At 42.8% G+C, this 117948-nt stretch overlaps 7 protein-coding genes across 13 annotated transcripts; 4 read left to right on the top strand and 3 right to left on the bottom strand.

The window, feature by feature from the left end:
- Nucleotides 1-22082: 22082 nt before the first annotated feature.
- Nucleotides 22083-25490, top strand: FABP6 (fatty acid binding protein 6). The gene is made up of 4 exons (XM_027643584.1): nucleotides 22083-22189; nucleotides 23469-23644; nucleotides 24242-24331; nucleotides 25416-25490. Exons 1-4 carry the CDS (start codon nucleotides 22123-22125, stop codon nucleotides 25467-25469), a joined length of 387 nt encoding a protein of 128 aa, XP_027499385.1. The 5' UTR covers nucleotides 22083-22122; the 3' UTR covers nucleotides 25470-25490.
- A 1257-nt stretch (nucleotides 25491-26747) lies between these two features.
- On the bottom strand, nucleotides 26748-32445 carry C1QTNF2 (C1q and TNF related 2). The gene is made up of 3 exons (XM_027643177.1): nucleotides 31907-32445; nucleotides 28961-29209; nucleotides 26748-27710 (listed from the first exon to the last, which is right to left on the bottom strand). Exons 2-3 carry the CDS (start codon nucleotides 29199-29201, stop codon nucleotides 27097-27099), a joined length of 855 nt encoding a protein of 284 aa, XP_027498978.1. The 5' UTR covers nucleotides 29202-29209; nucleotides 31907-32445; the 3' UTR covers nucleotides 26748-27096.
- A 4533-nt stretch (nucleotides 32446-36978) lies between these two features.
- Nucleotides 36979-39463, top strand: GDF9 (growth differentiation factor 9). Its single transcript, XM_027643176.1, has 2 exons — nucleotides 36979-37408; nucleotides 38511-39463. The coding sequence occupies exons 1-2, from the start codon at nucleotides 36979-36981 to the stop codon at nucleotides 39461-39463; spliced, it is 1383 nt and encodes a 460-aa protein (XP_027498977.1).
- Nucleotides 39464-42597: 3134 nt separating this feature from the next.
- On the top strand, nucleotides 42598-43602 carry LOC113947021 (cytochrome b-c1 complex subunit 8). The gene is made up of 2 exons (XM_027643178.1): nucleotides 42598-42829; nucleotides 43390-43602. Exons 1-2 carry the CDS (start codon nucleotides 42676-42678, stop codon nucleotides 43482-43484), a joined length of 249 nt encoding a protein of 82 aa, XP_027498979.1. The 5' UTR covers nucleotides 42598-42675; the 3' UTR covers nucleotides 43485-43602.
- A 311-nt stretch (nucleotides 43603-43913) lies between these two features.
- Nucleotides 43914-100900, bottom strand: AFF4 (AF4/FMR2 family member 4). 7 transcript variants are annotated; one of them, XM_027643175.1, is made up of 23 exons: nucleotides 100621-100900; nucleotides 82142-82268; nucleotides 79987-80769; nucleotides 78600-78644; nucleotides 77539-77625; nucleotides 72353-72389; nucleotides 70830-70878; nucleotides 69759-69779; nucleotides 69152-69206; nucleotides 68112-68149; nucleotides 67590-67752; nucleotides 66201-67118; nucleotides 63913-64001; nucleotides 62174-62411; nucleotides 60939-61036; nucleotides 59621-59684; nucleotides 59336-59472; nucleotides 58855-58926; nucleotides 58097-58190; nucleotides 57448-57491; nucleotides 56409-56629; nucleotides 46113-46209; nucleotides 43914-44690 (listed from the first exon to the last, which is right to left on the bottom strand). In XM_027643175.1, exons 2-22 carry the CDS (start codon nucleotides 82262-82264, stop codon nucleotides 46127-46129), a joined length of 3459 nt encoding a protein of 1152 aa, XP_027498976.1. In that variant the 5' UTR covers nucleotides 82265-82268; nucleotides 100621-100900; the 3' UTR covers nucleotides 43914-44690; nucleotides 46113-46126. The 7 variants fall into 7 exon arrangements, 6 of the variants coding, with proteins under 6 accessions (XP_027498976.1, XP_027498974.1, XP_027498973.1 ...); XM_027643173.1 differs by lacking the exon at nucleotides 43914-44690 and adding an exon at nucleotides 45816-46017; XM_027643172.1 differs by lacking the exon at nucleotides 43914-44690 and adding an exon at nucleotides 45816-45997.
- Nucleotides 47834-50027, top strand: LEAP2 (liver enriched antimicrobial peptide 2). The gene is made up of 3 exons (XM_027643179.1): nucleotides 47834-48074; nucleotides 48514-48647; nucleotides 49748-50027. Exons 1-3 carry the CDS (start codon nucleotides 48018-48020, stop codon nucleotides 49782-49784), a joined length of 228 nt encoding a protein of 75 aa, XP_027498980.1. The 5' UTR covers nucleotides 47834-48017; the 3' UTR covers nucleotides 49785-50027.
- Nucleotides 100901-102386: 1486 nt separating the features above from the next.
- Nucleotides 102387-114452, bottom strand: ZCCHC10 (zinc finger CCHC-type containing 10). The gene is made up of 4 exons (XM_027643452.1): nucleotides 114058-114452; nucleotides 111172-111333; nucleotides 107542-107583; nucleotides 102387-104190 (listed from the first exon to the last, which is right to left on the bottom strand). The coding sequence occupies exons 1-4, from the start codon at nucleotides 114336-114338 to the stop codon at nucleotides 103923-103925; spliced, it is 753 nt and encodes a 250-aa protein (XP_027499253.1). The 5' UTR covers nucleotides 114339-114452; the 3' UTR covers nucleotides 102387-103922.
- Between the last annotated feature and the right edge of the window lie 3496 nt (nucleotides 114453-117948).

Raw genomic sequence — 117948 nt, 5'->3', positions numbered from 1 at the left:
CACAAAGGTTTTATCTCTTGTGGATATTCTGTACCTTTGGCGTTTAACTGCAGACAGCTGGGGCTGCTGAGCTCGCCAGAGAACAGGGGCAATAAATCCTGAGCCTACAAGAAATTACCAACTAAGACAAAGAAACTACTCAGCCCTTGAGCTGATTGGACTTTCAGATCCAACAGCTCAGCCCAGCAGGCTCTTTGTTATGTTAAGCTCAGATTTATGTAAAGGATGGGCATAAAATGGAAGATTTGCTCTTGCAAGTCCTACTGGATTCCACCTTTTCAGCAGGTGTTGCTTGTGGCAGACATGGGCCATTAAAATGCAAACTGATGTCTTTTTACACCCACTGGAGTCCCCAGCAACCCCCATGCTCCACATAGGAAACAAATGTGGGTGTATGGCTTGTTCACGCTGCTCCATTGCAGTAACAGAGGAGATTATGTGCTCGACCCTACTGTGGGGTCTTAAAATACAACACGAACAGCTCATTTGAATGTTGGAAGGTACTATATGTGCTTTTCAAAAGAGGTAAATAAGGACATTTATGTACCAGTCTAATGGCCCACAGAAATATGATACCATAGGCAACCCTTAAATCCAAGCATGCTAACAGTAGTCATGTGGATGCAGGATGAAACTTGTAAATTTAACAAAAAAGCCCTCACTATATAATTTTTTTTCCATCCCAAATTCCTTTGACCACCATTTGATTTCTATTTATTTTAAATCTAACCTGTAATCTCCTTAGGATGGGATTTGTCTTACAGTGGCTGGTCTGCATAGTGATTGGCATAGCTGGAGTCTTGTTTCTATCCTGGAACCTTTAGAAACTGCCAAAATACAACGAATTAAGTTAATGAAACAGATTGCACTAACACACTCCCTGTAAATTAAAACAAATCTGTGTTCAGCAAGCGGCAGGAAGGACAGAAGTGGAAAGAAGAAACTATAAATTAGAGAGAGGAACTGAGACAATTGGAGGGAATAAAACAAAATGAATGCAGGAAAAATGTAAAGCTCTACAAAGATGTGTTACAGCAAATTGGCAGGATGGGAAGCTGAGGAAGGTGTAATTTTGGGTGGAGAGAGTGAAGGGATGTGATGTGGTTACAGGCATGAGGCCTGTAAGCGGCAGGTCTGAGTGGATCTCTCTGCACAGGGAAAGAATGGTTTGTGTGGGCAAGATGGGATGTGATGAGGATCTGGGACATAGAAATCTTTAAACTTGACCGTTTAAAGACCTGTGTGCTCAGTATTAGTGATATTGATTTGCTCTGTCTTGAAACTCAGATCTGGAGGTCTGTGAACAGTCACAGCATGTCTGTTAATAACTGCAATGGGTGGGGTGGGTGTAGTTTTAAGATGCTGCATAGATTCAGATGCCCATCATTCTCTGAGCATCACATTCCCTGGACATGCGCTGCCAGGAGAGAGCCAACACAAAATGCAGGGTTTTAAGGAACAATATTCATAAATGAAGAATAATCAGGGTTACAGTGAAGCCAAAATGCAGCTTCCCTCAGCTTCCTTGGAGCTGATTTAGTTGCCACAGCAGTAAAGCTGTGTTAGTCTCCAGAAGGAGCTGCACCCTGGAATTTGTGGTGTTACTGGTATCCAAGGTAGCTGGATATGTATAAATTCCTTATGCCTGCTCTTTCTGCAGCAGATCTCAGTGTGAGCACACAACAGTTCTAAAGGTGTGTGTGGATGTATAGGGAGACTTTATAGCAGGTAGGACAGGAGATACCTCTCCTAATATCTAGGTTGGGGTGTAAGAATTTTAGAGAGGAGGTTTTCAAAGAAGAGCCTTGCTGAGACTTTGGGACTGCACACATTCAAGAGGGTGTGGTTTATGTAAGTGCAGTAGCTGCAGCCTTTGCTGGCTCTTTGCAAACACAGAAACACTGTGCCACAGGAAGCATCGTGCTTTGCTCCCCTGCTCAGACTGAATTACAGTGACAATGGCTTCCTGTGGCTGTGACAGTGACAGCAATTTCCTGTGACCCTGGGGAAGGCCTGAGGCTCTCACAAAAAGCTCCACCGAGTTTAGTGTTCATAGTTTCATGCAGTGTTAATAAATCCATTATTCAGCGTTTGCAAGGCACGATCTGCTGTTGTGAAATTTTCAAGGCTTTCCTACTTAAAAACAAGGAAAGCTGATGTGTGTAAGCAATGCAGAGGAATACAGGCAAATAAATTGAAAGTAAAGACTGGGTCTTGATTGTATGCAGCAAACTTGCTGCTTCTATAACATGCTCTTAAAAGAATTGTTAAGTATAATTAACCAGGTTTGAGACTTTGTTAGTGACTTATTACAGAAAATTGATATGGGGTGAAAAAAAATCAGTCATTCCTGTAATGTTTGATAGCTGATTTCTGTAGACATAAAGCTCATTCTGTTGGGCTTATGAATGACTGTTAAAGGATTTGTGAAATCTCACATGACCCAGAAGTCTACCCTGCAATTTGAAAAGTTAATTATGTGCTAAATTTCTTGTGAACAAGAGATGAAGTTAAAGACTGGGGCTTTACCTGATGTCCATATGGAGAGTTGATTTACATGCATTTCCATAGCTGGGGTGCTCTAAGTGAGCCTTTGGGGTGAAGTGCTGGCATTGGCTCATTGCTGACATGTCTCAGACTCTATAATTTTAAATGTGAGTCTGAAGCTACTTCCTGTCTTACCTTATAGTCTGACTGGTTTCTGCTTTCTTCTGCAGTCTGAGCAGCCTCAGGTACTGGTGGTATCCAATTGTATCTCCATGGATTTTTCCATTAAATAAAACAACTTTGAAGATGCAAAATTCCTAATATTGCTACTGTTTCATATTTTGAAACAGTATCACCTTATATCTAGTTTTGCACACATACAATGTAACTGTCTTTTACTGAAATAATGAAATATCTTTCATTTAAAAAACTTAATTTGGGAAGTTATTTCTTGATTGATTCAAGCCAAGAAATATCCTGGTTACTGCAGCATTTTTATAAGAAGTAACTTACTTCTGTAGTGTTTCAAAAGTTGAAAGGATAAAAAATATGCCTAAGGCAGGACTGGAATTCGGAGTAAAAGAACCTTTTGGGGTTTCTCAGTATTTCCCAACTTTGTTTGGTTTTTCTGACCTGTTTCCTCATCCCATTATTTCTAGGTGCATGCTGGTTAATATCACCAATGACTGAAGGAGAAGAAACTTCTGCACCAGCCTTTGTTTTATCTGTAAACTTGTTCCTAAGTGTTTTCTGCAGTATTTTCTATGTACTTATGTAGGAATTACATGATGGAAATGCTTTTTTGGGCAGTGCATTGTCCAAGATGGAGTTTTTGTGGTTTGAGGGGTCTTTTTTGTTGTTGTCATGTTTTTTATTTTTTTGTTTTTCTTCTGATTAAAGTTCTTTCAAAATGCAGATTTCAAGTTGCATGGAGGTTGTGTTTGTATAGAGCACAAAACAATTGGGTAAAACACCCACCACCACCACCTCAAAACAATTGGGTCCAACCCTGGCTGTAACTTTTACCTGCCATCCCAATACAAATAACTCTGCAACTTTTCCTGCAGTGCCACAGGGACTATTTGTATCCCATTGAAGTATGTTGCATTTATTCCCAGCCCATATTATAACTGCTGTGTTGTTCCTGTCCTGATCCCTGCCTGCCTGCTGTGAAAGTACTCATCTCAAATTCCTACCTGTTTTGTTCAAGAATTACTTGGTTTGGCATTATCACTGAAACTGGAATAAATTGGGGACCTAACTCAGTTGTAGGTAAGGCAGCATGGTGATTAATTTACAATTTCTCACAGAACTCCTCTGAGCAAATTACAGAAGTCTCTCTAGCCATAAATAATATGTCAAAGCGATTTTTTGTTCTTTGTAGTGTTTCTGGGGTTATTCTACATCTGCAGACAAGCTCTGTTCACATCAAGAGAACGTACAACTGTGGAGCTGTGGCTTTTCCTTACCTGTGGTCCCTGCAGATAAATCTTATGTCAAATAGGAAAAACAGGGACTGTAAAATACTGACCTTAGTTACTTACAGAAGTGGGAATCCTACATAGTCTGTTCTCATTTAGGTTTTGTGCTGACAGAGCCCAAGGAGATGGGACAATAGAGGAAACAGAATTGACTGGTAATCATTTGGATCCATTGTACTTCCTGAGCTTAAGCAGCTGCCAGCGTGTCTGTGACACTGTGTCCTTCTCTTTGTCACTTATTTGTAGCCTCAGCTTTGCTGGCTGTGAAAAATGAACAATAACTTCACTCACAGAAGTCTAATGTGGTTTAATTATAGTGAATGTTTAAAAACAACTTGAGGATGAAGTGTTGTGTGAGTGCTAAATGTCATCCTTGACAATGACACAGCAACCAGATCATTAGTATTTCAGATGCATCTAGTTGTTCCATAAATAACAAATTAATTTATCTCCTTCAATGAAGAGTTACTGATACATTCATCTTTCTTGCTAATTGTTTTACTTAAGCAGTTGGATGTATTTCAGTAAAGTGTCTGGTGGAGACAAATGTGTTTCCCATCTAGACATTGTCTTACATGCAACAATTATATATGGATTGGCTGCAAATCAGAGCTAGGCACTGCAGTGTGGTCACCAAAATAGAAAAAATATTGGGATTTTCTGGGTAGATTTCCAAAGGCTGTGCCTTCCTCCTTTACCTGAATAAGACCAAGTAACTCTTGTCTCACATCCTTGCAGGAATTTCCACATGTCATTCATAGCTGGTATGTTTTGTAACTGGATCTTCCTTTGAGTTCACTCTCTCCAGTGTTTTGAAAGTCATAAAATAGAGACACTTTGGAGCCTGGGATTCCACATTAACGTGGTTCCTTCTGCCTCTCTTGTGATAGTTTTGAATTGTTCAAAAGGGAGGGGTGGGGCATAAATGACAATGCATTCAAGTTTTTCAAGCCTTTCCCGTGCTTAAAAAGGCCAAACAAAGGTATTGAAAGCTTACCCTTGCCATGCAGTTGAATTCTCAGTTAAAAAACAAACAAAACAAACCTAACCAAACCCAAAAATAAATCCCAGCTTGCCCTGAGCTCTGCAACTCTCCTGTGAACGGTGGGAGGAAAGCTACACTGAGCTGGGAACTTCCCACACCATATAATCATATCAACATAAAGATTATGGGGTAATAATAATTTCTGATGTAATTCCACTGACTTTTTAATCCAATTACACTGAGGATTAATTTGTCCCTCCTGATGGCTGCAAACACACACACACAAAGGCACTAACAACAGTTGGAGAGGTCATGGCCCATTTGTGTATGTTAATGTCTCTGTGCCTGACGAGCACATTTCATCTCTTTATCAGATGCTCCGTTCTCTGACAAAATTAGAATAAAAACTTGCAGTTAGCAAATTTCAATGCCAGACTTTTTTTTCTTTCCCTGACATTTTTTTGGTAACATTTTGCTGGATGATTTGTTCCCATTCCTGCTTTGTCTATCAGTTTCATTTTTCTTTCTGTCTTTCCACAGGGTTCCCTTTTATCCACCCTCTTACTTCCTCAGGCCGCATCTGACGTGCTCAGTTTACCAACTCAAGAGCTGCTGTCATCACAGACAAGTATTTTCAGCTCTTCTGATTTTGAAAGTAAATCTTGGTCTGTCTCTGTCCCTGTCTGCTTTGTGTATTTTTCCATTCTTGATAAAAATAATGAATGGACCCTCATGTGTAATAAAAATGGAAAGTTATTATTAATTTTAAAATATCGCAGGTGTCGAGGAGGAGTATATAAGGAAATCAACTGCAGAGGTTGCCCTCAGTCAGCCTTTTTTTTTTGTTGGGGCAAAGGGGGGGAGAGGGAAGAGTGGTTGTGTCCTTATGTCCCTATTTTAAAAGACAGTACAAATTTTTAGCTCTTTAAGGTCCTTCCACCACACCTCTTACAGATTTTTGTTCTTCTCAGTGTCTCATGTTGTGCTTTCTTGTGGACTTTCAGTTGTGGAGCCTGTTGTCCCAAGTGTATTTCAAAACAAGGAAAAGTGTATCCTTGTGTTCTATGCATATCTGTCAGGCATGTTTTCTTACCCTTACCTAATCTAATTCCAGGTAGGATCAATTTATGGAGTCATCAGGCTCAGCTTATATTCCTGTCAGAGCTCATCAGCAATACCCAGCATGGTTCTTTGCAATACAATTCATTTCATAGAGTTAGGTCACTTCTTAATTACTCTTACCATGTAATCTTGTAACTTCTGGCTCTGGGGAAACACTGTTTGGAATGGGTTTGCACATTAAGAGAAATCATCCATCACACTAAGAACTTGCTCTCGTACCTTTCAAGTGTGTGCTTGATTGGCAATGGTTGGGAAATTGTGTGGCCTTCATTCAGAGACTCTTTAACTCAAGACTTACAGCCATGTAAAAAACATTCCACCATCTCCAGAACAAAACAGGCTGTGGCCCTGATATTGTAATCAATAAACTCCTCTGTTTGTTTTGCAAGGGTTGGTCATCAGCAGCTGATTCACTAAACCATATTAGAGATGGTTGACATGAGAGATTTGATGAGGACACGCGGGGATCTGAGGAAAAAGTTGGTAAATGTTGCTTGTCCCAGTTTTGGGGAGTGTAGAGTTGGAGTGATGCAGTCAGAATGCTAAGAAATCCTTTTCCTTGGTCCTGTCACAGACAAGTCCATAAAGTGACAAGTGCCAGGGTACAATAACAGCTCTGTCACGATGTCACTCAGCCTGTGACTTCTGCATATCTGTCTGTTAGCAACTCTAAAAGCAGAAGACTAATGTAATTAAAACTAATCTTGATAATTTGAAAAACATTGTGCCTTTTAACTGCATTCCCTGGGATCAGAGTGGCTGGATCTTGCCTTTTTGCTCCTGCATTTTTTGTTTGTCACGATCATTGTCTGTGACCCACCTGCCAGTTGCAGTCCATGTAAGTTTTGCCACAGCACAATGTGGAGCACTGGATGCCTGTTTATATTCAGAGCGTTGTTTTGTTACCAGAAAGCCATGAAGAGCTTTAACAGGCAATTTTGAGACATGGAGCAGGGGTTTAGAGCATTTCAATGCAATTTGAACTGCTGTGTTGCAGGGGTGGACAGTTCAAAGCCCTAAGCAGGAAGGCAGTGCTGTCTCACAGAATGTTTTTACCCACGTCACAACTGCACAGCCCGTGGAGTCTGGCTGAACTCAGGACTTTGTGAATGTGCCTCTGTCAGAAAGCTGGAATGGGGTGGTTCAGATTTTTGCAATTCTTCCATTTGTCAAGTGACTTCTGAAGCTGCAAAAGCCCAGTTTTTATATTACTGAGGTTAACAGGAATGCTTGCAGATTTGTCACATACCAGGGTCCTGACTTTTTCTATCTGGTTCGTACCAACAGTTATATCAGTTTTGGGTGCCACAATATAAGAAGGATCTGAAGCTCTTAGAGAGTGTCCAAAGGAGTGACATGGGGATGGTGAAGGGTCTGGAGGGGAAGCTGTAGGAGGAGCAGCTGAGGGCACTTGGCTTGTTGAGTTGGAGAAGAGGAGACAGGTCAGACCTCAGAGGGATCTGCAGCTTCCTCAGTGGAGGGGCAGCTCCGATCTCTGCTCTGTGTGACCAGTGACAGGACCCCAGGGAATGGCTGGAGCTGTGCCAGGGGAGGGTTAGGTTGGATATCAGGAAAAGGTTCTTCCCCCAGAGAGTGGTTGGGCACTGAACAGGCTCCCCAGGGCAGTGGGCATGGCACCAAGGCTGACAGAGCTCAAGGAGCATTTGGACAATGCTCTCAGGGACATGGTGGGAGTGTTGAGGTGTCTGTGCAGGGCCAGCAGTTGGACTGGATGATCCCTGTTGGTCCCTTCCAACTCAGGATATTCTATGATTCTACGACACTGTTGAACCTACTGAGGCTGTACAGTATTTTCTACAAAGCATCTTGTGTTATTTGTGGGCCAGGAGTTTCAATGCTGTAATTAAAATATAGAATGTATTTTCTAGGCAAATGCCCAATGTCACCACACACTTTATTTGTTTTGCTACCAACTAATTTAAATACTAGAGAACAGGTTGTGAAGTAAAGTAATATGTCTGCCTCAGGGAAGAGAACTTGAATAGTGGTGCTCAGCAGGTACTGCAGATTCTTAAAAGGTAAAATGCATGAAAATAGTTCAGAATGTTTAAACACTGTTATTTCACTGGTGTAACAGCAGTAATGTCTGATCTTGAATTGCATGTGAAGGACGATGCAGTATCAGTGACTTTCATAACACAAATTCTTTCTAGAGCTGTCCAACTGAAACTCTCCCCACTCACCCCTCAGCAAATAATAAAAAGAAAAATGCCAGCCTTCAATGACTGTTTCACCAGCCTTTTGAGGAAATATGTTGGTGTACCTACGTTGCATTTCTCTATAGCTGTACTAATCTAATTCCCCATATGGGGCTTATCACAGAACAAGGGCCAAGCCTGCAGCACCAAGGATATGCTGATGTAGCTGGACAGCACTTTATTTTTTAACAGATGGAGTTCTTTCCCCACTACAGCTGAAACCACCATGCTGAGCAGCACAAACTCTACTGGGAAAAGATAACTTTGCCAGTTTAAATATATTTCTGTTCACTGGAACAATTAGTTAGAAGTGTGTGGTTGTTTCTCTTCAGGCTTGTAGAAGGCATTTTTAGGCTTCTAAAAAAATCGAGAAATGCTTTAAAAATGCATTTTCCAGACATAGTTCATACTAGTTTAAAAATACAGAAATTAAACCACAACAGAGATACTTCATGCTGAAAAGGAAGGACCCAGTAATGACTGCTTTGTTGCTAGATTATAGGGTTCCTCTATTAGGCTCAGCCTAACTTCTGGAATAAAAAGAGATGGAAAACTCTTAGAAAAACAAATGAACTGTACCATGTCATTGTATTTATTATGGGGAAAAGATTGAGAATTATTTAAAACTGCTTCCAAGTAATCTGCCCATCATACAGGAATCTTTCCTTGTGGTTTTGAGGTCTGCACTCTGGATAATTCATGTCAGAGCACCACTGGCACCTGGAAGTGCTTTCACCCCCTTGTCATTGATTACAGTGTCAGTTGGATGTTTAGTGAATGTTCCATCACCAGTTCTGTACTTTGGTCTAGTACATATCTGGGGGTGGTCAGTTTGTTCTGTTTTGGCATCCATTGGAATGACAAAAATGTTCTGAAATCTGGAATTTCATGATGTGCCTGTCAAGTGACACATTTCTGTAGTAAATGAGTAAGGTGAATCGTATAATGTAAGGGTCTGGGTCCCAAAAGAATTGACAGAATTCAATCATGTTACCTCTTAATGAGAATGCAGTTGGGATTCTGCATAAAAGCTGAAGCAGCCAAACATCTCCCCAGTGCAGGGGAAGGAACAGAAGGAGAAAGGAGAAAATGTCTTATCCTCTCTGAGATGAAGAATGAAAGATGTAAAAGTCAGTATGGTTTAAAATTTGATAAATGTAATGTAATCAGTCATCACAAAGCATCCTCTATACCTCATCTGTGCTTGCAGGCACAGAACAGACTTTGCAGCTGCCTCCTGTATGAAATTTGAAAGGCTTAAATGCTTGTGTAAACCACTCAAAACAAAGTGTATTTTAGAGTTCAAAACACTGTTCTCTAATACATTGTAATTGTGGAAATGTGATATTATTTCTCTGGTTTTTCATCATGTTTTCATATATAAGTATGAGTGGATTTTTTGTAATTGTAAGAGGGTTTTCCTCTATGGCACAAATTTAATATAAAAGAGATTCATGGTACTCATGATGTTTTTCCCTCAGAATAAAATCAAATTGGCTGGTTGGTGCAGATTTGGACCAGTGATAGAGAAGATAAATCCTGCCTCTGCCTGCAGACTGGAGGCCAGGAATTCCTTGTCACATCAGCAGAGAGGCTGTAGTTACAATTTGACTATAATTGTGTTTTTTCTACACCAATCTCAATTTGATTCTAATTCCCGAAATTGCCCAGAATGAGTCAGATCTGGTCAGGCCAAAGGAAGTTCCTGAATCATTCCCAAAGGGTGGAAAACATGAGTCAATTCAGAGGGTTAAGCACATAGAGACAGTCTTTATAGGCATAAAGCACCCACAAAGCTTTACATGGTGGGAGAGGGGGTCCCCCACAGTGAGCCAAGGCTGGATATTCTGGATTTCAGGGCCCTTGTATCAGCAGAGCTGGTGAATGGCTGGAGGAGAGGAATGACAGCAGTGGATGGGGAGGGAAAATGGACCAATATTTCAGTTACATGACTGGTTTGGGATTAATGCAAAGCAATATGCCCAGAAAGGAACAGATTTGAGCCATGGCTTGGACTTGTACCTTCTTTTGAGGGGAAACCAGGAAAATTAACAACATGGAAATAGGCAGAGGACTTAGAACTGTGAAGGCAGGAGATGAGGCTGTGACATGTTTTGCACAGTGAGGACACAGTTCCTTGCATTCATTAGCATTTCTGTCACCAGCTGTATCAGCCTGGGTGCACATATTGCAATTAATAACTGTGCTTCCTCAATAGTTCTGGGGAAATCTGTGCTCCTGTCATGGACCACAGGGAATAGCTGCTATTTAGCACCAACGGCTGTTAAGCTGTGGGAAAACCTCTCATGCAGAGACCCAGGAAACAGGAGAACTTGATACAACACAGTGACACATCAAAGGTCGTCTTCAAATATGCTTTAGTTTTGGATGGTGGTGCTTCCTGGCTGTTCATCATCACAGGCAAAACGAAGTGCACGTGCTGAGTCAAGAGTCAAGAGGAAAATTTGGTGAAAATTCCCTATATAAAGGCAGGGCCTCAATGATAATTTACAGTCAGATAGGTATAATAAACAAAATCCTTTTCTTTTAGCTCTTTTCTCCTCATTTGTAGCCCCTTGCATCTACCTCATTACTACACTGCTCTTTGTTAGTGCTGTAAATCTGGAGACCTAATGGTGCACAAGCCCCTTGGAGGACAGCACTGGCTTTTAAAATATTCATTTTTATGCGGATCAGGGATATCCCAGTCTGGCTGTAATCAGAGGAAGCAGGAAGGAGACAAATAATCACTGAACATGACTGTTCAGGGAGCAATTCCTGTCAAAAAAACAATCAGCAGCAAAGGTGATACAAGCTGGCCTTGCACCCCCAAGCACAAGTAAGAGTGATGTGGGCTTGTTTGATACCCATAAGAGCATAATTGCTTCTCTCTCTTCCTTCATCCCCTCACCAGCTGCTTCTCCTTCTCTATGCTGAAATGCCTGTTGTTCTCTCAAACTGCTGAGCAATGTGGGGCTCCTGGAAGGTGCCAGACTGTGGGAGTTGTGCTTCTTTGTGCAGGTATTTCAGAGCCCTGACCTGCAGGGACAAGCCACAAAGCAGAGAATCCTTCAGGACATCCTTCAGTCCTTAGTTATTTTTTTTGTTTGTCCAAATGGTACAACTTCACTTGCAGGTAGACATCGAAACAGAGCCTGGATTATTCCAAACGAAACATTTTGCTATGAAGTCAGTTTGCAGCAAGTTTCCAACCATGGGAGTCAAACTGATACCAAATTTATCTTATCCAGGTTTAACAAGTAGTCACCAGGCAGTCATGGTCCCTCCAATCTTGATTTAAATGTAACTTATAGCAGGGGTTGGATTTCATATCCCCAGAGTAATTTCTTGTGCCATCCAAACCTCATTGAAGTGTCTTGGTGAAAATTATTTAAACTCACCTGTTGTATATTGGCACAGGAAGCTGTGTCTCAGTCACTGGGGCTCATTGGGAACGTGTTAACTCCCAGGACCTTCACTTTGTGCTCAGTCTTGTGTTTTATTAAGAGATATAACTCCAGACTTTTTTTTCTTTATAGTATCAACATAACAGCACTTGCAAGGCTGAGTCCATCACTGCCACCTTCAGCAGGTAAACTCTATGTTTTTCTTGAAGATAGATATTTAAACATTTATATGGTAATGAAGAAAACAAAACAACCAAACAAAATTTGTATAAACTCTTTAATGACCCTGTATGAGAAAAAAATACAGTGGCCACAGCAGCTCCAGGGCTGGCTCAGCCAAGCAATGTCACATAGAGCTCTCTTTCTCTTTAATTTTTTATTTGGATCATGTCTGTATGTAGGTCACAAAGACTAAAACGTGAAGGCACTGACCAGACAAAACCAAACACCTCAAAAAAATACCATTGTTATAGGAGAAGGGTTCTTTCTCAAACAAGACCATGAATTAGTACCAGAGGATTTCAGTGTTCCCTGTGTTTTGGTTCACTGTGATTCCCATCCCCAGCATGGGAGAGGCAGAGCTGCAGCTTGTGTGCTCAGCTGGGCTGTAACTGCACAGCCCAAGAGGCCACGGAGCTGCTTCAGGCCATTTCTCTTCCTGGCCTTTTGTGCTGTGATGACCCCATACAAATCAATCCCAGTTTGATCATCCTTCCTCAGGAATAAAGAAGGGATGTGAAACCTCTCGTTGCAGTTCCCCATCCAGTACCTTTCTGCTTTCCTCCAGTCCTTTAATCACAGGGTCTGGACAAACATCTCTCCTGCTGCCTCCGTGGCCAGTTGCCACCGTAGGGATTCCCTGCTTCCCTGCAGGGATTCCTCCTTCCTGCAGGGACATCCACGCTCCACAGTCTGCCCTGAGCAATCCACTCTCCAGCTTCGAGGAGCCCGGGGAGGGGAGGGAGAGCAGACCTTCGGTTCATCCCTCTGGTCAGCCTTGTGCAAGCACAGGAACAGCAGAATGGAACAACCATCTCACAGGTTTTACTTCTAGGAGAGGAAAGGGGAGGCTGTGGAGCTTTGGGGCTTCTGAACAGAAAGCTCTTGGTGACGCTTGGGTTGCAAATAGTAGTTCTGGGTGGCAACAGTGCCACCTAGATAAAAAGCCCTACAAAAACCAAGGTATAAACTGGGCCCGAGAGTACAAATTGGTAGAAAAGCTCTGTAGAAATGCAGGTTGATGGTTTTAAGATCAAAGAATGGTGATCAGAGAAACCATTAGATCCCCCTTGGCTTTAAAATCCACATTATGCACTCAGACTTTGCATCACAGTCCGTGCATGTGTGATGGACTAGTGGAAGGTGTCCCTGCCCATGGCAGGGTGTTGGAAATAAATCATCTTTTAGGTCCCTCCCAACCTAAACCAGTCTCTGATTCTGTCATTCTGTGATTCTGTGATCTTGAATTTTGTAAGTACAACAAAAATTCCAGTCTGATGCAGGAAGAGCTGAACTATTTTGGTTTCTTTACACCTTGTGTCTTTCAGGACACAAGCTGCAGCTGTGGATTTATAAACAACAGATTTTGGCCCCAGCTCAGAGGCAGCACAAAGCTCTGTCGCTGGATGGTGCTGTGGGCCAGGCACAGGTGAGCTCACCTGGATGGCAGACAGAGCCTGGATGAGGAAACAACAGGAATCCTGGCTGCTTCTGAAATCACCAGGGGAGTCACAGCAACAACCCTGGGCACCGAAATCCTGCATTAATGATGGATGGAACTGCTTTTTAAACTGCAAATTTTGTCAGAGCCTTTTCTACCTGAGGAACCAGAATATCGTGAAGTTGATTCTCCAGTCACTGAACTAAGCACTTTAAGCACCTTGAGAGTGATCTGTATATGTTACCAATCTGAGCCATTCAAAAATGGCTTAGATTAAAAATCAAGTTTTAAAAAATAAACAAATTTGTCACTGTTTAGGTTTTTTTCCCCCATGATGCTTTCCTGCTATTTAGGATGGAAACAGCTGTTGTTTGGTACTACAGAGTAAAGAAACTTCAAGTGGAATTTCAGATTTTGAAGTGTTTTCCAGATTTTTCTTCTGATTCTGGAAGGAATCTTGAAGAAAAGTATGGCTTATTCCAGGGTTTGAGAAAATCACAGCTGTTATCAACATAGTCTCATTTTCCCACTTTTACATCAATGTTGTTTGATTAATAATAGCCAATTTATTGCTGAGCAACTCAAGAATAAATAAAACCACTGAAGACAGACACTAGACGTAATAAAAGCAGTTAGTGACTACAACATGCAGTTGCAAAGATCTACTTGTTTTGGAGATGGGGAAGAAATGGCATGTGAAATGGATGTGTTTCTCTGCCACAAAAGTATATTTATTTTTCCTTTTGCATGTATCTAAGGCAATATAAACAATTTCAAATACTCGTAAAATATGCAGTGAGATGTTACCCTGAATCACACACATCAAAGCATAGCTGAAGCTCAAAAAGTTCTTTTGTGCAAAGAAAACTGGCTTTTCTTGTATTTCAAGAAAAGAAGTGGATCCTTCTCTGCTTCTCACATTTTCAAGCCCTCTCTGTTCCTGCATGGTTGAATTGCATCAGTGTTTTCAATGGGGCACTTTGTAAACACTGCGCTAACATAAGAAAAATTCACCCAAACACTGGTTTCTCCTGTCTGCCTTTGAGATTCTTTTAAGACAAAATCCTTCTTTGGGTGGTTTCCTGTTGTAGAAATAACTTCTCCCCATCACCAGGCAGGTGTCTGTCCCACAGTAGTATCTAAATGTGATATTCCCTTTGATAGAGCTTCAGGAACTGCAGCTGAAGGAATGCCCTGGAATAGCAGGATTTCACTGTGTGGGGTTGATGTGCACAAATAAAACATCAGGTTTTACAAGTGCAATAGATGGAGCAGTATTTTTGTACCAGCCAAAGTGTGGCATCAGGAGCAGGGCAGGGATTGTCCCTCTGTGCTGGGCACTGCTGAGGCCCCTCTAGTGCTGTTCCAATTCTGGACCCCTCAATTCAAGGACATTGAGGGGCTGGAGTGTGTCCAGAGAAGGGAACAGAGCTGGGGAGAGGTCTGGAACACCAGGAGCAGCTGAGGGAGCTGGGGGGACTGAGCCTGGAGAAAAGGAGGCTCAGGGGGAACCTTCTCACTCTCTCCAGCTCTCTGACAGGAGGGTGGAGCCAGGCAGGAGTCAGGCTCTGCTCCCAGGGAACAAAGGACAGGACAAGAGGAAAGGGCCTCAAGGAAGGTTCAGGCTGGACATCAGGAAGAATTTCTTCATGGAAGGGGTTGTCAGGTGTTGGAAGGGGCTGCCCAGAGAGGTCGGGAGCCCCCATCCCTGGAGGTGTTCAGGGAATGACTGGATGTGGCACTCAGTGCTCTGCTCTGGTTGACAAGGTGGGGATCAGTCACAGGTTGGACTCGATGACCTTGGAGGTCTTTTCCAAACTGAATGATTCTGTGATTCTGGGGAGGTCCTGGTTTCACTTCAGGAAACTGATAAAGATACAGGGCCATGTTCTGGAGAAACCATTGTGTCTGAAAGGTGGGGAGGTGTCTATTGATATTTTAATAGGCAGCCTTTAGTCAGGATTTCTGACTGTTCATTCCATCTCTCATGAGCTGGGACAAACTACTTATTATGTATTTAAACTACAGGACTGGTGCTGTATTGAGTGAGGCTGGGGAGCAGCATGATAATGTGTGTGTTTATTCCATCCATTCTGAACTCTGACTAACCCTCACAGTGGAAGATGCTCCTCTGGCAGCCAAGTGGGAGATTTGGCCTTTCTTTAGCTCTGCAGCTTTGTGTATTTGCTTCAATAACCACTGATAGGTCAGACACAGAGATGGTGACATTACATAAGTAAACACGCATGAAAATAAAGAAGTTGAGAAATAGCAATATCTTTAAATTATTTATTTTTTTTTTTATGCCTTCCACTTTGGGAATAAGAAAACCTTGTGTTGACATTTGCAGTAGAAAGAGTCTGGTTCAAAATCAAAAGATGTATTTCCATGTATTGAATGACCTAGAAAGTTTTCTTTGGAGACATACAAAATGCATATCTGTGTTTTTAAATGGGGATTTGTGTTATTGAAGCTGAAGGGTAACCCCTTGCTTGCCTGAATTTCTCATCATAGGTATCATGGAGTAAACTCTGCAATATGTTAAAGAAAATGCTCTTGAGTATCGCAAACTAGAGGGAAAGGGTGAAGGGAACATGACTCTTATTAAGGTATGGTTATAAAGTGGATGCGAAAACAGATATTTCAGATGCTTTAAAAATGTGTTAAAGAAATGAAAAAACTAATTTTGGGGTTTTGTCTAGTATTAACTGTGATTAAAATAAAAATCAGAGACTGACTGGTGTGCAAAAATATTATCCAAATTCAAAAAACCGAAATGGTTTTATATTTAACCTCTGTATTAGCTCGGGTGTTGAACAGAGAAAATGGAATTCAGTATTTACTCTGCAAGGTAGAAATATTTCCTTTATTAACTTCAAGATTTTTAGTTATGCATTTGATGGAACTTGATTGGCCATGGATATGGGAGCATGTCCTAGACATAGCACTGAGGGTACTGGGGACCCTTACATGTGTCTCTGGATTGCTGTCACTCTCTCAGCACATTGACTCCTTAAAAGAAAGACAAGCAAAGAAAGAAGCTCTTCCTGTCTTTGTTCTTCCTTGAAACAGTGCTTAAAACAAACGAGCTTTTCTTTAAACAGTGTAAGGCAGAAACAGAGACAAGTGGAAAAATCGTCACTCCCTGGGCTCGAAAATGTCATTTTTTTGAACAACTCCTGACTAACATGAAGAAAGGGTTTGTGTTAAATAAATAAAAGTGTTCTGCAAAATCCTGAACACCTCCAATTCCTGTTAGATTCTCAATTAATGTAACAAAATGCATTGTCTTGCAAGAACAAATAGTAGTATTTTATTAAGTAGATAATGTTTGTTGTTAAAAGTCCATCATTCCTTCCTTATTACCCATAAGCTACACACCAGTAGCCTATGCTTGATAAGTCAATAAAGTGAGTAAAATTGATAAAGGCCAATAATTTATTACTTTCTGTTCTAAATTATCCGTATGTTATATCTCTGTAGATTTTGAAAACCCCTCTCTTCTGTAAAGCACCTAAAACACACACATGATCACAGGATCACTGAGGTTGGAAAAGGCCTCCAAACCCATTGAGTCCAACCTGTGACCCATCACCAACTTGTCACCCAGAGCAGAGCACTGAGTGCCACGTCCAGTCCAGGGATGGAGATTCCACCACCAACCTGGGCAGCCCCTTCCAATGCCTGACAACAACTTTCCATGAAGAAATTCTTCCTGATATCCAGCACTCCTATGGGGTGCACATTCATTCTGTATTGGAACATAGATTTTCTCCCCTTTTGGTGGTGGCTGAGGATGGTTAGGAGGCCACAGCCATGTGAGGAAAGACTCCAAATGAGATTACCTTGAAGATAAGCTCCCATTTGGAGCTGTGCTGTCCTGGTGTGTCAGCAAGTACAATCATATAGATGTTATCAAGTAATAAAATCTTTACAACACATGGTATGAACTGTGTAGATAAATGGGAGATTGTTATTGGGGTTTGGACAGAAAAGTCCAGAAGAGTAGTTGTAATGATTTGTATCTTTAGGGTTGTCAGTTATTAACTTTATTAGAACTATAGGTACTTTCCAAATAAGACATCTATAGAGGGTGTATCTTTATCTCAGTTTTTTAGTCAGGAGACTCTGCAGATAAGGTTGAATTATGTCTTCCATTTTAACAACCTTTTAAATGTTGTCTGTATTAGACTAAAACCATTGAGCTTCAAAATATTCCATAGTGGTTCTTAATCCAAAGATGACATTTCAAAGAAATCAGGCCAGTTTTGTGGGAACCAAATTGAGAGTAGCCAAAATTAGTTTTACTGTGCATTTTCAGGTTACCTGAGTAGAAACTGGTATAAAAAAATTCAAGTCTTCTGTTGTAGTTGTTGTTAAACTTAAAAATCAATAGAGCCTCCAATTTCTGCTGTCTGTCCCCATTCATTGTCACTGGATACAACTGATAACATTTGGTATGGGATAACTAATTAAAGGGAAGAATCATAAAGAAAGACAAGAAGACTTAAATCCACAAGAAGTTGCTGGTATCAGGTATGTTTTTCCTTAGGTTTAGTTCTCTGTTTTCAGTTGCCCAGCCCAGACCTCAACATTCCCACCAAGGTACCACTCTGAGACCAGGAACACCGGTCAGAACTGAACACTTCCTACAGGAGCTCTGCCAGCTTCTACAGCTTCAATGAATCACTTGGTTGGGTTCCTTTCTGGCAAATCCCTTTCTGGAGATCCAAACAGACAGAAGATTTTCCTGACAGACTGTTTCGGCAGGAAATAATTGAATTTTCTTTTAGGGAGTCCCTCAAAAATCCAGTATTTTCGGCAGATCTGTATCTTCCTCCCCTGTAAATATTTCTACCTCTAGTAGGATCCTTTTTCTCCTGTTTTTGTTAGGCAGATCCATGTCCCACCTGGGACAAGGACAGGGTCTGGGCTGTGTCACCTGTAGAGCTGGCAGGTGGATTTCTGTTAAATATTTGAACTCTGTACAAGCTGTTCAATAATTCAGCCACATGTTGTTGGTAATTACTTCTCTCTGCTTATGGCTTAAGAATAGTAACACCTCGGACTAGACTGAATGGGTACTTAATAAGGCAGCAGTGTAACAGGACTCCCCTGCAATTACACATTACATTAACACCAAAAGAGTTCATTCTGAATTCTTTATGAATGATTGCTCTGAGTACCAGAGGAATTAATAATCATTAGTCATTTACTACAGAGGGTTGCTGAATAATGGCCAGATACAACTGGTTTAAGCCCTTACAAGCTTTCCTGAGCAAGTTTCATTCTGAAAGAATCATTAAATGTAACTTTCTGTTCACTGGAGTGTTCCTACTTATATTTTGAATGTGTACTCCCAGTTCAGTTGCATACCAGCTCTAAAAGCACTTCAAAGACACACAGCCCAGTTCATTCACTGATGGAATTACTTCCCTTATCTCCATGCTGTCTCCCAGTGTATCTCATTGGCTTTATGCAGCACATCTGAGAGGTTAATAAACTTTAAAGGATGCTGGAAGGCATTCAAGGGCAGGGAGATTCTGACAGACAAAAGGAATGTAAAAGCATTATATTTATGACTTTGTGGCAAGTAAATTCTCAAAGTAAAGATATTCGAGGCCTTTGATTTGGTTCCTTAAAGCTCCCTCTGTTCCCAGCAGCATTTGAAGATTCAACTGTTTTGCATATCAGAGGTAGATGACTTGGGAGACACAGGGAATTAACTGTTCACTTTAGACGACCTTTTCCTTCAGGAATGAGCTTCCACACAAGTTTTACTTCTTTGACAACTTGTTCATGTTAACTGTCTACAGCAGCAGCACATTTGGAATTTACATCATCCCAATAAATTCAAATACAATGTCGAGCTTTTCTGCAGAACCTCTCATTATAATCAGTGAATTATATCATAGAATAACACAGAATAACCTGAGCTGGAAGGAACCCACAGGAATCATCCAGTCCAACTGCTGGTCCTGCACAGGACACCCCAACAATCCCACTATGTCCCTGAGAGCGTTGTCCAAACACTCCTTGAGCTCTGTCAGCCTTGGGGCCGTGACCACTGCCCTGGGGAGCCTGTTCAGTGCCCAACCACCCTCTGGGGAAAGAACCTTTTCCTGATATCCAACCTAACCCTCCCCTGACACAGCTCCAGCCATTCCCTGGGGTCCTGTCACTGGTCTCAGAGAGCTGCCCCTCATGAGGAAGCTGCACATCTCCATCAGGTCTGACCTCAGTCTCCTCTCCTCTTCTCCAGGATGAACAAGTGTGGGACACGTTCCCTGCCCCACAGGCACTGGCAGGTGCCCACCAGATGGATCAGGATGCTATGGAATAAGGAGTTTTGGTTTGCCCTACACAAAGAACCTCTGGGAATGAAATGGATGGGTAGTCCCAGTGTTCTGAAGACAATGGCCTGTTTCTGAAAGCTCTTTTCAGCTTTTACATCTGAAGCTTTTTATTCCTTTGCCTTTTCTGTTACCCACCTCGTGCCAGGGAAATATCTTTATTTTTTCACTGGACTCAATTACAGCTGTTAATTCAGTAGGATTTGAACTGAGTTCTGTAAAGCAGAAGTAGAACATAACCAGGGTTGTTTGCAGCATGCATGCAGGCTCTACGCTGTAGTAGCTGGAATGGGTTTAATGCACATACTGTATTTAAAATGCCTGTATACCTAGATAATTCTGTTTTAATTATTTTTAAGTGGCAATTCTGGAGTTCTCTGCACCAGTTAGCTCAATGCCCAGCCCACCTGCTGTACAGGTGTGTAAAAGCCAGCATCACATGCTCACAGCTCTGAAGAGGCAAGAAAATTAGGAATACTGTAAATACAAAGTGGAAGATCATTAAATGGATACTGGTTTTAGCTGCAACTGAAGAGATAGAGGCGTAGGTGAGTAACCTGCTCAATTGTGCAAGTGACTGTAACTTTAGTAAAGTCAGAGGCACTCAATTTCATTTACCCTTGGAGTAAACATTGTCCTGACTCAGTATTTGTAGACTGCTTAATGACACTCTTCATTCTGCAATATTAAAAAGTGAAAATAAGAAAAACAAGCTGCCCAGTTTTTGAAGTAATTCTGGTAGGATATGTGCAATGACAAGATTTCAGGTTTGAGATTTGAATAGGAAAACATTTCCTGCCTCAGGAAAATTTTTGCAGGTTCTAAACTTATTCACTATTGAATTCTATTTCATTTTGTAGCAAAAAAAGCAGGAATGAAAATACGGATTTATTTCAGAATGAGTGAGAAGAAACATGGGTGCAAATTCCCAGTGCACATTAAAAATGCCTCTGCACAGACAGGAAGAGGTGATGGCATCGTTACCAAAACCTGCTCTAGACTCATGCTGACCCCGGGCAGCTTGGCAGAGCAGCACATTTATTAACACTTTACCTTTATGGTTTGGATGCATGTTTGTAACCTGCTCTGGAACTCCCATGCACAGCGCAGTGTACAGCTCCTTGGAGATGAACAAACTCATACTCAGTGTGTGGCAAGAGCAACCCACCCAGTCAAATAGTGATTCATTGATAATTTCCTGTGCTCCAGACGTGTGCAGTGGCTCTGTGCCCACCACGCTCCCACAACTCTCCGTGTCGTAGAGTTGTGTAGATGTCAGCACTTTTATATCACAGCACAAACAGTTTGTCAATAACATCTGATCTTTATAGAGAGAGAATATAAAAGCTCAAGCACTGTTTATATAATCTGATTATCTCTTTCCTTTTACACAGAACTGGCTCGTTTTCCTTATCCAGTCTGATCTATCTCCCAAGGTCCGTGTGGTGTAACCACCTCAGTGGCATTGTCCCCTGGGAAGTTTTATGTGAACAGGAGACTTTATGACTTGAGTTCATGGACCTTCTTCCCAGGGTTGTGCAGGTCCCTTTGGAACACTCAGAGTCCAGAGCAAGAGGGGTTTGGTGCTCTCCTGAGGACAGTCTCCCCAGTCACCCTCTCTCCAGCTGGGGTTGGACACTGGGGAGCTTTGGTGAGCTTTTGGTGTACACAGGGGAAGTTCAGGAATCTTAACTAGAGACTTGCTCAGCCAGTTGTGCTAAGCTACTGGAAAGTCCCATTAGAAGTTCCCTTCTTGCTGGATTCAGGCTCTTCACTCATCAGTCAGTGTGTTAGTCTTGAAATTGTCTTATTTTTCCCCTGTAAGAATAAGTTCAGAAACTGCAAAAATTTTCCTGAGGCGGGAAATATTTTCCTGTTCAAATCTCAAACCCAAAATCTTGTCATTGCCCATATCCTATGAGAATTACTTTGAAAATTGGGCAGCTTGTTTCTTATTTTCATTTTTCAATTATATAGAGTATGCTTCCAAACAGAACAAGGCTATGATCCCAGGACACTGCTTTGAAGCCATTTTCTCCCTGTTTCATTATAACTTATTTTACCTTCGTTCCATCCTGAAACAGTGGAATCTTGAAAGTAAAATCGTATCACTTTGTTTAAATATGCACTAAAATGAAAACTGAGCTTTTGGCCTTGAGTTCTGCTGATATCCAGATTATTCTCAAGGATGTTTCATTGCATGATAAGCTTGATTTTCACACAAGTCAATGGCATTGATGCCAGTGACTCACATGGGTCATAAAAGTATATTTCCAAGGGGTGTGGGCACAGGTGGGCTGAGCAGCTTGAGCTGGTTTATAAAACCCAGGGCCTCAGCTCATCTGCACTGATCCATTCCGGTCATTCCAGCTGCTTTTTCACTCTCCCAGCCACTTCCCAAGGGAAACATGGCATTTACAGGCAAATACGAGTTCGAAGGCGATGAGAACTATGATGAATTTGTGAAGAAGATTGGTAAGTCTGGCTTGGGGTGTCAGGCACAGGTCATATATCAGTTGAAGTATCTTTTTTTTTAAAGAAGGGGGTTTTAAACCGAAATTATTAGAAGGGTGGAGCACATCTACGAGGAAAGGCTGAGAGAATTGGGATTGTTCAGCCCAGGAAAAAGAAGCTTCAGGGTGAACTAATTGTGGCCTTCAGGTACCTGAAGGGAACGGACAAAAAAGGTGGAGAGAGACTATTTCCAAGGGTCTGGAGAGACAGGACAAGGGAGAATGGCTTCAAGCTGACAGAGGGTAGGGTTAGCTTGGATATTGGGAAGAAATTCTTCCCTGTGAGGGTGGTGAGGCCCTGGCACAGGTTGCCCAGAGAAGCTGTGGCTGCCCCATCCCTGGAAGTGTCCAAGGCCAGGTTGGACAGGGCTTGGAGCAACCTGGTCTAGTGGAAGGTGTCCCTGCCCATGGCAGGGGGTGGAACTAGATGCTCTTTAAGGTCTCTTCCATCCCAAACCATTCCATGACTATGATTCATGCCCTGAGATCAGCTGGCTCTAAGCCTGCTCTTCCACAAGGAAGCTCTTCCACAAGGAGATGCAGTTTTTGTTGTTATCACTGTCAGCTGCAGGAAATAGTCCTGTTCCACAGAAGGAATATTCCTTTTCAGTGGCAGCAGAATGTAGGGCCAAGATGTTTGAAATATGATGATTGTGAAGGTCACTTTTCCTGTCTCTAATATTCATTGGTGGGGGTATAAATTTACTATGACTATACTTGTCAGAATCTTACATGGGAACAGGTCTTGGTGCTTTCAGAGCCTGTCCCAGAGGTTACCTTGAAAGAGTTCTTTGGGACACTGTGAGCTGTGCAAACAAGCTCAGTGCTTCTGTTCATTTATTTAAAGAGCAATAGCAAATACAAAAATAGGTATGTGCAGCTAATTAGCAAAGGCACAAAGGTCACACATATTAAATTCCATCTTCATGTGTAGGTTAAGTAGAAGGGATTATTTATATGTATCTTTTATCTATACATTTATCCTGTGTATTTTTTCTCAGGGAAAAGAATGCAAGGTTATTATTTTAAAAAATGCATTGATGTCCCAGTATCTTCCTTTATACCAATTTCAACTCAGAGCTTTGATAGTGTAAAAAAAACAAAAAAGAAAAAGAATTCAACAATTGTTTGAGCAAATCAGACATCACTGTTTGAGAACAAACACACCTCTACCGTGCTTCAGTTCAAGTTCAGCTGGTAGGTTATTAGGTTTGATAAACTGGATGTTTTTATTGATTAAGGTCTTCCCAGTGACAAGATTGAATTGGGAAGGAATTGCAAAATAGTGACTGAGGTGGTGCAGAATGGAAATGACTTCACCTGGACACAGCATTTCCCAGGAGGCCGCACCACAACCAACACGTTCACAGTTGGCAAGGAAGCAGACATGGAGACCTTTGGTGGTAAAAAGTTCAAGGTAAATTCATTTGGCTCTTAAGTCCTACAGCCTCAGTTGTTTTTGAATTTAGGGTGAAAAGCAAATCTCTCTCAGGACTAATGGAAGGTGTCCCTGCCCATGGCAGGGGGTGGAATGAGATGGGCTTTAAGGTCCCTTCCAACCCAAACTATTCTGGGATTCCCTGATTTTGTGATCACCCACTCACACTCATTTCTGGGCTATTTGCTGGGAGGTTATTGCTGTCTGAGATTGCCACTTCAGAATTAACTCCTACAATCCTGCCCTTTACTTCACTGTCAAAGCACCACATAAATCCCTGAGGATGGAATGAGAAGTACAGCCTACAGTTCAGTCGTTTTCAGAGCTATTAATGAATAGTGTGTAGATTTGGAACCTGCAGGTATTGTTAGAGAAACATTTTTCTATTTAAATTGTGAACATTTAAGAATGAAATCACAAGGATTTCAGTCCTGCTCATGAGGCTGAATGTGCAACACACAACTTCTACCATTTTAAAAGTAAAAACTTTCAGCATCAGGGGTACAGATGTTTACAGAGTATCTGATAATAGAAATTCCTGCAATCCCAGGAACATTAACCCTTTCTCTATTACAGGCAACTGTTAAAATAGAAGATGGAAAGCTGGTAGCTGAGTTTCCCAACTACCGTCACACTTCAGAGATCAGTGGAGGAAAACTGGTAGAGGTGAGTGCTCCAATATCCAGGGTAGTTTATAAAAAACAAAAATCTCAACAGCACCAGGCCTAAAATTCTAAGCTTAGAAAAAAATCTTTAGAAAGTAAAGCAAAACTATTAAATAACTTTCTCCTTCTCTCTAGATAGCCTTCTACAATTTTGTCCAGGTTTAATCCAAAAATTAAATCAACAAACTTTTCATCTTATATTTGTGATCAACTTGAAATGTAGATCTTGCATCTAAGGCACAGTTTTACAGCTGGAAGAGTGGAATGTTCAGACTGAAATATTCCCAAACCACCATGACTTTGATTGTATTCATTGTGCCTATAGCAAATAGAACATACAAAACTATGCACCTACATATTTCTATGAAGTTATTGGCTTTGCTTTATTCTTAGAAAACTATTTACCTGGAACTCCTCATAGAATTTCTGTAGAACCCTATTTTCTTAGTCTTATCAAAGGAAAAACAAACCCACAAACAAAACAACAAAGAGGTTGGATTTCAAGTATTATCTTATTTTGGAAACAAAATGGCAATGCAGCTTTGGAAGATTACTGAAACCCCAATACCAATAGTAAAGCTTGTTAGACAGATTGGATGGCCAAACATCACGATTTCTGATTCTCACAAATTATCCTGAATGGACTTGTGTCTGTGCCAGTTACAAATGTCTGAGTGTGCCTTCAACAGGGCTGAGTCATTCTGGGAAACAGGAAAGGACACTCACCCTCCCCGAGAGTGATTGTGTCTGTGTTGGTCATTTACTGCTTTTGGAGAACAATTATCTCACTTGTCTAAAACCCTGACAGCTTGGAGTTGTGAAGCCACATCCAACCCGGGAGACATTGAAGTTACCCCTAAACCCCTGTTTAGAAGTTGTGCCTTTTGTATAAGGATATTTTTGCACTGTGTATCTCAGACCTGACAAGGATGTTCAGCTTATTTTCTAGATATGTCTCCTACCCAAGGGTAAACGATGTGTCAGTAAAGAGCAGGCTCTAAGCCCATCCCCAGGGCTGCTCACCTGTCACACTGAAACTCTAATTACACTGTTCAACTTAACTTTTGATTTGTTCTTTATTCCAGATTTCTACTTCTTCTGGTGTAGTCTACAAAAGAACCAGCAAAAAGATTGCATAAGCCAGCAAGGCCTGTCTCTTCCAGTGCACTGAAAATCAACAATAAAATCAATAAAATAAAGTGGTGATTGTCTTTCTCTCTTTCTGTGCATTACAAGCATGAAGAATTTTCAGAGTGATGTTATCCTCATGTTAACACTCACTCATTCCAAACTATCTGACAATTACTCAGAAAATCAGAACACAAAAATCAGAAGATGCAGCAAAGCACTTAATGATGTTGTCCAGGTATTTCAGGATATGATACAGACTTGGCATATTCCAGTATTTTCCACCTACCACCTACTTAACAGAAGCTCTATTCAGCTTCTGCCTAGAGAATGGGACAATCCTCTGTGTGACCTGTACGTCAAAATGCAAGACTTGATGAAAATATTTTGCCTCACTGCTGTTTGGAGGGCAGAAGTTTAGGGGCTTAAAAGCAAAAGAAAGTCAGTTTATTGCTCATTAGAAGACAAGTTTCATAGTGTCAGCATGGTTTTCTCATTCTGTTGGTATCTGCTCTTGACCCAAACTCTTAGAAGACATTTAAGGTTTCATGGACGGACTCCTGTGGGAAGACTTGGAGCTTTATTTTCTCATTGTAATCCTGGCGTTTACCTGGGGTGCCTGTTTCTGGAGGGAAGGTTCGTGCTTCAGCACTTGAGTCTCATTTGTAAGGCTTATCCCCCCCTGTGGCTCAGAGGCCCAGGATGTTTGTTTAAGCCCAGCCAAGCCCCTCACAGCTGCTTGCTCACTCCACCACCAGCAGGATCAGGGAGGCAATTGGAAGGGTAAAAGAGAGAAAACTTGTGGGTTGAGATAGAAACAGTTTAATAGGTAAAGCAAAAGCCATGCACACAAGCAAAGCAAAACAAAGAATTAATTCAGCCCTTCCCATGCAGGTGTTCAGCCATCACCAGGAAAGCTGGATTCCATCACACATAACACTGATTTGAGAAGACAAACCACCCCAAACATCTCCCTTTTCCTCCTTCTTCCCTCCACTTTATACACTGAGCATGATCTCATATGGTCTGGAATATCTCTTTGGTCAGCTGGGATCACCCGTCCCGGGTGTATCCCCTCCCAACATCCCATTTACACCCAGCCCTCTCCCCAGGATGGCCTTACAAGGGGCAGGAAAGGCCTTGGCTCTGTGTAAGCTCAGCAATAACAAAAACATCTCTGTATGATCATCACTGTATTCATCCCAAACCCAAACCACAGCCCCATTCCAACCACGGGGAAGAAAACTAACTCTACCTCTGCCCAAACCAGCAGACTTGCACAGTCCAGCTTAGGCTTTGGTTTTGTTGGTTTCCATGCTTTATTGTAATAAATGTAATAATCAAAGTATTCTGCACCAGTATTTGAGTTACATGTCAAAGGCATGTCGGAATAATCATGGAAAACATAATGGATGGCTTTGAGATGGAGAGATTCATCATGAGACTGCTTAAAGAAGTCCTGGTGCCCTGTGGACTTCTTGATGACATCAAGTAAATATCTAAATAGCCAATATAGGCTGTCAGAGCCAAAGTTGTGGCATTCTCTGGTAATCCCAGACATGTCCATGTACAGGCCACACTTTGCTGGATTGAGGCCTCACATATTTCCTACTTTTTACCCCAGACCATTTTCTCATCCTATATTTCATTGAGATAATCTTGATCGGGATATATCAGGAATCCAGTAAATAAGCTGTCTGTCCAGTAGGGATCATAAAAGAGCCCGTTCTGTTCTGAGTAAAAGATCTGCAGCCATACCTCATCCTCCTGCTTCAGAGAAAGGATGGTTGATCCAGAGGCAACATCGTGGTTCCCAGTGTTGGCATCAAAAGTCTTGATCCGGTACTGCCCGTTGTGGACCAAGCCAATGGCCAAGTGTTTGTTGGCCAAAGTGATGTCATAGGTGAAGTAGTAAATACCTGGGATGCTGCATACGAATTTCCCGCTGGAAGCATTGTAATGTCCTCCCTCATTCATCAGGATCCTGTCAAATTTGATGGGCAGCCTTTCCCTTGGGTAGCTCTTGGAGACTGCCACAGAGAAGGCAGATTTGGCTTTGTTGGCATTACAGGTACAGGGTCCTGGCATCCCAGCCTCGCCCTTGTTCCCTTTGGGTCCTTTCTTTCCTGGTGCCCCATTTTTCCCAGGATTACCCTTTAAACCCTTGGGCCCTCGTGGGCCTGCCTTGCCAATAGCTCCTGCTTTCCCCTTCGGTCCTGGCTTGCCAGGGTTTCCTGTTCTGCCTTGTGGACCTAAAAGACAAATAACCTCAGTTTTTCAGTGGAAGAGTTGACATGGCAGATGAAAATGCATTGTATCATTGTAGCAGAGTAATTCATTAAGGAGGAAAACCTTGCTGGTGTGAGAGTCCTGATGAAATACTACCTGGAGCTGGACATCTGCCTGGACTGACTGTCCAGGGTTGTTGGTGTGATAACAGTGGAACTCAGGAGCAGAACAGTCTGCCCCTTTAAGGACCAAAAGTCTGGTTCTATTATCTGGCTCTCTTGAGAAAAAGGAAGAACTAAAGAAGAAGCTTTAAATATTTGGGTTTTACAGGAGTGAAGCTGGTTTGTGAAGCTTTTGGAACCTTGCTTTGAGCAGGTAGAGTATTTTTAATCATGTGTCTCTTTTTTTTCTTTTTTTTTTTTTTTTTGCATTCAGCATGAAAGTGTTAAAAAAAATTAAAAATAAATGTAGGTGTAGTGAAAGACCAGCCCAGCCCAGCTGGGGGATGAACCAGCAAACACTCAGGGCCAGGACTGGCTTGAGATGGGAAACGGGAAGTGAGTTGGGCTGTCACAGTGATTCTGATGTAGTAGTATCTGATACAAGCAGATTCATGAGGATTTATGCACTGTCTCTTAACCTGCTGTAGCAAGACTGGATTTAAGCGCAGCTGTGGCTGGAAATCTGTTTTCCAGATTCCCAGTTTTGGGGGTGGGAGAAGGGAGTAAGATGCATGTTGGGCTCGCTGGTGTTGGCTGAGACAGGAGTGCACTCTAGTGTGGCAACGGGAAATCACTGGCTCTCCACCACAGCTGATCCCGGTGCCTCCTGACTCCAAGGCTGGATCCAAAGGGCAGCCCCACCTCAGGATTAAAGAAGGGTTGTTGTTTGCTTTGATTTAGGTCCAGCACGGCCAGAGCAGGGCTTGTCCCCTGGTGCTATGGGCAGTAGTAAGTACTTCATTTTTTCGACTGGCTCTGTTTTGCCTGAGAGCAGGAGTCAGAGACCAGCACTTTGTCTCTATCAGAACAAAGTAAACCTCACTTTGTAACAAAACAAAGCCAATAGGAATTGCACACAGTGGGACACGATGTGCGTCTGGAACCCGTCTGACAAGTGGGACAGGTTGGAGAGGGGAGAGTGGAAATTTCTGGAAGAGTTTCCTCTGAGATGTTGCCTGTCCTTGGGCTCAGTTTTGGGTGACAGGTTGCTGTGAACTGTTGCACCACAGCTTTTACACATTCCCTTGCTGTGCTGAGCACTTTTCCCTTACCTTCATCGCCGTGCTCGCCTTTATCCCCGTCCTTGCCATCCTTGCCATCTTTTCCTGGGAAGCCCATCCTGCCAACTGTCCCTGGAGTGCCGGGCACGCCGGGGGGGCCGGGAGGTCCAGGGGGTCCTGGCAGGCTGCAGGCCAGCTGGGGACCTTCCTGCAGCTCTCTCTTGGCAAAGCCCCCGAGGATGTGGTTTGCCACACAGGGCACAGTCCAGAGGAGGAGCACAGCAGAGATCATGGCACAGCCTGTGAGGAGGAGATGGGATGTGGTGGCAGCATGTGGGGTATGGCACCAGTGGGATGGGTGAGAGACTTGCATGAAATTGGGAGGGAACTGGGCTTTTTTTGGCAGGATGGGGAAGCTGTTTGCTTTGGTGTGACATGAATTCAAGGATTGGCTCATGGAGTTTTCTAGGTCAGACAATATTTTTTTTCAAGCTTACTCTTCTCTAAGTCTGTATCTGTGGCCACTGCTCATTTTGTTCTGCTACCTGGGCCTCTTTTTCCCAAAAACACAAGGAGCAATGGCAGAGGGGTGCAGAAATCAGCTGCCTGGGATGAGGGGAGTGGAGGAAGGGGTTTGGTATGGCTGTGCCCAGTATGACCTGCCCTGCAGTTGTGTCACTGGGGTTTCTTCCCAAGCACAAACCCATTGTGTGATGCAGGGCAGGATTCAGGAGACAGGCTGGGGAGGCTTTGGCCAGTCCTTACTGCCATTTGCCTGTCAGAACAAGCTAAGCCTCATAGCCAACATCCCATTCCCCACTGCAGCTTGGCTGATCAGGAGGCTTTAGCAACTCCCCAGTAGAGTTATGTTTAACTCCTGCACTGGAAAGAAGATGTTTAAAGTACTGGATAAATTCCATGTTGGCATTAGTGTTCTCATCCTGGTATTGGCTCCTGAAGGGGTGGAAATGCATATTTAGATGCTCCAAATCCAACAAGCTGATCCTACATATTTATGCTCAGTGGGAGTCCCCAGTTCTGCAATATTATAGTTAAGAACATGCAGAGGAGTGGGAAATGCAAACCAGATCTCCAGGCTGGTTTTGGCTGCTAAACCATTTTGTTCTTAAGCTCTCTCTTGCTATTCTTATATGTAAATTTATTTGCTGCTGGTGAAAGGTGTCAGTTTAACAGACTTGTGAGATGGAAAACACCAACCAGTATTCATGTGGAGAGTTGAACAAAGGCTTCTCAGCTCATGGAAAGGGAAACAAAATGTTAAAATTCCTGTGAAGTGGGGAGATCACAAGGAAAGCTATATCCCTGCTTCCCAAGAACCACCTCAAACAGGGTAGAAGAGAAGCAGGAGGCATCTGGAGGTGAATGACACTAACAAGTTGTGGCAAGAAAAAATGTCATTGTGGAGCATAACCTGGAAAAAAGCTGAGAATGTTTCATGTAGAGAAGAAACGTGTGAGAGGGAGCACAGGGTGGGAGGGCAGCTCCTTCTTTGAAAGTTTCTTATCATAAGTACTTTTATTACCTTGAGACAACCCAGGTCTTGACCTGATGGGATGAAAAGTGGCAAACAAAATACCCTGAGGCTGCGAGGTCAGTAGTATCAGTACTTGGATAGATGGAGAATATTCAACTACCTGGAGCTGCACAGCTCCTGAGCTGCTGTTAATTAAGGACTCCAGAAGAACGTTTCATCCCATATCACAGCAACGTGTGTGGGATGCAAAGCACAATCACATTCACAAAGAGGATCTATAAATAACCTCTTAAAGAAATCTTTTTGAAAGAGAACAAACCTCATTCTGTTCCACCTTAAAAGGAGAACTGTTCCTCGATGTAAGAACGTACTATGAGCTCCAAAAAGCAAATTGGAAACAGATCAGCATCTTTTCCCTCCACAGTACAGGCAGCTGGCCCAGCAATGGGGGCCGTGCAGCACGAAGACTTATTTTTCTAGTGACATTTTAATTAATGCTTTTGTTAATGGGGTTAGAGACCCTTTGGCCATGACCAATGCCTCTTGTGCATAAAAGAGGCGTTTCTGTAAGAAAAGATTTTGCCTGTAAGAGCGAGGACCAGTTGTACTTTCTGCTGCTTCTGGCTGAAATCCCAGAGGGAAAGTCCTCGAGGGTTGCCAGATGTGGGGTGGTTTGGTGGCATGTGCACTGGCTGGATGGTGATTTTTGGCCAGGGAAGCCACCCTGTGCCATGTGGTCGTAAGAAGAGGAGAGTCTGCAGGAATTGCTGCTCTGAGGGAGGGAGGAAGGAGCAGGATGATCTGAGTGGGGAGCCAGCAGCCAACAAACACCATGATTTTCTACTCTGTTTGCTTTCAATACCTGAGGCTTTCTCAAACAGAACAACCATCTTTCTGGTTCACAATCTCCTAGTGCACTTCAAGGTGTCTTAATTAGTCTTTAAAATAATCAGTCACCACGAGCTCAGTTCTCAGCTCTGGTGGTTGCCCTGCAGCATCCCCAGGGTGGAAGCAAAAGGAGCCCATGGGTGTGCAGGGTTAATTTAGGTAAAATAAGGTGTGTCACCAGTGACAGACAGCAGCTGAAATGTGTGGATTTAACTTCTGATATAAGCCAATGAAGCAGTTATACCAACAGGACCTTGATTTGTTCTCTGCTGCTGCACAAAGCGATGTCAAAGGAGGGTGATGCACCTTCTGTCCTGAACCTGTACTGCCGTCTCGGCTTTAGGCAGCCAGGAATTCCTGTGGCAAACCTTTCCTAGCTTCGAGGTAAAACCCCCTCACAGAAGCTGCCGAGGTGGGTGCTCTCAGCAAAAAGCTGTGGAGTGTTTCCCTCATGGTGTAGTTCTTTAACTGGCAACTGTTGCCTTCAGGGATTTCTGTGCAGGCTTTGGAAACCTGAGTGCTCAGTGACTTAGACCTTTTTTGGGAAGTTTTCAAAGTTAAGGTTAAGAGGAGGGAGAGAAAAAAAAAAAAAAAGGAAAAGTAGATCTACTCACCACGACTAATCTCCTCAGTGAGATCTTGACGGGCGCTGGCAACCAACACCTCAGGCAGATGTTTTGCTGCAAATCCCTTTCACACACAGAGCCCCGGCCCCGTCCTGCTGCAGCAGCGTCCCGAAGGCTGGGAAAGATTGACTTTTGTCCTTCTTTTAATTATTGTTTTACTCCTTTTTGTGCGTATTTTTAGCTTCCTGCAGCAGCTCTACTTTGGCTCCACGTTGCCAAAGGCATATTTTTATTATTGTGTAATGGATCTGCGCCTCTTCCTTGGTCACGTGGCACAGGAAGAAATTTTTACACACATATGGCTGGAAAGCTCTTGAGGCTGGGGGAGCTTTTCCCTCTCTCTCTCTCCCTTGCAGTCTTGTAGGAAAGGCTCAGGACTTGACTGGAGCATTTCTGACTGATGCTGCCCCTCTCTGATGTAGTTGCTGCCCAGGAAAGCAGGGGATGGGTAATGCAGATCCAGCTAGGGAACAACTCTGACACTTTATCCTGGAGCATTAGCAAGGGAAGAAAATCTTGTCCTAAGGGTGGAAAATCATTTCTAGTTGCTCCAGGTCTGAATTAAAGACAGTCATGAAGCAGCAGCTTTGCAAATGCAAATTTTGAGAGGAAGCTGCTTGTACTTCAGCACTGCTTCAGGTGGATGTGTAAGACAAAACATGACTTTGTCATAGAGATGGCATGGCAGGAATGCTTCTGTCTTGGGAAAGGGTTGGGATTTTGTTTTAAGCCTGCAAAATTATTACAACCCCCCAGCAACTGCTTCAGGCAAAGCAGGAACACTAAAAGCAGTGGCTGAAGCCTAAGCAGGATGCTCTGGGATGCTGCCAGGGTTGGTATCGACCAGACTGATCTTTTTATTGTGGATTCCTGTTCTGGCCCAGCCAAAACCCTGTACAGGGCCTGGGACAGGCATGTGCTTGATGGCAGGGCTCCAGATCCTGCCCTGCAGCTCTCCAGCCAGTGAACAATTTCTGCTCAGTGCAGACTATTAGCTGATTAGGAGCACACTGGAATTGTCAGTCCTTACTCTGCCTGAATTCATCCTTCTCAGAGATGTTGTGGTTTATTTTTAAGCTTTCCCCTGTGCTTGCTTTTGGAACATGGTGGGAACGGATATAACGTAAAAATGAAGTATGTACACAGTTTGCTTTGTGAGGTGGGACCAGTTCAGATGCTCATGGGAGGAGTGGGAATGTTTGGCTGAGGAAGCACAGGGCTGTTTTTGTGCTGTGCCAATACTCTTGCAGAGCTCCTGCTGAGCTAGTGCTTCAGCTCCTTGACACTCTGTGATGTTCCCTGCCATTGAACAACCTCCAGGAGAGCAAACCCCCTTCCCAAACCCACAGTCATCACCTGAAATTTCACTGGGAAAAGGGCTGTTTTTAGAAAAGCTGCCATAGGTAGGGACAGATCCAGACACTGCTCCAATGGTTGCTTTTCCCTGGGGCAGCTCCGGTGATGAGTCAAATAAGAATCATCACTATTTGCCTGTTTTGATAAGGTTTGGAGGAACCCAGCTCTTGTGGAGGGCCTTTCCTGCCTGGGTGTGGACCAAAAGGCTCCAGGCACTGCAGGTGCAGAGGTATTGCCTCAGATTTCTTATGAAATCAGATGAAAACTTTCTGTGGGCTTTGCCATGGTGCCAGTCAGATTGGCCTGGGAAGCCATGCTGTTTTACTCAGACACCAATGGCATTGGAAAGAAAAATACCATTGTTGCAAAGTTATTACAGCCTTATATATTCTGCTTATCCTGCCCCATGGCAGCTGTACTGGGGCACTGGGGCTTTGGGATGGGTGTGAAACAGGCCAGGGATGACATGATTCTTGAACACACAGCAGTCCTACCACAAAACTCCAAGTATGACCAGGAAATTCACAGTTATGGGTGATTCTGAGCCCAGATCTGCAGCATGCTGAAGGCAGCAAGAGCCTGACCTAGTTCATCAGCGTGGGGAGAGGCAGTGCTGGGAAGCTCCTGCCAGGCAGATGGAAAATATGTCTGTGCTGCATGGCCAAGCCAAGCTGCTCTGGGGTCCCAGACAGCTCTGCTGGAGAACATGCTTGGCAGCACACTGTGTTAAACAAATAAACTGCCCGTTACAGGGAATCAGATCAGCCCTGAGACTTGTTTCTCAGTGCATTTTGTTTCAGAGGGACATTGCAGGGAAGCACTAGGAGAGATCATGTCCAATCTGTGCTGCTCTTCAGCAGAAGCCTCCCTGCCGTGAGTCTCTCCAGGATCTCAGGGAAGGCTCGTTGTTGCAGTACAGGGAGCTGGCTCAGGCTGAGACAGCCCTACTTACATAGATCTCAGTGGGGAATGGAGAAGGGGTTGAACAATGCTGAAACCAGCCTTACTCATCAATCCCAAAGTCAAACACCCTGAGAGTGAGGTGAATATGTAGCAGATGGTAAAGTACCCGATAAAGGAACAAAAAAGTGAAAGTACTGACAACTTATCCAAAGCTGCAGAGCTGGTACAGCTGGCCTGGACACATCTGATTGACAGTCCAGCACTTTATACCATAAAAGCCCAGTCCCAGTTTTTAACAGAGGATCACATCACACCCGTTCTTGGAGTGTATGTGGAGATTCCTCCCTGGAGTGGGGACACCCCTCAAGGTCACTCCTCAAGGCTGAGCCAAAGAGATTTGCCTATGGTCATTGGTCTGGGTCAGTAACATCAACCTCTACTTAATAATGGTTTTTGCTAGCTTAGTATAATTGATTCAATATAATGGCTTCAACTTCACTTCAAAAATAGTGCACTATACTATATAGTAGTTATAGCTACCTATACTATATAGTAAACAATTCTGATTAAGATCTTTTAGTCTAAACATTATCTTAATAAATCATTTTTATATAAGTATATATATGGTTTACTATCCTTAATCCTATGGGACAAAGTGGTATAGGGGTTCAATTACACCTGTATAATCCTTTAGGCACAAAACTTAGACCAAGTCCAGAGCTAAGACTGGATCCAGCTGCACCCAGGCTCCTCTCTGAGGGGGAGATTAGGAAAACAGGGTGCCTTTTCTGCACATCGTGGCTCATTGAGGTCTTCCCTAATAAACTTTGTGCCCATTGTGGGTGGGCTGCCTAAAAGGTGGGTGACTGCCCCAGGACAGCAGGTCTAAGTCCAGTGAGGGAGGATTTCCCCCTGTTTACTTTCTGAGCACTAACACATTTCATTGTTAGGTACTGACCTTGCAGCAACGACTTTGTAACCAAATAATTCAGCAAACGCCAAAACAGCTGAAGTTCACCCAGAGGCTGCAGGCAGCCGAAAATCCAGCCTTCCCATGGCACTGGGCAATAGCAATGGAAATATGCTCCTCATCAAAGATGAGTGTCAGTGCTTTGGGGATTTTTTGGGAGATACTAATTGGAGGGAAGAAGTGTTTTTTCTACCCAACAGGCCTCCAGTACTAGTGTAGGATGGTGATTTGAGTAGTTTTTATTGCCCTGCCTAAAAGGAGTTTGGAAGTCTGTAATCAGTCTACAGAGAATGATTGTCCCTCTCCAAAAGCCCCCATAAAAATGAGTCAAATCTCTGTTTAAACTTCAAGGATGCCCTTGAGACCATTAGCTCTGCTTAGGATCTGCAGCCCTAACCCATTAAGATAAAAATAAATAGAGCTTATTTTAGGAAGACGGAAGTGGGAACCAACCCAAGCACCAGTGAGCTACCGCCAGCACAGAGCAGATGATGTGTAAAAGCTGGGGTTTTTTCTTCTGTTTCAAGCACCTTCTAATTCAAAGTGAAATTTAGTGACCTTTTTGACTCGCCATAAATGGCACCTGTCCAGGTGTCGAGTAACAGAGTTAAACAAGAAAAGACTTCTGAAAATGCCTTGTATTTCCCAAAAATACAGAAAACTCCAGATCTTCTGCTCTGGAGTCTGTAGCATCAGCAGCAGCAATCCCAGTCCATGGGGACATGAGCAGCACTTGCCCAAGCCAGGAAAGCCAGTGACAAATGTCTGAGAAAATAACTCACATCTGGTGTACAGCAGGTTACCTGCCCTATTTGCTGCTTGAGGTAACAGCAGCAGGCTCTCCATTTTTCTCAGGTCTTACTCTTCAGGGCTTTCCTTGCTCTCCAGCTCATAAATAAGAGCTTGCCACACAGGAAAATACCCCAGGAAAGCTGAAAGAGATAATAACAAGCTTGGCAAACTCATTTTTCCACACCAGCACACTAAGGCAAGAGGAAGAACATCTAATATGGGATTCCAGTTTCCTAGCTTTTAAAATAGTTTGCTCCAAATATTTTCTTCCTCCCTTCTGAAAAAAAGTGAAGAGAGAACTGTAATCCTGCCTCCATGTTTCTGAAGAGGAGGGGGGGGGGGGAAAACCCAACAAAACAAAAAAAAATCCCAACTAAGTTCTACCTACTCATCTACATTTTTTTCACTGAATCTTCCTAGACATCTACAGTATCTGAAATGTATTTGACTATACTATTGTGTAACTCCAAATTATACCTAAATTAAGCTAACTATAAGATGTTCTCAAAGCACCAGGTCACTACCTTCAACCTTCTTTGTAAACAGAAAGCACATTCAAGGCTTTATCACAATTTCATATTGAGTGAGCAGCTGGGGAATGGGTCCTTCAGCTCAGAGCAGGTGAAAGCTATTCCAACAGCACACGAAGAGAGGCCAAAGGTCAAAAGGAGGAATATTTAGCTTTATATATTCCTGCAAATAAACAAGGATTAATTAGACCAGGCAACACTGAGGCCTCTCTGACTCCTTCTGTGGGCTGGCACTCACTCCCGTCCTGTACTTTCCCATGTGAAAAAGGTTAACTCAGAATTAGGGTCTTGTTTATAATAAGCTTTCAGGGGCCAAGGCTCATGCCCAACTGCAAAGGAGCTTGTGGTTTTGGAAGCCAGCTGCAGATCTTTCTCTTTGCTTTCTAATCAGAAAGAAACCTCCCTCCCATTCCACACCTGCAGCATATATAAGGGATCAGGCTCAGGCACTCTTGTTTTTCCTTGGATATTTTAGGGGAGATATATTTTTGGCTGCAGCCCTAAAGAGCATGGAGAGCACTTGGAGAATTTGTGTTTGTTTCTACTGCTGCTTGCCCTGGCTCTCTGCTGGCACCCAGTGCTCCCCCCAGTTCAGGGGCCGTGGGGGTTTGGACAAGGCCCCTGCCTTTTTGGAAGCTCCTGAGGGTGCTGCCAGTGAACTCAATCCAGTGTTGCAGCTGCCCCAAGGTGCAAGGCGAGGCTATGCCCCCCTGCCTCCCCTCCTCAAGGTGCTGTCTGATCAGGGCCCCCAGAGCTGGGATAGTGAGGTCCCCAGGCTGCAGCCAGACTCCAGGGCCCTCCGGTACATGAAGAGGCTCTATAAGATGTCGGCCACCAAGGAGGGGATCCCCAAGGCCCACAAAGGCCACCTCTATAACACTGTCCGACTTTTCACTCCATGTTTGGGATGCAGGCACCGCCACAGGGACCTGGTGAAAGGTAGGTGTGCAGTGACCTGGGTCGTAGAGGTTAAATGGGGTTTTTCTGTGTGTTCAGTTCTTGCAGCATGATATAAAAATAGCTTTCTTCTTTGGAGCTGTTGCTATTTTAATCCTCAGGGCTGTTCTCCTAAAGTGTAGGAGTTTTTCATAACCTACTTCTCCTTGAATGGCATTAGGTACAGACTTCACAGTTTGGGAAACACCACACAAATCGTATGTGCAAGACGATACTGGTGTTTTGGGCTGACTCATCTCATCATGAGTCAGAGAAAGCCACAATCAGGTTTAAGTAAAGTAAGAAAAATGGAAAAAATGCCTAGGCATAGCGGGCAGCACACTTCCTTCTACTGCCTGTCTTGGTATTGCTTCTTTTCAAAAAACCCACAGCACTGGAACGAGACTTGTATGAAACTGCGAGAACCCATTGCCGGAGGATTCCTCTCCATGTCTTGTACATTTGCTAGGGAAGAATCACAACCAAAATCTGTGAATAACCTGAAGGGAAGAGTAGAATTACTTGTAAATCAGACTCAGGACTGAAACTAGGTTGGCTGGGCATCCTGTAACTTATGGTTTTCTTAATGAGGGCTGATGACAAGAACAGCATCTAGAAGTCATTGGCCTTTAATTCTACTTAAGTGACTGCTGATAGGTGATCTGAGTTCTTTTGACTTGAAATTTTCACTAAAAAGACAGATAACCACAGAAAGAGAGATAAACACAAACATCATACTTGTACTTCTGCACAGGAAACAGCAGTTTCAGATGGAGTTTGTGGTTTGTATCATCTGGAGTGCCTTGCTCCTGTTTCCCCATACCAGCACTAAATAGACAACTGCTGAATTATTCCTGTACTGTTTCTTTTAATGAAAGGAATCATAATAGCTCTTAAAACCATGGGTTTCCTTGGGTCTATTGAAATTTATTGACTTTTATGTCCCTGCCCAAGGTAGGTATTCCAAGTAATAAATGTAAGGGAGGGCATCTAAATTGGTTTCTTTTGCTGCTGAATCATTTCTACTTATCCGCTAGTATAGTATTTATGTTTAGTGGAAAATTAGGACACTCTTAACTCTACAGCATTCTGTTTCCCTTCCCAGGAGATGTTCAGTCGGTGGATTTACTCTTCAACCTGGATCGTGTTACTGCTCTGGAGCACTTACTCAAGTCTGTCTTGCTTTATTCCTTTGACACATCTGTTCCCATTTCGTCTTCCATCACTTTCATATGCCATTTATCCATTAAGGAACATGATTCTGCCAGCCAAATTTGTCCCAGCATTTCCCACTCTCTAGCTTTTAGCCTGCACTTTGAAGTTAGAAAACGCAAGTGGGTGGAGATCGATGTGACTTCTTTCCTCCAGCCTCTAATTGCTACGAACAGGAGGAATATCCATATGGCTGTGAACTTCACTTGCCTGATGGGTGACCCACAAAGGAGCACAAAACTGGAAAACCCTGTTAATGTGACACTGGTTCCCCCTTCCCTTCTTCTGTATCTGAATGACACCAGTGAACAAGCTTATCACGGGTGGAACTCACTTAGGCACGGGAGGAAGAGCCCAGTGCGGGCCAGGCAAAGGAACAGCCCGCTTGTGGATCCTATGGGTGACAAAGGAAAAGGGAATTCCTGGGGCAAAAGGGCTTCTCGACAGCGAAGGAATGAGAATCTGAAAGCAGCACCAGCAACTTCACCTAATAACTTGAGTGAATATTTCAAACAGTTTGTGTTCCCTCAAAATGAATGTGAGCTTCATAACTTCCGCCTAAGCTTTAGCCAGCTAAAATGGGACAAATGGATCATCGCCCCGCACAGGTACAGCCCCCAGTACTGCCAGGGGGACTGTCCCCGGGCCGTGGGGCACAAGTACGGGTCTCCCGTTCACACCATGGTGCAGAACCTCATCTATGAGAAGCTGGACCCCTCTGTCCCCAAGCCCTCCTGTGTCCCAGCCGAGTACAGCCCGCTCAGCGTCCTCACCATCGAGCCTGATGGCTCCATTGTCTACAAGGAGTACGAGGACATGATCGCCACCAAGTGCACCTGTCGGTAGTGGTGTGCTCTGCTTTCACTCCAGTTTTGGGTATTTCTGCGTTCTCAAAGTATCTGTAGCTATAATCCACTGAAGAACGTTGGTGTAACCTGATTGGGATTTAGCATGGAGTTAGCAGAAGGTGTTTACACCATAGCACTTATTTTTGTAGTCACTCAGCCTTTCTAGAATGTGCAATTAAATGTAAATAGTATCTTTTTATTGGAATAATTATACATTTAAAATGTGGAAAAGGTTTCAACTATTAAATGTATATTTTAAACTGCTTTCTTGTAGATTTAAAAGAAGAAATAAATGCCTGTCACCCATCCCTTGACATCCAGTGCCTTCTAGTCTGCCTCTCTACAGAAATCTTGTGTGTGTCATCTCCAACATATATCTAGGAAGAGAAGAAACTCTTTAATATTAAAATTACCTCCTAAGTTTTTTATTTTTTTTTCCCTACCACATTCCAGCTCTTCCAAGCAAGAAGACATAAATTTTCCACACAGTTCTGTAGAGTTACCAAGTGGTTTCTTGCTTTTCTTTTGCTGCACTCTTTAAACTTTCTCAACAAAAAGGAGGGTAAGAGTTTAAGGACAGCTGTGGGGTGACTCGTGAACACTTAAATCACTGAACTATATCAGTAAGAACTGGCACCAGCTGACAGGTGAGCTGCTAAAACCAGGAAGGCTTCATCTCGTTCAAGAACAAGAAACAGCTGTTCATGGGGTGAGGGCACAGGATTGTTCAGGAGGAACCACACCACCACTGGCTTCTCAACTATGAAGAAATGTTTAAAAAGCTTAAAAAACACCCTGAAGGCTTCTAAAAGCCCTAAATGAGTTTCTGTAAATGTTGTTCAATTGGTTTAGTGTTCTGAAATGTGGGGCCACAGTCTCATTTCCTCTTGCAATGAAACTGTAGGTAACAGTGCCTCGATTCTAGATGCTTTCACATCAAATTTTTGCTGTGATTGCTTTATTTTCTCCTCCTAGGCTTCTTCTAGTTTTAAGAATTGCATCAAAAAAGCTGGCTTCATGCAAGAACCCAAGCTAGGAGATATTTAGTTGGGGTTCACACACAAGCACTCCCAGATTTAGTTTGGTGGTGGTTTTGTTTGTTTGTTGGGTTTTTTTGGGTTGTGGGGTGTTGTTTTTTGGGTTTTTTTAAAGGCTGTGGAGCAGAACTGGCCTGTAAAATTTTTTCAGAACAGCCTTTAAATTTGACTTGCTAAAACATTGATATCTAAATGCTATAATTTTCTCTGCTAAGCCATCCCAAACAACCCCTAGCCTTAGATCCTGAGCTATACAGTTCCAGAGGGCTGGGAATTCAGCCTGACAGGAAAGGAATGTCTCTGAGGGGACAGTACGTGGTGTTACATTGCTGTGACAGTTCACCCGGTCACTGTGATCTGATCGATGTCGGAGTGCTGGAGTGCTCTGGGGAGGTGCAACAGGCATAAATCTGCTGGAAAAGTGAGGTTCCTGCTGCAGGTTTCAGCCTGCAACTGCTGAAATCAAAGCTGGGTTAAATACGAAAAGCTCAAAGCAAATATCTTGATGTCACACAAAAGACATCCTGGCCCCAAACAACACTGTGGGTGGTTGGGTGAATTCAGGTTGTGTCATTCCCCCTGATCCTTTCAAACTCTGGGAATTCAGCTTTGCCAGCCTGCCAGTGTGGTAAATAAATTGAGTTATTTCCTGACATCAATTGAAAAGGCTATTTCAGATGGACAAACCCTGGGTTTGAGTTAGTGACAGGCAGCTGTAGAAAATTAGGACCTCAGCAACAGGGCGAAGGTCAAGATCTACTCCCTAGAGAGGATTTAGGGAGATGCAGCATTTCTAGTTTTCAGGGATACACATGCTGATAATTCCACTGTCTAATATATTCCAATAATGTGGAAATGTTTAACATATTCTAATAATAAGCATGTATAATATATTTTAATAAATCTAATATCTTCCAATAATGTTGAAGATGTCTAACATATTCTGTGATATATATTCTAACCATTTTAAAATATTCTAATATTAGTTCAAATAATGTTAAATATGTCTAATAGTCTAATACTTCTAATATATTCTAATAATAAATTTAGTGATGTGGAAGATGTTTAATATATTCTAGTAATTCTTCCAATAATGTGGAGGATGACTAATATATTGTAATAATCTTAATATGTTATAATAATCACTCTAATAATGTTGAATATATGTATTATATTATAATAATAGTTTCAATATTATGGAAGATGTCTAGTATATTTTAATAATTCTAATAATATCTATAATTATTATGTCTAATATACTCTATTAAAAATTCAAATATTAAAGCTATCTAATATAGTCTAATAATTCTAATATATTCTAATAATAAGTTCAGTTATGTGGAGGATGCTTAATATATTCTAATAATTCTAATAATTAGTCCATTAATGTGGAAGCTAATATGTTCTTATAATTCTAATATATTCTAGTAATAATTTCAGTAAGGTTGATATCCAATCTATTCTATTAATAATTCTAATAATAATATTAAATAAGTCTAATATAGTCTAATAATTCTAATACATTCGATTAATAATTCCAATAGTGTTGAAGATGCCTCATATAGTTTAATAGCAATTTCAGTGATGTAGAAGATGTCTCACATATTCTAATAATAATTTCAATAGTGTTTGTGATGTTCGCTGCAGGGTGTGTGTGTGGGGGGACTATTTAACCTTTAAAAGCCTTTTCTGCCCCAAACTCTATTCCATGATTTTACGATGTTACGCCTCAAACCCTCTCGCTGTAGCACTAGACCACCACAGCCCCCACACAAAAGTGGCTTTTTCTCCGACATTTACTTATTTTTGGTACTTCGGCGAATTTTCACGCCCTGAGGCGCCGCCGCCCCCCCCACTCCCCTCACAGCGCGGGTGCCGCGTTTGACCCCCTCCCTCAGGGCAGGACCCATTCATTACACACAGAATTTATTGCAAGCATCGCTTATTACACACATAATTCATTGCAAACACCGTTTATCACAAACGTACTTTACTACAAATATAATTTATTACAAATATAGCGCGTAACCCGTGGCTGCACAGCGGCGCCAGGGGGCGGCGCAGCGCTGAGGGAGCGCCATGGCCACTGCCCGCCCCGGAAGGCGAAGCGGCGCCGAGGCCGTTCCGGGTCGGGCAGCGGCCATTGCCCGGTGACCGAGAGGACACTGCGGCCATGGGGAAGCACTTCGGGAACCTGGCCCGGGTGCGACATGTCATCACCTACAGCCTCTCGCCCTTCGAGCAGCGCGCCATCCCCAACATCTTCTCGCACGGCCTCCCCAACGTGATGCGCCGCTTCACCTCCCAGGTGTTGAAGGTGGTGCCCCGTGAGTACAGCGGGGGATTCTCCCCCTTTTTGTGCCCCCTCGGCAGCGTAAATTTGGGGAGGGGGGATGTGGGGCTGGCGGGGAGGATGGCGGGTTTGTGGGACGCTGTGTTTTGTCGCAGGAGGTCAGTGCAGTGCGCAGTGCAGTGTCCCCTCACTGCGGTGGCCCCATATTGTGAATATCCCCTTATTCCAGTGTCCCCTTACTGCAATGTCCCTATATGGCGAATATCCCTTTATTCCAATGCTCCCATATAGCAGTGTCCCGTTACAGAAGTTTCCCCTCATTGCATCGAATGTCCCCTTGTTGTGAATGTCCCCCTATTGCAGTGTCCTCTCATTCCTGTGTCCCCTCATTGCAGTCTCCTCAATATTGCAGTGTCCTGTTATTGCATTGACCCCTCATTTTAGTGTCCCCTTATTTCAGTGTCCTCTCATTGCAGTGTGCCTATATTGAAAGTGTCTTCTTATTCCAGTGTCCCTTTATTGTGATTGCCCCGTTATAGCAGTGTCCCGTCATTCCCATGTCCTCTGATTGTTCCTGCCCTCTCTCCCTCCCAGCCTTTGCCGTCGGATACCTCATTTATTCCTGGGGGATGGAGGAGTTTGAGCGGCTGAAGAGGAAGAACCCGGCTGACTACGAGCACGACCAGTGACCACATGGCCCCGGAGCTATTCCCGCACTGTTACAGACCTGCTGTGCTTGTTCCCATGGCCAAAAGGGATTAACAGGGAGATAAGTCTTGTCTAATAAATTGTAACTTTGCCCCATGACTTTGTGTGAAATCTCTGTCTTAAGCTGTTTAAGGTGAGGAGCATCAAATCCCTTGTCTGGTTCTCTCTGTACAGGCAGATAATCAGGCTTAAGTTCCATGTGCTCGGATGTTTTTATTGTACAGCACTTCCAGCTTTTGTGATTCCCGTTTCTTTGAAATATTCCTCAATATAAAGTGCAGTGAGGGCTGGTTTGAAATGACAGTTCCTTGTTCTGTTTATTTTCCCATCATTGGCTGCTATTTTTCCTCCAGCCTTGAGATCTGTGAAAAACAAACATTGCCTGATTTGGCATTGATTACAGCTGGATGAGCTAGACAGTGGCTCGGGATTGGGGATGGACCCTGACCTCTCTCTTCACTGGAGCCCTGGCCAGAAGATGAGAGGGAACAGGAACAAGCTGCACCAGGAGAGGTTTCATCTCCATGTAACAAAGGGATTTTTTCCAGTGAGAACAATCAGTCCCTGGAACACCCTGCCCAGGATGAGGGGGAGGCCCAGGGAAAGATTTCAGGAGGTGACTGGCTGGGGTGCCAGGTAACCTCATATGGGCTCCCTTCCCACAAAATGCTGGACTAGCTGATCTATCAAGGTCCTTTCCAACCTGGGCTGTTCTCTGATCCTGTGCTTCTAATTACCTAGTTATATTAATGTTAATTGGGTGATTAACTACACTCTGATATCTGATCATTGTTAATGGGCTGCATTAGAACCTTCTTGAGCACTACGGGGAGAAACATAACTGATAAATGCCTGAAGATGATTAAAAACCAGCTGCAAGTAGTGAAGTCACTTAAATAGGTGACAAATTCACCCCGTGGCTCTGAGGATAGAAACAAGCTCCACTGTTTGAAGTCCAGAACACTTGGCTGGTTCCTTTGTCGGAATTTTTTCCTTCCAGTGTTCCGCTGACTGCCTCAAGCACCCGCCCTACACAGAGCAACACGTTGGTCTCCCTGCTGTGCTATTCCTGTACCTGTACTGGGAGTTTATCTTATCTGCAGGGCAGCAGTGACGTTTACCTGTATGAGTTTCTCCACGTGCTCAGGGCTGGGAGACAAAGATGCTCAGGCTCTCACTTCAGGAAGCTGGGGGGCAAGCAGTTTTAAGAGGTCATTGCTTGAGTATTTTGGGGCTCATAACATATACTTAAAAAGCACGAGACTAAGCTCAGTCTCTTGTGTATCCTCCAAGCACAGCCTGAGGTTGGCATAAACTGCAGGAAAACCAGTTGGCCAGTGCTGCAAGTGTTGGCAAAAATGTTCTGTGCTTAAATGTACCTGCATTTTGGTTCACTGGTATTTTCTAGGCTGCTTAAGCAAGCAGGGAGCAACATCTGGCTGTGAGAGCTGGCAGAAGTGTCTAGAGGCAGATTTATAGGATCACAGAATTGCCTGGGTTGGAAAGGACCTTAAAACTCATGTCATTCCAACACCCTGCCATGGGCAGGAACACCCTGCACTAGACCAGGTTGCTCCAAGCCCCATTCAGCCTTGTCTTGAACACTTCCCAGGATGAGGCACCCATAGCTTCTCTGGGAAACCTGTGCCAGGGCCTCACCACCCTCACAGAGAAGAATTTCTTCCTAACATCCAATCTAACCCTTCCCTCTGTCAGTGTGAAGCCATTTCCCCTTGTCCTGTCAGTGTCTGCCTGTGTGAAGTATCTCTCCCCCTTGTTTTTACAAGCCCCCTTAAACCACTGGAAGGAGATACTTAATTCAGAACTTTCTGTCCTGCCCATCGAGCCTCCGAGAGCCCTGGAGCAGCTGCTGGGTGGTCTCAGTGACAGCCCCTGCGAAGTTCTGCTCAGTAAACATTTAGTTTTCACTGTGTTGTCACACAGGTCTGCTGAAGGCCAGCACTCCCTGGGGCTCTCACGAGGTCCCTGCCCCTGCTGAACTGTGTCTGGACCAGGTGCCAGACAAATGTAAATGGGGGCACCTGCACGGCGGCCACGTGCTGGCCCCGGGGTGGCTCAGCCCCGTGCCAGGGTCAGCCCTGAGCTGCGGGGTCAGCCCACAGCTCCAGTCCAGGCCTCTGCCCCTCCTGCTCCTCCACCTGTTGCTACCCTGCCCAGCCACCCTCTGACCCCTCCAAGCCAACCTCCCCCTCAGACACAGGCCCTGTTTCCTGCAGGGATGGTTCCCCCTGGAGCCGTGGCATTGGCAGTTCTGTCCCTGGGCATTTCAGAATCTGAACAAGGCACTCAAAAATTTTTCAGTTGTTGGTTTATTTTCGTCCTCCCTTTGGTAACTATTAGAAGTGGCAACAGAGCAACATCTCTTTTCTCACATCTCTGCTGTGGGTTCTTACCAGCCTCCAGAACTTGTGGGGATGGAAACAACTGACTCAGTTTTGCCCTTTTGTTGCCAGTTTCTTGCACAGTTTGCTGCCTGACAGGCACATGTTGATGCTATTAGTGACCCAGGAGGACACACAACAATTTTGATGTATCATCACAAAGTACCAGCCTTACCCAGCCAAAAAAGCTGAGAGATGATGACTTACAGAGGGCTCTGCTGTCATTCCAAATCCTGTGCTTCCATGGATGAACTCAGGGCTACTGCTGCTGTCTTGTTCTCCTTTCTCTGTTCTACACTAGCGCCTAGTGGAAATAGCAGAAATTAGAACTCAGATGCATGTAAAGGAAGGATTTAATGGGAAAAATAATTGGGAAATTCCCAGCCAAATGTAAAAGGAACTTTTAAATTCAGCTACTTGACATGCTATGATTTACTGTCCCACTTCCTTCTCGTCATAAAATCCAGGAAGGAGAAATAATGAAAAATTTTGCTTCCTCCTCCCAGAGAAGCAAGACAAACAGGGCAGAGGAAGGAGTGTAAGAACCACCTTAGGAAAGGAAGAGATAATCCAATATTGGTTGTAGACAGTATACTGATTTTAAATAAAAAGGGGGGTTATTATTTATTCATAAAAAACGGGGAAGGTTTTTTATTTAATCCCAGTGAAATTTGGGCTAAGGGGTAATCATCTGACAGACAGCATGGCATTATCTTAATCTAAGTCACTCGCCTTCCACGCTGGCACTTGTGCCTTCATATTAAGCAATCACAGAAATAGAGCCTGTGACATCCAGTATTTACAATTTAGCTATAAGATAGTTCACTATTTTATACAATATCTTCCACCTTGAAGTAATTTAAAACGTGTTCCAAAAATCCCACACACTGGCACAATTAAGTTGGAATTCTTTTTATGTCACCCTGCAATCACAAATGTCTTGACCTGACAGATTTGGGGCACATGGGACAGATGTGAGAGCCAGACAGAACCACAAACTGGTTTGGGTTGGAAGGGACCTTAAAGCTCATCCAGTTCCACTCCCTGCCATGAGCAGGGACACCTTCCACTAGACCAGGTTGCTCCGAGCCCAATCCAACAAGATACACCAGATCTCACAGATGAGGAGACACAAACACTGGGACAAGTGGGAGAATTGTGTAAGTGGAGGATGACAGAGGACATGAGAGGTAACAGCTCTGCTCAAACACTCTTTTCTCTGCTGCTGCAATCTCAGTCCACAATGGAAAAAAATGAAATTCCTCTTAATGACAAACAGCCCATCCACATCCATGGGAGCTGCTGGCACCGTTTGGAAGCCCGATGGTGAGTGACAGGCACAGAGACAGAGACAGCTCATCTAAGGAACCACAGTCCTGCCACATGGAGCACCTCAGTTCCAGACAGCCCTCGAGCAGCTTCTTCCAGTATCAGTTTGGAGATGATTATCTTTAACACACCTTAGGACTCCTGAGAGAAGAGCTCTATGAGTTACTGCACATTTTACATTCCCAGACCCATCTGAGAAGTGTTACACCTGCTTTTTGAGCATCATATGCCTGGAAAGGAAGGTTAAGCAATTTTCTTACGGTTCTTTCCTGTACCAAGAGTGAGAAGCAGAATCAAAAGCACAATCCTCTGCTCCAAATAAGCTTGGCAAGACAACACCCTGGCTGGCAAACTCAGAGCAGCACACACTGAGTGGCATAGATGTTAAATAAGGTTATGGCTTTCAATCTTGACCATAATAATTTGGGCCAACCCCCCTTTTGGATGCAAATAGACCATGGAGTTCTGGTAACATATTAGGTAGGATTTAAAAAAAGGAACAGTTGGCACAATGGGTAAGGTGACCAGACAAAGTACAAGTGGAAGGGGAGTAAATTATTAGCTCAAGAGACAGGCCTTGAACCAGATCACTTCAGCAGATGTAGACTTAGCAATTCCCTCTTGCTCCAAACCGAACTTTGTTCCTGTAATAACTGGCAGTTGATGTAACGATAAGAGAATGAAGTCTATAAAAATCTAGCTGAAAGCCTGGGAAGTTCTCACTAGAGTTCTTCCTGCCTCCTCCGCCCACGGCTGGTCGAAGTGACAACTCACGCTGCGAAGATGCACTGGTGGAAAATGATGGCAGTCCTTTTGCTCTGCTCACTGCTGCTCAGCCAGGTGAGACAACTATTGAAATACAGCTACTGAAATAAACAATTAGAAATACACTATTTAAAGAGCCAATTCAAAGGATAGGTAGTTAATGAAAGCTGCTATGATTTGGATGGAGAGCTGGCTGGAGTTAGAGGTGACAGTAGAGCTTTTTTAGAGGATTCAATGTCATAAAAATGAAGAGTAAATGCCTAGTGAATATTGGGCTACTCTGAGCCATAACTTAGCAAGCGATTCTGCCTTTCCTCCCAAGATTAAAAAACATTGTTAATTTTGGTATTTAGTTCTTTGAGGGCGGGCTACAAGCAATTAACAGAGTAAGCTACGATCTGAAAACCAGAAACATTTCAAGCGCTTCACTTAATTTTAAGACAATTGACCTCAGCATCAGAGCAACCACCTGCAGGTGCCTCATGTGCTGACAGTCACCCTGGCTCTGTTTCAGGCACAGGGTGCATCCCTGCCCCAGACACGGGTGCCACGGCAGCGGCGGATGACGCCCTTCTGGAGAGGAGTGTCCCTGAGACCCATCGGAGCCTCCTGCAGGGACAACAGCGAGTGCATCACCATGCTCTGCAGGTAACTCAGCCTGGCCATGGCAACCCTTAATACTGTGTGATGGAAAGGAAGTTCACGCTTCGTCTCACCCAAACGGGATCCAGAGTTCACAAAAAAAGATACCAGGAACAGGGATGGGGCAACAGACTCAGACTCTTTTGTAAGCAGTGCAAACAGAGCAGAGTCCAAGCTCCTTGACTGCCAGTCTTAGTCCTTTCACTGCAACCCCAAATAACCTGGCTTTGCAAAAAGGAACAGAGGACTCCAGACAGCTTTTAGGTAACCACAGTCCTTAAAATTAATCCTTCCTAAAGCCAATGCTGTTCACTTTAAAGCATGTATTAATTAAAAGTAAAAAACCATGTATTACATCTTACCCTAAATTAACCACTTTAAGGTGCTTACTGAGCTCATAGTTTAAAAGACAACAATATCAAACACCACTGAGTTCTCATGAACACTAGATGTGACCAAATTGTCCAACTACTATAGTTGAATACATAAATTGAATAGTTAAAATTTCTACTTAGTGACTGAAAGGTGATTTTGTGTGGTACCTGCTGTACATATATATACCAGAAATCACAAACAATGTAGAACATAACCACTTTCTACTATATGTAAATAGGAGAAATGGATAAATATAACCTATTATTAATAAATATGATTATAAATAAGATTATTTCATATTCTATTATAAATAAATAAGATTAAAAATAAATAGTACAGGGTGGTTGGGCTGTATGCTGTGTTTGAAATGAATCATTAGGTTCTGCTGATTCCCAGAACTGAGCTGGACCAGCAACTACAGGAAGGTACAGACAGAACAGGACCCTGTGGACAGGACTGCAGTTCTGTACCATTTCTACACTGCACCTGATCCTACAGCCCTGGGCAACACACATTTTGGAGTTACGATGTAAAGCTAAAAACAGAAAATGAATCAAGACAAATTGAGTAGAGTTAGAGGTGAACACAGTGTGCAGGGCTACCTGAGCTGGACCACTGCTGGAACACCTGGGCATGGGGAGCACTGCCAAGGATGTACCTGGGATACCTGTCTGAGCCCAGCTCAGTGGCAGCCCCAGCTCTCAGTGCCTCATGATGGTTTTTTTTTCCAGGAAGAACCGCTGCCTCCTCACCACGGCCTCGGCATGAGCTCATGATGACAACACCCCTCACTGTTACTGCTGACGATGCTCCACACACTTGGGACATATTTATTGACTGCTCAGGAGCTGGACAGTGATTCAAGCAATCAAATATAAACCATATTTAATATTTCTGTCACATGTGCTGATAAAAGGACTTCAAGAGCTCAAGACCATCTCCTGCCGTGGTTGCGCTCTGTGCCTCAGGATGCCTCTGGCCAAGCTCAATAAAAGGGCTCTGCCTCTCCTGCTCGTTTGGGTTTTTTTGTAATGGTTCATATTATTTATTTGAAGGTGTGAATTAAATTATATATTCAGCAAACCACCTTGGTTTTCCTTGTATCCTGTGAGCAGAGTGGACGGTGAGTGCAGAGCTGGTGCTCAAATCCAGCTGGACCTTTATCCTTCCACCTGGCAGGAGCATAAAGTAGATCAGGCTCCATCTCCTCAGTCTGACAGATGAACTCTTATCAGTGCTCAGATAAAGGCCTGCTAGAAAGAGGGAGCCAAACTGATAATACTGATACCAATTTCAATATCCCAAATATATCCAGTGATAACTGGAAGGAAAACTATTTACTCTTAATTACTTCTAATCAAATTTACTTAAATACATGTCCTAGACTGACTTTTGCCACTGACCTTACCTCCTATTTTAAAATAAATTGATCAAAATGCTGTTTTGAGCTGCTGGATGTTAATTCAGAGGGCTGAAACACAAAGCAAAGCACTTTGGATTAAATAAGAACACACTGGATGCTGCTCTCCTTTTGTTACACAGAGCACTAGGATCAGAAAAAGAGAGAAGTCTGCCTAAAAATGCACTTCCAGGGAAAACACCCAGAAAACAGATACAAGCACAGGGGATTGGAAGTTTAATACAGAAAATCTATTTGATATTTATTAAACTTAGTTTCTCCAGTTACAGTTTTGCATTGTACAAAGCATTTTAATGACACAGTAGTTAAAAAGATCTTTACAAATTGAAATGTGATACCCTTTTCTCCAAATATTTTAATTGCCATAAATTTGTTTAAAAATACACATTAAACGCATGTTTCAGACACTAAACTTTCTATAATCTCAATACCACAAAATACATAGAATATACTATACAGATGTGGAAAAAATCTAGTTAGTATATAATACTTTGCTCACCATTAACAGCTTTATTACGTGAAATGCACATACTGACTTAGAAATCCTAATTTTGAGCCCCAAAGTACCCTTTGAAATTTCAAATGTATTGCAACAAATAAAATCACAGTTTGTTTATTTTTTTCAGGTTTTGGTTGAAGACAGATGCCCAAATCTTTTGATAGAAAACAAAATGTAACACATGGACTTGTCATGTACAAAGCATAAAACAGAGACATCCCATTAGTTACTAACAGTACCTTTCTGTAGGATTAATCAGGGCTTCATTTATAAGTGACAGGTTAAAAGTTACCTCCCCCCCCCCCATCCCTCCCCCAAAAGAAAAACCCCTTCTTCACCAAATAATAATTTCAAATAAGATAAAGGATTTTTAATAAATATATAAGCACTTTATCCTCCATATACAAAATTTTTTTAAAACAATTTAAAAGGGGGACCAGATACAAATGTCAGGAACTGTGCTTGAAGAGTCATTCCTGGTCCTTAGAGTTGAGTTTGGGATGTGGAATGCCAAGGCAGCCCCAAGGAGCTGCTGCAGCAGCACTGTGCCCCCAGCTCCACCACAGGAGGGTTGCATATAAAACTGAAGACAGGGAACACTGCATTGCCATTTTCCTACATTGGCTGGAGTAACACCAGGAATGGGCACATTTCCATGAAGTTTCCAGGTGAAATAAAACAGGTGAAGCATGGACATACAGACAGCCCAGCTCACTCCATGCTGCAGCACAGCAGCTGGAATTGCTCAGACAGTGGACTGAGGGACACTCGGCTGAGCCGGTGGCTCTGGAGGGTCCAAGGGGAGCCCAGCTCTGCCACACTCCCCCTGAGAGCAATTCCTGATGGCACAGGTGCCCCTTCCTTCCCTGCCTTCCCCTTCCAAATGGCACCACAGACCAGCATCAGAGCTGGACACACCACGATTCCCCACTGACAACTTTCCTACTTGGGAAACCCTCTCCTGGAATAGCTCTGGCTCTGTGTGAGTTGGCGAGCAAAAGCTCTGGCTCCTCTCTGTACTTTAAGATGTCTGGCACTAACTTTGTTGCTTGGAAACACAGGGTTTTCCGTAACACTGACACATCAGATGGAGAAATTTAAACCCTGACTGAAGGATTTGTCGGAAAGGTAAGAATTTGGAAGTTGTTTACTCCCCAATGGGTAATTCAAACTTGACTTGCTCAGGCCCTTGTGGATCTGCCTCAATAGAAACACTGCAGTGACAGCAAAGATCTGTTCAGAAAATTACATTAAATACAACAAAGGTAGTTTCTCTCTCTCTTTCCAGCAGTTTGCCATTTGGGCAAACTCCATAATTCTCTGCCTACGGCTTTATTTTACTTGCCCCAGGCAAGTGCTACATCATTCCCATAAATTCTGACTCTCTGTGTGTAGGGGCCATTCATAAATACATTTCAGGGCATTTTTTGTTACCACAGCAATCAAGCCTCAGCAATCTAAAGGAATATACATTGCACTCCTGGATAATATGCAATATTTATCACCAATAAGATGGTGACTCAGCACTCAATAAATAATATATCAATATAGTCAGTTGCACCATAATCTAAAAACAAGTATAACATATACTTTGGACAGACTGAGTCATATATATATACATATATATTAAAAGACACATACAATACAAATTGCATACTGCCATCGAAAGCCAAGGAGAGCCATCCGCCCGCTCTGCTTTATGGCTACGAGATTCAAATCAAAACAAAACTCTCGGGCTGGTTTACTCTGGTGTCCTGAAGATTTGTTTGGAATTATAAATGGTTGCACCTTATCACCTGGAACCTGCAAGTCTGAGAGCAAAGTCAAACAGCTGAGCAAGCCTAGTCTGATTGAGCCATTCTTAAGATTCACCAACTGGGACCACGATCAGCGAGGGAATTAAGATTACGGTGTTGATATGTATTAATACACACCTGTCCAGGGAATGATTTGGGAAGCCAGAAGCTGGGGAGTCCCTCCTTAGTCACCACTGAGATGGGTGTCGGTGCTGCAGTGACCTGCACTCCCACTGTGGTGCTGGAGGTGTGGAAGGACAGGAACAGACCCTCCCCTCACTTGGGCAGAGGGATTGAAACCTAGGACATACTTGTTTATTTTTTTTGGCTATGAGATCTGACTAAGTTCATAACTTTCCTCTTGGAAACAATGGTGGATCCCAAATTAACATATGCTTTTGGAATTGTGAAGGTTAAACTGATCTGTTTGCAACAGCCCCAGATGCACAAGGCATTTCTGATCCATTACCAAGCCCGCCGCAGATCTCCTGCACCAACAGGACACATGGGACAGCACTCCAGAGGATATTCCACCACGGAGCACCCTGTTCAGCTGGGACACTTCCAACCAGCTCAGGTCCACATTTTGACATGATGCAAAAAGCCTCCTGTTCATTTGAAGACAATTTCTAAGATCCAATGATCTGGGGATAAGCGATGCATTTTTAGGAGACCAATTTAGCATGACACCAAAAGGTATTTGTGGGACTCTAGTTAAGGAAAAAAAATTCCCAGAGATGAGACCATTCCTGCTGAGAGCAATGGTGACTGTGCACAAAGGAGCAAGCCAAGAACAGCCATGCTGGCTAGTGCAGCACTACACACAAAACCAACCATGAACGCAACTTCTACAAAGGTATTTCTACAGCGTCAGAGGTGTGCGAGGCACTTCAGAGTAGGAAAGGAAACACAGCTGACAGTGTCCCATGCCCACGACAGGGAGTTTGAGGGTACAGAGTTCTGTCTCCAACAGCAAAGACTAACAGAAACGTGACCTTGCACAGTGATTCCATAAAAAGGATGCTCCAACAGACCTGAAGAGTCAATTCAGCGACCAGGGAAAACCACAGGTCTGTTACTCAATGTATCAATCCGGACGTAGCAAAGCTTTTCTGGAAGTACAAAACACGCTGGGACGCAAAGGAAGCTCTACGAATATGCAGCTACCTTGTAGTAGGTTACTAATTTGCAAAACTTCTAAACTCTTAAAGCCCATAGGACATACTGCAGTACTAAGGAGCGTAGAATTCTATTCCTTCTCTCGAGGTTGCCGTGATTTTGGCACTTAACTACACCTACACAAAAAATTTAGTGCAATAATTTTCCTGAACATGCACGTTCATATCTGGTACAGAATAAAGGGTTCAATGGGAGAGAAAACAAAGCAGCATTCCACAATCTCACTCCAAAGGATTCAGAGTTGGACTCTTGGAAAGGAGACCACCGCGATGAGTCAGTTTGTGTGACAGACACTGGGACTTGGAAAAAGGAAATGGAATTTTACCCAAGTACTGCAGAAGACCACTGCATACAGTATACCTGGTCCTGCTGTAAAACATCTTGTAAACAGTTCATAAAATCTTCATCTAAAAGTAAGGCATAAGGCACACCAGACATGTTGGGGGCACTAAGCAATACTGAAAGCAGTAGCATTTGAAACCTTTTACTCAGACAAGCACCTCATGTGAAAGGTACTTTGGTTTGCACTCTGAGAGCAGCCAACTGCAACTCCAGAACCATTTGTGTTGCACCGAGTGAATGTTACGCTCCATCAAATGTTAACAGGACCTTCATTACCACGGGGTAAAGCCAAGTTTTAGATCCATTCTGCACCAGAACAGTCGTTTCCCTGCAGGAGCAGGTGAGCTCCCACCCCACGGTGGCTGCAGCACTGCCAGCCTGTAGTGTCCATCACCCAGCACACCCCAAGAAGACAAAATGGACCTCGAGTTCTACTAAAGATTCCTGGTTTCTCAGTCAATGGAAAAGATGCAAATGACAGTTCTGGTAGGAATTTAACTACTGTTGGGTTTTAACCACAAAGTTCACCCATTTTGTAAGTGTCAAAAAGTGACAAGCACGGAAACAAAAGGTATTTTAAATGAAGAGATGCAAAAAAGCACAAGATTGTCCTTTTCCAAAGCCTTTCCTGTTTGCATCGCACCCATCGGACTGAAGGTCATTCCTACACCATTACTTGGATGTTACATTAAATGCAAATTACTGTAATGTTTTGTGATTGTTATAGTGTTAATCGATGGCTTGAAACTGCCTTGAAAACAATCCAAGTCAGATCCAGCTAAATATTTCTCCATATAAATTTCTTTATAATTCATTTAAATGAAGTATCTCAATACGTAGAAGAATATCTGGAACTTTTCTATTTAGTACAAATTCTGCAATAATAAATCTGTAGTTGTCATTTATTAGTCGACTCATAGGCATTAGGCATGAGAAGTATGGTGTCCCTACACGTTAGAACCTATCAACCCTAGTTCCTTTTACAGGCTCTATCACCACAAGACATTACAGAGTAACAAAGCTCACAAAGTACTTAAATAAAGTGTCTAGGTTTAATTTCTAAGTACTCAAAAGGGAAAATTTAGGGAAGAAGAAATAGCTAAAACCAGCCCCCAATGGGGCTTTTCAAAATTAAAATTACAAAAATTAAAATAAATAGGATTTAAACTGACTATTTGTGTATTGTGACTGGAATTCCAATGATCTATCCATGACAGATCAGCAAAACTACAACTTTCATGTAGCAAATTTTAAAATATTTAAATAACTTAAACCGGGAATACTGAAGAAGTCCATGAACCAGCTGATTTGGGGTTAAACACAAAACACAAATGAGGATGGGAGACATGGGAAAGCATTCCTTGCTCTTAGTGTCAACTAAGCAATGTGTTATGGCAGTCTTCCTTATTGACATGACACAGTGTTGTGGAGAGAAATCAGAGGCAGCGAGAAAAATGGGTTTGATTTTGGGTTCCTTCAGTTCCAGCCTCACTTGGCATCGAGGCGCAGCCAGTGCAGGCCCTGCCGGGTGTAACGCACCAGCTCGGTCATGATGCTCGTGTTAAAAACCAGAGGGCCCATAACTTTATCCAGTTCAGCAAAGAACTCTAAAACAACAGAAACACGAGTTAAATAAGCACATTTTGGAATATGGGACATACGACACCCAACCGCCCTGTATTTTTTCAGCGTGAAGCTTTTGGATTAAGAGGAAACAGGAGTGATGAGAGATGGCTGAGTGGTGGAAGAGTAAAGGAAAAAAGGTTTTTCCTAATAAATTTCTTTACTCTTTTGCAGAAGACTGGTTGGAAATGATAAGACTATTAAACTATTGCCAAACTTCCTTGGCTTTCCCCCTCAAACGTGTACTTCACTTTAGAATTTCAGAATGGGAAATACACCAAGTTCCTCTTCCTACACTGAACAATTTACAGGAAATGCAACTAAGATTTTTACATCTCCAACACCACCTTGACAACCACAACACCCAGCTCAGGTAATCCCTTCAATCCAAGGTGTAACTTTCCACCTTATTTTGCAGAGGACCTGGTTCAGCATCCTGGGCACCATTAACTGCCTCTCTGAAATCAAAAGCCCATGAGTGTTTGCACCCTCTGGAATGCCTGAAGTTATAAAGCACCTGTGTCAGCCCTTACCTTTCTGTTCTCTTGCTAGCTGTTCAGCTTGCTCCCAAATTTCAGTGGCATAGAGGAAGTTGGACGTGACCTGGACGTAGCTGGCAGCCATCTGATGGATCCTCTGCGGGATCGTCACCGAGGACCCGCTCCCTGAAGGATTGGCTGCCCCAGAAGAGTAATTTCCTGAATTCCCTGGAGACAGCTTTGGAGAGACTGGAGACGGCATCCCGACAGGTTTGCTGCTCACCCAAAGGGAAAGATTAAATTGGAAATGCATGAATACACGAACTTTCAACACCTCACGCTGTGAGACACCCTCCAAGACCTCTCTGTCCACACTGAGGGTGTGGGATGATCGAGCACTCCCACTTTACACATCAAAAATCAGGATTTGCCCTACAACAAATTAAATACTCAAGGTAGTAACTGCTGAGGATCCTCCAGCTCTTACTTGTGGCTTACAAAACCCAATTACCAAACATCTTCACCTCTTAGTTCAATAAAATCTTCAATTCATTGTTTGAATAAATTGAACCTTAAAGAATGAAAAAAATTACAACTACCTGGTAACCACACTGCCATAATATTACATTATATAATTACATTATATAATATTACTGCACATAACACAATGGAAATCTGAAATGCCCTCCTAAAACTCATTGAAAGATTTATCAAAGGTCCATTTTGGGGTTTAAAACAACAGAAGTAAATTGCTAAACTAGGGGACAGACAATGCTGCAAGTACTTGTAACCATTTGGACTTGTAGCACTAATAAAGCTCTTGTTTCGGGGGGAGAAGTACTAAAGTAAACAACAAAACTCAATGAGATAAGTAACTTGTGGGTTAATGAGCCTTTGTTTGCCTGACAAATCCTGCACAGCAACATCACCAGCAGCAGTCTCTGTTCTCAGAATAATTACACAAAAAATAAATCAAAATCCACACCCTTAGAACTATTACCCCAAAAGCTGCTCTCTGAACACCTCAGGCACACGGGAATACAGAAAATGTGCCAGAAGTTGAGAAATACAGGTAACAGCTTTTACTACTCACCTTCCCATACCAGGTGATGGTGCTTGAGAATTATTGTAGCAATTCTGTTTGGAGAAAAAGACATTTGTCACCTGATTTATGTTTATAATTTATCTAGTTACATTTTATCTGGTTATTTACTTGGTTATTTTTGACAAAATTGATTTTTGTAGTTTTTCTTTTAAGCAACATTTTCAATAATATCACAGTATTTATCAACCGAAATTTGGGAAAAGATCCTTTTTTACTAATGACTTAAGACATGAATTAAGGGGTTATTTCAGCCACACAGAGAAGTACTGGAGTGGTCCTCTGCTCTAACCATTAGATACCACTGTCCCTTACGGGAACATTTTGGTTTTTTCAGCCTTTTAACAGGATGAAATCTGTTACTACTGGCATTGAACAATTAAAAGATCTCCCAAATTTATTAAAGAAGACAAAATTAACAGAGAGTTAACATGCCCAGACCAGCATGGTTATGACATCCAAGCTGTCTCTGCCCAGCTTTAAACTACTCAACTTTAATATACTTTCAAGGTTCAGTTCTAAATGGGTATATTCCAAGTTCACGTGTAGAGGTCTGAAAATTGGATCTGGGAATTTTAAATGATGTAGAGCTTTAATATCATTAGGTTTTAATATTCTAAGAAAATACACCTGCAATTACCTTCAGATGTTCAGTCAGAGTTTTTGAGTATTTCAATGCACTTTCCTTTTTCAGTTTGAAAAGCCTCAGGTACAGCAGAGCTTGGCACCGAAGGCTGACCAAAGACAGGACAAAAAACAGTCAAGGTCAGGTTTAGCATAACTGAGTGAGTTTCAAAAATCTAACAACTGTGCTCCTAAAGTTTTCTCTACCAACTCAACCAAGAAAATCCACAACTACCTTTAAATTCTCAAGGAAACTGAAACAGCTTCATAAGCCTCAAGCTGAAACTTTACCTTTCAGTGATTTTGCTGATATAATGAGCTTGGGAGACAATACAGTGATTTCCTAGACAAGGGTTTCTTTTATTTTTCACCTGTGTCAGGACATTCTCAGCACTCTGCCACAGCCTCCCCTTTCCCTTCCCCCTGAACTAAGGGGTTCTGGTCCTCCATACCTGTTGCAGACATTCCATTAAAACCTACAGGGCTACTGACAGTTCTTACAGCCAGTCCAAATGGTGACTTATCCCTGGAAGTGCACAGGATGGACCCCCATCCTCTCTGCTGTTACTCCTCAGTGTTCCAAAGACTTGATCTTCATGAACATCCCCTCTGCCCCCATTAATCTTTATAAGCATAAATCTTTATGTACACCCAAGTGAAAACCTCATGTATTTGGTTCAGAAACACCCCAGAGCTCAGTGGAACACAGCACTTCATGCAGATAAAACATGTGAAATCCATCAGGGCACTGTATGAAGTGCAGAACACACGTACCAAAGCACCGCCAGCCTTTTGTCCGCAGCCGTCGCATCCGGTGCCAAGTAATTCTTCAGTTTCATAGTGTATCTGCAAACAAAGGCATCAAGTGAACCACAAAATAAAAATTACAGTTTCATTTACTGATCACAAAACACTTGACACGCTTATGAATTTCTGATTTCAACTGTCTTCACCGTTTCAGGAACCTCTCTCAGACGCTAAACAAAACACTAACTGGGCAGTAACCAGAATTATTTTGCTTCTCGTGGGTTACTCGTTGTAGAGAGACTTCAAGAGCCTTAGCAGAAACCATCTCAGCCTTCATGGAAACACTTCAAACCTCAGCCACTGGAACGAACTGGTCAGTGATCCAGTTTTAGTGGGGAATGACAACACATCTCAAAAGCTGGTGGCCAAACCTCAGTCCATCTGACAGCTCTGATTCCCAGGCCCCTTCCCCACCCACTTGCCTTTGTATGTGCTTTGCAATGCTTACTTGATTAATTCCACAGTTTCTGAATACATAGGGAACGGGGACTTGGATTCCTGAGCATTTTTCTCCAATGCATTCCCACACTCAATGAAGGACACGACAGCATCCAGGTAGTACACGGCCTTCTCAAACCTGTCCGACTGCGGAGAGGGGAGAGACACTTTTAGGGATGAAAAGCAGAGAGAAGTACAGGAAAGTTCCAGTACAGAAGGGCAGCAAAATGGCAAAGACAGCAAACCAACCCCAGGATAACGTGCAAACACCGGGTAATGCTGGAGATTAACTTACCAAAGCATCTGCATTGTGTTTCAGTTTCTTTGCTTCTTGCAAATAATGATCAGCTGAGTAAGTCCTGCAAGAGAGGACATGGATTTAGGGACTCAGCCCCACCCATATTTCATGGCCTTTTATTACTGAAGCTTCTTGGTGCTGCCAAATTTCAGATTTTTTTCTGTTCCTAACTCAAGCAACACAATGATAAAACTGTTTAAATAGTTTCAAAATAGTTCTCTAGTTTCAGGTAATTCAAAAAGTATTTCAAGCAAGTTGAATTACCACACATGAATTAGTTCAATTTACTGTATTTGATAGCCAAACAAACCAAACACTTGACCAACAACAAGGGCAGGGGAAGGAAAAAACCCACAAAATTTGAGGACAAATTAAACCAGCACCATCAGGACTTACATTGCTAAGGGTGTGAAATATATAAAATTATGACAGAATAAATCAAGATGCATTCAGGTGTTAATTGCCTTTGCTTTGCCACCTGGGACAATCAGTGCTAAACGATTTCCTCAACTAGATGAGCACAAGGAATCATAAAAGTGTAATGATTCATTTCAACGCATTAACATATTCCGTACAAGTTGATTAAAGTTTGCAATAAATTATCCCATCCATCCTATCTTACTTGTCAAAGAATTAAAGATATTTGAAATGAACATTTTTACCAGACCCCTTACAGGAAATTGATGTCATTACAAAGCAACAGTTAATATTAACAAGATTCTATAACTGTAAAATTGTTTCAATCAGTTCTAATCTGATGAAATCCTAAAATGGCTCCATTATAACCACAAGGTTAGAACATGTCACAATTACTGTTCCTTGCAGTAGCCTCTCCTTATGGCTTCCTATACTTCCATACAATTTCAGGTTTAAATTTTTTAATAAGTTTGATCTTATCTCAATTTCTTGGCTCTGTTTTATCTTGGGATAATCACAAAATCCCCATAAACTATTTTGTCCTAAATGATTGTGTATCCTAACCATCATATGTGCTCAACTTTTTTCTATTTCTAAAGAGCTTTTAACCAGAAAGCTACTATTATATTTGGTCCAAACATAATTTCATCTGTAGAATGAATTTAAAGAAGTGCTTTCAGAGTAAACCTTGTGCTGAGATCTGAGTTGGCACAAATGAAACCTGAAGTCTGCACAAGATGAAGAAGTATTTGTTTTATTTTCCTTTCAAGGTATTTTCTTTGACAAAGAGCTTTCATGTCATCTTTTGTGAAGCAAAATGACAAGTCTTCTCTGTGAGGAGCTGGCTGTGCTTGAGATCTGCAGCCACAGAGAGGGAAAGGCAATTTTCTGTTCTTACCTATCATCAAAAATGAGCTTTGCTCTCCTTGACTTTGTACTTTCCGTAGCCTGAGCAGAGGCAGGAGGGCAGCTGGAGGAATTGTTCACAATCTTTTCCTGAAAGGGAAATCAATGCCAAATAATACATTTAAAGAACAGTTAAATTTCCTCTGCCTTCAAGAGAAGCATTTGTTGTGTAAATTTCTCCCCTGACTTCACACATTCTATGCAACAAGGACAATTTGCAGCTGCCTGAGCTGCCACTGAGCACAGGGAATAAATAATCAACTTCCAGGAGGCTCCCACCTAATGCTGGCACAGAGCAGACACCAGGCTGGAATGGAGCTCCTCACTCCAACCCTCTCCATCAGAGGGAAGGACGCAGCCAAGGCTTTCTAAACACACTTAGATCCAGGGAATTCCTCCCTCAATCTCCCATGTCACTGTTTCTAAATTTTGTTCTTCCACTCTAACAAAGAGATGATGAGGATTTTGATTTCTCATTTCTATAAACAACACACTCTGCTGAATGCATTTGCCTTGAAAAAAACCCCACAGGAGTAGGTACTACTCTGAGAAAGGTATGAGTAAGCACAGCTGAAGTATAACATGATAAACATATCACAAATGTACAATTGGCTTTGGGACATTTATATTTTTAAATTCCATCACATCTAAATATCTTCCCAACCTAAATCTCTTAAAAACCATTTTCTGCACCATCTTCATAACCATGTTTTTTCCCCCCAACCACAGAGAACACTGCAAATTCCTGAGCTGGAGTTAAAATTATCTTTCTGAGCTCTTACAATGTCATAAAATGAGAGCTACAGCTTCCCAGCCCAGTACTGAGCATGGACCAAGCTCCTGCTCTCCTGCAAAATCAGGACAAGTTCTATATCTGCTCTGAGGAGACAAGAGCAACTTCATTGTTCCATTTACCAGTGTGTAGACAGCTTTCTATTTGGTTAATTTCATTAACCCATTAATACACAGGCAGCATCAGTCACCAGGAGATGACTAAGACTAAACTAATTTCATTAATTAACAGAAGAATTTGCAGGATAATCTTTAGTATTCCACCTCTCCTCCAAAGTGTTTTCTAACTTATGGATTTCCAAGGCACCTAAGCACTATGACACGAAACAATGCATACCTAATATTAATTACATTTAAACTCGAACTAAAAACTGTTCAGATCAAACTGCAGAGCAAAGGAGGAGGTTTAAGGCATGTACAGAGTCAGCCCTTTACCTTGGCTTCCTTGGCACTACTGGAACCCTTCCCCTCTGTCTTCTTCTGCTTGGAAGAGGAGCTGCTTTTGCTGCCACTGCTGCTTTCCTTGCCTGGGTTGCTGCTGGATTTTAAGGATGATGACTGACTGACCGTCCTCTTCCGGGACCCGTGTTCCTGCTTGGAATCTTTCTGTAGGACTGGGGCAGCAGGAGATGGCAGTAAATCCTTCTCTTTAACAGCACTTGGCTTTGAAGACCTGCACGAAAGGAACAAATTCAGGATTAGGGTTTCTTTCCTTAAAAAACAAACCCAAAACCAACCCAACAAAAACAACCCAAAAAACCCCAACACACAAAACTTTGATTTTTAACTTTTAAACTGAAAAACCCTTGTTTTTTAAACAAGACTTGGCAAACCAGCTACGGAGAAAAGGAGAATAATTTTGGAGAATAAGTCTCTTCAAAGCCAGATTGAACTCGTTTTCACCATTTTATTTGTTCTGACCTGAAAACACAGGCAAAACTAGACAAGTTCTAACCATAAAACCACACCCCTACACCAGTTCTTAAAAAAAAACACCCTAAACACTCACAATTTCAGCACTGCAAGCCAATGCCAGCGCCAGGCTGTCTGTGCAGACCAGCCAGCCAACAGCTCCAGGGAAAAGATGCTCCAGATAAATCACTGGAACCCAGGGAATGGGAAAACTTCCTCAGTGCAGCCTTTCAGGACAGTCTTACTTTGGCTGCTGAGGGATGCTGTTGGCTATTCCTGGCTTCCCATAACTATTATTTCTACACATTATTCCTGTAAAATCATAGGGTTTCATTTAATTAAGTGTCCTTCAGAGAACTGCACTGGCAATCAAGGAAATATCAGAAATAGTAGGTGAAAAAGCAAAATCAAGCTAGAAATGTATGCCTTCATTCCACATCTGCTTCCTAACAAACACTAAGACACTGTTTAATTCAGGAGGGGCGAAGAAGAGTTGCAACATCTGATGTGCTGCAGCTTCTCACATATTTGTAATTTGCAATTACTCACTAGAAATATCATCCATGGCACAATTACATCAGTTTTCAATTGCTTGAACTGAAACAGCAGTTTTTAAAAGGCAGTGGAAAAAACTTACTCTTTTCTGTGAATTAACACTGATCAAGAAATAAATCAAATAAATCAACTGCAAAAAGCACGGGAAATTCAGAAATAACATATTAAACTGTTTGCTATTTCCATATTACTTTGCTTTTGGGTCACTCTCTCTTTTCTTTAGCTAAAGTTCCAAGCTAAATTGATAGAGGCTAAATCCATGGATCCAAAGCTCAGTGCCATCAGCTTCCAAGACAAAGTCAGTTGTGTAATTTACTCTCAGTTTACAACCTTGCTAAATGAAGAATTACCAGATTGGGTTAATTTAAAAGCACAGATTTTGCAAGATCAAAAAGCCAGCTGCAGAGCTGCTTTCTAAACCAAAACCAACTCCACTGTGTATTAGAGAAAACCAGGAAGCAATCACCTGACTTCTGTTAAGTAACACAATTGTCTTTGGCCAATGTTTTTGGGTATGAAAATTGATTTCCACCAACTAATATTAGAAACTCTGAAATAAATTTTTTTGAAGGTAAGAAATAATGAAATTTTACTAAATGATTAAGGAAACACTTGGGATAGGGGAGTGGAGAAGAGGGTGCAGGCAGGCACCATCCTCTCCATGACAACCCTGAGCCTTCAGTGTTGGGAACAGCCAAGATACTCACTCCCTACTGCTGGAAGTCTTGTGTCCTGATGGAGCTTTTTCTTCCAGTTTCGTTTTCTTGCTTTCGCTGGCTCTGTTTTCATCCTCATTCTGAGTAAAGCAAACAAGAAATACATCCAGGAAATATCCACTTTTACAGCTTCACTGACAGTGGCAATATTTCACATTAAGAGACCTTATTTAGCAGGTGCTTCACAGTGTGCAGAGTAAAATACACACAGAACACAAAAACATGACCTACAGCATCTAATCCTTACCAAATATTTGACCAGACCCTGATATTGGAAGAAAATGAAAAACCAAGTCTGGCTACTAAACTACAACCTGCATAAAAGCAGTAGCAGCCAAGTTGTTCATTTTAGCACAAATATATTATCATAATGAAATCTGCCAAAGGCTTTGGCAAAGATCAGGAGACAGATTTTATGTTGTAGTGTTTAAAGAGTGTCTTATGAATGCCAGGAAAGGGTAAAAATCTAATCAGTCTATTAAATTAAGCTCGGAGATGTTGAAGACTATATATTTATATAAATTTAATCCTGAAGTCAAAGGATCTTGAAGATGAATTTCGCAAGTGTCTTCATGGAGCACTTGAAGGATCAATACAGTGAACAAATGGAAAATGAGGCCTCAGAGGAAATCCCCTGGTAACACATCCCACATTCAGACCCAAAAGGTTTATGTTTTGTGACACTGATGCTGCAACCCTGAGCCTTGTGACCAAAGAAACACAAGAGCAAACAATGAGTAGACCTGTGGTGCCAGTTGTGTTTGGAGCACTCAAACCTAAAACTGGAGGGACAGGGAAAAGGGGAGTTCTTTATTTGCCTCACACATGATTCCATCCTCTCTGGTGGCACCAGGAAGCCTCACAGTAATCAGAGGCCTCCCAAAAATGAACCACCAGACTGTTTTCTGGGATAAAACCTAAATTAATTGGTCTTACCAAAGCTTTCTGGTTTAGATGTCAGAGCACAGATCTTTAATGCTCTAACTCCAAATGTGTACTGAAAGGTGTAACTGCTCAAAGAAAGAAAAGTCAGTGAATTCAGACCCATTGGAGCATGCAGGTGCATTCTCAGGAACATCAGGAATTATACAGCAACACTTGCAAAAAGTAATTATTCACTGTACTGGTCAGTGTGATCCCCTTTTTACAAAAAACCCTCGTTTTCTGACTTCATTTCTTTAACTATAGAAAACAGGAAACTTAGTTAGGAATAATAGAGGACAAACCTCTGTTTGCAGTTACATGTCAAGTCTCCCAGATGACATTAATTTCAGCAAGTGATCAAGTTTACTTTGGTTGCTCAGTGGGAAAACTGGTTTAACTGAAATTATCTATCCCCTCAAATGACTCTCTGCATGATTTCACAGAATCCTTGGATTGCAGATGTCAACAAAGTCTCACAACCACTGCCAAATCCCTGTCAAAATCAGAGCGAAATCCAGAGTAGCACAGAGATTTCTGAATCCCCAGTCCAGGGTTTCACAGCCCTAAATTCACAGACACCAGATGTTTATAAAAACTGAAAGTGGATCACTCAGTCCATCTGACAGTCCCACGTTTGCTCTGTCCATGTGTTGAAGTTTCTAAAAGCAGTTTAAAATTACACAATCAACTACTTCTGACATATTCCTCCCAAGAGTACTATTCCTCCACTGATTCCTCTCAATTTTACTGCCTCCAGCCACCCTTGCTTTTTACTTATAGTTGAAGACATTATATGCTTTTTCTGAAAAAGATTGAATATTATTATGGAGAGATCCCCTGCTCCCAGTGAAGCAGTACCCCAAGATCATGTTTTCTGCTGCTGCCACACCCAAGGTGCAGTCCTGCCTCATCCCTTATCCTGGCAGTAGCCAATTCCATAGTTCAGGGAGCTGATCGAGATGAAAACTGACTTTTTGGGGTTTTTTTTCCCAGGTGGATTTTCCACTGGATCAGCTGCCTGTGCTGGCCTGCAGGGCATGAGGAGCTGGTGCCAGGTCAAGAGGAAGCAGGAGAGGGCTGGATGCAGAGCTCAGAGGCACAGAATGTGTGTCATCTCCATGAGCTCTGGCTACAGGGCTAACAAACACTGCTACAGGGGTGTCCTTCCTCCAAAAGAAAATCCCAGCAGTCTCTCCCATAAGAGCACAGGGATGATCCATGTGTTCTACACAAACAGGCAGCAAAGCCATTCCTAAATCGCTCAGTTGCTACACTGAGGTGTGATCTGGGTTCAGGGATACACACAATCCACTGTGGGCTGAGGTAACAGGCAAATCTCTCTATGAAATTATCACCTGTTTGTGTTTCCTTTTGCCTTTCGTAGAACTTTTGTCCGACGGCTGTTTCTGGGACTCCCTGGGGTGCTTCTCCGGGGCGCTTTTCTTCTCCACTTTGGGTGCATCAGCATCCTTGTAAGGCTTCCCTGGTATTCGGGATAAGAGGCTCAGGTCAATCTTCACAATGAGTGGGTACCTTTCATCAGGATCACTGAGTGGTGAAAGAAGCTCTTTCTCTTCCATAGGAGAGAACATTCTTTGCCGAAAAAAGCTGTCATCCTCCTCCATGGAAGATTTAACAGGAGTCCTATTGCTCTCAGAGTATTTGGGTGTTTGTGATGAAGGAGGCAGACTCTCATTTTCATCTGAATCAGAGGATGAGGTATCTGTTTCGATGAATTCCCTGGATTTCTGGGCAGATTTGCTTGAAGCCTTGTATTTCTTTTTCTCTGTTGTAGGCCGAGGGGAAGACTTGGGCTCTTTCTTTATATTGGGTTTCCTGGAGCCTTTCGTGGCCGCCTTATGCCTGTTTGAAGGGATATTTGTTGCCATGTCTACTGGGGTTTCACTTTCTATTTTAAGACCTCCTCTAGGCTCTTCCACGGATGTCTTTTCTGCTTTCTTGGGCTGTTTTTTCCCCACAGTCCTCCTCTGTGCCGAGCTGTCACTCTGGGCAGGTGATTTCTGCCTGCCCCGACCGCTCTCCGAGCCCTTCTGCGTGGGTTTGGAATCTCGCCCTGGTGTAGAAGAAATGGAATCCTTGGATCCACCTTGATCAGTGTACCCACTCCCTGTGCCCTGATCCCGTCCCTCTTTTTTGTAGCCTTGGGAGGATGGAATATTGCTGTCCACGGAAGAAGCTGGTGACACTTTATGGGAATTGACTTTGTTCAACCAGTTATCCAGTTGCCACTTGTTTGTCGGCGGTGGCTCTGGCTAAAAACAAATTAAAAAACAGAGTTAGAGAAGATATTTCATTTTTCATTGCATTTCTTCCATCTTTTCCACGGGATAGCTGTATGATGCTGCACACCAAAGCACGAGGTGCACCCAAAAACCTGAGATAAATAACAAATGAAATACCGATATAAATAACAGCTCAATTTTCCTTTCATCTGGAGCAGCTGCTATCAACAGGCAGTATTTGATGTCATAGTTTTTTAAGGTACTGTTATTTAACTTCTGCTTTCCAACAGACAACTGGTGGTACAGACCATCTCAAATTTAAACATCACGTGTCTGTTTATATAGAGAATTGTCATACCCAACTACAGGTCCTTCGGCAGAACAGTTCAGCTTGAAAAAGAACCCACGTTGGTCTATTTATTTTTTCCAACAGTTTGAGAATTTATTAGTCTTTCCTGTGTTAAAGCTGAGCATTAATGCCAAGCATGGGTCAAACCCTACCTCGGGGGATGCACTCTGGGATGGTTCATTGGCTTCACTGTCACTGGAACTGCTTTCACTCTCCGAGTCAGATCCTGAGCTGCTTTCAGAGCCACTGTGGCTGCTCGAGTCATCCCTGGAGTTATCTGCTCCTTCACTGTTATGCTGGGAAGGTTCAGAATTACTGAAAGAAAAATGGTGAAAAACAAGCATTACCCAAGCCCCAGATACATCCTAGAACTCCTTTCATTAGAAATTACAAAATATAAAATTTTAATTAACATTTACTAGAAAATGCAACATAACTGAACACAGTTCATTGTGGAAACAACCAAACTTTGGTTTTTCCCTCCTTCCCAAAGCGGTCAGTGTAATTTGCAGGATAGACACTATTTAATCACTGATTAAATTCTAATCATCTTTTGCTTTAATACAAGACAAAGGACAAATATGAATTTTGGAAACGAGCTCAAGCCAAGAGTGCTGACTAGGTTGAATATCTTCCCTCTCTTTCCTATGCTGCAATCCCCCAGGAATTCCTACCTTCCAGGTGTGCTCCTTGGCACTGTCTTATCGCAGTCCTGCAATTAAGAAAAACAGCATGAAGCTTCTAGAAGTTATTTTAGGCTTGTATATACAATTAAGTTGCAAGACATCAATTTAGAGCCTTTAATTTTTTTAATATAGCATCTTCATTCAGTATTTGCAGCAGCTTAAATTTATCTGCATTTTCCTTACACAGAAAGAAAAGCAAGAGTTATTTTCTCCAGGTTGTCACCACAAATCTCTATATTCTGACTACAGTTGTGAGAATTCCCATTTCTACCACTAATTAATAACACATTTCCATCTTTTTGAATCAGATGATTCAGCATTTCACAAAGCTGAAATCCTAAAATGCCCAGGGTACTTGGAGTTCACTGACTAAATGCATTATCTCCAAGTTTTCCACATGAAGAAAATCAAGTACTAGAACTGGGAACATGAAGAAAAGAAACACCAGAGGAGTGAAGTTACTGCTGGGCAGCACAGACATACAGGTATTTTTATTTCACATGCTAAGGGCCATTTCTAGCAGAAGCTGCATAAAGTTAATACCAAAAAGAGTAAAAAAGAGATTTTTTTTTTTTTATAAAAATAAAGGTGCTGCTGTACTCCCAGTGACATATACAGCACCTCTTATCATCCCAGACACGCTCCCAAGGTACCAATGCACAGAGATGTTCACACCATGAACTCTTTAGCTGGAATGGCAGAACATGAGGGTTCCATCTTAAATAATGAGCCATAATTTATGTTTTAAAGTACACTATTGCCATTTGGTGTTCAGAGAAAGCCCACGTGAAATCAGTAAACAAGAATTTCTAGATAAAAGCATGATGGTTTTCACAAAACAATTTTCCCCCAAGATTACATTTAGGAATACCTGAGGTTTGCCTAAAAACATTCCACTAGATTTTAGTTTCTTAATCCCAAATCTCCTGTTAAGCTGCCCAGTTTGCTGCTGGGACACTGATCCTGCTGCAGGACTGAACCATGAATGAATTCAGTGTTTTTCTGGAACTCTGATTTAAGGAACATACCTGCTCTCCATCGCTGTCTTCACTACTGCTGAGTTTTAAGTCATCTTTCAACATACTAAGTAAAAGGGAGAAAGTGAGACAAGTTTTTCCAGGTACTTTAATTACTTTCAAAGCATTCTTCTAGATTTCAACATGCCACTGTTTATCCTACAGAGAGGCTGCGTGGGTGAAAGCCACCAGATACTATTCAAACATTTCACGTTTAAGAATGGTGAGCTGAGTCATTCTTTAGAGAAGAATAAGGATTCAGGTACTTTGACTCCTTAGTCCATTCTGCTAAATTTAGAAAGGAAATTTGACACAATTTACTGATGTGGGAGGAGGTAACTTGTATATGTTCAACTTCTTACACACAATGGCCAAGAACAGTGTTTTAAATGGAATAAAGAAAGCCAACAGCAGTGGTTGCTTCCTGTCTTGTGGCAACAGTGCAACTGTCCTAAGCCATAATTAATTATTATTATTCAAAGCAATAATTACTTATGGTAGTCATACATACACACACTGTTTCACAAGACTGAAAATACATGAGCACACCGAAAACATATTAACAGGGTTTTTATGATTACAGAGAAATATATTTGATTATAAAAATAAAACATCTTACTCTGTCTGGTTCGATTCGCATCTGCAGAAAGAAAATGAGAAAGGATTACAAAGTCTCACACTTCTGAGTTTCACAGTAGAGCTGTTCCTACTGATGATCTGGAAAGGAACACCAGCCTCTAGGATTGTGATCCTGAAATATTTGTCACTGCTGTCCTTTTCCAAAAGATGCAGTTATCTCCTTTTTAGAGGCTTTTTTTACCAGATCGTAATCACTTTTTAAAAAAAAAAAATCATTTAAAGCTGAATTGTCACAGTAAACATCATCTAAACTTTCTTCCCATGCATCTCAGCTCAGCATGTGTCCAATGTTGCCTCTTGTTCTCACATGTCCTCACGTTTCCCATCTTTGGAAACAGTAAAGTTCCTCTCAGCATCTTCTTAAACTGCATGTTTTGGGGAAATTTACTGTAAATCTACATTAATTGAGGGAGGTTTCTTTTTGTTCTATTTCTTTCCCATAGGTCATGTGCTTTTTAATCTTGCCAATTCAGTGGCAGAAGAACTAGACTTAATTCTGTGACTGCATCCCAACAAATGGTAACTGAGAGTAAGTTTTCAGATTCTACTTTCATTAACATACAATCAGCCAGTAAATATTAATTTTATGGGTATATTTGTTTGGAAACAATCTTTTAACTGCATATAATTGATTTTTAGGTATGAGAAAGGTGGACTACAGCCATCTAAAATATTCCAGTTGCTTCTAAATTTTTCTGTGTTGATGTGTCCATGTCCATAACTAATGAAACATTTGTCAGTGATTAAGAGACTGAGCAGAACAAACCTCGCAAGATCCCAGACACAGTTTTCTGTCTCCTCCAATCCAAAACCTTTCCTTATCCTGTATTTGTGACACCTACAAGCTGCTTCCAGCTGACAGCTCTGCAAGGCACATGTTTGGTAAGTCCTGTCCTGCCCACTCTCACATGCTGATCCCCTTCTCCTGCCAGCCAAGGAGAGGATGCTGAAGTGTCTGTGCAAGAACTGACACATTCTACTAACAGCTACTCTCCAAATCTCTTAAAAATATGGCCGTTTTTTGTGAAATGTTTTCTCAACAGCTACTTACGATTTGGATTGATGACCATTGGATGTTTTGGACGAAGGATTATATCGTTCTAGAGGAAGAGAAAAAGAAATGCACAGTTGAAAACTCTGGCAGCAAAAGAAGCCACTCCAAAGCTGTCACAAGGATACAGTCATGGATAAACCATGAACAGCTGAGGGGACAGGAAGGAGTAGTAACCAGGTGACACGAGGTACAACCTCTCACAGACTGAAGGAGGGAGGGAACACCAAGGCAAAGTACTAAATACAGCCAATAATTTAATCAAGAAAATCTAGAAAAATCATTTAAATCATTGTTGTCTAAAAGAACACACAGTTTGTTACTAATGATGTGAAATCTGTTTTGCTTTTACTAAGATTAAACTATTGCTTTCTGCATGGAGGATATGGGATATAGATCTGTCTGTTGAGCTCTGACTGTTTCAGCATCCCCACACAGCTTTTGAGTGGACGAGCGACCTCCACATCCCAAAATCTGTCTGCAACACCAGTACTGACAACAGGAATACACTCTGTTATCATCTGCTTTTCAGTTTGGTTTTTTCCCCTTCCCTTTCCTTTCATCCTGGCAAATAACTGAGTGTAGCTCAACAGAAACAAGAACTGAGACTGTTTAAAGCTTTCCAGAAAATCCAAACTGGAGTTGAAAACTGGTTCTGTGTTTTAATTAACCTTCCTCTTCCTTTACACACCTAAAGATCAGCTGCTCCTATAACGTGAGCCTATGGTTTAGCATTATGGAATTAAGCTTTAATTTGTTTCCTTAAATCCCCACTGTATCAGGTGTTCACATTAAGCTGCTTGTGAATATCTAAGAATAAACCATTCTTCTTTTACTATTTAAGCTGTTTAATCACTTCAAGAAGGAGTGGAAAGACTTTTGGAAGGTAAGAGTACAAATGGATTTCAATTTTAGCTGGTATGTTACCTGCTGTAAGTGTTACTTTCAGCAATATTCAAAATAATTACACAGTTAAAAGAAATAAAAACTGCTTTTGTCTAAAATCCAAAAATGCATTCTGGGACAAGAAGTTCAAGGATATTACTAAGCATATTATATGAGTTCTTGACCAGTTCTCTCTCTTGATTTTAAAATGTCAAAGTGAAAACCAAGAGTGAAACTTCAATGTCCTTTTTCTACTGAATGTAAGCAAAAGCACTATTTCAGTTTCTAATTTGTCCCCAAGCAGGGAGTTGGGTTTTGTAAAAGTGTTTTGGTTTAGTACTCAGCTATTTTCAATTCAATCAACCAAGGCAGCATTTTTTAAAGAATTAGAAAATGTGATCAATTAAAAATAGTTATTTTTTCCTGCAACTCAGTGATAACTTTCTATATCTGAACAGAGAAACGCAAAAGGAAATCAAGCAATTGTTCTATAGCTTAAAACTTGAAAAAGTAGACTCCATCTTATGACCAGTCTGGAAAATCTCATTCCCTAAAAAACATGGCATCTTAGGAGATGCTGAGAATCATGGATGTCAACAAAAGCATTAAACATATTCCAAGAAGTTTAATATACTCACTCTGTTCTCCAGTGCCAAAACTGGACTGCTGAGATTCCTGAGGGAAGAAAAGATCACAAATGTTGGGTTTTTTCCACTGGGAATTTTAACATACTAAAAACCAGGCTGCAAGGAAGATATTCTTTCTACTTCAAGGATGGCATCTAACCTCTGAAAAATGGGAAAAAACTATCAACAACCAGAAAGAGGGATTCATTATCCAGGCCCCAGAGCAGCCCAGGTGAAGAGCTTCCCACTCCTCTTCTTCATCCCAGCTCACCCATGCCCTTGCTGTGCAGTTGCACTGCATCATCGTTGGAACTCCAAAATTCCTCTGTAACTTCCATAAATCCCAGCTCCCTGTATGTTTAGCATGGAGAGGAACCATTCAGAATGTTTGTTTATCCTCCTTATACACAAACTTTGCTGCTTGTTTGAAGTATTTTCCTTCGAACCCTTTTCTCCTCTTTTTCCTTTTCCAGGCACACACAGCACCCTGAGGGACAAGCAATGAGGACACGAAAAACCTCTCAATAAAAAAATTTATCTCAGCCACAAAGGACCCTAAGGGAGAATCTGAGATTTAAATCGTGACCAGCTCTGCACACTCTGCCCAGAATACTCCATGCTGGTCCCTGGTAAATCCAGCCAGGCCTGGGCAGCCAACACACTGTTCCCAGAATAGCCAAATCTCCATGAAATCACACAATTCCCTTGTGCAAAAGCCAATAAACAATGATACTATAGATTTACAGAAAGGTTTGGGTTGGAAGGGACCTTAAAGCTCATCTTGTTCTGTCCCTCTGCCATGGGCAGGGACACCTCCCACTAGCCCAGGTTGCTCCAAGCCCCATCCAACTTGGCCTTGGACACTTCCAGGGATGGGGCAGCCACAGCTTCTCTGGGCAACCTGTGCCAGGGCCTCACCACTCTCACAGCCAAGATTTTCTTCCTAATATCATATATAACTAGCTGTGAGAAATGAAGGCTTGCAAATTTTAGCACTTTTATCATCTTCAGTATTCCCATTCCACAGAAACCTCAACTCTGACTCCCAAGACACAGCAGATTATAAACTTTTTTGAAACCCTAAAATACTGCTTTAACAAACAAATACACAGAGGCTACTGAGCTACTGAAAACCCACTTCCAGGCTTGAGTATCTTTTTAAAATAGGACCTTCCTGACCTCATTTTAAAATGAGGACAACTGCCAGTCCCAGAAATACAAATTGAGTCAAATATTTTCAATTTTTTAGCTACATACACACGTTTTACCTAAATGGTCTGGAAGTAGCCTACCAAAATTACAATAATATTAATTCCACTTTTTCTGGTACACCTGTGAACCAGTTTTGCCACACAGCCAAGTCGGTGCCAGGCAATTTATAAAATGGAGGTTTTTAAACACACAAAAGCTTTACACAGCAAAGCAGACTTAAAATGTTTCAATTTCCCTTAACTTTGTATTTCTCAAGTGAAGTAGTTGCAATAATGCACTGAACAAGTATTTTGTGCAAGGGGAACTTGATGGGGAACCTGATAAGGAACTCTCCTTGGAAGGTGTTTCTGATCTTTACTAACTGAAAGAAATGAAGGGACAATAAAATAAAATTAACCTCTGTTTAAAGTGCAAAGCAAAGATGGAGAGAAATCTTGTGACTTCAACAGAAAGCAACAGTCACACTTCCTTCAAAATAAAACCTGTTTTTTTATCTTTTACACAGGTAGGAAGAGGGCAGATGTGATTCCCTGAATCTCTTTTGCCACTGGCAGCTCAGACGCCAACAGACTAAGTCAAAAAAGAAGTTATCAACCACACACTAATCAAACACCACACCTCCAGAGGCACTGCACTGAAGGGAGCATGGGATGGGGAACTGGCACCCCTTTACCAGCACATGGATGAGGAATTTGCAGAACACACCTGCCTAATTCCTCACTTTAGTCAGCTTCCTACTTGGAAGGCAAAGCACAGGTTCTCAGCTAAGTGCACTTTAATGAGGTGTTATGGTTAAATGTGCAACTTTTTCCAACTCTCTTGCCATCTATTGAATACATATTTCCTTAAGAAACTCAGAGATCAAAAAAAAAAAACAAAACAGCTCTACTTTCAACTCCAAAGATATTTACAGCAGCAGCTTCTAAAGGTCTGCTTCAGAAAGAAATTCAAAACAACTGAAAGGAAGGAAACCCTTTTAACCAAAATATAATAGACTGCTACAGTTACACAGGGAAGGCACTTAAGCAGGAAACAAAAAGTATGACAAAAAAACGTGGAGAGAGGAACTCTCCAGCTGGACGGGACGGCACTGGGGGCCGGATTCCCCCCTCACAGACCTGGCTGTGGTGAACGGGACCCGTTTCCATTTAATAGCTGAAATAATCTCAGGTCAGATCTCATTCTGATTTCTCAAAAGGAAGTTTCCATATTGCTGCAGATCAAGGGATCCAACTGCTCTCCTCGGTTGCTCCGGCACAGGGCAGGAATGGAGGAACCTGGAGGCGGAATCCACCTCTCAGTGGCCTTCAGGCCCCGGCACAGGTACAAACAGTGCCAAGCCTCCCATGGTGCTGGGAAACAAAAACCTTCCCCTCCCCAACAAACAGCTGGAGTTTTTTAATATATTTTATAAACACGCCAGTATTTTGGCGTTTTTGACTGTGAGCCCATGGATAAAATTACAGAGTGTTAGGTCACCGGATAACATTTTTTATCAAGTCTCAGGAATCTACATATTTTTCATAGCATCCATAAAACTTTCCCTGACCTATTTTCATGGAGCTTTATCTTCTGATTCAAAGACTTCCTGGTAACTGTTAGATATATTTATAGTAATCAGAGAGGCCCCAGTCAGGAGTTTGAGTTCCTTCAAGCTACTCACTCTCTACACACAGGGAAAGCGATCCCATCCCAACAGTTCGACAAGTAAAATCAAGTGGTCCACCAAAGGGAGCTTAATTCTGTGTGAACAGGAAAAACATACCAACTTTTGCACACAGGAGAAATGCTGTGAAACACTTCAGCATATGACTTGTAATAAATGGAGCACAGTATTAAAGAGGAGGAGCTTTCCTGCAACAGAACTGCTTGATTAAAGTAAACCAAGTGTTTTGTTTTGTTTGGTGAATTCTGCTCTGGGCCCAGACTGCACAAGCCTATGGCTCACTAACTCACTGGAATTCTGCATAGCTGCTGCTGCCAAGAATGACAGAGGGGAGAAGGCAGAGGAAATTATAGGCTTTGGATGCAGAGAGAGAATTTGACAGAGTTCCACGGCTAAGATGTGCAGCCACAAAATAAAAAAGCTGGCAAAAAGTCAAGAGAGTCAGAGCAGCCATAAATGGAATTTTTTGCAAACTGGGTGAAGAAACACAATCCTGGCTGAGAGGTTCAGAAAGCCCCACAAGCCACCTTTTTTGTTCAAATGTTAACACAACTGTGCAGTCCTAGGTAGCTTCTCTCTGTGTCACAGACGTGGATTTCTGCACACTTCTCCCCAGACTGAGTCAAATGCCAGGGATACACAGAAACAAGCAGTATTCAAGTATTCAAAGCAGTGGAATAAGGACCTTTGTTGACGAGGAAAGGTGTGGGATTTCTTTCTCTATAATAAAAGGTACGAATTATTTCCAGGCTGACAGTTTTATATAACACAGCAAATAAACCCTGACTAAGAGTAGTATATGCAAGATTAATATTGATCTAATGCTAAGAAAATAGACGACAGGATTTACTTTCTAGATATGCCTTCCAAAGTAAAGCTGAGAACTGAATGGCATGTTCTGAATTTTCTGATCACTGGAGAGAAACAAAATGCAGTGAAACAGGAACATGCCACACAGAGGGTGGTGACAGCAGGACTGCCCATGGCTCTGAGATATCCAGCCAGGGTGAGAAGCTCAACTCATACCAGGCTGGAGCAGTTTTGTGGATATGCATTTCCAACATGGACCTCAAACCTTTGGCTGAAGGAAGGCGATGTCAAATCATTCACATAAGACGATAGGTTTAGACACATCACATCAGAGACCTCAGTGAGAAAGTTTTCTTAAAATTATTCACTCAACTGTTCTCGTTTGGGGAGCAATTTGGATCAAACAGGAAATTAAGAGCAGCAAATGATGCTCTAAAACAGTACTAGGTCGAATAAAACATAGTCTTAATTATTACAAAGGTAACTTCTAAAAGACAAACAGTCTGATTTCTATAGTCTGAAGCTATGCCAAGTTAGGAGTGGGGCACCCCAATTCCTCCCAGAGATATGTTGAGTCTGGAGAAAAATCCTATTGTTGAGTTGAATCATTTACTGGGTAATCAGCAGATACAGGAAACAAACCATGAATTCCTGGATGAGCCAGGAATCTCCAAGCTGGGTTTTACCCACAGCTATCTCCCCTGCCTACTCATGGGCTCCCAGGATCCTGCAGACTGCAGAGCCGCTCTTCAAGGCAAACAATTCCCAGTGCCAGTGTACCCCAAAGCCCTGCAGCTGGGGCTGCCAGACCCAGCCCCAGGGAAGGAGAGAGAGATCTCCTTCCTCAGAGGTGTCAGCTCCAGCAGGTCTCCTGGAAATGTGCCCAGAGCTGTCAACAGAAGCAAAGAGGTGGTTTTCTCTTTAGAATTAACAGCTTAAACCCTTCATAGTTATTAAGCACACAAGAGGTTGGGAAAAGGACCTTTTGAAACAAGTGATCTGAACATTTCCGATTTTTAAAAGGTTTTAATTTTTTGTAAATGTAAAAATCTCTTAGAAATGGACTTCAAAATAAGGAGAAAATTTCAGTTTAAGCAGAGAAATACATTTAAATTTCTCAGCATTTACCAGCCAGACTGATCCTTTGCTACATGGAGGGAAACTCACTTCGTTCTACATAATTGGTACAAACCATTTTCCTAATAGGGAAAAGGCTCAAAGGCATTTTCAAGCTTCAAAAGTATCCTGAAGGTTTGAATTTATGAAACAAAAGTTAAAAAAGAAAGTTTGATTATAGACAACCTTGCAGATTTCTATCCGTGCAAACCAGAGGAAAACTTTGGACATTCCTCATAAGGCCCCTGCTGACAAGTGGTTTTGAAGCAAAATAAAGAGACATAAAGCACTGAAATAAACCCAGATTATACAGAATTGAATGTAAGAGTTCCAAAATCCTGATCTTTAACAGGAGTTACTTTTACAACATTCAGTATTTGAATACAGCACTGACCTTTGTCGGAAAGGGGAATTTGGAGGGTTCAGTTTTGCATGGTGTATGGATTGCAGTCAGTGGAGGGGGCCAGGAGTGGGTCATCTCCTACAACAACAAGAAGAAAAATTAACAAAATTAAAGCAAAGATTTCATTACAATCTGAATTTGAATGGTGACTGTCTCTCAATTTTCAGCTCATTGTTCACCCTTCACTAAGATTTATATTCAAAACCTTAATTTCCCCAATGTGCAACAAAGATTTTGCATATAAACAGTTTAAAATTCAGGTTATCCATGAGAACAGATATTGCATGTAAACCTGAATTTTAAATTTTTATCCCTGAGAACAGATAGTTAAGACACATTAACAAGCAGAAAGGCATAAATCAATAAACTTGGTTGGCCTGAACATAAACTGCAGTACAGGTCAGAGTCTGATCATTTCAGACCATGAAGAACACGTGTGGGACACGGGGGCAGAAGGAAGAATCCTAGGAAAGGGAAACCTCTAGAGTTTAAGGAAAAAGGGGAAAATCAAATGCCTGAAGCTTCAAAGAAAGTGTCTTGTATTCTTTCAGAGTACCTCTAAGGACCATGCAGCACTGAAGAGGAGATGGCAAGCCATGGAAATGCTCAAGGGGGGTCTGATGATCCTTTTCTGGGAGCAGACATAGGACGGGGAATCACAGGATTCGGGGAAAATAACCCAGGTAGAAGACTGGGAAAATTCTGCCGCAGGGTAGCAAAACACTCACTATACTCTAGAAAGGTATCAGAATTAAGGACTGTATTCTGGTGGAAGAAATGGGTAGTTTTGATTACCAGGGAGGAGGCATAAAAGAGCAAGAACGCAGTGAGGATATTCAGAAGACTGTGTGCACACCCACAATACCCAGTGCCCAGCTCTGCTCCCAGTTTTCCCAAGTCTCCTTGTGCTAGAGGAGCACCTGAAGAGCCCTCCTGTAAATGACTTGCAGCCAAGGCAGTTTGAAAGACACTAATAACTGCAGAGTCCTTCCACTTCCTCAGGAATGTTTGAATTTTCAACAAATAAATGATGAAGAGCACAGGGAACTTACTTTGAGGATTTCATCCACACAGCTCACCTCGCCAGATGCTGATGCCTACAAATCAAAACTTAAGGTTAACATCTCCCAAAGCAAATTTTCCAGGGACTAGAAACACTTAAAAACAAACTTCAATCCTTATCATGACTCATACGGACTCTACATAGATACAAACAGCCCTTGTTAATTCCTTTCATCAATTTTAATATCAGATAGATCCACGTTTTTATGGCATGAGTCACATCCAGTTATGAAAAGTAAATACATGAGATCTATAAAACTGTGACAATGATCTCTTACTTTTCACTCGACAGTTAAAATGATCACAGGCACTCAGTGACATTAAAAACTTCGAGAGAGGGGAATGAGAATTGCAGCTTTCAATCATTTCCTGGAAGAAGCCACAGGATAATATCTTGAATTCAAGTGCAGGACCGTGAATTCACAGAAATGACAAACTGCATTCCCAAGTAAAACACACATTACAGACTGATTTCAGAAACAGCAATAATTACCAAACTATGAATCTTCTGCATCCCTGACTGCCACAAGCAGAAAGAAGCAATGCTGCTACAGGATTCACTGCCTCAGCACTGACATGGCAAGTCTTGACAAATAAAATCATTCCTAATTTCCTTACCTGTGTCCTGAATCTTATTTTGCTATTTGCTGAAATCCCAGGAACAAAGGCTTTTCTCTGGTTACCATGATTCAAGGAGTTAGAGAGGAGATGCAATGAGATCTTATTACTAGGAAAGGCTAGAGAGATCCTTGTCAGTGAGCTGGAGTCAGAGTCTGTGCCTTAATGAGTCAAGAATTACCGAACTCCTAAAAGTTGTTAACCCAATAGTATTTTATATCCAGCATGACTTACAGAAGTCCCTAACCCTGTTCAATTTGGTGAGTTAGGGTGAGCTTCTTTTCCCTAGGTATATATAATAATCACATTTAGTAATTGCTACACACTTCAAAAGAAAATCTGATATAAGCAGATATTATCAAGTCTAAGTCAACTGGGCTCCCAGTAACAATGTCAGCATCCAGCTTGTCAAAATATTTGTGTGTCCTACTATTTCATTAACTTCTAACTACAGAAATACTCCATGAAAATTAGCCTCTCTGGGTTATCTCACCCTGCCTGAATGTCTCAGCCTTTACCTAATAAAAATTTCGGTACCCACATGGAAGAAGCAGAAGAAAAAAAAACTATTACTTTCACACTTTCCCCATTGAAAATACAGCCTTCACTGCTTATGGTTAAGGTGCTTTGTGTAACAAAAAACACAGTGTTTACTAAAAACTCACTTTTGGTTAGGCAGATTGGGATTTTAAAGAAGCTGGAAAATCCCAGCCCAAATGGATTTACATTTCAGAAGCCAGGAAACAGCCAGTAACTTACATCCAGTGGCTGAGAGGGAATTTTCAGCTTGGTTAGGTGTGCTTTGCTGCTGGGCTTCAGCTCGTTCACGGCGCTGCTGTGGGTCTGACTGCTGTAGTGTTCCGAGGATAACTTTGGTTCCATGGATTCCTGCCCATCCATCGGCCTGACGTATGCAGTGGGTTTTTGTAACATTGAACTGGACTTGGACATTAGTGAAGGTGGAAAAGACTGATTAGAGTGTTGTCCACTTGAAAATGAGGGTACACGGGAGGGAGAGTCCCAGCTGGGATCAGGATCCCGAGGCGACTTTGACCGTTGATGTTCTTTGCTGTGGTGATCATTCCCATGAGATCTCGAATGGCTGGAGCTCAACGAGGAGACAGCAGGTGGTTTTCCAGGGCTGGAAGAACGGGGTTTGGAGTGTTCAGACCCATGCTGGCTTTTTTTCCTGCTGCTGCTGCCGTAGGAATCGCGGTCGTGCCTCTGGCCGGCGCTGCCCGTGCCGGTGCCGCCGGAGCGCTGCCCGTGCCCCGCCAGGCCCGAGGAGCGCTTCTGGGACTGGGAGGAGGTGCTGGGAGCTGGCCCCACTGGAGTCCATTTGCTGCTCTGGTGGGAGCCTGTGCTGTGTCTCTGATCACCAAAGAAGCTTTGGTTTGATTTCTCGTCGGGTGCTGATGGAACGGTCGGTTTGGGAATTGCAACAAGCTTTTGGAGCGGTCTGTCTCCTATGAGATCCGTCATTTCATCATAGTTACCAAGCATGCTCTGGATACGACTGGACAACTTGTCTTCTTTGCTGGTCTAAGAAAACAAGTTTTAAAAAATAATGATTTGAAATCAATCACAATTCCACTTTCACTTAATTGATTTGATAAGTACTGCACTTAATCTAAATTTCAGGTCTAAGTTCATGGCTAGAATTCATGTCTCTTTTGCCATTGTTGCCAATTCCCAATTTTATTTCTTAAAGCAGTAATTTAACAACCTAAAACGTAAGAAAAAGATGTACTTCAGCAGCAGGAACAGCTGAAAGAGCATTAATAAGTGCTTCAAATAATGCAAAGGTGAGCTGGATGCAGGTTTAAAAGCAGTAGATGCCTACTGTCACCTTAAACATTATTTCTCAAACACAGAATGCATCAGTCCTAAAAAGTTTTAATTAGCAGGAAAATAAAATCAGCTTAACCTCACTCCTGCATGTAATTTTTAATTGGTATTTATACTGGCACAATGTTTGTTGCCCAGAGTCAAAAGGGTTCTTTCTTCTATAACCATTTCATTTTCCAAATTAGGTCTATTGGATCATTCCCCACGCATCCCAATCAGCTCCAGTTAACTTCATAAAGGTGGGATTTGGTTATCAAGGACAGGAAAGTAATTAGAGGACATGAATAAAAAAAAAAATTCACCAAATATTCCTCAACTTTCCTCCTGCAGGAAGTCAGTTTTCAGTAACAATGTTTTACTTCTTACAAACCAGTTGAAATCGTAATAAGGGAAGAGGTTTGCTTTCAAAGTGAGTTCTGAGCTACATAATTAAAATCTTAAATGGTGTTTTATTAGTTATCCCAGAATTAGGTTATTTTTTCCAATTCTGCTCAGTAAAGTAAACCTGGTAGGAAACCCAGCACAGGTTTAAAGCTGTGCAAGATCATAAACAAAATCAAGTCCTTCTAAACAAACTAAAAAAATCAGATACAAACTACTGGAGTACTAGTTAGAGCTTATAACTCCATCCTATCAGGGATTTCAGCATTTAAAATTGACTTCCTATTTAAACATTCTCTTTCTGAACTTGCCCAGATCTGGATTACACTGATTAAAGGTTAGAATGTTTAGCAACCAGCATTCATTCACCCCAAAAATGGCAACTTGGCATCACACAATGGACAGTTTAAGTGTTTTGAGACACCGTACAGAAAGTGAAGGAAGGAAAAAAATTTTATGATTTTATTTTTCCTCTTTCTCATTCCCTTCAAAGCTTCCCCTCCTTCCTAAGCACTGTAAATCTGCCAGTGGAGCTGGTTAGTGACTGTCCAGCCTTATTTTCAAGCCCTGCTTAAATACTCAGTTGCCGTAAGAGCTTTGGATCTAAAAAGAATGCAGATAAAAATACATTTAAAACATGATTTCTGTCATAAAACCTGCATTTCTAAGCACTGCAGAAACTCACCACTTTGTAAGGTTCAGCAAAGAGAGGGGAGTTGGGTGGAAAGGCTTCGTCACCCTGCTGAATTTCTTGATTTCGCCTTTCCCTTTCTTTCATACGCAGCACATTCCGGTCTTCACGGTTCATGTTGCTACGGGCAAAACAGATAATTTCTGATCACAGAAGGAAACAAGGAGAGATGTGAGTGCACAGAGGGACGGGAGTGCACAGAGTCAGCCCCTGGTCCTGTTTGGCCAAAGAATGAGGATCATAACTCCTCAAACCCAGAGGTTTGTCCAAATTCAGCCACTTCCCCCTCCAAAGAGCTGTAACCCCCAATCCACAGCTGCTCTAACAGGGAAACTTTATGCAGTATTCAAAAAAAAAAAATATTGAAAAAAATCCACAAAGTCCTCAGGCAAGTAACTATTTCAAACCATTTCACCGCTCGACTCATTTCGCTGTCTCAGCCCACGCTGCACATCTCCCATTCATTTCTAAAATACCTTTTCTCCCCCACAACCCCCAGATGTTCTGTAACCCCCCACCCATTCAGTGCCTGGCTTTTCCTGTAGGTTTGGGTTTATTTTTGGTGCCGACATACCTTTTTTTGGCACCCATCCTCCAACATCTTCTAACCTCAAGCTTTGATGTGGTTTCCAGGTCTCCCTTCCTCCCCTGACTCCCAAAAGGCATTTCTACTCAGAGCAGTAATTTCAGGGAAGTTCTGGCAATATTGCACCTTCTGCCTTGGACCATATTCTCCTACTGCAAAAAATTCAGATTAAAAACTTGCTAATACCCCTTCTTACAAATTTTACTTTGCAGTTTGGTTGTGCTGCTGGTGTTAACAGAAATACATCAAATTGTTGCAACACACACACACACAAAAGCTGGAAAAGATTCCCTCTGAACTTGATAAAGCATTGGGACTTAAAGGAGCAAACAAAGTAAGATGAGAAATAAGGTGGTACTAATTCCTTTAACATTTAATCCCAGAATGGTTTGGGTTGGAAGGGACCTTAAAGCACATCTATTCCATCCCCTGCCATGGGCAGGGACACCTCCCATTAGACCAGGTTGCTCCAAGCCCCATCCAACTTGGCCTTGGACACTTCCAGGGATAGGGCAGTCACAACATGTGCTAAACTTTCTACTAAGTGATTTAGAAATGTGCTTTACGGATCTGCACAAAGTACAGGAGGTGTTCCCAAGAAAAAGTGATGTTCTTCCACATAATTTGCAGTCTAAAACGAAAATGTTGACTGCTTAGAAAACCATTATTTCGTGTTTTTAGACAGCTGCCTATTAAAAAGAAAAAAAACTTGCTACAGTATGACCCTGAAATTTGTGTAAACCCAGCTATCCCATTCTCAACAGGAAAACTTCAACCCATCACTCAGTTTTTAAAATACAAATCTCTTCACCTCAATAATATTATAGTCTCTTACACTTCTTTTATTCATTTGGCTTCATTTTGTCTATTACTCTGAAAACAGTGAAGTCTAAGAGGACACCTAAACCAGAATAAAGCCAAGGTATAAGTTTAGATCTTTAATGCTTTTTAAGGCAACAGGTTTGTTGTATTTCCCTGCACCATAAACAAGGTATGAGCATGCAATGATGATATCAAGCCTATGAACACAATACATTTTAAACTTTATGTGAAAAATCACTTTTTTCTCCAGTTCCCCTGTAATCAGCTGAACTCATGTAACTGCAGGTGACCATCAAGGTTGAGAGAGGGATCTATGCACTGGAATGTGGCCAGCAAATCCCCTGGATTATTTTGGCATTCATGACAAACTTGTTTTAAAAGTTTGAGGCCTAAAAAGCTCATTCTTCAGACTTCAGCCCAATTTCTTACACATGCAGGATTTAAACACAGACAAATAACAAATTTAATTATAGACACTGATCAGTTAAAGCCAATTAGAACAGTCTGAGTCTCCGGCATTTACTCTTGAAGGCAAATTTTGAGGCAGAGAATAGAAGTGCCCTGGTTTTGGGTGGTTCATTCTCATTAAAGGGATGTGATTGGGAATTATATACAGCTGTACATTCAGAATATTATAATTCTAAAGAATTTTATATCTATAATTTTCAAATAGAGGGTTAAATATTAACAAAGACTTTCCCTATTTTTTACAGAGTCAAGGATCATCTTTTAAAATTTTACCAACATTTACAATAACTCTTGGGACTGCAGAAAAACCAGCATTTTTACCAACACAAAGGAACATTACAGCAAAGATTCATTTGAGATATGAGCTGGAGCAAACCCAGAACTGATCTGGCTGTACCTGCCCAGGTCTATGTAAAATTAGTCATCAGAAATACAGCAGTTAATCACACTTTTAACCACTCCTCCCCAGTCTTTTGTAATGTAGTAAATGATAAAACACTCATGGGTAGTCATGTTAGGGAGATTGGGTTTAGTTTTCTTGAATTCTTTTACATTTTTTATTAGAGCAAATAGTTTGAATGGGATTCAAGTTAGACCTGTTTGTATCTAATCATCTAATCTCTACACAGAGCTATTTTAAGTTCCTCTAATGTGTACGAAGCTATTAAAATCACACTACCACTAAATGTGTAAATAAAGGAAGTTAGTGAGGCTTCCTTAGCTCTGAACTTCAGACAACTTCCCAATTAACTTCCTATCTTGCACAGCCACAAGATGTACCAGAAAATAAGCTGCCCATGTTGAGGAAAAGCAAGGAGAGGTAAAGCAGACGACCAAGGCCTGTCTACTGATCCATGTTGCCAGCAGCTACCTTCAGTGCCAAGGAAATTGCAAAACTAAGTTTTCAGACCACTTGAATTATACCAACCCTGTAAAATCCACTATATAAAATTTAATGGTATGACCAAAGTTCTGTACTGTTTGCCAGTCCTCAGGTTTTTTCCCCAATTTGGAGTGGACACTAATCCCATCTCCTGCTGGTGCTCTGTTATCTCTCAGTTTGGATTCTGGCTGGGGGAAGGAGCTCTGCCCCACCACTGCTCCCACCAGCAGTGCAGGCTGCTCAGAGGCAGAACTGCTTCTCCCTCTCCCACATTTAAACCTTTTCCCACAGGATGGAAGAGCTGGGAGGAGTTGGGGGCAGCCAAGCTCCCATCACTCCTACCCCATCCTCTGGGCAAGAGGACAGCTCCTCTGCTCCTGTCTCTCTGCACACCAGGCCTGGAAGTGGAAAATGAAGATCTTGTTGCCTTGTACCTGCTGCTACCAAGAGGATGTTGCTATAATTTCCCTTTTCCCAGGAGTCCTGAGCAAAGTGTGAAGGAGAAGCAGAGCCAGGCTAAGGGAGACAAAACAGGTCCCTGCAGCAAGGACCAAAGTCACCTTAATTTCCACATCTGGGAAAAGAGAAGTTCAAAAATTAAAAGAAATTAGAGAACGGGCCTAAAGCACAGCACAGTATTTCCATTTTTAGGAAGTTTAACTCTACGTGTTTTGAGTCATTATTTGTGCTCGGTGTGCCCTGCTGAACTCCACACAGTCTGTGTGTATGTGACTGCACAACTGACTGTTCAGATCTCACGCCTCTGTTCCAGCTCAATAGGAAGAGTTGAAAGAAAGAAGGAAAACCCGCAGGGAACTCACAGAAACTTCTGACACAACATTCCCTTGTGTATATTCTTTAATCATCATTAATTACTGCTCCAGGCCCACCAAGCACATCAGTTGTTCAAGTATCACTCAAATCACCCGTACCAGAAACACAATCTTAACTTCTCCTTCCAAAGTCTTCCTAAATCCTATTTGGTATTTCTGTTCATCCTTAATCCAACAAGGGCATGGCTTTGGCTTGAGCTTCCTCAAGCCATCATCATCTTGGATTTTATAACTAGTGTTATGAAACGGCAGCACTGGTGCCACCTTCTCCTGCTTCCCACCTCCCACTCCCCTAGCTCCAGGCAGGGGGGGCACATCCCAGGTCTGGGACTTTTGGACCACAATTTCAGACTAAAAATAAACCCCAATCAACACACCCACAACCGTCAAAGTTTTCCTGGCAATGCTGTTAAAGAGGACCTTGGCCAAACCCTGGTCTGGCAGCCTCTTCTCACCCCCTTGAACCACATCAGGCATCCCAGCTCCTGCCCTCAACCCAGTTCACCACCAGCACTATCTCTCCATCTTCCCAGGCACCATAAGGTAAAACCATCAAAGGTGAAGGTTGGCCCGAGGAACCCTCCAAGTGCAGCCCCTTAAAAGGGATCCAAACCCACCACATCTCAACCAGGCACTCGTGGATCTTCAAAGCCTGTTTACAACACCTCCACTTCCTTCAAGACATCCTCATTTAACTCCAAGGTTTCTTCCATCTCAATTGGTTTCACAAGCAAGAGGAATCAAACAGTTCATTTATCCAGTGTTGGTTAACTGGCAGTGCTGAAACACAAATTTTGTTTGACAACATTTGGCCACAAACGATCAACACGTTCAGAGAACACAGAGTAGCTCGGGCTCTGTGCGGGGCACACCCAGCTCGGGGGGCACACACAACTCCCATGATTGTATTCTTTTTTCTTAAAAGGAGGGGAAAAAGAGGCTAGAAAGCCTGTTTGCAATAAGGAATTATATTTTAAGAAGGCATTTAAAAATACCTGAAGCTGCCTTAATGCTGCACCCAACTCCCTCCCAAAGATGCCTGTTAATTATTTCAAATACTTTTCTTACTTGTAGCATGAACAGCAAGGGGCATTTCAGGAGCTGGCACAGCAAGCTTCTCCCAGTTTGTGCATGGAGCATGGCATTGCCACAAATCCTGCACTAAAATGCCAGTGTCAGCTTTTAAAATGTGCTCACAGAAAAGCTGTTTAAAAAGGGAAAAGTTGAAAAATAACAACAAAACCCCACTGCTACACAAAGAGGAACGTGCTCTGGTGTCACCAAGATACTTAACAATACTTGATACTTCACAATAAAAGTGAATGTGTAATCTTAACTTCCAGATTTCTATGTTATGGTAAAGGAGAAAAATGCAGAAAAAACATAACATTTCCTACTAAAATGATACAGCTTTACCCAAAAGAGCACAAACAGGAGGATTATCCAGGATAAATTTAAAGAATAATCACAATGCTGCAAATACAGAAGCAGCAGAAGCAGCACAGAGTCATCTTCAGAGTTTTATAACTGAAACAAGGAACAAAACTAAACACAAGAGCTTACAGAGAATTTGAATAATATTCATATGTGTTCAGAAACAGGCAAACCCCAACTTCCCAAAAGGATGAAGCTTTCTGTTTCTCTCCCTCACACCTTCTGATACTGCTGCAGCGCTCCGTGCCAAGGGAGGGGGATTTGGTTTGGGAGGACTCCACATGGGATCTGCTCCAGCAAGGAAAAGGTTGGTGATACCAGTAGTACTCCAAAATTATAACTCAGTAACTCCGTATCACACAGTGAGGCTGCACAGCTGAACACAGGACAGCTCGAGCCTTAATTCTGTTTGGGTATTTTGATGAGAACAAACTCTTCCACAGCTCCATCTCCAGAAGAGAGTTGTCCCTCCTTCCAAGGCTCCGTTTGAGTTCTTGGAAATAGGATTCAAATACAACTGTATTGCTAATATGATACAAATATAAATCAGTGATTCACCACTAACTGAAACATAAACGTTTCTCATTTCTGTAACACAAACACAACCGTTTGTATCCCACCCTTCAGATTAGGGATTCCTGCTGCACATTCCATGGGGGAACATAAAGTGCCGTAAGAGCCAGACGGGAACACCTTTGTACATATTGTGAGGGTGGGAGAGTTTTAAATAAAAATAATAAAAAAAGCGAGTTGGCCTAGGTCAGGTTAATGTTTGACAGAACTCCCAGGGAGGGCAGAGCCAGCAGTTTGCTGCAGGCACTTCTCCTTCCCACTCAGCTCCAAAGCACCACAAAAATCCCCACAGAGCACAATGTGCCTGGACTTGCCACTGCTCCTCAGACAAATGAGCACAAATCCCTCACCACCGTTAGCTGAGAAAAATCCCACAGCACTTTCTGCAGGAGCACGTTGTTAATTCCAGCGTCCCAGTCAAGTGATGATGCAAGTAATTACATCCTGCTCTTGAGTTTTATCTGCCAGAGTCCCCCTCCATCCATCAAATATCAGGTTACCCAAGGATCAGTCACCATCTTCTACCTGAGGAGCCAACACAGGGCAATGATGGATAATATAAAAGAATTACAGGGATCATTTGTAACTCAACACTAACCACTGGAAAGGGATTTGGTGATCCTTTAGAAAGAGACTCTGTAAGTATTTCATTAAACCAGTTCAGATGAGAACTGGTATATAATTCATTATATGTGAGATCCAGCACATAAAAGCAAGGCAGAATCACAGGATGGTTTGGGTCGGAAGGGACCTTAAAGATCATCTAGTTCCACTCTTCTTTCCAAGGTAAAGTAAAAGAACTAAGGTAAAAGCGCACACCCAGCAAATGGATTTTAGAAGTCAAGTCAAGGAAGAAAGTTCTATTTTCAGCACTTGCAGTACAGCTCATTCAAACCCAAGTTTTAAGTCCATTTCTAAAACATACTGATAAGAGAGTCTAACACTGTTTATATCCAAGAAGAATTTGATGTAATTCACTCAGAGGATCTGAAAAAATGCACAACCACCCATCCTTTAAAATGTCTCATTTTTGTGCAGAAGTATTACACAGTAGGTAAAACATCTGGTTCCCTCCTCCCTGATGAACCTTACACAGAAATAAATTCCCAACTCTTTTCCTGCACAGAGAACAGAGCTGCTCACATCAGCTTCAGTCCCTCCTTTCTGTCCCGTCTCTTCAGAAATGGTAGAGAAACAAGGGAAGCGGCAGGAAAGTCTGGGAAGTGACAGGACAGCTTCACATTCTCTCCTCCTCTCCTGGTGCACAGAGAGCAGAGGAAGGTTCATTTCCCCATCCACAGTCCCTCTCTCCATCACAAAGCTCCATCTGATGGCACAGATCCCACAGAGGAGGGACCCGACAGTGCAGTTACTGACTCAGGGGAGGAGGAAGTCTGTAGGACTGAACAATGTCGTACAACAGAGTTACCACCTACCAAAATGGTCATTTTCTGCACCTACCACAACACCCAGTCAGATAAGACACAGGAGCCTCAATAAACTCCCGTCACAAGAACCAAGCCTGAGCCAGGAGAGGGAAGTGAAGCTGCTACTGTTCAGCAAAGCTCAATTTCAACTTTGCATTCCTCGGCTTTTGCATTTCTGTTTGCCTCATCCTGCAATACCAAAACTACTGTCAGGAACAGGAGACTTTCTTAACCAGGCAATGATATTCTCTTTATCAGCATCTGCAGCTCAAGCCCTGACATCCTACAGCTCAGAAAACAAAACTAACAGCCCAACAGCACAGACCAAACTCAGCGCTTGACCAGTCACAGTTTTGTTTCTCACTCCTGGCAAACTTCAGCCCAATTTTATCTCCCAGTCAACAAATAACATCCTTCCCATCTCTGCCGTTCTCCATTGCTGCCAAAGTCAATAATTCAGCCAGTGCACAGATGGACCATCCTGAACACAAGGTTTTTACATGCACTCCTTTCATGTCCACACAGGCAAACCAAAGCATATTCCAATACTGTTTCTCAACAAATTTCTGCCCTCTAATTGGGCAGAAACTTAATAACCCAATTCCTGTGCCTACATGTTCTTCTGCTTAAACTTTGAAGCCAAGACAACTGCCGTTTAAATTTTATTAAGCAATAGTTTTTCAGACATCTAACATTAATCTGGCTATTATCATTCTGACTTCCTCACATTAATTTACTTTCATAAAAGATATCATTACATTTGAGTGTTATGAACTCTGTGGCATTAGGATTAAGAAAGGATTCACTGACAGAAATTCTTTGATAAATCTGCTCTGTGTCAGATTTGAAACAGCAGACAAGGTTTTAATGAGGTGCCATCTAAATTAGGAGTAAAAAGGCAAAAGGGAAAATCACATTCAAGGTTCACATCCTTCTCCCATCTTAACTACTGAAAAAGAAAGGAGAGAAAAAGTTTATCAAATACTTTACCCTGGTTTAACTGTCATTTCCTCCAGCTTTACTCAAAGATCATCTGTCTGCACTGTCTCACAAGACATTTATCTTGGACTTCCTACCGTGACCAAGGTTCACACACTCTGCTGCATCACACATTGAAATGAACATCAGGGTTTGAGATAATGAATTCTGCCACTCTCCAAACCACTTGGGTCTTGTGTAACTGCTTGCAGTAGCAAGGTCTCCTCGGTCCAACACCATGTAACCACTGATAGAGTCTCTGCCTCCTCCCTTGCTGCCTCAACACAGCTTGTTTTCTGAACACAGCTTTTATTTGATGCATCTTCACAACACAAGCAAGTAATAAAATATTTTAGGGCTGTTAAAGCATCCTGTGCCCAGCTCTACTTGGTTCTTAAAGCAGAAGGGAATTTTTAAAATTTGAGAGTTTGGTTTTGGTGTTGGTCCAAGCCCCCATCCAGGGCAGATGTCCACAGCAGCTCCCAGCCTCTGTTCACCCCACTATCCTGGTTGTGCTCACACAGAAATGTATTGGAACTTGTTATGCTGAATTTGGGAAATCTGTGCAGGTTCAAAATAGGTATTTTGGGAGCAGGGTTATTTTTAAATAGAAAAGATTGAACACTCCACAACCCCAAAACAGAGAGTAGGAATAACCAACCTGTTTAAAACCCATTTAATAACAAAACCCAATGAAATTCCACAAGTCTCATTAAATTACTGTTTTTTGCATCACACTGTCATAGGTGAACTTTATCTGTAACAGGCAGCAAGTAATGTGGTTGGAAGACCAGATGGATGCTGGGGAGCACGTCAGAAGAGCAGCCAGAGTTAAAAACTTCATCATTTTATAATTTAACTCTCCTCAGAACCATGGGAAAACACTCAGGGCGTGACACAGAAAGATTCAGAGACCCAAAGTGAATTATGTTTCCAGGTTGTTCCCAGAACAACTGAAGGGGGTGGAAGGGAAACATCAAAACCACCTGAGTCGATGCACATCAGCATCACTATATTTTCAAAATTATTGTCAATACATTATTATCAATATATTTTCAAAAGTGGTGGCTTGAACACTCCCAGCACCAGTGCTCCCCAATGGCAGCTGCAGCAGTTCCACGATTGCTTCAGAGCTTGAAGGAGCCTTTGTAAAATCCACAATTTTGAGTACCAAAAAAGAGAGAATACAGATTCTCCCTCCCAGTTTTCAGCCCTGACTTGCATGCAAAGAGTTTACCAAACTTATCACCATTTCCCACCTGTCTAAAATGTACGTGAATGATGTGACAGCTCCGAGACCTGGGATGCTTTCTGCTAACTTACAACTTTCTTTTTAAATTTAAATACACTGAAGATGAGAGCATATTGTAGTTAAACTCTGCAAAAACCCACTAGGGAAGAGAAGCATTTAAGATTTGTAGACAAAGCAAAAAAAAATTTGGAAGTGAGAGGAAGGGACCAGAACTATCTACAGAGGGAAGCTGAAATGCAGCAGGAAAGCCACAGCTTTGATGTGTTGTGCTTCCAAACAAACACTGCTTAAAAAAGTTGGAAAGTTTTAACCTTTCATCCCACCTACTAAATGCCACCTGTACTTTATAACCCCCTTAAGCAGACTGAGAAAATCATTAATATTTCAGCCACCACTGAGCATCAAGGTATTCAGTGTAGTATCTGTTACCCCAGGAAAACAGCTGATAAATGTTAATTTATCACAGAATATAGAGCTAACTATTCTATTTATTGTAGAAAATAGAGCTATACAAACTCTTTTAATAAAATGACACAACCTCATTTTCCCATGATGATAACGTTTGGGGCTTTTTTCCCCCAAAGTTCTTGCAGTTGTTTGCACTTTTCTGGATGTGGCCTTAAAACAAAAGTCATGCTGTTAACAGAGATTTAAGTACCAAAAGGAAACTGAGCCACCTGCACAGAAGAAGCCTCATGTCCCAGGCAGGGCAGTCTGGGCACAGTGTAACTCTGTGCCATTACACCACAGAGGGCATCATTATCAATAGTCATTATTATGAACTCTTGTCCCCAGAACAGTTTTTGGTCTACCTAAACCAACAACGTAACTTCTGCATTTGATACACTAGCAAATGAGTTGTACAAGCTGGTGTGGAACTGCTGCTCCCAATGGGCTTTGTCAAATATGAGCCTGAAGACCTGACAGGTGTGTAACTGCAAAGCACAGGATCCTAAAAACACATTTAATTTACAGCCAGAGAAACTCTCTGAGTTTTGCCACCAGAGAAAGAAGTTCAGCTTTTTGTCACATGAAGTTAAAGACAAACACAAGGGACGTTGCAAAAGCAGTGTCAAAATCCAGCTGAATTTCAAAACCCTTCATGCAAGAGCCCAGTTCAGCTCAGACTGAGCGTGTGCTCGGGTCGGGGCTGGAGCCTGCAAAGAGCTCTGGAACAGCCCAAACTGCTTCAAGTGCCACAGAAATTACTCGGCAAGAAATGCTTCTCATTCCTCCAGCTCCCAGGCACGTGTCAGACAAACCAGCTCTAGTTAAACAGTTCTGGTGCCCTTCTCGGGCACCTGGTACTGTTGGCAACTCCTCTTTGTGGGCTGATTTAACTGAATTCTACTAAGCACAAGCTAATATTAATTATTAAGGTATGACTCACTATTTAGAGTGAGAGTCACATGTAATAATTTTTCTGATTGCATAACTTCATATTTATAATTGAATAGCAAGAAATCAGCCCATTAGACCAGCCAACAAGATCCAAATTTTGTACTCTTAAATAAAAATGACGATTAGACCACACCCATTCTGATCATTTATAGCTTTTGAGTCTGTTAGTAAATCATGACTGGATGTATTTTAACATTCCTCTGAATAAATAAAAAAAACCAAACCAACAAACCAAAAAAATAAACAAAACAAAAAAAACCCCCCCCCCCAAAAATCAACACAAGCTATTGGAGTCAATTAGGTATGTGAAGAGGCTGCTGTGAAAACATCTTTAAATGTCAATTCAGCATGGATCTTGCTTCATGTGGCCAGGAAATAATGCAACTTTTTCCATTAAAAAAAAAGAGAAAACTGAAGGAAAAAAAAACAACACGAAGCAAAAAAACTGAAGGGAAAAAAAACGAAGGAAAAACCACCAAAGAAAATCCACTGAAGAAAAAAAATTAAGAAAGGTGGATTTTAGAGGGTTATTAGTGATTAACAAATTTAAGCTGAAGACTACTTGTTAAAACTCTCTCCTATTAAAACATATTTCTGGTAATTATTGGCTAAGAATGTGTCACAGTGCAAACTCCTTACTTGTATTTTTTGCTCATTAAATATAATTAGTGCAGCTCTTTCAGCACAAGTAATCATTGCTTCAGGAAAAACCTTTTCACCCTTTATCTTTTAAAGGCTGGTTTACACCAAACCCCAGAGTTTTCATCATGTTAGATCAACGCTTCAATATGATGCTAATTTATCCTACTGGCAACAGAAGAATAAAATTAAATATCAATTAATTAAATTAAAATATAACAATTAAATATAAATCCAAAACTTCACAAATTAAAACAATGTTCCAAGTAGGTACAGTGTAAGAAAGTCACAAACCACAGGTGAGCTGGAGGGTTTAATGGTAAATCTCAAACAAACACAACACCCCAGCCACCCAAAAATACAAAAACCTCCTCGAAACATGCAAACAACACTATCAGTAACCTCTGTTCCATATAGGACCACCCAGAACATCAAAAAAAACCCCATGAGACAGGAAAAATATCGGTATATCAGTCCATTTTATCTCCTCTTGGGCAATCTTTGTGCTCCAAGGCTCGTGAAGTTACAAGAATAAAATAGTATTAAGACATCTTCGTAAAATCAAGCATCTTTGACTCCCAGCAACTTCCACTGGGTTAATTTTCTTATTTGTTCCAAAGTACAGAACAACTTTCTAAAATTACAACATGTAAGGTAAGTCCTTTAACTTGTCCTTTAATCTCTTTCCCATATTCAATTTTTCTGAAATTTTCACCTTAATGGCTCAGTTTCTCAAATTTGGACTTTGACCTAATATTTTTTTAATTAAGTAAGGAAGTGCTTATGCCAACAGCAATGCAATACTGGAAAATGAAATTGGAAGATCTCTTTTTTTTTTTTCCCCCCAGAAACTCTGGTCACTCCTCTGCCCACAAAATACACAACATCAAACAAACTAAATTCCCATTTTGATGTAGCTTTTTTGGTTTGCTGTTACCCTTCCCTATAAGAAAAAATAACATTTTAGAATGGTTTAGGTTGGAAAAGCCCTCCAAGACCATCCAGTCCAACCATTCCCAAGGCCAACACTGCCCATGTCCCCAGGTGCCACATCCACATGGTTTTTAAATCCATCAGGGATGGGGACTCCAGCACTGCCCTGGGCAACCTGTGCTAGGGCTGGAAAGCCCTTTCCATGAAGGAATTTTTCCAACATCCAACCTAAACCTCCCCTGGCACAACTTAAGGCCGTTTCCTCTTGTCCTGTCCCTTGTTCCTGGGAACAACCCACACCGCTCCTGCTCCTTTAGGATTTCCTTCTTAATATTTCCTTCCTACTCCATTAGTTCCTCTGCAGACAAACTGTACAAAGAGAATTGTGGACTCTTATCTCTTCATCCTCCTCGCTTTAATGATTTGTGCACATCAAAGCCTGATTAAAACCATTTAAGCACTTCCATCACTGAAATCTCTTTAACGTCTTTTGGAAATTAAATTAAATGCAGAATCAAAAAAACCCTCCATGTCAACGTACAAAGCTGGACAATTATGATCAGATTTGAGCTTCTATAGTAATGTCAACACAGATGGGGACCCTCATGGAAATACAAAGTATTTTTAAGCACAATTTATATTTAAAATATAGCAGACAACCTATAAATACTAAATATTCATTTAAAACCAGACACTTGAAACAGGATTACACTAAGTGAATAGTAGGAATTTCAGGGGAAAATGAAGTGAAAAAGTGAATGACTGTTCAATGGTGTGAAATTTCCACAGGAACCAACTGTTGAGAAAAGTATCTACTATGGAGCAATTTACTTTGGTGAAATCTTAGAATCCAAGTTAAGGACAACTGTAAACAATTTTTCCTTTCTCAAGAGTTTAACTTGTCTCAAGTTTTTAACTGGTCACTGGTTAGAAACAATATTTTCCCAATGCTTGGTTCTGAAAATTAGGAACATACTACTATTTTTCCTTAAAACTGGAAAATGCATGTAAATAAAAGGATGTTTGATCCAACTATAATGAGACACCAAGTATTTGCCTCCTCTTCCAGATCCCAAAGTGACACCAAAACCTGGGTGCAGAATCATTTTAACACCACATACAGAAAAAGTGACAGAGTTTTAAAATCTCTTAAGGTTTTATCCAACCTTTGGATCCCCGCTGGTTTGACACATTCTGTGACATTCTTCCCAATCCAGGAGCCACCTCTGGGAGCTTCAGGAGGGGCACAACCATTCCAGGGCTCATTTCTGCCTTTCCATGAAGAACCCACTAAACTAAAAAGCTGGGGAAAGTCTCCAGTCCAAAGACAAATAACTTAAAGCTGCTCTTGGAAACTGCAGATAATGAGGGAACATCAATCCTTTAAAAACAAACACACTGAAGAGAATCACACCATTATCCTGCCTCTTGTCTCCTACCTCTAGTTTTTATGTTCCCAGTGTAGTACTGGGAATAAATAGTGAGAAACTGCTGTGAGGCTGCAGAGGAGCACACGTATCCACAGGGAGAGATTTGGAAAAATAAAACAGTCTCTCCTGGAAAACATGATCACTACAGGATTACAACATTAGTTAAAGTACACTCCATATTTGTTTAATTATAAAACATGAAAGCAGCATGTTCAAGTAATTTATCAATAAATCTTATGACATGAATAAAAACTAAGATGAACTATTAAAAAAAAAAAAAAAAACAACAAAAAACCAAACAATAAAAAGGGGCTCTAAGCTGCATCGTGAGGGGTTGTTTTCCATAGAAAGGAGTGCTGGAAAATTTCTCTTAATGAGTTGTTAACAGAAGAAAATTAGTTCAAGACTTCAGGGCAAGAACTTCCCTTATTCCATGTTTGTAAAGCACAAGAGCACAAGATTTTTTTTTTTCCTGCTGGTACCTGGTGCTAGTGGCAGTTCATAACCTGGGTTTTACATTCATCAGCAAGAATTAATGAACCAAGTAAGAATAAGAGACAGAACAACCTGAAGAACTACAAACACTTGGGCAGAAAAGACAGAGCACTGCGTTAGGGGAAAGAGAGGCTTGAAAACACCAAGCTGGAGAAGGAAACTTGGGAAGTGGTAAGAATCCGAGAGCCTGGAGAGGTGGCAGACACCAAATCAGACACGAGTGCATGAGGGAAACATCCTCAGAGCTCCGGGGAACATGGAATTTTGGCCGGCACATCCAAGGCTGGCACAGCCCCAGGGCAGGAAGCCCCGGCGGTGCCACGCTGAGCTCTGTGCTCTGCTCGGCAGGGACCACGGCCTGGGGTCACTGCAGAGAGCACCAGCTTACCCAAAACGGGAAGTGTTAATTCAGCTGGAATATGTACATCTAGTTCAAGGACCTAAGGAAAGAATAAACGTGGATTCCCGTAGGAGAAAGCTCCACGGCCAGAGAACAGCACAGCTTTAACCGTTCAGGGTGACTACGCTCACGAGAAAAGCTCCGTGACAGGAAGGAGCAGGAGCCTGTGCAGTTGAATTTCCTGAGCAGTGACAGAAGCCCTGTCATTTCACAACCTGGAGAACATCTCCTTAGTCATTAGTGACTGCAGAGAAGGAACGATCCTGCAAGAGAAGAATAACTGCCAGAGAAGTTCTTTCATCTCGAGCTTTGCAATTCTATGAACTTGATTCCTTATTTTCTTACTTTAACACAGTTAGCAAGAGATTTTACATACATCTAACTCTGCTCTATCTAAATGTAATCTGTTAAACTTTCCTGACTTGTTTCCAGACACTCCCTCTTCATCCTAGGCCTCTCCACCTCCCAGCTCGGGGTGTTCTGCTCTCACAGATGACACCAACATCACCTCGTCCTTGGTACAAACTCAGACAGACACAGAAATCAAGTGACAAGGAACACAGGTGGTCTCACAGAATGGTCTAGGTCGGAAGGGACCTTCAAGATCACCCAGTTCCACCTCCCTGCCATGGGCAAGAACACCTTCCACAGCTTCTCTGGGCAACCTGTGCCAGGGCCTCACCACCGTCACGGGGAAGAATTTCTTGTTAATCTCTGATCTAAACTCAAATTTAGATATCTGATCTCCAGTTTAGTTATTTCTTAGCCTCTGCTGTGAGCCTGTAGCAATGTGATGGAAAGGAAATACGCCTGTAGAACAAACCACATGTGAGTAACAAACTGAAATTATGTGGCTGAGAACAATTATTGCCACAGAAAAGAGACCTCAGAGTCATCAAAATCTCCAGACTTTTCTTACATCCTCACACAAGCAGACCCCAAACACGACACGCCAACAAACAACTCCCAGCTCTACACACACGTTGCTGCAGCCTCTTGGAAGCTGCTCATATTCTCTCCACGTGCCCACGAAAGGCCAAATCTCCCTATGGGAGAGGTGCTGCTTTCATGTCTCAGCTCTCAAGATTCAACTCTTAATATATCCACCCTCAACACTTAAATTTCTCTTGATCTGGAGCAAAGAATAAGAGCGGCAATGATTATAAAATTCACTAACCAAGAGGATGAGCAGGAAGGAAGGGAGGCACCAGAAACAGTCACAGGCAGTTGTGTCACCTCTTATAGAATATGAAAATGAACATATGAGGGGGGACACCATGACAGCAGTTTCACCATCACCTCATCACAGGTGCTTAGAAGATGTTGAGAGCTGCTCTCTCAGTCAGTAAGGGCACAAGTCACATCTGCCCTTAGTCACCTCTGACATCCAGGAGCACCCACAGTGGAAAATGACGTGCAGCAGAATGTCCCTGCCAGCAGCTACAGAAGGAAGGAGGAAGTGGTTTGCACATGCCAGCTTATCACAGACCACCTGGAACCTCAGGACAGATTTCTGCTGCAGCTATTTATCTCCAAACCCCCCAAAAATGCGAACTCTATGGTTTGTGCAGATAAAAACATGTGGCATCTTCTCAATAAAGTGATGGGTAATAATCACGCAAAAGCATCTGCACATTCCAGCTTCCTCAAAAGACATCCTCAAAGTCCAAGTAATATTTTACTGGGGTTTTATCATGTTTTATCAAGTTCAGATTGTTAGAACTGGGAAGAATGCAAAAAGTACAAATTACTTTTTTGGGGTTTCTGTGTGGCATCTTGCACAAAACCTCACCCCAGGGACTCTGTCTCACTCTCTCAATTTTGGAGACAAGGAAAAAAGTCATAAAACAAGAACTGCAGAGATGTTTAAAGGAAGTATCAGGGACCTGAGAAAGTTTTGAGACTAGAGTTGAAATTTGCTCTTTTCTTTCACCACTGTTAAAACTGTACTGAAGTCACAGGGGCAGATTCAGGTGTCACAGTATCAGAAATATTTAAAGTTATTACAGAGTGTCCAAAGGAGGGACACAAAGATGGTGAAGGGTCTGGAGAGGAAGCTGTAGGAGGAGCAGCTGAGGGCACTTGGCTTCTTGGGCTGGAGGACACTGAGGTCAGACCTCACCAGGGTTTGCAGCTTCCTCACTGGGGTAGTGAAGGCACAGCTCCGACCTCTGCTCTGTGTGACCAGTGACAGGACCCTGGAGCTGTGTCAGGGGAGGGTTAGGTTGGATATCAGGAAAAGGTTCTTCCTCCAGAGAGTGGTCAGGCACTGAACAGGCTCCCCAGAGAAATGGTCACAGCCCCAAGGCTGACAGTTGGGCAACACTCTTGGAGACAGGATGGGATTGTTGGGGTGTCCTGTGCAGGGCCAAGAGGTGCACTTGATCCCTGTGGGTCCCATCCAACTCGGGATATTCCATGGTTCTATGACTCTAACTGCTGAACAGAGGAGAGTTTGCTCTCGCACAGAGCTGCAAATACACTGTACAGCAGCCAGGAAATGATAAAAACTGATAATTGTACATTAATAAAGGCCAAGATATTGGTAACGTTTTTTGTTCCTCACCAACAAGATCTGCCCCAGTCCCAGTCCAACCACTGTGTAACTCCAGTGTGACCCTCCCCCCCGTTTGCTGGGACTGTCTCACACCTCCCACAACAGCAGCCCAGGAAGTTTAATCACATTTGCCTCATTAGAGAAGACAACAACATGACAAATCCAGTGCACAACCACTCCCGCAAAGCACTTCACTAGACCTTGTTCTGCAGTAACACCCCCAGGCTGCAAATCCCCTGTGCCAGGGACCTGAGAGAATTCAGGAGTTTTAAAGGAATGTCAAGAACTGGAAATACACCCGAGAAAAGTTCAGCAGCTGGGAGGGAGCAGGCAATAAGGTGACAAATAAATGCACACACTGGAGCAGAACAAGTTCATTTTAAAGAGTGATGCTGAGGAAGGGCCTGCTCAGTCCCACAGGGACAGGTGGGGGGCCTGATGCCATCACTGGAAACGGGAATGTTTAAAGCCACCAAGTCTTCCTAAGAAAATGACCAGAAAAGGCTGTAATAAGGCAAGGAGATGGGATGGTCGCACAGGGTTTCCCACACCTGTCCCTTTCCAGGCTCCCTTTCCACTGTACATCAGTTTCCCAGGCTGTACATGAGATATGGGTACAAACACTCAGTAGTCCCCCAAAATTAAGTTATTCACTTGCTCATGTCAAGAAGAGAATCAAAGTCACAGCACTGAAAGCACCAACCCCTAGGTTACACGTTTCAACACTTTCTTGCTTTGTTTTGTTCACTGGAAAAGGGAAAAGAGTCAGCCCAGGCTCAAGGGACGTCAAGCGACCGCTCTTCTGATCACCAAGTACAACACAACCCCCACCAGGGACGAGGCTTTACATAACAACCCTCCGCTCACGGGATGCGATTGTGTCCATAACCCCGAGTCTCCCCTGCCCCGACCTTCGGCAGCACCTGCCCGGCAGCGCCGAGACACCCCCCAGAGCCCCTCCAGCCTCTCCCGGTCCCGCCCGCTCCATCCACGGGCCCCGAACCGCGGAGAGCAAAGGGGAAGGAACAAAGCCCTGACGTCAATTACCGGAACAGACCCAGACCCATCACTGGGCCGGGAGCGCAGCGGCCCCGCCGCACCGGGACCCCCCGAGCCCCCGTTCCAGGGATACCCCGGGCTGCGCCCCGCGGGGAAGGGCACGACGGAACCCCCCCGACTCCCCGGGGTGTCACCGCGGGGCTCGAGCGCGGGGAAACCCGCGGCTCCCGGCGGGAGATGCGCCGCAGAGTGGCTGCTCCCACCCCCGGTCCCGCCGGGGGGATCCCGGGAGCGCCCGGGGCTGCGCGGGGCGGGGGCGGCGCTGCCCCGGGGCCGCGGGAGGCCCGGCCCGGCCGCGCTCACCTGCGCGGGCCGCTCCGCTAGGCCCGGACCATCTCCTGGCTGCCGCCACCGGCGAACGAAGAGGCCCGAGGAGCCGCCGGCGAATCCCGGAGCGCCTGGGGCGGGCCCGGCCCGGCGGGGGGGGCGGCTCACAGCCGGGCGGCGGCTCCGCAGGGGTCCCGGCGGTCCATGGCGGGCCGGGGCCGTGCTGGCGGCTCGCAGGGGTCGGGCAGGGCCGCGGCGCGGGCGGGGCTTTGCTGGGTCGGGCCTTGTCCCGGTCCCGATCCCGATCCCGGTCCCGCCTGGCGCTTCCCGGCGGCCCCCGCGCGCCGCCGCCGCCCCGATCACGTGACACGCGGGGACCCTCCCACGTGACCCCGGCGGAGCGCGCGCGTAGGAAGGCGGGGCCTCCTGCACGGCCACGCCCCCTCGCGCGCCGGCGGCGGGAGGGTCACGTGGCGCAGCGCGCGCGCGCGGGGAGCGCTCCCGCATGTGCTGGCGCCCCCTGGCGGCGGCCGGAGGGACCGCGGGGACCCCCGTGACCGTCCCGGGAACCCCCAGGGCTGGGCGGGATATCGGGATCAATTCTGCCCTGGGAGGCGCCTGAGGCCCTGGCACAGGTTGCTCAGCGAAACTGTGGCTGCCCCATCCCTGGAACTGTTCAAGGCCAGGTTGGACGGGACTTGGAGCAACCTGGGATGGTGGAAGGTGTCCCTGCCCAGGGCAGGGGGTTGGTCTTAATGACCTTAAAAGGTCCCTTCCAACCCAATACATTCTGGGATTCTCTGATATTCTGGTGTATCACACACATCTGGATGAACAAATAAGACTGTGAAGATCCACCTCAAGCTGTGTCCGTTAAAGGCACAGCTTGGACAAAACCTATTCATAAGGCAAATTAAACCCAGGGGTTAAGTCACATTGAATCATTTCTTCATCAACCAAATCCATTTGATAGTGAAACTCCTATTTATTAACGACTCTTCCCTCAGAAAATAAATCAATCCACTAATCCACATGAAACTGTATAATGCACTTTTCCTTGTGAGCACCCAAAACCTGTTTCTGAGTAGCAGATGTTTGGTTTAATAAAGCCCCAGATTCAAATATTGGATTGTCTCCCCTTCTCCTGCTCTGCCCTCTGTTCCCAGTATTTCTCCTTGAAAGGTGATGCCTTTTCCCGAGGCTGTTTTCCTGCCAGGCTGCATCAATTGCTCCTCTCCAATGAGCAATGGCAGCTTTGCCTGGAATTGCAGGGATTAAAAGGGCTGTTCAGCTGTGCAGGGCCTGTAACTGCTGAGTTAATGCAGTAATTTCTAGTTCGCAGGGGTTTAATAAAATTAATGATCTTTTGCAGCTTTGGGAGACAGTCCTGAAAGAAGTACCTTTCCCTTGTTAAAAAAAATTGAATGAAAGCATCCAGCAGGAGATTGGGAAACAATCTAGTGGCACATGAAACAGAGCAAGGCTCTGGCCAGGCTGGGGGAGTTTACTCTGTAAAATAAGAACAGGTAGAGAGAAAGTAAACAGAAAGGGCAAGTAAAAAAAAAATATTGTATATTAAACATTTCTTTAAAAAGACTGAGTAGAGGGAGCGATTTATGGTTGGACAAGTTACTGGGGAGCAGTGCTACCCTTCTGAGCAATGCTAAAGCAACTTCAGATGAAACCATCTGCACACAAACACCACAAATATTTTATATATTTGCAGTAATCACCAACTTAGCAACTACTGTTTAATAATTTATTAACTTTTCCCATTAAATGGTACATTCACTCAACAAGACTTAAACAATTTTCTGGTAGTTTTATTTACAGTCTGCAGCTTGTTCTGTAAAACACAGGAGTGCTCACAGAGACACACAACGTACGTGTTTCCAAACATTTAAATAAGTACAGTTTATTCCAAAGTAATTGTACACACTACTCTTCCCCATAAAAATATAAAAAATAGTTTAGTTACTATATTTTACCTAAACCAAGATATTTAAGAATTCTTCCACATGTGATGCCCCCTCCCCAGTAAGAGCACTCCAACAATAACAAATTTAGGAGACTGCATCACAAAATAAAATACTAATACCAACTGCTTCAATCCACCAGAAAAAACCAAGTAACTCCCAATCTGCAACCAATCCTTGTTCTGCAGTGTGTTTGGATTCTGCTTTTGTTAGTTTTGTGGGGTTTTTGCACTACTTTGCTTCTCCCATGGCAGTTCTCAGACATGTACAAAGTGTTACAGACAAAGAGTGATTGATTCTACTGCAGACTGTAATTCACCACGTGCCCAACAGCATGGCCTGGTGATCCTGCATTACACACATTTCTTGGAAAAAATATCAAAAGGGGAACACTTTCCTTTGGGAACTTAATTTCTTTTCTGCTTTTCTTACCGAGCATCCAGTGAAACAGCCTTTTCCCCCATCTCCTAGAAAACAGTGCCCAGTTTTGTTACTATTTCTCTGGTTTACTGACCATATTCTGTATGAGAAGCTGATGGAGTCCTGCAAAATGCCCACTCTCAAGCCCTTGTCTCACTGGGATACGTTTAATTTACAAAAAAAGGCACAAGGATGAAACTCCAAAGCAGCATCAGCTCTAATTCACTGCACTGCTGCTTTCTGACAGACTCTGTGTCTCAGAAAACACTACAAATACATGAGCCAAGGACACAGAGAGTGGAAAGCCCAAAGCCTCTGGGCAGGACAAGCACTACATTGATCAGTAACAACTCAACACTAGTTAAATTGGATGTTGCAGTTAAGACTTGACCTGGAAGCATCAGGAAAAGCCATCAGAACACAAGCTCAGCAGCACAGAATCCATTTGTCACCAGCGAGATGGAAGGCCCTGTGTGTGACACATTGTGCATTCAGGCTCAACAATGCCAGAGCTCCACAGCAGCACTGTAAAACTTCTGCTTTTAACAGTTTAGAGGATTTTCTCAATGGAAGTGAAGCTGTCATTAAGAGAGGAACAGCACATGATGCACAGCATAATCTGCAATAAAGAGCTCTTGCTTTCTAGCATGTAAACATCCAGGATACTGGACCTTAGCTCATATAAACAAATCTGATGATAGATTTTTTTTTTTAGAACTAAAAAAGTAAAGTCTTCCATAAAAGGATAAACCACAAAAATACTCTTTCAGTAAGTCTCACGTGCCCTTTGATACCTCCCATGTGGTATGAACAACTATGCAAAAAACACTTAAGAAAGTTTTAGCAGTAGAAATGTTGACCATTGAACTGTTTGGCAACTGTGTGCTCCAGACACCTCTGAGTGGTGTCACTCCCTCCACACCAGTCCTGCCCCACCCCAGGCTATTTCTTCTTCTTCTTCTTTGGGGGCTCATCATCAGAGCTGCTGTCACTGCTGCTGCTGCTGCTGCTGGAGGAGCTGGAATCTGAGTCGAACTCTGAAGAGGAGGAAGTGCTACTGGAGGATGGGGAAGATGAGGAAGAAGAGGAGCTCTCATCACTGTCACTGTCATCGGAGGAGGAGGAGGTAGAAGAGTCCTCGCTGTCAGAGGAGGAGTCACTGGCTGAGCTGTCGCCGCTGCTGCTGCTGGAACTGGTCACACTTTTGGATCTGGGAGAGAACAACCAGCTGAGAACAGCCCTGCCAGCTCCCCCACATCACACAGTGTTCTTTCTGCTGTGTTGTAACCCAAAGATCAATTATCTGGCCTGAACATCTCCAATCTAAGACAAATTCCTGTGCCCTCCCCTCCCCTTTTCCAACCCTGAACGAATGGATCTTGCCCAATACAGCAGTGGCAGAGGGACACCACATAATCCAGCAGGACTGCAGAGAGAGGGTAAGTGGGAAAGCTGGCCAGGATCTTGTTCCTAGCAATGACCACGGGCTTTCCTGACCTGGCTGCAGAATTCTGAATGTCCTGTAGTACGAAAGCCTTGGGGAAAATTAGCCAAGCTCAGTTCCCTGCTCCTCACTGCAACACACTGAAGTTCTGGCAGTGTAAGAGTCGGGGGAGGTTTAATCAGTGATTTCACCAAGGTCAGAACTGTTACCAATGAAAACCGTTCTTAGATTACTCCTGGCAAAAGAGCCCAGATTACCTGCCACTACAGGAGGCCTATGTTTTCCAGGTGGAGAAGGGGTGGAAACAATCCAAGATACAGACAGAATGATGAACACAGCAAAGAGGATTTCTGTATGCTCTGCACATTTTTTTCCATGCTTAGCCCTTACTGAGGACATTGCTCTCAAGATCAACATCTCTGATTAAGTGAGGCAACGTGAATTTCAAGAAAGTACAATTCAATTCTCCCACAGATCTTTCTCCCAACAAAGTGTAATGGCACTGATTCACCTCCCTTCCCAAAGTCAACCAAAGGACATGCAGAACTGTAAATTATAATAATGCGGAATCTCCTTTCCATTGGAAAATTAAAGCAGTATTTTTTAATCAGAGGGGTTGTTTAAATACAACTCATGAAATGCCTGTGTTAAGGTTATTAAAGAGAGACTGATTTTTTTAAACATATCAGCCATGTCAGCTGACAAATGTGGGAGTGTGTGTTGAGCTATGAACCACAGAAGTTTCTATAATACATCTGTAATCTGTTATCTCTGTGTGTGCAGACACAACAGCTCTTTATTACAGATAAATCCATAAGGGCTGGTTAAATACTTATTGTCTGGGAAAAACTACTTTTAAGATGAGGAAAACAAAACAAAACACAAAAAAAAATGGGACAAGTTTCAATCTAACCAGTTCCATTAGATGTGCAGAATCCTTGACATGGGCAGGAATCAGTCAGAGGATCCCCTGAGTGGTAACTCTTTAACATCCTTTTCCTGATCACCTCTCACAGTATCCACAGCAGCAGTCCAGTGTTTAGGTTATAATCCAAAACCCACCCACATAAACATCAGAATATTGTACTGCTTCTCCTGGAGGAAAGCAATAGCTGCATTTGGGAGAGGAAACAGGCAGGGACTTGTTTCCAGGTGATTCAACATGTAGCCTGTTGGTACTTCCAGGAGGAGGATGGAGATGGCAGTGAGTAAAATTCAAATACAAAATGTAATGTGAAATAGGTAACGTGACAATGCAGATGTTGTAGGTTGGTAGATGTAAGATTTTGGGTCTACTACACCACTGTCAAAGTACAGAATTTCTCCAGCAGATAACATTTCTTCTCCTCAAAACAAGTTTCTAAAAGTTAATCTCCTGTGTGATCCTGTGCCCCAGCTGTGGGACAAGTGCTGGTATCACCCAGGCTGTCACCCTGCTCTGCTCCAAACCCCCCCGGGGTTTTAAACCCTCACAGGTGCCACTCACATCCAACCTACAATTCTGGGCACAGTAACAGCTGGGGGCCTGAAGAAACAAGTGAATTAGAACACAATTCCACCCTTTAGAGAGGTGTGATCCGATATAAAGTGGGCTTTCCATGGATAACCAAAGCATGGTAGGGGGGAATGCTGAAGGACACATGCACCTGGAAGGCAGCTCTGTGTCACCTGAGGTCACAAGACTGCAGCAGCTGCTTTGCCTGAGCCTGTTTTTCTGGTTGAACCTGAGATCATTTATTACTGTTTATATCAAAACAAATATACTCTGTGTAAAAGGTTCGTGCTCCTCCTGCCAGAACCTGAACTTTTGCATAGTTTTATTTTAAATCTGGAACTTATATATCCAGTGGTAACCCTCTGCTGAATTGTCCACATTTAATTCTTCCCATATAATAAAAATATAAACAGCAAACTATCTGAAAAGGAGTTTATATTAATGGATTTGGTGCTTGCATAAAAACAGGAGAATAACTCAAATCTACAAGAGTTTTAAAATTTCAAGGAAAAAGTGACCAAACCACCCACTCCCCTAAGGACTCTTTTGCTCTGTTCATTTTTGCATTGGTTTGGAGCTCAAATACTCTTGAAAATAATTCTGCCAGTAAAGGCTGCAGCATCTGGGAAAGCTGAGACAAGAAGGGGCCTGTGTTATACTGTTTCAAAATTAGTTAATTTATGATTTCACTGGTCCCAAGTAACTCCAACAATAAATGGGCACACTCCGATAGCCAAGCATTCCAATAAAGTCACATTCCACAAGATAACCTGAAATAGAGGCATGTTTTAAAGATCTGCTGTGCCTTATTCACTGACTGCCACAGAAGGCAAGAGGCCTAGTCTTTAAACACCTCCTGAAAAGTGGTTTTAGATCAGATTTAGGGGACAACTAAATGAGAAGAGATACTGAGGCTGTTACAGGACAGACATTCCCCCCTGGAGTAAAACTCCCAACACGATCACCAGGAGTGTTACAGCCTCAGTTCTGGCTGTTCCTCTGCTAATAAAGCAAATTCCCAAGCAAACATTAATGCAAAGTCAAGTACAAACAATGTCAAAAGAGTTCTTGGCTCCAACTAGTACTTGGAGTGGGGGAAGGTTTATTTCCTGGATTTTGGCTTGGGATTGAGGTGGTTCTGTTTGGTTTTGGGGTTGGATTTTTGGTTTTTAGGTGCTTTATTTCATTCTCTAGACAAAGCTTCAGAGAGAGAGAGCAAGCTGGCAGGAGGGAATGAAAACAACAAAAGACAGAGCAGGATGAGCAGGTGGAACAATGTCAGACCAGAAAACAGTGTGCCAGTGTTGCACAATTGTTTCAGAGACACTTGATGGACTTTGAGGCAGAAATACAAACCTTTTTTATCATTAAAGCAAGATCATGCAGAAGTAGGATGATCAGGAGGGAGAAAAGCAGAGAACCAGGAATTTAGAGTTTTCGGATAAGGAGGAGTAGAAATTCTCCAAATATCTGTCAGACAAAAGCCTGTAACAGGCTCAGAGCAGTAAAGCCAACACTTCTTCGCAGTGTTGACTTTTCCCACCCCCTCTCAAACTCCTGCAACACCCAGGGCAGGATCCCAGCCAGGATCAGCTGCACCATTTGCCACCCGTCTCACATACCTTTTCTTCTTGGTCTTCTTTTCTGCAGCACTTTCTCCAGCACTAATTAAGGGGGGAAAAATAATGGCTTTGATTAATGTGGTAGGAAAATTAAATAAATAGCAGCACAGTGAGTTTAATATGAGCACAGAGCAGTGTTCTGCTGGCAGAGCCATTAAGGCACCAGGCAACTCTTCTCAGTCCTGTGCAGACCGGAGCAACAACAACTACAAGGCAGGAGAATTAAAAAAAAAGCAGCAATTCACCTCTAATTTTCTGTGTTATGGATGCCTTACTCTCATCTTTGCTTCATTTTATATGGACAACAGCATTTTGAGATGGGAAGGCACAGGGGAAAAGGACACAAAAAATTGTATAGAACTATATTTAACAATAACTGAATTGATGGAAACAAAGGGTAAAACACTGAATTAGCCTGTAGCTTTCACATTTCTTTCAAGTGCAGAAAGAAACAGAAAAATCTATTTATAGTGATGCTTTCCAGGTATGTCTTTCAGATTCCCATGTGACCATCCAGTCACACAAAGTTTTAGTGGTAAGTGACACAGAAGAAAGTTTCTTTTAACAAAACACTGAGGGAGAAGTACTTTTTCAAAGCAGTCTTCACTGCTGGATTCTCTTTTCAAAAAGAAAACAAAATTCCTTCAGTCAAACGTGCCAGTCACGTGCTGTTTTCAATCCATTGCAGATACACAGCACATAATTCAACCTGGAATGTACCTGTGTGATTCAAGTATTCCCTCATCATATCCTTACAACACAACGTGCCACTGATCTATGAGGAAGTTGTACATTTTCATGATCCAGGATACCTTTTTTGCTCAACTGAAACTTATTATTAGAAGCCATTTTGAATACATAAAAATGGAAGTGAAAACTGCAAATGTATTTCATTCAGGCATTAGAAAACAGTATGTGTTGATAAAGACTACAGAAAGGGTAGAAAGAAGAAAGTGTTAAGAGTAACCTGCATTGTATTTCAATAAAACTTCAATGCTCTTTATAAGCCAGAAAAATGAGATTTTTCCAATTTTTTTATTTTCACACATACGCTATGGAAACATTATCATCATATAGAGGAGTTTTTCACACTCCCCACACCCTCCTGTGGGCAAGAGAAAGATTCACTGATATTCAAATCCCAACCCAAGTTATAATCCCTCCTGTTCAGATTTACATTCCTAAGGCCTTACACCCTCCAAGGGTCATCAGGTGTTCACAGGTAAGATGAGTCACTGTGAGAAACAGAATTAAACCCCAAAGCACCTTTGAGAAGACAGGACCTCACTCGGTGTGTGAGGAACTCGGGCACAGGGCTGTGCCTCCCTCTAGTGTGTAAGGTGTAGGTTACTACAGGAGTTACTCCAGGCCCTGTGGTCAGACCTGCTCTGGGCACTCCCTCGCTCTCCCTGTGGCCCCACAGTGCCTTCAGAGCCATAAATCACACTCTGTGTTGGGTTCAGTGCAGTAACATCACTCAGGAATGAGCATTCTCTCACCTTTCCTCCCCTCCCAACTCCTGCCCCAGGCCAGGCAGGCAGTGAGGGTTTTACTGACACCTCCAGAGTGTCCATCAGAATCGTGGGGTCAGCACCGGGCCAACAGAGGGATCCTGGAACAACTATGACATGAGTTCATGCTGAAACAGCTTGGATGTGGTTGTCAAAAGTAAATATTGACCTTATTAGGCTGTGTTTGCCTTCTGGTTAATGATTCCTGCCTGGATCTTTAAAGGTGGTGATACAAGCACTCCAAAGGAGAGCCTGTGGGAGACCCAGCTTCTCTGTGACAAGGAAGAACCTTCCAATACAAGCGATATAAAAAGCAAAAATGTGCCCTAGGAAGCTGTTTTTCCACAAAGGAAGAGCTTCATCCTTGGAAGTGTAACATTGGCATGTAAGGAACAGGATCCCTTATGGCACAGCTAAGGAGCTTATGATTATATAACCCCTGTGAATCCAGCCCAATTTAACCAGGATTAAACACTGCTCCTGCCTAAGGATTAGTCAGTCTTCCATTCACAAGATGACTTTTCACAGCACGTGCCCCTCACACTGAGGACTGTTACAGCCCAAAAATCTCCATTTGTGACAGACTGAACAGTCCTGGAATTCCTACATAAAATTATCCCATCCTCAGACTCAAGCAGAAGGACTAGGCTTCAAGGAATTTCACCCTCAGTTGACAATCCTCCAACGTGAACCTGCAGAATTCACCAGAAATACGGCAGAAAAGAAACAAGGGAAAAATCTGAGTCTCAAACTTTGCCTAAAAACTTCGAGTTTCTGAAGAACCCATCCAAACTCTGTCTCCAAGTGGAGCAAGTTTCAGAGGCCCAAGCACTCCTGATGTCTATCTACAATACTGGGTGACTGTAATTAGTTCAGGATTACTCACTGGATCAAAATTAATTTCAAAATCAAACATTTTACGTGGCTCTTATCACAAGCTAACGAGCCTCCACTTCAGTCAGTGTTTCAGGCCTGTGACTCATAATTGCTGCCTGAGCTGCAACAGCTGAGGGAGCCACAGGAGCCCTGTCTGCCAGAGGTACCACCCTTTTCTCTCCCACTAGGATAACAGCAAAAGGTGGGAATGCTCTCCATAACTCACATCCTGGCAGTGTGATGACCCACAGCCAACACACTGAGCTGGAAGTGGCAGTGACTGAAGGCACATGTCCAAATCCTCAGTAATTCCAGCTGCAAGGGCTGTGAGGGACCTCACACAGTCCCTCCTTGGGGCTGAGGCAGCACCTCTCCAGCTGCCAAAACCAAACTGCAGTTGCAATGGCAGAGATAACCCTCACACATACAGGAACTTTACGGAAAACTGATGTGTTGCATTGTTTTTCGCTCTAGAGCTGCTTGTTAAAACAATTATTAACCTTGGGGGAAGAACACAAAGTGTACTGAGAGCAAAGCAGAAAGGAAATCACACACCACATGCAGGGTTTCATTTAGATTTCTCTGTTAAGATGCATCTTTCACTTTCTCAGATGTCAAAACAGGAAATAATTATGCAATTCAGTGAGGTGTTGTTACTTTATGCTTGAGAGTTAAAACCACCTGATAACTCCACTCCCATTCACCTGTTTAACCAGTGCAGCTCCCAGGGAGCAGCAGGGGCTGGGCTGGCACAGACACTGTCAGGTTGTGCCCAGAACACCAGGTTTAAATCCACATTCTACCAGCAAACCTGAACAGAAGGGCAAGAGTTGCCTCTTTGTTATAAACACATTTACAGTCCTCACACCCACCTGCTTGTACCATCAGATAAACATGAAATCAAGTAACCAAGGAATTCAGGAAACTGTTCCATTAAGAAATGGCTCCAACTATTTTAACTTTGGCTTAGTGGATTTTTTTTTTTGTTACAGACAGGCCACAATGCTTTTAAAGTGTATTTCAGAGGAGCATGTATTAAAGAGAGACTTAAATTAAATTAATTAAAATGATATTTTTAATTCTATGGGACCTGAGTGTACATATTGCACCTAATATCCAAATCACCTCTAACATTAGGCAAACATCACACAGTCTGGAGGAAAAGATCCCAGAAAATGGTCTGGGACACCATCTTTGCTTTTATTTCATTAATAAACCAGGCATTTAATCCTGCCAATCTTACCTCTGTTGCAGTAATAGTTGTTTTTCTTTCTCTTTCAGGATTTTGGCCAGTTGAGCTGTCCTTGAAGGCCTGTGCAGGTATTTTCTCTTCCCTGTACATTCATATGTCCAATGGCCAAACTCTAAACACTTCTGACATCTCACATGCTGCTTGTTTGCCTCCCTAGAAAAATGCAGAATTGCTTAAGTGACTCAGTCCAAGTCTGTTCAGCCTAGTGAAAAATTATTTATTTTTTTATCATGCAGACTTTTAACCACATCAAGTCATGATTAGACCAGATATTCACAGGTGCTTCAGCTTTTCACTTAAATCAGGACACAAACAGTAAAAACAGGTACATGCAGAATTTAAGCAAACAGATTTTCATTTACTAATATATTTTCACATGGGAACAACTACACTGCATACAATTTGCAGGTGGCTGTAGATTACTTCAGGTAAATAATTGAAATTATGGTTTAGAACACAGTTAGCAAAAAGCAGCAGCTATAGTTCAAAACCCCAGAATTTAACACTCAGGCACCAAATTGCTCAATTGTTACAAACAGCCTAGGACTGACTCCCAGAGATGCTCCTGGTTGTACCTTATTTGAATTTACTAAGATTCCTGAAAGCCTGGCAGAAGGTTTATCCCAGGAACAATCAGATTCCTGCTCACTTTGTGCACAGTAAATCCAGCCAGACTCCCCTGATTGCCCTGTGCCCCCAAACACCTGCACTGTCAGTGAGAGTTCACATCCATGTTTCAGTTCTTGCACCGTGTAAAATTCTGTGAGCATTTTTAGAAATCAAGGAAGGGAAAACACTCCTACTTCCACACTCAAGCTCTTAAGTTGCTGTTGGGAAGCTTTGCAAAGCTGTTTTCCCTTCTCCTTTACAAATAAGGAAACTCACACACAGCCAAGGGACTGCTCAAGGTCAGGATCAAAATTAGTTCAGAGCCAGGACTGAACTCGGGACTGTGTCACTCCTTTCAGTGCCCTGTGACTCCTGTCACCTCTTCCTACCTTCTGTTTTTTTTCCAAGCACCAAAATACAAATTTTTCAAGGTCAGCCCATCTAAACTGTCTGTAATTACCAGCCTGGCTGAACTAGGAGCCTTCCAGACTGTTCATTAATGAGAATAAAGTGACAGACTTTATTTTGAGGAAAAGTGCAGTGAGCACTTTTCCTCAAAACGAGCATTGCACTTCTAGGCAAGGTAGGAATTGGTTCTCCCTCAGCTTCAGCCACCTTTTGTGGCAGTTTTTGAAGGGAATCTTGCATTGAGTATCCATCACTCATTCAATGCAGAGGCCATTTGGCTTCATATTCAAGACTTAGAAATACTCAGCTAAATCAGCACTAAAAAACTAATTAAACTTAAGCCTGCACAGCACAAGGAACTGGGACTGGAGCAGGAATCAGAATGTCTGGGAAGGAACAAAACCCAATGGCTTTGAGAGGTTTGTCTTTCTCCTGCACTTCAGGTTCTGCCACAGCAGTTACACAGAAGCTCAGCGATGACTCTCCCTCCTCTTCATTGACATAAAACCCCCAAAGTTGATGTTTTTCTCTCTCAAACCAGCCCAGATTTTTGTCCACAGGAACAACGTGGAAGTTTAAAGCAACAACAATATAACTCAGTGTTTCCAGGGCTTCAGTTCTACTCACACAAGTGGAGCAGACAATTCCATGCAAGCTAAAAAGACAAGGAATAAGTCCTAAAACCAGTATAAGTAATGACCAGAACATCAGATCTGCTCACCAGCCACAGATCTGCAAACACCACATCAGCACCAACGAGTTTAACACTAATGAAAAGCACAAAACTGAAGCAAACTTTTAGCAGGGATCAGTGATCCCAACCCTGGAGCAAAGGCCAGCAGAGGGACAGCTCAGCACAGACCCACCAAGCACATAAGACATATCAAACCTAAGAAATAAGTCCTTGACTCAAATAAAATAGTAACTGAAAAGAAGTTTTTTAAAATTCCAAATTATTTTCCACTAGAAAACAGGAAAGAGATTATTACTAAACTATGGAAAAGGCAGGAGAATGCAGAAACCATCCACATTCTGCCCAAGTAGTGTGATTGGGAAAAAAAAAAACCCAAAACACAGTCAAAGAACTGAAACATGAGAAATAAATTAATCTAAGGAAAAAACCCAACATCCAAATCTACAAACAACTGCAAAAACAATGTCAGCAGCACGTGGGGGTGGGACACACACACACCTGCTGCACTTCCCAAACAAGCAAAAACATGGTTTTCCTCATTTCGGTGTTTGAAATCAGATCTTTTTGGTGCTGAGGGGATTATTTGATTGCAATACCTACATCTAGCAAATCTCGTTTGTGTTTTGGGGGTATTTTTTTGCGTTTTTTTTCCGTTCTGTAAATGTACCACAACACGAACCCGGAGATCACTTTTTTCTTAGTTGGGCTGTCGAGCGGCTGCGATGCGGTTCAGTAACCGCCCGCACCACGAGACGCTCCCCGCTGTCCCGAGCGCACGGCTCCCACTCCCTAGGGCGCCGTTTCCCAGCGCCGGCTCCGAGCGCCAAAATCCAACAACTTCCTCTCCTTCCCCACCCGCCGCTCTCGCTCCCACCGTTTATGGAACCACGGAACACGCCGAGCCGGGCAGGACGCACAGGGATTCTCGAGCCCAGCGCTGGGCCGTGCACAGGACACCCCAATGCCATCGTCTCGCAGTCACCGCGGCTCACCCCAGCATTTTGGGGGGGGTTCCCCTCCGTCGAGCAGCGCTCTCCCAGGACACAGTGCGTCGGTGAGGAGGGACCTGAGCGCCGGAGAAGGGCTCAACCCCGCGGCCCCGCCGCTCCGCAGCCCCGTCCTCGCCCGGCACGGCCCCCCCACACCCGTCCCCCAGCCCCACTCACGCCTGTCTGCGGGCGATCAGCCGGTGCATGGGCGTCGCCATCTTAGCGCCTGGGCCGGAAGTGAGCGCGCCGCGAGGTGTGCCGGGAAGTGTGGCCGGCGCGGTGCATGCCGGGACAGGCCGCTGGTCACCGCCCGCTGGGGAAGCAGCGGCCGCCATAGAGAGCAGGTCCTCCGGCGGCCAGAGCGGCTGCGCCCGCGGGACTGCGCTCCCCAGCGCCCCCTGCCGCGCCCGCGCTGTCATTGCATCTGTGTTCAACTTCACAAACGGGCAACGGTTCATTTATTTCACTAAATGCCCATTTATTGCCTCTCACTTGTGCCTGTGGCAGGATAGTTCTATATTAGTACTGAAAATGGTGGGATATAAAGTGTTTCCAGGATAACAATAGGATATTAAGTACTTCCAGGATACTAATAGGAGGAGTAATCACAATTCAGCATTAAAAAATGCTTTTTTGATGATTTCTGTCACAAAATTTCAAATATCCTTTTAAAACTGATCCCGTGAGAGAACCATGAGTTTTGATAAACCCAATACATGAAGCCACATTCCTTGTGGCTCTTCCTTGGCTGCCCTGCTCGTTCCAGCTGGCACAGATTCCCAAGGAGCTGCCTGCCGGGTGTCAGAAAGCTCCCGCTGCTCCTCCTCTTCTTTGTCGTGCCAAAATCTCTCCTGCCCTGCCAGAGACATGAGGGGATGATGTGGGAGCCAGAAATACTGCTGCTGGAATAGCTGGGGGCTGCAGCCCTGGCCGATGGATGGACAAAAGATTTGCCTTACAGTTCCCAGATCCATCTGAACTGTATTTCCTAATGGAAGTTGCTGTCTCACCTACACAGCTTTCCTTAAAACCGGCCAGCTTAAAAACATTAAAATCCAAATGCTTCTCTTCATCACAAAGCAAACCTAGAACAGCCAAGTGAAACAAGCACTCGCTGCAGTGAACCTGAGCATGGACATGGTCCCTGCTGGGCCCTGACAAGTGCCATGAAGAGGAAAACTCCCCTTTCCTGCTGGAGCATGGCCTGGACACCATTTCTGTGATGGTTTTCCCATGTTGTGATGGTGATTTCAGGGACCAGCCTCATCGCAGCATGTTTTAGCACATCAGAGGAGGGAACCCCAGGTGAGATCCCATCTGTTGGGATATTTCGATGACTTGCTTATGAGAATCAGAAATATGGGAATCCCTTCCTAGGCAAAATATAACATAAGCTCAAAATCTTTATGTTTCTCTGTCTCTTAACTTCCCAAGCAAGATGGGTCCCCTCATTCCCTCTTCTGCACATTTTCCTCGCAGCAAAAATTGCTGAACACAGTTTTCATGTGTTCATCGCTGGCATGATATTTGTGTGGTAAAAAGGGTCTCCTCTTCCAGCAGAGTCACAGAAGGGATTTGTTTCAACTACTTAACAGATAAGGAAATATCTGGGGGAAAAAAAAGTATTTATAATATATCTAAACTTAATGCCAGTATGGATGTCAGTCTGTTCTAGTAAAATCAATGCAGACACTCAATGTTTGTATCAGTAACTAAGAGCAGACCCAGCTCTATGTTTTAGAATTCCAGGCTTGCATAATTCCAGACTCCATTGGTATCCACCATATAAACAGACAGTTAGAGGATGGTACAGCTGAAAGAAAAAAAGATAGAACTGGTTTGAACTGTTCCTTCACACGAAGGAACCTTCTGGAGCCTCAAACCAGAATAGTCTTCATTAGGTCAGCTATTGTCAAAGTTTGCTGAAAGGGACAATGCATCCCAAAAATCTAAAATCTATACGGACACTCAACCACGGTTCCCTTCAAAATAAAAAGTAAAAAACAGGCTTTGTTATTAGAATGCATGAAAATGAACTAAATGAAAATGAGCTGTGAGGTCGGGATGAACTCCCCTGTCCAAGAGGGGGGAGTGTTGCTATGGGACTGTTATCCTGACTGTGCCCTTAGCCAGTGCCTGCTGGGGACTGTTCCCTGCACCAGCCTAGAAATCTCTGCCCTATTTTTGGATTCTCAGCTCACATTTTGGCAAACGCTGAGCACATCCCTGTGTCACCAGATCCCAGATGTCTCCCGGTGGAGCGTGAAGCACGTCGACGAAGCAGGGACGTCACCCGTGTGTGCGGTTTGTGGGATCTCGCATCATTAGCTGTGTCAGTGGAATGGATGACGTGGATCCAGAACAAATTCCGATGTTTTCCTCTCCTGGGCAGAGCGCCAGCAGCCTGGTGCACTCAAAGGAGCCTCAGCAGCACGCAGAGGGCACAGGATGGGGCAGCGCTCCCAACCCACACAGGGTGAGAGGGGAAGGCTTCACCCACACCATGTGTGGGCACAGCAGACAAAATTCCGGAACTTTTAGGAGGCTTGTGGATAGTCTGGGTGGAGAAAATCTGGGCTGAGCTCCTGTCCACAGGGTTTCACCCATCCGGGATGGGCTCATGGCCCCAGCTCCCAGTCCATGAGCAGCACAAGCACTGGCCCCATGGAAAAGGGCATGGCAAGGACAGACTGTGGGCTCAATCCTCCCTCTATTAGGATCTGTATGTTTTGGGATGACAGAGCTCAAAGTTACCCAGCAGGTACTCCTGCTGCTTCCAGTTATGTGGGAACTGTTTCACAGAATCCCATCTCTACACTTGGGCTGAGCTGTATTTAACAGTTTTCTTCCCCCAGCTCTCCTTAGCAGACTTTCCAGAGCTGGATTGCTCCAATTGCTCCAGCATCCCCTTGCTTTCTGGTTTAATTTATGGGTGATCAGTTGGTTTATCCATTTGTTGTTAGCTATTCCTTGGTTTAATTACTTATTCCCATCCCCACATGTTCACTTTCCACCCCCTGACCAGCCAGGTCAGATGCAGGTCACTCTCCTCTGCTATTATTTCCTACTGAAGTGCTTCCAGGTTTTTTACTCTTAGTTCATGTGCCTATGACCTTTATCTTTGTACCATTGAACTTAATTCCAGTCTTACTATTCCAGTCACTGAGATCATGTGGTGTTTCACTGATATTTTTTTATCACATCAAAAAATTTAACCACTATTTAAAAATTTTTCTCCTAAACTCTTGCATTCTGTGAAGGGATGTACACTCATATGGAGCATTTATAATGTTATTTTCTTTAACATACCCACTGTTTCATATTTTGAAATCAGATGACCCCACCCTTACTTTATCAATAAGTTACAAATTCTGTCTGCTGGACTCACAGCTCTGCTCAGTGCCCCAGAATTCCACAGGGAGGCTGACACACTGATTGCACGGTGTCCAAATGAAGCCTCTTGCGTTTTTCCGCCACATTCCGCGGTCCAACAGGCTGAGAAGTATCTTACATGCTTAAAACCCATTCAGAAAGACTGCTCCAGGGCACTAAGTTCCAGTGTTAAGAAATACATGCAAAATTATGAACTAGCCTTAATTATCCAATGATGATGTATGTGCAATACACAGCATCCAGGAACAAATAATTGTTTCGAATAATTTATATATTCCTTAGACTTATGCCTTTGTTGCTATAGTGCCCATCACTTTCCAATATTGGTTTTGTAGCCGCTTTTCTCTTTGTTTTCTGTTTGCATTTATTATGTTTCTTTGGGAATGTTCAGTTGGCTGGTCTGGGATTTGTTTGGCTTGGCTTAATTTGTTAACACAGGAAATCTAATTATCTTCCCAGTTTGATGGAAAACTATGGAAACCAGAATAAAAGGGAAATTTATCTTTTTCACATTTATTTCTCTGAAAATTTTTGAGATAACAGAACTGGTAGAACCCGGCTCCCATGTAACCTTTGGAAGCACAGAGAGGCAGGATTTCAGAGAACTGGGTTATATCTGGTATGAGTCAGAACAGAGTTCTGGGCAACCTGATATCCCAGATCCCTCAGCTGAGG

Source organism: Corapipo altera, unplaced genomic scaffold, assembly GCF_003945725.1.
Source record: "Corapipo altera isolate COAL_440 unplaced genomic scaffold, ASM394572v1 75, whole genome shotgun sequence".
NCBI lineage: Eukaryota > Metazoa > Chordata > Aves > Passeriformes > Pipridae > Corapipo > Corapipo altera.
This window is presented reverse-complemented; position numbering and strand designations above follow the sequence as displayed.

Excerpts from the sequence above, each read along its gene's own strand:
- GDF9 (XM_027643176.1), top strand. The coding sequence starts at position 36,979 with ATGGAGAGCACTTGGAGAATTTGTGTTTGTTTCTACTGCTGCTTGCCC. Across the intron at positions 37,409-38,510 it reads CCACAGGGACCTGGTGAAAG|GAGATGTTCAGTCGGTGGAT; the intron begins GTAGGTGTGCAG and ends TTCCCTTCCCAG.
- C1QTNF2 (XM_027643177.1), bottom strand. The coding sequence starts at position 29,201 with ATGATCTCTGCTGTGCTCCTCCTCTGGACTGTGCCCTGTGTGGCAAAC. Across the intron at positions 27,711-28,960 it reads AGGCGAGCACGGCGATGAAG|GTCCACAAGGCAGAACAGGA; the intron begins GTAAGGGAAAAG and ends TTTGTCTTTTAG.
- AFF4 (XM_027643169.1), bottom strand. The coding sequence starts at position 82,264 with ATGAACCGTGAAGACCGGAATGTGCTGCGTATGAAAGAAAGGGAAAGG. Across the intron at positions 72,390-77,538 it reads AATTCCCCTTTCCGACAAAG|GAATCTCAGCAGTCCAGTTT; the intron begins GTCAGTGCTGTA and ends TTCTTCCCTCAG. Across the intron at positions 58,191-58,854 it reads AAAAGGCTGGCGGTGCTTTG|CCTTCGGTGCCAAGCTCTGC; the intron begins GTACGTGTGTTC and ends GTCTTTGGTCAG.
- LOC113947021 (XM_027643178.1), top strand. The coding sequence starts at position 42,676 with ATGGGGAAGCACTTCGGGAACCTGGCCCGGGTGCGACATGTCATCACC. Across the intron at positions 42,830-43,389 it reads GGTGTTGAAGGTGGTGCCCC|CCTTTGCCGTCGGATACCTC; the intron begins GTGAGTACAGCG and ends TCTCCCTCCCAG.
- LEAP2 (XM_027643179.1), top strand. The coding sequence starts at position 48,018 with ATGCACTGGTGGAAAATGATGGCAGTCCTTTTGCTCTGCTCACTGCTG. Across the intron at positions 48,075-48,513 it reads GCTCACTGCTGCTCAGCCAG|GCACAGGGTGCATCCCTGCC; the intron begins GTGAGACAACTA and ends GCTCTGTTTCAG. Across the intron at positions 48,648-49,747 it reads TGCATCACCATGCTCTGCAG|GAAGAACCGCTGCCTCCTCA; the intron begins GTAACTCAGCCT and ends TTTTTTTTCCAG.
- ZCCHC10 (XM_027643452.1), bottom strand. The coding sequence starts at position 114,338 with ATGAACCGTTGCCCGTTTGTGAAGTTGAACACAGATGCAATGACAGCG. Across the intron at positions 111,334-114,057 it reads CTGATCGCCCGCAGACAGGC|GGAGGCAAACAAGCAGCATG; the intron begins GTGAGTGGGGCT and ends GCATTTTTCTAG. Across the intron at positions 104,191-107,541 it reads AAGAAGACCAAGAAGAAAAG|ATCCAAAAGTGTGACCAGTT; the intron begins GTATGTGAGACG and ends GTTCTCTCCCAG.
- FABP6 (XM_027643584.1), top strand. The coding sequence starts at position 22,123 with ATGGCATTTACAGGCAAATACGAGTTCGAAGGCGATGAGAACTATGAT. Across the intron at positions 22,190-23,468 it reads TGAATTTGTGAAGAAGATTG|GTCTTCCCAGTGACAAGATT; the intron begins GTAAGTCTGGCT and ends TTATTGATTAAG. Across the intron at positions 24,332-25,415 it reads GTGGAGGAAAACTGGTAGAG|ATTTCTACTTCTTCTGGTGT; the intron begins GTGAGTGCTCCA and ends TCTTTATTCCAG.